Source organism: Brugia malayi (genome assembly GCF_000002995.4).
Source record: "Brugia malayi strain FR3 genome assembly, contig: Bm_v4_Chr4_scaffold_001, whole genome shotgun sequence".
NCBI classification, from domain to species: Eukaryota; Metazoa; Nematoda; class Chromadorea; order Rhabditida; family Onchocercidae; genus Brugia; species Brugia malayi.
The window spans coordinates 5,187,587-5,302,450 of record NW_025062478.1 but is presented as its reverse complement, the minus strand read 5'-3'; the positions used below and the strand labels follow the sequence as shown (position 1 = coordinate 5,302,450).

Genomic DNA, 114,864 nt, shown 5'->3' with positions numbered 1-114,864 from the left:
TACACAAAAAATAAGAAAGTATTCTAGGTGAACATTCAGACGCCTTTGTGTATCATTTAAAATCGTATGCTACAGGCTTGTAATTTAAATTACATAATATTTTTGCGAGTTGTTTCTCAAATTGCTTTTGGTTGGTACCTTCATTTGTGCTGAATTATTTTCTGAGTATGTTTATATCTATCCATAATTTGCTGACCTGTTCTTTGTTAAGGATCTTTAGAAGATATTAATTCAGATATTGGTATGACCGTATTGTTATGTTCCAGTGAGTGTGAATATAAGAAATTAGACGCGGGTCTAAACGATGTGCAAAAATTTTTGCTAATTAGAGGATTATGATCGATCCCGCACGTGTATATGTATGTGTGTTGGGAGGAATATTAGAGTAAAGTTTGATAAAAACACTACCTTTCGATGTATGCTGGCAGATACGAAGTGCTGTCTCTGTTAATGTATTTACCGATCAGTGCAAACAACTACTTTTCATTTAAACTAGATTGATATGGTTAGTGAACAAATTTAAGCTTACTTGCTTTTTTAAGCGTCAGCAATGACAGTGTTTGAAATGTTTTTACGATGAAACAAATTAAAACGAATTATGCAATGGAATATATTTACAAATTCTTCATGTTTGTTTAAATTCAAGCAAACTTATATTTTGAGACATATAGCAATATTTCCAAGTAGAATTCTTGATCATTATAAGGTTTGTGAAGTGAGCATGAAACTGTGGTTTATAAATTTATTTTAAAAGGATCAAAAAATCAGATCGGCTGAATAATTTAAAGAAAATGTACTTAGCAATACATATCTAAAACATGAGAAATGCAGAGGTAATGAACGCAGTCCCAACTAGTTTCGGACCTTTTAATAATAGAAAAAAATGAAAGTAATGCAGAACTAGTAGGATAAAATTGTATTGTATGCATTGTACAGAAAAACCGCGAAATCCCATTTGAAGCTTTCTATAAAAGTAGGGAGAAGTTATAGTGAGCCTTGAAGAGAATACCGCGCCACTAAAAATGTTTAAAAGTTTGCCAGCATGCAAAGCATCGTAATAACATTCATTTATTAACAGTGTGATGTGTCCGGAAAAACAGATCATAGAAATCATCTCACTGAGATCAAATTCTTAACTGATAATGAAATAGTAACAAGGTCTAAAAAAATATTCAAAATGTCTAATGAAGCCGTGCAAACGAAGCGTAGTGATGATAATAACAATAATATATCCTAGGTAGAATAGATTTAAGCAACAAAGTGTCCATTTCATGTAACTATATGAAATTCCAGAAATAGCACTAAACTCTTATTCATTTGTCGCGTTTTGTTTGTGAGCCATTTCTTTGGAGTTGAAAAGTGACATAAAACATTCTAGAAACAGTTTCTTTAAAAAGATAACAAGGAAATTAAGGATTAATGAAAACTTACTATACTTGTACATCTTTATCTCATTTGTTAATATATTCTCTGGACCTAAATTTCGAAAAAATTCGATATATCACATTCTGTTTAGTAAAATTTGAAACATCACTGACTTCACATTTCAATTCTTCAATACTATTTTTATTTACATAGAAAACCAAATTTAAAAGTTCCAATAATTTCTAAAATTTTCAGTTCAATATTTTCTAGAAATTCCTTCGCAAACCACTGAAGTTAATAAATTTCTGTTTTACGACAATTCCATTCCTGAATAGTTGATGCAAAAAAATCATCTTCTAAGCACGTTTGAAGGACAAACATGTAGCACATGCTGACTCGAAAATGAGTAACTAAACGTTATTTTACTTGACAGACCGAAATAACTTTTCGGTAATTAATTGTTTTGAAATCCTTTGGTGAAAAAAAAAAAAAAAAAAACATCAAGAAAGGCGAAGTTTCGTTTTGTATTGCAGGAAAAATAAAAATCAGTTTCCGTTTGAAAAGCGAACGAAATCATAACCAATCGAGTATCTTCAACAAGTAATGTGTTAGAATGTTTTGCATGCTCCAAACAGTTCAATGGGCAAAATCTGCCTTGACAAATCTGCTGATGTCGCTATTTCCATGATATCATGTTCGTTCTCACTAGCAGATTCCTCAACTATTTGATAGAAGTTTGGGAAATTTTTTTAATCCTTTCATCTGTACCTCTGAGAAATTGACATATACTTATAAAATATGTTATAAAAAAAAAAACCTGAGTGTGAATCTCTGTTTAAAATCTAAAAAACTAACAGACTGCTTTTACCATGTAATTCTATGATGGAGAGAAAACTGTAAAATGACAGCCGTGCCCTTTGTAACCAATAAAAGAATTTCTATAATAAGCAGTAAATAAAGGTGCAAAATTTGCTTCAAAGATAAGCATACATCGGAATGTTGCATCAAAGTATAAAATTTATTAAGCATACGTTTCATCTTACTGATTGCTACCAGTAAAGTTGAAAGATTACAAGGAAGGCATAGTTACGCAATTCAAATTTGTCTCTTCTCTTTCCAGCCCAAGTATTCCCTTTTATTCTTCATTATTTAAATAATTGTCTATCTAACCGAATTTCGGCTCGAGATCGCATGAAACTTATGGTTTTTTGATGTGTTCTTTTAAAGATATTTGCTGATCCAGTGAGATCAACTTTTTTCCTTAAAAAAAAGAAAAACAGAATTAAAGAAAAGAAGAAAGAAATTGAACGAAGACTACTCTATATCAAAATAAATTTAAATTACAATAATAAAATACATTTCTAATCAATTTTAGTTGTAGATAACACCATTTGTTTTCATGTCGACGACACGACACCGAGAACTTTGCGATTGTAATTCAAAATTCTGTCCTCCAATCTTCAATCTACTACCCATCGAGAGCATGTTTGACCAGATTCTAACATATTTTTCACGACTTCAGGGTATTTTTATGATTTCCGTTGAGGCTGAAAATGAATCCACTCAAAAGTTGTACAAAAAATGAAACCAAGAAAAGAAGTAGTTATGGAAAAGATAAGGAGATATAGCAAAAATAAGACAAAAGCATGTCCTGGAAGGAAGTAACACCTAGAATGATATCTGATTTTATGAGAAAATAAGCCTTGACGACTTGCTTCAAAGCCATCAATTTTCTCCATTATTTCTGTTTTCATATTACGTAAAAATGATCAGCTTACCCAAAAATATCTGTTACATAACTAAAAGAATTTGAATTCTTTCTTGACCTCAAAATTTAAGGCTATAATTCAATTGAAAATTCTGATAATAAAACTGCAATTTCATTTATTAAAGCATTTTCATAAACCAAATATTGTCCTAATCTCATGGCAGAAGTTCTGAATTCATGATCAGAGCTTGACTAGCTACTAAAACGTCATAATATTAGATAATCATAAAAATGAATCGCAGCGGAGAAAAAAAATGAGAACCCATAATTTTCCTTGGAAGAATTTGTAAATTCTCAAGAAAAGTTTCGTGAAGCATTTAAAAATTCAGCTCCTCTGTATTGCCTGGTAAATTTTTGCTCTGATTTGTCTGACATCATTATATTACATTCAATCGAGAACGTACTTCCTAGTGCTGCACTTTTCCGTGCTCAATCTGAACTGTTACTCTTCTCACTGCTATACTTAGTATTCAATCTATTAAAAGTATCAAAAGTTTATGAGAAGATGCTGATTGCTTGGTCAAATAATGCCAATAACATTTGCTCACTGTGAAACTGTCACTGTATTTAAAGAAGACCCGATTTAATATATTCAATCGTATCTTGTTGGTTCTTTTTTTGCACTGTTTACAGAGCTTAATTTTTTTCTTTTAAGTTTTATAAACATATGCTTCCCAACACATACCGATACGGAGACAAATGAATATAAAAATGCAGTAAGGTGAAGGAAGATGAACAACATATAATACTCCAAAGTTGATTCAAAAAGAGCAAAGGAGAAAAATTCAATTTCATATAGCTCTTTCGACTCATTTACACTTCACAAATAGATTCTTGCCCTCATTTATCGATGTAAAGCTCTACAGAAGACAGCTACTGAATGACATGTCGGGGTTGGTAAGTCATAAATGCTTTCCCATACTTATTCTGACGCATCAGTAAATCTGCTGAACCGCTCTTTGTGAGCAAGCATCCAAATTCCTACAAATTTAAAATGTTAAAAAAATTACCTTATTGCTGATAAAATTGGCATAATTCGGAGATTCCATAAGCACTACAAACCAAAGCTATTGGTATCCTATAAAACTAACATTCTTGACATGCCAAACTACTACATATAAACGGTTAGACACAGCAGAAAGTTGAAGTTGAAAACCAGGAATTCTGACAGTGCAACAATACGTCACTCAACAAAGGACTATTTTAATGAGTCTGACAATAACGAATTTCATAAGTCGAAAGACACTAGCTTAGAAGTGCTCCAAATGGTATTCGAAGGAAAAATTAACTGAAACTATCCACTGTCATTGCATTCATAACCTAACAGATTAATAGAGATAATTAAACAAAACAAAACGTCTTCTACTATCTTAAATATTTCGACATTCAGAACGATTAAAGATTGCAACCGAGATAGTCCTGGTGTAAACAGTCACATCTGTTTGTGTAGCACACCTGATAGATAACTTCCTTTTGCAGTTAACCAGACTGATAATAGCAACCAGATAATGAATCCGTCTTAATAGAAAATATAGTTTCACTGATGCATTTCGATCTAATTCTGGTAATATAAAAAATTTATTGTTACTTATTCTCAATAACAAAAAACGCGAACAAAAATTTCATTCCGTTTCCTCATTCCTTAGCTTCTCGTAAACGCCTGATGGTACTGCGCACAGTGGCTGCTGCGGTTGTGCTGTATACATATGCACCACCAGCAACTATTTTATTGCATTTCGAACATTTCCAAATGCCAACACATTTTCGCTTCATCGACTCCTTTCCACAGAAAGCACATGTGTACTTAGAATGCTGTGTTACCTGAAATACTTAAATGGTGAGAAGAAATATATATTTATAGGTATATTACGACTTGTAATAATAAAAAGGAAAAACAAAAATGGATATAAAAAGAAACTTGGGAGAATTACTCTACACCAGAGAAATACTGTGTATTTCGAATAGAACCCGACTCAGCAGCAAACAAAATACTACATTTCCTGATGTCAACAGTTAATATAAAAACTTCCAACTCACTTGCTAATACCAACACATGCAATCACAAACTATATTGCATCCACCAACTGGAATGGTTTAAAAACAGTAGAAGTGAATGAAAAGAATACCTCCATCTTTTTAACAGTTTTTCTCAGTGAAGCACCATAACGAGTTCCATACTTCCCTACTATGCCAACCTTCTTCGTCCGTTTAGCCATTTCGATAAGCTTTGAAATGAAAACAATCACAAAACGAAAAGCCATCTCATCCACCTCAACCCTGACACCAAACCCCGCACTACCAATAACCAATCCCCTAAAGAAACACCGAATCTCCCCACCCACACCACAACTATTTACCCTCAAACAAGACCTAACAGTTTCGTTGCGTTGTAGACCACTCTCCAGGCCACTATGAAAACTTCGAACTCATCTTCTGCTTTTCACCAACTACATTACTTGGAGAATAGCGCAGCTTCAAAGACATAATCTCGAAATTATTATGATTCACCTCTTCCAAGGCAGTTTTTATTGCAGTATCACAACAGACAAATTACAGAATTAGTTGATAATGCACTTGTACATGAACAAGAAAGAGATGAATTCATTCTAAAAAGCAACATATAGTTCACTAGGCGGTAAATTCACTTTCGGAAAATTATCGATCTTCTAGCTCAGTCCTACGGATTATAAATCAAAACCAGTTGGAGAGAAAAAGAAACAGTGCTTCAACTATTTATTAAGTATTTTGAAATCTGAATTAAGAATGAAACGGCGGACATATAAAAACATATGATAGCAATTGAGAAAATCATTGCACAAAATCCGTTTTCATGAATTGCATGGAAGTGTCTTCAAATAGATAAAACAAGTATAACAATGAGAACGACAAGTTTGCCTCACCTTTATATTATTACATCGTTAAAGTGAAGAAAAATGACATTAGTTGCTTGTTGAGCAGCTTTTACACACAAACTTTAACATTATTTAACTGTGGAAATAAGACAACAAAAAACTTAGAGTTGCAGATAACATTTGTAAAAAAAAAAGTCTATATTTCAAACGATTTTATTGGTCGCTGTGTCGAATAACGTTTACCAAGACGCATTTCCATCTTCGCACGATTATCATCAGTATTATTTGTCTCAGACTTGCTTTCTGCTTCTTTACCTAAAGCCAACATATAAGAATATTTTTTTGGAAATTTAGCTTCTGTTTGATTTTAATGATGGATTAGTAACTGTTGGATCCAAAACTGTTCTACTTCAGAACAATATGACATATCTTACATAATCTACAAAGTGGGTAGCAGCTATAGCTGCAAGACAAGAAATGCCTATAGGTGTCTACCAGCAACGGGTTAAACATGGCTAAAAGAAACAATGACCTAATTTATCTGAAACGAGAATTAATCTTACAAAGATCTTAATTGACATATCTTTTACTCATTTCTATAAACCTATTGTCATACTCAACACTTATTTACTTACCTCCATCTAACTTTCTATTTTCCCAAACACTAGAATGTTCTTTATTCAGTATATTACCAATGAATGATAAACGATTACCGTTTTCTTGTTTTTTTACACCTTTTCTTTTATTTTCATAATTAGCCCCATGACCATGAACTATAAAACAATACATTAAATAATACAGTTCTGAAATGTATTTGATACAATTAAAATTAAGTCAGGAAATTACATTTGCTCAATTAAGAGTTTATAAGTGCACAACTTTTGTTTCGAATTGTTTCGAATATCAAAAACATACTCTTATGTGTCCTTGTAAAACAACGTGATGCGTTCCAAACGTTCGTTGATGTCCGAATTCGAGTCTGATTTGTGCGACGCATATCATGTTGGAAAGCCGAAAAAATTCTTGTAACAAAATTTTGTAGAAAGACTTGTCCTTGAAAGAATCTTATCGAAAACTTAATAGGTTAGAAGAAACGTAAAAGCCATGAAAAATTGTTCGAAATAGCTCTTTCAATTAAAATTGTTTGCTTCAATCTAAGCATGCTAAACATGCTTTCAACAAAAATTTTCACTTGCCTTACCGAAGAGATAGGATTTCCTTCCCGATCTACACCGTACTTCTTGGCGAATTCCTGATTAGACATTGGTATCTGATCTATTTCGTTGTATAAATCATGCCGCCACTTACAATCAGCACGAGACAACAGATGTGGTGTAATTCTCTCACAAGTTTCACGAGTATCGTGCATGAAAAATTGTCCTATGCGAGGGATGTATGCTGGATGTGTTTGATCCTGGTCCTGGTCAAGTTCAGATACTTTCTCTTCCTAGAAAAAAAAAACAATATCTACAAGGATTAATAATGCGAATAACATATGATCACAACTTTTCTGTACATTTTTATTTTTCTGGTTCCTTTCATCCGATTTTATTAAGCTGAATTTGTTTAGTGATGACAGTTGTGTTCCTCTACTGAATGCCATCTTTGATATGTCGAGAAGTGAAATAACAAGGGTAAGGAAGTTTTCTTAAAGCTAAACTTTTTCACTTCCTACTAGATTCACATCAATTTACATTTGCTGCGGATATAAATCATTGCAGTAGTTACTATCAATAGCCATTACACCTTATAATTTATCGTTCTTTCATCACAATAAAGGTTAAACAAGACAAGTCTTAACTGTCATTCAGAAAGTGAAGTATGCGATAAGTTGAATATTATTAAAACACATATGTGTTCAAACAGATAAAGAAATCTTTTAGCTTAAAAAAAATTATAAACAGTGGACTACGTCGAGAATTATATGTGAAGTTAACAAGAGTCCTTCAGAGATGAGGATAACAAATGACATCACAATGCGGGAAAATTTTGAAAGCTTACGTCAACGAAGCTTTTTAGTTGTTGACTGTTTGTAGTTTGATCCCCAGGAGAAGTTTTCGGATATTCACTTTCAATGTTCACAACTTTGTCTTTCGCATTTCTTGAATGTTTACTACCAGAAATTTTCATTTCCGAAATTGTGCTGGTGACATGCAGTATTTCCGAATCCTCCTCTTTTACCATTCGTTCTTCTGTAGTTGTTCTCTTTGCCATTTTGAAAGAACTTTTGTATAAGACGCTAAGGAACAACCTAAAATTAATATTAAACGTTTCTTATAAGAGAAATACGGAAATCTTTTCACAGCTTAATAGCAGACCCTCCGACTGTTAGATCTGAGGTTAAAGTTCACCCATAGACAAGTAAATCTTGTATAATGTATGTTTGAGTATATTTTATAATAACTTAATATACCTTTGAATGTAATTTTTTTCTAGTAGAAAGCGTAGGACAGAAGTGGGGGAAGACCCTAAGATTGAAGCATCTAAAATAAAACGAGATAAAATAAGAGAATTTCAAGGTATTTAGATCAAATTTGCTCCCTATCTCTTGATTAATTGTAATCAAGAGATAGGACATCTTCCGTGATCTACCAGAAAAACATTCCAAATGAAAAAAATACTTTTTCTTGCAATAAGTAACGCCACAATTCAAAAATTAAAGCTCGCATAATCAAAATATAATTAAAATTATGAAAAGAAATTAAAATCAAAATTTATATATTAAAAAAGTGAAAAACTCGACATCTCCTAGTAACATCCTTGGAAGATTTCATTCTTATCGCATTAAATCGCAGGATGACCCTCTCCTTCCTTCCGGAGACATACGCTACCTTAGCACTTTACTGTCAATATGCAAACGTGCGCAATTTGCTTCAGCGAAAGACATTGCTGTTCGAAAAGGAAAACGGACATGCGGTATTCTTGAAAAGAGAGACAAAGCATGCACGAGGAATATTTCTATAAAGAAGTAAATGACGTAGTCCGACACAGAGGGAGAAGAGAATACACGTAAGATTTACTCATTAACAGAATGATAAAAAGAGCATTCATTGTTCATTGGTAGTGGTAACAAGGAGTAGTGAAGTGATTGATATACGTGCTGCAGTGAAATACTGGCGTGTAATGAGTAGATCGTAAGCTTAGTAAGTTGGACTGTTCCCGATATACTTAATATTTTTCATTTCAATATTGAAAAGTTAGAGAGTGATACGTGACATGCGTGAACGTTTTGATATTGTTTTGGTGAAGTGTTTGAAAATCAAATTATATTAGCAGATAATCATTTCACTGTAATGACAACTAAAGAAACAGTATGGAGCTGAAAAGGATGGTGATGATGATGACGACTTTTTGTTTGTCATCGCCACGATTGGCACTCAAAGTAGCTAGTGAGAAGCTTACAAAGTTACCTTCTATTTATTCTTATCATTATTAATACCTGCAGTATCGTTACTCTATTTTTTCTTTTTGGAAGTTGAGTGCTACTCAGGATATAAAGGTATGTTGTTGAGGAAAGAGGGAAGAAGGCCTTAAGGCTCTTCTTTGTTTGTTTCTTCATAGAAGTGCTTTGAACAAATTCTTAATATTGAATTTACAGGAATTATAGAGAAGTTGCATTAAAGCCGGCAATAAAACCTAAGAACAACGAAAGACTGTGACATGAATATTATATTTACAAAACCTTAGAGAAACTGGATTTCCCGATGTAAAAGATTTCTGTAATTTTTGATTGCTAGAAGGCTTATGGTTGCTAATTTTTGAATTATAAGGTTATTATCATTCGATTGTTCGGTTCCATGGTTTGGTAATCAAAGTAATTGCAACATATTAGTAATGGAATTGCTAAGTTCTTCGTTGAAAGATCAGTTTAATTTCTGCAGCTTGCCTTTTTAGTCTAATGACTTCTAGCAAACCAGCTGGCATGCAATTTAATACCTGACTATTCTCAAGCAGTTGTGCATTTCATTCTTTATTCATTACTAAATACTCTAATAAGAAATATGATATCATAATACTTTCAATGCTATCTTTTAAGAGTATAGTATAATATGTTCTAATTTTTTTGAATTCTGTAATTTCATTGCTGACTGCAAAATATCAACAATGTTTTTTTCTTTTAATATATAAGTGATGTATTTTCTTTCTCATATGGAAGAATCATTAAATTCTTAATTTAACTATTAATTCTTCTCTATCAGCATGTTTTGCAAACATTACATCTGGCAGGTATCGTTCACAGAGATAACAAACCTGGAGACTTTATTATGGGTCTTGATGCAAAGCACAAAATATTAAAATTCGTAGCTGTATCGGGTTTTGCTTTCATGTTTCTCTTTTTCCTAGTAAATATCCTCGGTAAAATTTTATCATTACAGAGAGATACCTTACATTGCATATACAGTAAAGTTTAAAGTCATCTTTATGAGTTAATAATCCATGGTGCTGGTTATGGCCAAGAAAATGATGTTTATTTGATGGTCTTCATTAAATTAACAGATATGGATGAGTCCATGCAAGGATTCATGGATCCACATACAGAATACAAAAAAAAAAAAAGTTTTATTGTATGTTTCGTCTCTTCAAATGCTTAGTTTTCGTAAGAACTTTTTTTATCAGTAACGAATAAATAATAATTCAATATCAATTTTACTGCAAACATGAAAAGTGGAGTGATGCCCTTGGAATAAATGCAAAAAAATTAAATTTTCAATAAATAAAATGAAATTTATATTAAAAAAGTTCACATCGTTAAGTAGTATGGGCGATTTGAATTCATTAGCATATATTCTTATCTACTTTTTGAAAGCTAAATTACCGTGGCTTAAATACAAAGCAAATTCGAAGGAAGCATATACATATACTGAACATACACCGATTGTTCGATAAGTAAAAATATTTTGCTTTTAAGGTAGCCTTTTAAGGCAGTCGCAGAATTACGTTTTTGTGGTTAGATGAGAATGTCATGCAGCTATTCATCAGCTTCTCGTCATTTGATAGAACCTTTCATAGACCTTGGAAATTTATTGGAATAGTATTATAAAAATCCTATAGATGTTGAAAATATTGTTTTTAAAAGAATTAAGAGCATTTATGAAATTGTCATGAACTGAAGATCGATGAAATTTCAGATCATGAAGAGAGGCAAATCTTTTAAATGTAATTCATCTAAGAGCAATTTATTTTTGATATTTTGTGTGACTGGGACCTGTTTGACTTACTCATTCTTCTTAAGATCATTATTCATCTCTACATAATGCATGCTGTAACATTGATCCTGCATATCTTGCATGTTACGTGAGTCATTAAGTTCAGAAACTCCGTGGTTTTATAGCAATGGAAAAGAACTCGCTAATAAAATTTACCGTGTTAATTCTCTAGAATTTGAAACTTACTTGCTAATAGATATGCACGAAAGTTAAAAGAAGAAATGATGGTTCTAGCTGCACATCGATATTTACTTTTCAGTCAGTGTTTGATTGCTTATTATAGAGCAAAAAATTCCTTTAGTAGTGTTAAAAGTCATACATTACCTACTTCGAATTCTGATATCAAATCGTGCTGTATCCTAAAGCAATACTCCTTTTAAATTCTGATTTCCATTTGTTACTTATACTTATCGGACTAGCATTTAAAGATTTTAATTCCAAGAATCTTTTGTTTTTTTAATGAAATGTGACAAAAATATGAGAAGAAATGTGCTTTTAGAAAATATATTCGCCTTTTGACATAGCTTATTCCTTCAGTTTATAACTTATTCCCTTTGATACGTTGATACAAAAGTAAAGGCGAAAATGCAATTTACTCCAGCGATGAATATTCAAAAACACCAAGTTTTATCAACCCTAAATTTACTTTCGAATGAAAGAGTAAGCAATATATCCAGTTTTCTACCCAAGTTGGCTAACATTTTTTGCTTTGTGTATCGTACGTGGCAATATTCGACGTGTGTTACGCCTGGGCATGTGCTCTTCATAAGTTGATTCTAGGATGCCCAACAACTGATAATTCATGCGATGCCTGTATAGTTGGTATTTCTGGAAATGGTTTGGTTGAAGTGTGTTACTTATTATTTGCTATTTTTTGAGATTGTAATTCAACTTTACCGATGAAATTGGTATGCAAAAATGATGCATACAGCCTGCTAAGGTATATGCTTATAAGGTACACTGATGGAAGTTAAACTGTGAAAGGCACTTGATAATTCCGTAATCATTCTTACTTCTCAGTCTATTGATGTAAAAGCATAGGGAAATTAAAATGCAAAACTAATAACATTTACAGAAGTAGTTCTATCAAAAATCTAAGTGATACTTTAATAGGTGAAAATAATTGCCAGCTCTTTTTTACGGCCATCTTTGTCGAAACATTTAAATTCGCAGTCATTGTTGAACACTTGAAGATCACAAACAGAAACGGACATTTCTTGACTACCTTTAGCTTTGCTAAATACGGTTTTTTCTTCTTGGTAGGTTTATCCATTTTAAATTGTACTAAAGAAAAGATATTATAAATTACTTTGGAATATATTTAAACTTAAATAAATCAAGTTAATACTTTCAATAGCGTGATATAAATACCAATATCGAATTTACTGAAAAAAGCAATCAACTAATAAACCTTGCAGGATTTGAAATAAAAACTTTCTATCAACAATTATCATTTAACTTTACTTGCTTATTTTTGTTGTCAATCTATGATGCTTATAGATTTTTTCTAGTTCCAACTTATCATTCCAAAAAAGGCTTTTTTTTTTCGAATCTTTCGAATATCTTGCGAAGAAACTCGTCTTTTTATTAAATTTATAACAATAACGGTATTTATGGCATAACACTTTTCCAGCAACCACAAAATATCAATATTTTGCTGGAAAATATTGATAATATCTCTGTTGATCTTACTAATAGTTTCATATCTGATTTACCGTCTGATCGATGAAAAATGAGCTTAATATATATTCCCAAATAAATGAATCATTGTCCAAAAGACGGACTTCTTTGACATTTCCTATTCTGATCCCATGATGTCCGTTTTTTTTTTTTTTGTTTTTATTTATTTATTGGATGAGCGCTTGCTTGTTATAGTTTAAAAACTCATCTCGTTTTGGCAATAAATCGAAAGCTTTTGTTACTTCAGATGTTAAGCTTGCTGACTTCCAATTTTGTTTTATAGGATGAAACAAATTTAGAACATTTGTTGCTTTGAGCGCTACACTTTTTCTTAAAGTTTTAAATTCACCTTGCTTGTGTAATGTCTTGAGCTTGAGCCATATAATTCTCCTTTTGATAAGGCTACAACCTGGTTAAAATGTAAGCTGAATAAAAGGTCATAAAATGGATATTCATCACTCCACAGAACATCAAATGGGACATTTTCGAGTAATTTATCAATGTAAAGTTTATATCCAAGATTCTCAAAAATTTTAATTACATGCGAAAAAGAATTCAATAAGCCCTGAAATTTATGTTAATTTTATTGTCCCTGATGACACGGAAATTTTTCAACCATAAATTTTAACAATTTTTTCTTAATTGAAACTGTTAAAATTTCTCGCAAAATTTTTTGATTTTAGCATTAATTTTTGACAAAGAATACAAAGTTAATAATGCTTCTTCTTATCAATTACATTAAGTCTTATCCATCCAAAATGTAAAGGAATCACTCCATGATCAGCTACTCAGATCACTGATTGTCTTGCACTAAGAAAGTTTTTCGAATATATTGGCGAACCCCATTTTCAGACTGCAATTTCGATTTGCTTTGAAAACTTGAAATGAAATTAATAGAACTTTTTTTGAGGTAATAGATGAAAAAAAAAATAAATGAAAGTTGAAGGATAAATTTAAGGGTAAAATTAAGGTAGATTAAAATGAAAACAAAAAAAAAAAAAGTTAAATAATAGTTGCTTTCGAATAGAAATGAAACACTTCCGTATCTCAGCCAAAATTGTTCGTAACTATAGTAAATTTACCGTTGTGAGAAAAATACCAAACAGTGAACTGTGACGAACAAGGGAAAGGACGGGTAAAAAGCATTCAGAGTGATTTTGTTTTAAAAAATAAAACATTATTTCGCATATGATGCAGGAAGCAAAAATAGAAATTTATCAAAGCTTATTGTTAAGTTTATGGTATGGAAAAAAAACAGACAAAGTCGTTTAAAATCTATAGTATGGTTCAAAACTGTAGCATTCAGAAACTGTTCAAGACATTTGAGATTAATAGTCTCCCATGGACAGAATATTACTGGACATTACTATCAACGATGCAAACTTAGATCATAGCTATTCCTGAATTATATTTGCATACTATTGCAAAGTCAAAAAATTGTTTGATATCTAAGTAACTGAAGTGATTTGAAATCATCCATACATACCACTGTACTAAATCTGTAAGGGTAAGAACAGTATGCTATTTTGATGTAAAAAATGATGGTGGCGCAAAAGGATGTCAGCCATTGAGGCGTATGTTGACACGTTGTGAATGACAAACATCTAGCAGAAATTGTTCGTGACGAAACATAGAAGCAAAAAGTCCTTAGGCTAATAATGTTATCACTTATTTCATTAAACACCACTTTTGGCTTTCTTCAGATATTACAATAACTCCTTAAATTTATGTTTACTGGAATGAATGAGATTCATTTTAATTATTTAAAATATCAAATTGTGATCATCAAAAAACGTATACTTTAACTCTCTCATGCAAATTTCATTCTAAATTTCATATCAAATGCATGAATAATAAATACTCTGGTACAAATTTGATAGAGTTTAAAAAATTCGAGATTGCAAGTGATTTTAGTATTCATTTCAATACACGGGCGGTTCTTTTATTAAGCGGTGTGTCAAGAATGGTAATTTTTTTTCCCATCTACACTTCATGCAAAGCTACATTTCATCTCATTCTTACTTACTTAAGTTTTTCACGTATAATTTAATGACATTAATGATATATTTACAAAATCCACTACTATTATGACTTCTACTAAACAAAGCAATCAAAGCCAAAGTTAGCAAATACTTTTGAGCATTAAAGGAACTTCTAGCATATGCTAGTTTTCGTTATTTCAAAACAGATCCATTGTTCTATTTCATTTGTTCCAGCCTAGCATGTCACATCAGAATCTTCAAAAGCGCTTGTTGCGTTATATTAGTCGTCGTAAACCTTGCAAATACTTGTTGTTCATTCAATTTGGAATATTGGCTTTGCTCATTGGATTCTTCATACCAGTCATGCTATTACTAGACAATTCGAGGGTCAGCCTTTCCTACAGATTTAAAATGTACACAACTATTTATAGTTATCAGTATTAAATATTACAGAAACAGTTAGCAGTAATGAAAGCAGAACATCGAATCTATCAGACTTATGTTGGTTCAATAACACTCACACACTGTCATTACTTGTATCCGCAGAAGTCTGAGGTACATACAATCAACAACTCTCTTTTTTCTACAACTTCAAGTTTATTTACAAAATATTTTACTATTTATTTTACATTTAATGTTATCAATTTTTATGAAACATGTATATGTAATATGTGTCATCTACCTATCTCCTTGAATACATTATTAATCGGAACAGCTAAGTACAAGTACTGAAGCCTTAAAAAAGTCTTTATTAATAATAATAGAATGGTATAGAGTTCCTGAAGTTGTCAACATGAAGTTCCATTTTTATAATTGTATTAATAATTCTTACTTGCACGTAAAGACATTGTATAGAATCGTTGATATTCCTTGAGCTACAAAAATGAATACTCACTTCTACGTGAAATTACTCGTCACTTTATCACAGGAATTATGTGATAAACAATGTGGAAGCTCAGCTTATATTGTGTTGAGATATGAAAATTCTCTTGGAAATAAAATGGAATCAACCTGTCCTTCACTGATTCAAACGGCCAGTTAAATTCTTAACTTTTTTCGATGGTAATTTCTCTCGAAAATACATGGCATGATCTTCTTCTCTTTCTCTCCCTTGTTTAAAAAAGAAAGACTACTTCAGCTTTAAATTTATATTTTCTACGTTGTCAGAAAAGAGAAAATGAGAAGTATTTGGAGATAAGGAAAAATTTAACATAAGAGTCATTATTACTGCTGCAGGTTCCATGTCATGAAAAACCAGCTCGATGTAATCAGAAACTTCAGCTACGTCAATGTCCTGGAGTGAATGGAATTTATTTACTAAAAAATCTTTCAATAACGCCATTAACTATTTTCAAAGTTGGTTTGATTCTGATGAATTCGGGAGAAGTTCCCAAAATTTATACCTCACTTCTTCAATATCCTGTAAAGAATTAACGAGTAGTAAACATATTACTAACTGTTGCGCATATTTCTGTTAGGTGCCACTGCTCAACATTTCCACAATGAAAGGAGAAATTGTATCCGCGCTGGAATTGTTTGCGGTGTGTCCTCGTTGCAGAATATATTCTCATTCATATAAGTAGGAATATATTCTCAACCTTATCATATCTCTTCACTTCTGTCATTTATTTTTACTCTTTTTCTTTTTATTTCGTGAATTCGACTTGGCAGTAACAAGCACATCTTCTTTTGCAGGAAATCAGACAACACATGCTACAGACAATTAGAAACAGTCAGAGAAGGTTGGCCGGAACAGTACCGCGTTTGTGATAGCGAGGTGTTAAGTGAAAACAAGATTTGTAATCCTTACGATGCTTTATAAATTGAAAATTGTAAATTTTAAAACCTCATCTAGTTATTTCCAGGCATTTTTCTATTATTTATTTACTTCTTTTTATCTGTTGTTATTATTAAAAACATTCTTAATATTGCTGCCGTTATTAACGACATATTTTATCTTACTATCTTGAAATACATCTTGTTATAAATTTATCTCTTCGATTTTACCATCTGCTAAAGCATTAGAATTGGAAGTATCCTATTCAATAAACCAAAACAGTTGACAATTGACAGCTAGCCACAGGTATGAGATGGAATAACATCTGATGAAGAACTTGGATATAGTTCACTTCAATGTTGTAATTTTGTTCTTGCTCCCGAGGGACATACTGGAAACTAAAAGTGTTTCATAGCTGTAATAACTTTAATTCGGGCCATATTTTAGGCATATCCATAGCACAATTTGCGCAAACATGCAACCCGCATCCCAATTCAAAACCGTTACCAAATTGATCTACATCTCTACCAAAGTATCGGTAGAATAAGATTTGCAAATCGCAATCACATCAGTCAGTCATTGTCATTTAGCGAAAGCAATTTAGTAAACGATCTCTGAACCGCAGCTTATGCATGGACTTATAAAATCACATGTTATATCGCTGGACAACAACAAAATTTAAACGACCTTTGTGCCGAAGTAGAAAGCCAACTACTGCAGAGATGTAAAAAAAAATCTTGAAATGCAGTTATGTTCAATTCAGAGCTGTGTAATTTCAATTTTTTGAAGCTTAATCTTTTCTGCAAAACTTCTCTGGACCACAAAAAGTGAGGATATGTTTTTTGAAATCACTTTTACACTTACTTCATGAAAGAAAGCAACACTTTTGAAATGCTAACGATATAATAATAGCTGAAGTACAACAGCAGACACCTCTTTCTTGAGATTCAGAGGATTTAGAGCTCCACGACGAGGCATTTTTTGGAATCAACATTTCGTCTAATTCTTTATTTTTTACTAACTTTAGTTATACATTTATTTCCGACTCAAATTCTCGAAAGTACTTTTTACCTACCCAGTCATTTCATTATATTAAAAGCATTTTAAGGAGAAAAAAGATTCCGAACTCAGGAAAAAATTCTTTCACCTAAAAAGATTCAAAATGACTAGTGATGTCTTCAATCTTTGAAAGTTTTACTTAATCATTTTCACAAAATTTCTCTGAACTGCAAATTTTGACATTAAAATGGAATACCTCAGCAAACTTTTCGCAAAAAATTGGAAAAACATCATTTACTGAAACATTTCTTCCCAGCTCTTGCGTTAGAGAAGTGACTTCTTTTCCAACTAAACCGCACGGTACAATCTGAAACTAATTTCATGGGGGGTATGTATGATAAAAATGTAAAATGTAAGAATTTATTTAGAGGTCAAGAAAGATTTTGGATAGACTTGATACTTTTGTCTTGTCCCAGTCCCCGATTGTGATCGAAATTTGGTCATCTGAATTTAAATGTTCTGGCGTTTGGACTTTAAAATATAAAATGAGACGGTTACAAACATGGTGTGAAGAAAACAAATCGTATTTCCTGTGCAAGATCCACAACATCAAAAAATATGATTGGAAACACTAAACGCAATAAGATTGTACCTGATGAAACCAGTTCAAATCCGTATTGCAGTTAAGTGCTAAGCCATGACTAACGATGCCATCGCGAACATTTATGCCAATTGCCGCTATTTTCCTCATACCATTTGCTAACCAAACTCCTAAAAATACTACTGATTTATCAAGTAAAACAATAGCAACAAGTGAAATATAAATAATAACATTATAATATAATAAGGCAAAATTTTTGGATGACTTGGTAATTTTTTCTTGTTTCCAATGTCGATCTTGAAATTTGGTCATCTGAACTCACATGCACCAGAATTACTTCAATCATCTGGATTTTAATATGCCATCAGTATAGTTTGTTGTTCGGACTTTCCAATTTTCTTTTGGTTATGTATCGCTGTCAAAAATAAATGAGATGTGATAAAATACTGCCAAAGGACATTTTACTTAAAATCTCGAGACTTAACCTGTATTGGGCGATCTATCTGCACCACGCAAACCGAAATCACGAACAGTTTTGATGATTGCCTCTTCGACAAGATATACATAACGGCGAACGCCTACAACAGTGGAGTTCTGGTCCGGACCCTTCACATGCAAAGAATGGAGATCAACAATAGGATAAACAACAAGCTGGCCTGGGCCATGAAATGTAATGAGTCCACCTCGCTTTGTCCTGGAAATCCAAATACTCAAACCGAAAAAAAAGTGAAGATGTATTGAGAAATTAAAATTTGAACTAAATGTATGAAGAATAAAGATTTAGGAAAGGAATATTTCCATCATCCTGGAATTAGCTGAAGTTTTGGATTACCACTCATAAAAGTCTATTCAGACATGTTAAATAAATCAAATGCTGCATAATCATGCGCGCGAGAATCGATATATGTGGTGCTTATATTTTATCAAATATTTCAGTTCCAAAAATTCAAATTTTTTTGAATTAAACATATGTACTCTTTATGATCACTTTATCTTACATAACATATAAAACTGAATACCGAAAGAAATCAGCACCCAGTTTCTTCAACCGGTTTTCTTCATCTTTATTGTATTGGAAGTGCCTTATTCCAACAGTATAGACAGGTGTGTGCTCTAATAATAATAAGTAGCTCCTGAAATCTCATAAAAAAAATTTTTTTTAATATAAGGATTTTTATAAATGTAAGGACCTGCAGAATATCAACTCAAACTTACTTTTTCATCGAATCAGATCCCAGTTTTCGTAAAGCAAGAAGTTTGTCAACATAACAGTGTTGATGTCTCAATCCATCAGCATAGGTGATACGACCTAACCATATTGCATCAGCGACACTTCGCAATGAAAACGCATCAAACCGCATATCAAATCAAAATGGGAAGTCTCAAGCAGAAAACAAATATTAAGTAAACAGTTTGACCTGATAAAAGATAAAGGAGCAACAATTAAAGACAACACAATGAGTTAGCACTATTCAAATAACTTTTCAAGGATGATCACTCGCGTCTCTTCGGGTCAGGTGCTGCTACCGAACGCAATCTTTCCTCACGGTATCTAAAAATGTGCTAAATATTATTTTAAAATGAAATAGAAACATGAAATACTAGTTCCAATATATGGGCTAGACTAATTCAAACAGAAAAGATATTAGCAAGTTTTAGTCTGCATAATACCTTTTGTAGAATATCTTTCCAGCTTGATTGAAGCTTCTGAAATATGCAGTTTGCAATACCTATTTTTTACAGACCAAAGTGAGATGCATGAAAAGATCTGTGACGCAGCATCTCCATGTACAAAGAAATCGGGAACAATTGTAGCTCAAGCTTCCCACATTCTCGAGGTTAGTATGAATCACACAAATGCCTGTTGTTTAATATCTTTCAAAACTGCAAAAATATACCTTGTGTACCACTCGTGCTTGCCAGTATAAAATATTTCACGAAGTATATAATTACGAGGGCCTGTACGTGCAAGTGAACCTCCTAAATCAGCAATACACTCGGTCTCTTTATTCAGTACACTCGAACCCTGCAACTTGTGAAAGAAAAGCATAATCCCGTGGTATAAAATTCGACTTCTTTTCAAAGTAGAACTTCGATGAAATTCATTTAGATCACTGATTCTATCGATCTCACTTATTTAATTGTTTATGAATGTTGAAACAAAGAGAAATAAGAAAAAAAAATTGCAACACACTACTATTTACTACGCATTGCACATTTATACATTTGAGACCTCATCGATCAGCCAATCATATTTCCAAATAAAACAAGAACAACCTGCTTCTGCGCCTTTATTTCTTTCAAATCAATGGGTTTGGAATGTTCGTAGGGGAATGACCTCTCTGGATGCCAGCAAGCAATTGTGCCGCTCTTACAAATCACCGTACACGGTTTGCTGAAAATTCAATTAAATTCATCGACAGATAATTTGAACTTATTCTAATTAATCTTTTCACCATATATTATTACCATTAACTATTTCACCACTTTATTATCACTAATGTTCCTGTGATCACTGCATTTGCTTTAATTCTTCCTTATCCTTCTTTTAACAGCACATCCTTCCATTCAAATATTCGAACATCAAAATTTCTACATATTTCAAATCCTCAGAGAGAATACTTCCAGAATAAAAGAAGAGATGCTAATGATGCAAACAGAATGCTTCCAAGATAAAAAAAGAACAGACGAATACTAATGATAGCTTTCTTCACAACTATTAAAGCCTAAACTGTTACCTCAAGTCGATCTCGCCGTAATTGCTGTATCTTCTCAATAGCTGTTGATGAATTACTCGTGATGACGGGATATATCGATGGGCAGAGCGAAACATCACCTCTACTTATCTCTTACCACAGTATAGGTATTCCCTAGGTCCCATTTCCATCTAAATTGATATTTACCTCAAATGGGTTTGAATTTGACGGGCCGCATTCGCTCTGATCGAGCGCATCAGCACTTACGTCGATTTACGTAGCTACGTGGTAATTGTTAGTAGTAGAGTAAGTTGTTGCGTGATATCGAAGTGCTTACCGGTTTACCTTATCATGCATTGAAGGAAATAAACTACTGATTTAATGAAGAGTATGAGCATGAATGGGGTAATTGTAATTATACTATGTATTCATTTTTATCATTTCTTCACTATTTTTTTCTCACATTTTCAAAATTATTTATATTAATAAAGTAATTGTACTTTGCAAGCAGTGTTTATTTTCATTTTACTTTTATTGTACTATATTATTTCAATTTCCAGCTTACTAATGTCCTCAGAAGATAGTTCAAGTGATGACGAATCAAGAGTAAATGCCCAGGAAAGCACATCAGAGGACGATTCCATAGCTGAGGAGCAGCAACGAAGTACAGTCACATCATCGGATGATGATGATGAACAAATAAGGAAGAAAGGTGAAATACGTAGTGCTTATGAAGTTCACTGATGACATTCTTCCTCTTTACTTTACTTAGTAATTGTGGATTTTTCTTTACAGTGGAAGGCTTCACTGTTGAAAAAAGCGTATCTGCAGAAAGTGATGACTCTGGTGCTCCTTCAGAGCGACGTTTGGAAGCTGAGGAAGATTTAGATGCCCTATCAGAACGGCAGCCACTTCCAGCTGTTTCTGATGATTCAGATTCTGTTTCGGAACACGAGTTAGATGAAGCAAAGGAATCCAATGATAGCGAAAAAGATGGTGACAACACATCAAAGAGCCCTTCAGAAACAGATGAAATAGAGGAGGGGAAACAAGGGCTTAAAGATATTGCATTATCTGAAAGTGACAGTGATAAAGAAAGTGACGAAGGACGAAAGGTTAGTTTCCTTAGATTTTTATTGATTATTAAGGCGAAACCTTTGATAACCAATAAAAATTCGTTAACTTTAAATTATAGAATTCACGATCTTTTAAATCTACTTTATCGGTTCTGGGAAACTTGATAAAAAATACTAAAATCACTCCTTTTATTTCGCAAACCGGAACGAATTTCACTGCTGCTTTAAAATTTCCGTAGTTGCAAATAGCGTAATAACATGTTGTGGTGCAAAATACTTTTCCATAAATTTTGGGAAATAGTCGGATGTCATGTTTGAGGTGCATGATACCAATTAAAAATGAATCTGATTTCGAGAATTTAAAAAAATGTAGTTTTATTGCGTATTAAATGAGTTTGAATATGGCATTAATAGCATACTGAATTGTAAGTAAGATATATTTGATAAGACTTTAACTTCAATAATTAGTTCTATCACTCAAAAAAGGCACAAAGGTTTTGTTGTAGGAATTAACAGAGGATGACATAGTTGGACCGCGTCTTTATCCTGATCCAGAAACAAGTGCTGCAGATACTGAACGCCTTGAGCCGACAATCGTTGAAGTTAACACTGCAAGAATATGTCCAAAATTCACTGACGAAGGATTATATTTTGTGAAATTCCCAAACTTTTTGAGTATTGAACCGCGTCCATTTGATCAGGATCATTATGAAGATGAATTTGATGAAGACGATTTGCTAGATGAAGAGGGACGTGCTAGATTAAAGTTGCGAGTATGTACTGATGTTCTTCTTTATAGCATCTTATGATTAACAGATATGTAAAATACCCAGCATTCAGCTTTTATGACTATTTTTCAAAATCTAGCCTCGAATGGATTGCTTAGTGTCAAGAACTATTTAATGTCAAGCATACATTTTGATTAAACTCTATTGCTCAAGAAAATAGCTTGCTGCAACAAATATATAGGGATATGACTGCAGTTCATTTCCTAGTTATATCTATGTAATGAGCGATATAAAACTGCGAACCAGGTATTCTCTGATTTTGAGCTAATGTAACAATGCAGTCATTAAGTGCATCTGTGCACATCAATTGATATTGAACTAGTGCTGATTTTATTTATAATACTTAAACTACTTTGTTCGTAGGTGGAAAATACAATCCGTTGGCGTTATGTATTAGATGATGCTGGTAATATACAGAAGCAGGGGAATTCAAAGGTTGTTCGCTGGTCGGATGGAACGTGTGTTTCTGGAATACTGTTGTTGATTTTCAAATCTATTGGATTTTTTAAAAGATTTTTAGTGTCACCTGTGGAAAGACTTTCAGGATGTCTCTTTACCTTGGTGGAGAAATTTTCGATATAACAGTACAACCAATGCAACTTGATAATCATTTGTTCTTGCGACAAGGTGCGGGCTTACAAGGGCATGCTGTTTTCAAGTAAATTCCAATTTTCAATTTTCTAGTTAAAATTATATTTCTTCATTTTTGAGTTTGCCAGACATAAGATGTGTTTCATTTCATTTTTAAGACATAATCCAAGCCCCGAAGATTTTATGTGTGAATAAAATGATTTGGGAAAGCTTTTTTAGTTTATTATATGTGCTGACTTTGGATGAGGAACATCTTTGTTTAAAGGGAAAAATTAGTATTTCGGCCGCATTCAACTGATTCTATCACGCATCGAAAAGTTACACTATCAATGGCAGATCGATCTAATAAGTCGCAGAAAGTAAAAGTTTTAACAGCAGTTGGTTCAAATCCAGAATCGAAGAAGGCGGTATAATTTGTTCTTTATTTTCAATTTACAACTTGCAAATGTAATTTTGAGTAAGAGGAAGGATAGAATATAGTAGAGGTTATTCTGCTTCAGGAAATAGTTCGAAAAGAAGAAGAACGTATGCGTGCTCAAAGTCGTCGTGAAGCACAACAGAGGCGTAATCGTATGCGTCCATCTCTAGGTCGGTCAGGGCTGACCGCTAACTTTTTGGAGGACAGAGACGAAGATTCTGGTACAGCTAAAGATTTTACTATTTTTTTTTTTCATTGATCTTTAATTTATTAGATTTAACATTTTGTCTTATAGACGAAGAGTCAATATCTGCCATCAAGAATCGCTATAAGCATGGTTTGGATGATAGACCGTTGATTGGCCATTCAGATTCTGAAGATTCAGATTCCAAGAGACTGCATGATGCTAAAAAAGATAGTGAAGACAGTGATAGTGACCAGGTTATTGGCTTAATATTATTCTTTAAATACAGTATTGTGGTATTTTTTTCCTCTGGTCGCAGGATAACTGTAATAAATGAGTCCATAAATAGATTCAAAATGATTAGGTTTGTCATTGCAGGAAAGGAGAAAACAGAAAAAAAGAAAAGTGATTATTGAAGATGATGATGATGAAGATAATTAAGATTTGTTAAATCTTTGTATGTATGATGTTGTTATGCTTCACTTTTATTTCTTGGTGTGATTTTCTTGAATCTTTGTTGATGGTTCTCCAATATAGTATGACTGTTTTAGTTATGAATTATCTGTGCACTGAATGTATTAGACTTTTTTGAATTCATGAATGGAAAAATAGTAGTGCAGATTTATACCAGTTATTTAAATGAAAACTTTGCTTATTAGTTATTGTACTATGACTTATTAAAAATTTGAAGCTGGTAGTTTTTAATTTTTGCAAACCGTTAGTAACGGGAACTATTTGTCATTTTTAAGTGCTTGAAGTATTAGCGTTTTTTGCTGATGATGCAAGGTCGTTCACATGGAATCTGTTGATGCGCTTCACCATCGTTTGAAAAACAATGATCGCTTATTTAGGATTTTACGCATTTCGATTTTAGCATCGTCAGAAATTTGTGAAATCGATTACCATTGAAGGATTTGCTTCATTTTCATTTCACATCAGTTTGAATTAATTCATGCTAAGTTGTTCTGATGCAGGAAGTTCAGTAAATTAATCATCTCTTCCTGTTTCATTAGAAGGAGTTTATTTTAATTGATTTGTTTCAAGACTAGCTACTGCGACTAAGTTTCTAGTGTGACATCGCACTAATTGCATCATCTTGAAAGAATGACTAGTGTGAAACAGTGGAGGCATCAGTCACTGGAAATCAATGGACCGAATCAGAAAGCAATGGAGGATAAAGATCCCGAAATTGTTGTAAGTGGATATGATGAAGAATCAGTCGATGATGAGGATGTGAAACAACCATCGTCTGTATGTCGTGCTGAAAAATCACTTGGCATATTAACCCAGCGATTTGTTGATTTATTACAACGAGCACGGGGTGGCATTGTCGATTTGAATATTGTGAGAATTCTTGATTTCTTTTCCTGATTGCTAAGATAAGTTGTAAGATAATAAAAAAATTATCTTCCTTGATATATGTGTGTTTTTTTATTCACCACTTTATTTTTTGCTACTTCAGAGTATCATATTTTTGTTCGTGCGATTTCATTACATTCTTAGCTTTTGAGGAATTTTTCTTTCTCTGTTGCTTAATTAATAATGACTGAAGTAGCTGGCAAAGGAATGGCTATTTTAAAAGTGAAGCGTATCTAAGTTGTGGTTCTTGATTTGAATTTCTGTGATCTGAACATCAGTGGTTTTGAAACTTTTTTATGTATTCTAAAGGCCGCAGAAGAACTACAAGTGAGACAGAAACGAAGGATATACGATATAACCAACGTGCTGGAAGGTATTGGATTAATTGAAAAAAAGTCGAAAAATATCATTAATTGGAAGTAAGTTTCAAGTAGTAGTATTGTTGATGCCCACTTCATTAATTTTTAATTAATTGGTGCATTGTTTTCGTTAAAGAGGTGGAAAGTTGAGGAAGCATGGTTCATTTCCGGATATTGATCCTGAAGAACAGAAACGTATTTTGAAGCAGAAAGCTGAGTTAGAAGAGTTGGAGAAGGAAGAACGCATTCTCGATACCCACATTAAGTGGATGAAACAAGTTTAAATTTTCACCGCTTCCATATTTATGGTTTCATTTTCATCTGCTATTACTTGTTTTTATCTTTGAAATGTAATTATGAAGTGTAATTTCCAGAGCTTACGAAATGTTAGTGAATATCAAAAAAACATGAAGTTGGCATATTTGACGGAAGAAGACATACTGTCAGTTTTTGAAGATAGCCGGGTTTTTGCGATACAGGCTCCTCCTGGGACTTTTGTTGAAATTGGTGCACCTCCAAGGGTTTGCTTTACTTACACAATTTAGCATTTTTTTTAATATCTTAATATCATTTTACTCGTTTTCATCTGTAATTTTCGTTTTTCAATTGAAACTGAAATATACAGATGCGTGACTTTGATATGCAATACAATTTACGACTGAAAAGTACATTTGGCCCCGCCAACGCAATACTGTTAGGAGAAATGAACAGTGATCAAAGTCAAGGCGACTTATTTACTAACAAGTCTCAGGTATTCAAAATGATATTTATAATTTGTGAAATGTAAATAATTTTCATGATTTTTTTTCCATAGGATTCGGTCACTTCTTAAAAACTTTGCTAAAGCATCCATTTCAGCCTATACCATATGTTGTGGAGGGTGATGTACCCAGACAGTTTTTGGAGGAGGATGAAGATGAAGGTTTACTGAAGAAGAGGAGATTGGATGAAGAATTTAGCGACAGCTCTGATCCCGTTTTGCCTTTTATTCCCTCTCGTAAGCAATGTTTCTTTTTGAATTATACTATAAAATATTTGAAACATTATAATAGTAGATCAGAAATGATATAATGCTAAAAAATACATCATGAGAAAAATGTTGATAAAAACTGAACAGACAGAATTTTTCCTGGTTGAGAATGTAATCCTTTTAGAAAGCGATCGGCAGAAATCATCTCAGCAAACGTGCAGTTCTCTACAATCACAAATAGAGACCAGTCCCACGTTTAGTCAAGGTAATTTCTTCTTAGATGTATTTTTACGTCTTTTCTATTTTTTGGAAATTTTTGTTAGATTTAATTTTGCTTTCAGAAATTCGAGAAGTAATGAGGAAGCTAAGTCCACCACCGTCCGAACGTGATTATATTTTTAGTTTGAGTCAGGGTGAGACATTACCGGACCTTTTTGAAGATGATCTTATTTGAAATTCTTTTAGCGATATCCGGAGGATGTATGAAACGTCTAAAATGTATATTATTAACCTAGTTTTTATGTCCTTTTTTTTTTGCTTCAATTAGTTTCATTTATTTGATCCTTCTTCTGTGACCCCCATGTTTCCATATTCAGCCATCGATGTTTGATATTTTTTACCCTTCAATCCATATATTGACTTAGTTTAAATCTAATTTGTTTTATGACCTTTATAATTCTCTAATATGTTCAAATCTTCGAATTCAGCAGTTTTGTTAGTCTCATTTTTTTTTTTTTTTTTTTTTTTTGCTAATTGTATATTTTATAGGGAAAATGTTCTATCTTATACTGCTCTTATCATACTTCACTAAGCAGTAGTGCAGATCCTATAATATAAAATTAAGTGTATTGTGTTTCGAATTTTGCCCATATTAGTGTATTCTACTTGATTCAGGTTCTTAGTTTTGATTTTATTAATTTGATACATTTATATTCATTGGCATTACTTGAACATACTCTCTGTCTATATAGTTTTATTTATCCGGATTGCTTAAATGTACAATGTCTGCACATTGGGTTCAGTTCATAATTAAAAACTTCATTTGCAATTTGCAACAGTTAAATAAATTGAAGTGTGTAAAATGCATTTTACCTGGACAAGGACTATTATCTTTCTTATTTTGTAACACCAACGAAGTTTCTTGGCTGAGAAATAGAATACAATGACGAGGGGAGAAAGGGGTACAGTTACTGAAATATTTGATTTCAGCAACTATACCTTCCTGGTTTCATCCTGTTCATTCAAAATAGTCGGTGTATCAGTCTCGTTGTTAATTTCAGGAGACATTGCATCCATGCAGGTACTTATATTTGCACTTGAATGGATCATTTTCTCTAACTCTCTCCCTCTGATTCACCTTCTTCACTTTTTTAAGGTCTCTGCAAGATTTTCTGTTGTTGGTCAGGCCTGAAGTGATGATCCGAGAACTCGAGACTGCTGTACCTCCGTCCAAATCTGTTGTTGGTTGGTTTTCTACACTTCTCAGTGTTGGTTTCTTGCTAACGGTTTCAGAACTTTGAAATCTGCTAAATTTTTTCAGGCACGGTTCTAAATTGCATCTTTCTTTAAATTCATAATGCTTCCAATTGTCGTTCGAAGAGTAATTGTATATTTCAGATGGTTTTAGTAAACAAAACAAACTGTTCAACTCAACTGAAACTACAAAGAAACGTAAGGTTGTTGAGTAAGTTTTTTGTTTTAAAGGACCATGTTTTAATGTTATCATTTAGTTATGTCTCTCTGCATTGTGTTAAGTGAAATATTTTTACGGTGAAAATTTTCACTGTAGGATTCATTTCGATCCGTTGGTAATGCATACCATTTCACTGCTGTGGTATAATCGCAAAATTAATTGCTATCGGGTAAGAATGGGACCACCGCCACCATTACCTATATTCAGTCCCGTTAAATTAAAACTGCCTAACTCGTAAGTGTTTTGGAATACTTCTATACTTTTGAAAAAGAAGAAAGGGATGTTCTGAAATCTTTTGGTAAAAGCAAAATTGAATGTTAAAACACTTTCTTTTTTCCTACATGTTTTAAAAAGTTGCAAGAATTGCAGGCAAGATATGGAGGATGAGTTTTCGGAAGAGAATATGCAATTATTGCTCAGAAAAGCGGTGGCTGTTTTAGCTGCTCATTTAGGTTTTATTAGTAGGTTAATGCTTCAAAGTACTCCTTAACAACACATTAATGGTGGAATTTCTGCCTGAATGTAATTTAACAAACATTGCTTTTTAACACCTAATATTTTAGCTTGCTACTTGATATTGAGCCGTTGAAGTATGTTATTGAAAAATCTCATTCAGAAATGGAATCATCTGTGACATATCTCATATCACGGATTATTGCTGCGAGAATAAAACGAATGTGTATTAACTTGAATCTTTCACACCAGCGCCGAGTCGAGGGTAGAGAAACTGCATTCCCTGTATGTCACTTTGTATTTCTAATTTTATAAAAATCGAAGGAAATATTTCTTTCCCATTTTCTCGGCTACTTCATTTTTTGCCACATTGCAAAAATTTAAGATTAGAAAAATTAAAGTTTGATCAGGAATGCGCTCTATGCTTGAAAAGATTACAAGCTGTTAGAGTTTCTGTTTATCCTTTCAGTTGTTAATATAGACAGCTTACTCTTCGATGGCAGTAATATCACGGCTTGTTAAAACATTTAGATGTTTAATCTGTTTGGGTACGTATAGTGATTACCCAGTGAATAAAATCGTAAGAAAAGGAAATAATTCCAAAAATTTCAGTCAGCATTGATGCATGCGCTTCGCTTGGAAAATATTAGGGATGTCACAGAACTGCAAGAATTCTATAGGAACCGTGTCATCTTTTATCACGATCGAGTATTACTTTCGTGTACTCAAAAATATGAAAGGGCAGTGAAGAAATTTGCTCCTTTTCAAGCTGAGAAAATCTAGTCATTTCACGAATGAACTTTCTTTAAAATGTGTTCCTCCTTAGGGATTGCAACTAGAGATAATTGAATGACAAGCATAGTATAGGAGTATCTGTAATCTTATTCCTAACTCTACCGTGATATAGCGCTTTAATTCAATTTCGTTAGATCCAAAATCTTCCAGAAACCATCATTTATACTTTGAAAAAACGAATTTTTTTCTGTAAAACTTTCCAAATTGCTTATAACTTCAGATTTATTGAAAAAGCGCTGATATCATGCTCAGTATTCAAACCGTATAAATCCGTTGCAAAAAAATTCAAGGATATCGGGAAAAGATAGATAAGAGCAGGAAAAAAGTAACAGTTAGAAAAAGAAACAAGAATTGAAGTTGTCGTAATAGCTTAAACTTGCGGATATAGATCTGCATATCAAATGAAATGATTGTTTTGATTTTTTATTGTATGAATAAATTACATATTCTTCTCTTGTGTAGACCAAGTTTTGATCGACCAGATGGATTTTTTTCCCATTCTGCATTATTTACATAAGTCATACACCATAATACACAGGCATGGACAAGAAAAGTGTGAAAGGGTGAGAAAGTAGAAACAGAAGCAAGAAGAGGTACTAGAAAGAAACTAGATTTAAATTTTTTCAAATGCCAGTTATGTGAAATACTAGATACGAGAAAGAGAAATGATAGTATCAAGGATGAGGAATTTTGTGCAGGATAACCCATAGGATCAACCATGACTTGCTCTTTGCATCAAATCATAAAATCTGCATGGTTTTAAGTGCGGTAGTCAAAAGTTCTAAATCAGGGAGCTTAGCGCTCAATAGCTTGAGTTTCTTCTGAGGCTGCTATTTGAATTTTATCAAATTAGAATATCGTTTTAAATGAACTCAGCTTCAAATCAACGGAGTAGCGCTGGATACATGCCAATGATTTGTGCAGCTTAGTGATTTAAATCCGATTTTTTTTAATAAACAAATCCAAAATTTCAATCAATCTAATTTCATTTAACAACGCAACCAAAAGTCTGTTATAATAAATCATTTCGTAATAAGCAAACTCCTAATGTTCGCTTTTAATTTTCTCAGCGAACTGAGATATGAAATTTGGGGATGTTATCAAGGAAGTTTGGAGGGAAGAATGGGTTTGAAATGAAAACGATGAGAAATCTTAAGCCCTTTATTTGTGTTCATTAAACTTTTTTATGCTTTCAAATTCAATTTGGAAAGACTTCACTCAAAATATACAGGGGATTATAAAGCTGCGGAAACCTTTTGTACAGCACTTTTCTTAATAAATAAAATATAATAACTGGTCGGCTTAAAAAATAATTTTTCTATTTTCTCAATTTCAAAGTTAATCCTCAGTTTTTTTCCTTCCTTCTAATAGTCTTTCTAGTCTGAAAATAATCTTATTTTAATAAATTCCTTTATCAATATCACACCGCAGTTAAGAACATTCGCATGCAAAATAGCTAAGAAAAATATCCTCCAGGCTTAAGTAAGGGTACAAAAATTGCATTTCAAATTAAGGGATGATTTGTGATTTTGCATGAAACTCACTCATCGTTTTCATTCCCATCTCTCTTTGCTGGCGTATGCTCGCCAATGTTTCATACGTGAATGCACTGAATTATTAGAAATATCAAAATTATACAGCACATTCAACAATTCCCGTGATTATATATTATGTTTCACAAATAATTTCAAAACATCATTCTCTTCCCTTTAACTTTATGAATAAAAGAGACATTAACAATCTTACCCGGATTTCAATGCAAATGAACATTTCTTCGGGCATACTGTAATATTTCTCACTGGTGGATCAAAATCAACGTCTAAATGAAAATCTATAATTTTGAAATCTGCACCAATGAACTGAATTGTCATCTTTAAACACTGGAATAGAAAGAATCAACCTTATTTGGTTTCAAAATGATGTTAATCTTAGACATTTCCACATACAATCGAAGCAAAACCATATATACATAAATATTACGAAGCGTCATCGAACTACAATCAAGAAAGCATTATGGATGAGAAAGAGACATTATAACAGTAGTATTATTCTTGGGTTTATGATGTGTCACTAAGTTTTGTGAACTTTAAATTTTGAGTTCTTTGGGAGATTTGTGAATTAGAAAGATATCAAGCTGGTCAAAATTTCCTGCAGGAATAAAACAAACCAATATTCAACAAGCATTTAAAAAAGATAAAAATTATACTGCAAAACATTTCATATATTAGCAATTTGCAAACTAGTGTTTCTTCACAATACATTTTTCAATACAATCAGTCAGATGAACAGTAATAGCTTAAAATTTCCACTTCAACCACAAATTTTTGAATGATTATGGAAATTTTCAAAAACACAAACTATTGAAAGAAGTTACAATTCTTCCTTAAATTATGTTGTCAATATTCTGGAATTGAAATAGAATAAGTGATTAATATTTTATGAACAATGAATAAAACAAGGTCATTTAAGATCATCATCATCCTCATCACCACATGATCTTTTGATTTTGACCAAAAGCGATGTGTGCCACTGATCCAAACGTGATATTTTGTCAAAAGCTTTTACCACCTCCGTGAATTTAACTTGATTTCTATCTTCCAAACACGAAATTAATTCACTGAAAACAACAAAAGAAAAGTAACTTGAGAAATAAAGTTTAAAATATTGAAATATAACAAACAGACCAAGCTGCATTAAATGAATATAACGAAAACTCCCAACAATGATGACAGAGACAAACTTGATAAGTTTATATTCTCGTGAATCGACAAATGATGGAGAAATTTCTTCGTAGCGTTTTAGCGCATTCTGAGTGTCTAGCTAAAAATTTTAACAATTAAACAACAGAAGTAAAAAAAAAGATATATTAGTATAATATTTAAAATGAGCAAAATTCCTTCGTAATATTATACTAGTCACAAAAACTCCATTCTAGATTAAAAATTTTATTTCACTATAATTAATCACGGGTAACACCGTAATGTTTTCTGTATTACTAAAATATATTACAGCACATCATCTCCAAATTTCCCCGTTTCACACTTATAGATTGTTCTCACTAGTTCTGAGGAAAATGAAATATGTTTTCACTTTATGCTTTTTATGCAAACTGAGTCATTCATGTCGCCAAAGTCATTTTCATGTTTCCTCTAAAATAATGAAAAAGAAACTAACCAAGTCAAAGCAAAGGTGGCAAAGAAGAGCTTGAAAAAAGTGATTTTTTGCAGCATATTTTAAGGTCGGATGATCGGCTTCCCAAGTAGCTACCTCTTCGAAAATTTTGATTGCCCTTTTATAATCTTCCAGTTGTGCAGCGTACTGAAAATGGCATAAAAACTGCTTAAGAAAGAATAATTATGTAGATAGAAATCAAGTATTTGGTTGTCGTTTCAAAGACAAAGAAGACCAAAGAAGATTAAAAGCATTTAATTTTGAAGCGGAGGTGGTAAATGTAGAAAAACAGTAGAAATTACCTGTGCAACTTTAATCATACACTTAGTAGCTGAACTTCGGCTTTCTTCACCTTTATAAAAATCAGCTGCCTCCTGAAAAATTGGAAGTACTTACATGTAAACCGATGTGATCCGAAAGGAGGCTCAGACATTTCTGTTGCACTAATAAAAAAAAGCTGAGCAATATAAAAATCATGCCTGATAATGAGTCATGGCCTGTGTCATATCTGGAGCTTCACTTTCAAAAATTTCGGCCATTGTGCAATGATATTTGGCAGCCATGTTAAAACGACCCATATCCGTGTATGTTTCAGCAGTCTTCATTAAGCAATCAATTGCTTGCTGCAAATACTTTATTGAATTTCGTTTCAGCTTCAATGTACTATTCTGTAAATTTGTACAAAACTTATTTTGAATTTTTCACAATGTTTCATAATAAGTTATTCATAACAATGACTTCATATAACAGTTTTAAAACCATAAAATTAATAATAACATCAAGGGGGAGACAGATTACTGACTTAGAATATACGAAACGAATCTACATCAGTTTAGCAGTATCACGAAATCTGAGTCTTCGTCCTCTCTAAGGATTTAATGCTATCAGAAAAGGAAGGAATGCAACATTGACGAGAAATCGATCTCTCTTTAAAAATGAATACTTTTACAAGATACATGCATTTGAATGTGCATAAGGATAATCTCTGTTAAGAATGTCACATTCACTTACAAAAGCACCACTTTAGTTTAAATTAATAATCCGTAATCACTCTTACTTAAAGTTAACAAAAATATAACAAAACTTTGAACAAACAAAAAAAAAAAAAATAACAGTTATAGGAAGTTTATTTAGAAAGTCATGTTCATAGCGAGAACCAAAATATTCGATGAAATGAAAAGCATACTATTATTTCAAATTGACAATCTTACATCTACTGGAAAAATTTGGATTACCATGCAGATTGCTAATTAATCACTAAACAAAGAGATGGAAAAACAACCCAAAAAGTTTACCTGCGGATTAACTTTCCGATAACAATTAGCCGCTTCGGCATAATTTGAAGCTGCATCGTGCTTTCGATCAGTAGCTGCTGCATGTAATTCTGCGGATCTCACAAATGCATCACCTGCTTCTCTCCACAGTTTTGATATTTTGAACAAATTCCCTGCCTTAATTATTAAAATGCAACATAACTGGTGCACTTCCATCCAAAACAGCAATCAAAAAAGTCTCATATCAAGTCTACTGAATCCTCCTAGAGTTATAATCTCCAAAAGCATTGAACAAAACATATTTGTTCCGAACTTGCTTTTTTGCTGATATTAGCCTCAACCATCAACCACATTAATTTTATTAAATGGATAGAAAGGCACAATATGGATGGTACGTATAATTAGAAGAACAGTAAATCATCCAATAACAATAGTAAATAAAACACCTTTTTTATGTGGCTTCTTTGCACCTCATTTTGCAGAGAAATCTTTAACATGCAATTATTTATTTTATACACTGCCTGAACAACTAATTATAAAATCAGCCAGCTCAATAACACTATCACGACAGCAACAGAATTAACTCACGACTGATTTCACTCGCACAGGTAAACTTAATTTTACTCAACAACTAGTAGCATATTACAAATATTACGGATAGTCAGTGATCAGCAACTTCCTTCATATATTTTCATTACTCATTGGTCTGTCTGAACTTTCGTTCTTCTAATTTCAAAAGTTGGCTCCTTCTGTTCATTGCCAAAAACTATTCTTCGTAGTATTCGAGGATGATTGCTGCTGACAGTGCTGACTTCGTTCATTTGTTCTACTATAAGTTCTTTCCGTGGCAACTTCCTCCTCATAAATTGTGAAGGATCTCTAATACCATGCATCTCTTCAGAGTGACAATTCCTTTTTTCCGGATTTGCATATATTTGGGAACAAGAGACTTCGTAACATCGAAACAGAGCTGTGGAAGGATTACGATCTCTTTTGATCTTAAAAATCGAACAGTGATTCTCGTCAGCATGAATTTCTAGGCAATGTGTATTTGGAAATTGCCGTCCACATATAGCACACTGATATCTATGAAACCGCTCATAATGGTCTTCAAAAGCGGCGACATCATGAAAACCCATTCCACAGCCATTTTCTTCGCATATTAATACGGTTTCTGAATCATCCTAGAACTTTCCATAGGAAACTACAAAATCAAATCTAAACGTAAGACAAATTAAAAAGTATCGCAAAATAACTGAACTACACGAATCTAAGTGCTCTTAAAAAGATATATGTGGAATCCAAATTCCAAAAGTGCATCCTTTTAGAAACGAATTCAGCAAGTTTTTGTGACAAGAAAAACAAGTTCGGATTCAAATACTGACAAATTCCTAGCAAAACAGCAAATTCATGCAAACTTTGAGTGGCGAAAAACTGCAAAATACTAACTTGCACGAAAAGATCGGCAGCTTCTTCTGCCTTAGCACTGCCAAATAAACCACTAAAAAATCCACTTCCACCCTTTGCCTTTTTTTCCGCGTCCTCCAACTTCTTCCGGGCTTTAGCCTCGTTTTCTGCCATTAAAAAGCAATGGAAGCGATATATAATATAATCTGTTAAGCCCAATGAATTAATCTGAAATCTGAAAATGTGAATCCAACAAAGAAACGTCAAAATCTGATCAAGGTTAAATCCATCAATTTATGCAACCTCACATACTTAACTTAAAACAAACAACATTTTTTACTGCCCCTTAATAGCAAAAAAAAAAATGAATTCCAAATTAAGCAGTGGCGAAAGCAAAATCAGTGACACCTTGAAGACTCACCCATTTTAGATCATTCCTACCCATTTTATAGCTCTTTACGACTTATAAACAAATATTACATGTCACTCCCAAATATTAAGCGACATTTCCTTTTAAATTTTTACGCCAAAGAATACGGGATGATCTAAGAAAATCTTACAGTGTCTCAAACATCTCAGTTTAGCAAACTGGGGATTTAAAAAAAATTCCAAAGAACAACCATTTAAGATCGATAGAAAAGTGCAAATTCATTCAACTTCTAGGAGAAAATACGAAATATGATGAAAACATCACACAACAACAATGTCAGCTTCTATTGATTTCCATTTCCCTAACCATCGGTAATCATTGCTGTCGCTTCCCTCAGTTCGTCAACATTATTCCCCTTTTCTTTTTTCCCTGTCTAACAATCCCTCATTCGCCATGCAATGGAATAGGATGAAAATGGAGCGAAGATATTCATTCGTTCGTTTTATCCACTCATAATAATCATTTAGTCAAACTGATTTTTCGATTAACTTCTTTGTTGGCTCTCCCACGCAATGCATAACACATATTCTTCCTTTTACAAATTGAAGTTTCTGATATTTTCACTCTGAGAATGATCTCTAGAGAAATTTCAGTCAATCAAAATCTCTCCCTCTCAAAATGCTTAAACTTGTTTAATTGGATTACTGCGATTGTATCTAAATCAAAACGTAAAACATCCTTATACCTTTGTTTTGGATACTGAAATAACGAATAAATCATACAGTCCTTTAGTTACAGAAAACTGTATGTGGAGTTGTAGGCACTGAAATTAATGAAATATCACATATGCACTAAGGACGTATCGGTTAGGAAAAGTACATAACATGATTGATAAATATATCAGCTCAATACACTACCACAGGTGGCACTAAAGAAGCCATTCAATTCGCCTACTTTTTCTCAAAACACAGGAGAGAGAATAGAAATGGATACGATCATCTAACATCTCGTTCAAACTAATCTAAGCTAGCTACAGCTTCCTTTTCTCTTTCGATTGAACTTAATTCTGATGGCTTCACTTTTCATGTAATATTTTCAATAAACATGACATTTAATCTAAAATGTAGGTATCTCTGTGTTGCGCCTCTGACCGTACTAACAAACCAAACTTGTCCACCTGCAATAGGTGGGAATTATTTTCTCCACCTCAGCATTCCCGTTTTTGGGAAGCTGATTTGGGAAAACGCTTCGAGGGATAAAGCATCGTCCCAGCATACTCAAAACATGAACACTGTCTTCGTCCCTCTCATCTCAGCTTATCTACACATACACGTCTAACATCTCATCACTTTGGTATTAAACACCCATATAAAAGCAACTTGTTTTGACCCCTCTGATAATATCATATCATTACTCTGCGGACATGTAAAACGCGTCATCGTCAACTTTTATGTCCGATCGATTAGATAGTTTTAATCTCACTTGCCAGATGGTATCACTCCGGAAATCTTACAACAATAGGAATGTAAGTTTATGCAAAGATGTAATAATTGTCAAAACAAATGTATTTTCCAAACTTTGTTACAACACTTATAAAACTGTAATATAGTGAGTAAGAGAGATGTGAACAGACTTGTGGCCATCCTGAAATTAAGCTTGAATACGTAGGACAATGACAGAGCACCCAACATTACATCCATGCAGACAACCGACACTTCAGCACGACACGACACGACGACAACCACCTGACGTTGTTTCCACTCCAATAAGGGAATCATATTGCATAGGCGACGCTATGCAACTACAGAGGCCTGGTGCTGGGCACTTCATACATATTCCTTTGCGCTTTTCGTATTTTAGATTCTTCTTCTTGCATCTACTCTTCCACGTGTTTGACTGTGTGAATCTTCAGTCATCATCAAATAAGTAATTTTATGTATTGAACTTCCATATGAAACTGAGTTTTATAATATTGATTTTTTTTGATCTAGCTATTCAGATTATTTTGCGTGGAATTACGTGTATCAATTTGTCGCGTTTATTAAGAGTATGAGTAAACGCACAAAGCGACGCGTATTTGCATTGTTAACCGTTAGCTATGTTTCAAGTAATTTTTTTTTCTGAGTCTTACTTTTCAGTTAAAAGCTAACGAAGAAGCTGGAAAAAATGGGTCGTGGTCGAAGTCGGAGTGAAAGTTCTAGCAAAAGTCGTAGCCGTAGTCGTAGTCGAAGTCCTAATAGTGGTCATCGTGGTCGTAGTCATAGCAGGCGACGTGGTCGTACGAGAAGTCGAAGCCATCACCATGATCGTCGAAGGTACGCTTATTTTTATTGTTAAATAAGCCAAAATTTCTTACTTGCCATAAGTAATTAAGAGACGTCTACAACTGAATGATTCTAACCTGCATACATTACTACCAAGATTCGTGAGGTATCAGATTTTTTGTTATTAAATAAATAATAAACTTTTCTGTAACAAGTCACAACAATAGGGGTTTAGGTTTTAGAAAACACGAGTGGTTGAAGATGTGGGAGGCAAGAAATAGACAGTTGAAGATTTTAGAAACACATGAGAACAACAGTATAAGCTTCTTTAAGTGCAAAAAAAGAAATAATGAAATGTCTCCATTCAACTTTGGCACGAAATCTTTTTTCTTACACTGAGACTTGAAATTCAGAGTTTAACGGTCGGTTATAGATGTCCTCTTTTCTTCTTCGCTTAAAGTTCGCTTTACATTAAGAGCTTTTAAATTTTTATGAAATGCTCCGTGAAATATGTGTTATACTAGTATAAAATACTTAAATTTGACCTTTGTTTTTTATTATTTAGGAATTGGTAAAGAAAATTATTTTAGCAGAAGTCGTTCGAGTGATCGAGAAACGACAGATTTGTTGAAACTTTGTTGGAAACCACTAAAAGATGATTCAAGAAATTTTGATGCTTGGACTCATCTTCTGCAGTACATCGAACAACTTGTAAGAGTTGTTTAAGTTACATAGATTTGAAGTATATTTTGCCTAAGCAGTCGTGAAAAGTAGACATAAATCGACTCTTCTTAGTATTTCTATGCTAAAATTTCGATAGATTTACCTGGTTCATTTTCCTGAGTGCTTTTGTGATTTGAGACTTAGTTTTTATGATCCTATAGGAAATCTTAGTTTTCGATCATAATATTTCTGATGTTTTTTCAACATTATCAGCGGTTTATAATCAATGATATAGATATAGTATTCCGAAAATTACCCGTATTGAATTATTTCAGGATGAAACAAAAGCTGCTCGTGAAGCATATGATGACTTTTTTAAGAGATACCCGTATTGCTACGGATATTGGAGAAAATATGCTGAATTTGAACGTCGTCATAAACACTACGATCGCTGCACTGAGGTAAGTTGTAATTTTGGCACACGATACCTTTTATCTTACTGCTGTGTAGTTTTTAACTCTCTATTATCCTCATCTTATGTTTATTATTTTTATTTTTCTTTATTATATATTTTATGTTTGTTTAATCATGATTTATTATTATTTTTTGTTTATTATTTTATATAATGTTGTGAAATTAACCAGGAAGAGAAGCGGAAACAGTTAAGATTGATTAACATTATTAACTCAAAATGAAAGCATATTTGCAGGTTTATGAACGTGGGGTCACGGCTATACCACTGAGTGTTGATCTTTGGCTTCATTACATTGCTTTCATTAAAGAAATCGTTCAACATCAAGAGAATGCAGTGCAGAAGACCAGAGTGTAACTTTATAACAGTACTGTTAATGATGTTTGCTTCATTTCAAAATTTATAATATCGATACATTTGCAGAATTTATGATCATGCAATCGAAGCATGTGGTATGGAATTTCGTTCAGATAAGCTGTGGGATGAATATATTAACTGGGAGTTAAGTAATGGTGAAACTGTACGAGCCGGAGCACTTTTTGATCAGATATTAAGCATACCCACTTTGCTCTACAGTAACCATTTTGATAAGTATGTTCTTTTCATATTGAAGATTATATGGATACCTTACCGACTATCATCATTTTCTATGACAAATTTTATTTAATATGATCTATAACATTTTGATTCGTTTTTTCTTTGAGAATTAGCTGTTAGCGTTGTTATTCACCTGTTGTTGTCTTTACTATCGCTATATTTTCTTTCTGTAATGAATTAAGGGGAATTCCTTTGATTTCGTCATACTTTTTCGATAGAAATGAATTTCCATTTGCTGCTTTTCTTATTGCCGTTTTTCAACCATTTTCATTGTTTTCAGATATAAGACCTTCGTGAATTCAAACGAGCCAGATCGAGTAGTAAGTCAAGATGAATACAGTGAAATTTTTGCAAAAGTGAGTAGTATCCATTTAAAAAATTATCTTTATCTTTTGTATCTTTATCTTTTTTTATCTTCTGTGAAAATTTATTTTAGGTTGAACCAGATTTGCATAATGTCGTTGATGGTGATCTATTTCTTTTAGAAGATTGCGTCGATGATTCTCCACCGGATTACATTCCGGAAAATGGCGAGGAGCCACCGAAAAAGATTTTTACGAGACGCAAGGTCTTTTTTAATCTGTGGAAGTAGTTATTACTATCTTCATTCTTTACTCATTATTTTTAATTTAATTAAAATATTTCGTGCAGCATTGTGAAGAAGCCTTACGTGTTTTACGTGCAGAAATACTCGAACGACGGAATAAAAAATATTTATTGAATGAACAGGAAGTTAGTCGACGTTGGGCGTTTGAAGAGAATGTACGTTTGTTTCAAATTCATGCGACTATCAAGTAATTTTCTTACTAATTACTATTAAAAAAAAAAAAAAAAAAAAAAACTTCATTTCAGATAAAACGACCATATTTTCATGTAAAACCACTGGAGCGAGCTCAATTACGTAATTGGCGTGCTTACCTTGACTTTGAAATTGAGTGTGGTGATATCACACGTATCATTATTCTATTCGAAAGATGTCTAATCGCTTGTGCTTTGTATGAAGAAATGTGGATTAAGGTGAAATGTACTACGCATCTAGTTTTATTTTAAGTACCAATTTATCACGCTTAACGATTCTGTCAAAAATTGAATTCCAGTATGCTCGTTACGTGGAGAGTATTGGAGAATCCAGCCGTGCTCGCAGTATTTTTCGTCGAGCAACCGAAGTTCACTTACCTCGCAAACCGAATGTTCATCTTGCCTACAGCGCCTTCGAAGAAAAAAATGGTAATAACCACAGCAAATGTGATATTTGTGATATACGAACCGGTGATCTCTTTTTCCGTTCATTCATTCATGTGGTTAACTTTGATGATAAGCTAAAGTATTATCACCGTCAGCAGACAACATTCACTCATGGTGCTCCACTCGTCCGACAACTAGATGGCAAGTATGGTTTTTAGAAAATAATTTAGAAAAAAGTGATGAAAGTCTTCAAATGCGATGCGATCAAAGATGAAGTATCTTTTTATTCATTCAAATATGAGAAGGGTATCATTTTATTTGAGACTGTGCATTTCATCGGATCTCGACTTGCTCAAGATGCAGTTCCTTTTCTACTCGAATTTTTTTTCCTGTCTTTTGCGTTCAACAGTCTCGAACTTTCTGGCGTTTCAAAAAACTGAATCATTAAATAAGATGAAAACTTTAGAATTTAAAGGAATTTAATGAAATTGGATTGAGTTAGGCGAAATCAAAATCAAAGTTCATTCCATAATTCAAGTCGGCTTTACTTGCTGAAAAAATGGACTTTTTAAAAAAAGGTTCTATCTCCTGCCTGTGTAAGATTCTGAGATTTTTTTGAGTTCTTGGTCTTTAATGGCTGTTAGAATTTATGTTTGTTTAATTATAAGATTGAATTAAATAACTTACTAAAGATGGATATTTATCCATTCTTAAGATTTTATGTTAACTAGGACGAGTTGCTGCGATCCTTTATGATATAGTTCTATGGCATAAATTGGTTAGCATTACTGTTTATCTCTTTCATTGTTTAAAAAAGTAGGATAACGCTTTACTGGCTTTAAGTTCGGATTTTTCGAAACTAAAATTGCAAAATCTGACTTGAAGGCAGGAAATGCTGTTCATCGAAATCCTGGAAATTTTGTAAGTGCAGCCTTTACCATTCAAAGTCTTAAAAGCTATTAGAATATGAATGGATTTTTTCAACAACTAGTTCTGTAGCGTGTTCCTATAGCATAAAATTTTAAATCCATGGAGTTTCTGAATATTTTCGGATTACTGATCAGCACTGTTTTGAAAACTGATTTGTGCTCCGTTTTTCAGATAGCAGTGGTCCCATAGTTTTTTAATGTGAGATATAAGTGACTGTTAGTTATTCTTTCATGAAAGAAAGATGGGAAAAAGTCATTGAAATCGGATTCCTGTTAAACGTTTATAAAAGTTGTAAGAGGAGTATACTTTTACCAGTAAATTATCCACGAAGAATTTAAAGTTGATCGTTGTGATTCTGAATACTACCCTTTTATTACATTAGTAGATTTTTTTTTATTACATTAGTAAAAAAGATACTCTTTTTAATGTGTAAGAGCTGATTTACCGCTTCCTGCATAATTTACCTCCATTTTCATTTTAATTAGTGTTTCAAAATCACAATCATATCAAGCCTTGCAAATTAGTGGATTTGAGTTATTTTTTTAATAGTCGAATTTAAAGGATGTCGGGACATAAGAGGATTCTGGCTTGATATCATAATGACTGACATTTTATATTGATGTCTCAAGATTCTCTCCATTCCTTGTAACGTAATACATTCCATCTACTTCATAATAACTGGTCGGGAATTCTTTGAAAAAGTGAGTAAACTCTAAAAAAGTTTTTGGTAAGCCAAGTAGTATTTTCTCTACTCAAGCAAATATCCGAAACTAATTAAATTAATTCTCCATCTCGAACGAGTTTTTGAACTGTTGAGTAGGGAAAAAATGATCATAACAACGAATGAATAGGCGCATGAAAATAATCACAGAAGCATTAATTTTTTTAATCTGTTTGGTATTGTGGAAATGAAATTAGTAGATTCTTCCGCAATTCGCAAAATTGGTTCAAGACATCAAAATTAAGAAGCGGAATATGCGGACCTCTCCAGGCTGCGAAATTCTAAGTTTTCTAAAAAAAAATAGGTTCCTTGGAAAGCCATTGTTTACTTCGTTTACAGGCTTAAATACGAATTATGTTGTTAAGTTCGGCAGAAGGAGTTTAATGCTGTTGCATTTCAACAGATCACAGCAAATGAGCCGTCTACTGCATTCATTCATTGAGGACTACTTTTTTATGTAACTGCATGTTTTGCTGATGAAGCCTTTTCTAATTCTCATGCAAATGAAATCCACTAAAGATAAAATCAAATTCCTCGAAATGTTAGTCAAAAAGTTCTGCAGGCCTTTTTCGCCTTACAATTAATAAGTCCTTATGATAGCATCTTATGCAATTGTTACAGGTGATTTTGAGAAGGCCAATTCGATTTTGGCAAATTTTGATCATCGCTATCCAGGATATGCTGTTATTGCACTACGTAGGATTGGGATCGAGCGGCGCTTTGCGATAAGACAAGCGGGAGATAGGCTAGTTATCGTAATGATGCCATAGATTTTATTGGAATATAAGGATAGTTTGAGGGAACAAGTTAATCCATTTGGATTTACGATTTTTGAATTTTTTTCCAATTAGGCCGTCAAATGATTGAAAAATTGTCTTTTAGGGATTCTCCGGACTATTCTTCTGTGATATCACGTTTTGAGCGTCTCATACATGATTCACGTACTCCTCGTAAACTGTCTGCATTTTATGCCCTAAAACTGGCAAGATTTCATGCCAAAACACGGAATGATCGCAAACTTGCTGAAAAAATCATCAGAGATGCAATAAATCGTGATAAGGTAAGTGGAAGTTTACAAATTATGGTATTATTGTACATGGTGTCGACGTCGGTATAGTTTAGTAGAATAAGCATATAAATATGCTGTTTCCTCTCTTCGCTGTTTTTTGTTATTTTCAGCTTTCAGCATTTCATTATTTCCATGTTTCAATAAATGCATATACCATTCCAATTTTTCCAGAGCAATCCACAGCTTTACCTGGCGCTGGTTGATTTGGCTTATACTGCACCAGTATTCAATGAACGAAGTGTGATCGAAGCATTGAATGAAGTTCTTGAAAGTGACCAACTTTCTGATGAAGATAAATTGCGTTTCTCACAAAGAAAGCTGGACTTTTTGGAGGACTTGGGAACAGATGTTGAAGCGTTAGTTCCGAAACTCTTAATTTCCAGTGATATTTAAATTTTATAGAAATTGTATATATCGATAAAAAATCAATTTTTTAATTGGAATTTCGAAAATTTTCGTTAAAAGTAATAAAGATATGTTTCATTTTTAAAAATCTAATGATTTCTGAATTTCAGTCCATAGTTTTTACGATGTGTGTCTTTAATTTTGTCGTTACTTTTTATTTTCATTTTAATTGTTCCATTTTACCTTTTCCTAATCTTCGTTTCTTAACCCTTATATATTTTCTTTTTTTATAATTTTACCATCTTCAACTTTCTTTCTGATTCACTTGCTTTAGTTTCATTTATTTCTAATCCTTTCTGTATTTTCTTATAATTCCAGCATTTTAAACTTTCTTTAAGTTGCCTTATTATAATCTCTTGTTAATTGGTTCTGTCCTCCGTGTATTTTTTACTTCGTCAATAAACTAAATAAAGTTCTATTTATTCATTTATCATTCTGACGAGTTCTATTTATTCATTTATCATCATCATTATTGTTTAAGGAAAATCTCTATGTAAAAAAATGTGAAGGGATATGTTCGTGAAAACTGATTTTAACAAGTCATGCTCTTATTTCAGCCTCCAAAAGCACTTAGAATATCACACACAACTTCAAAAAAGTATTGAGAATGTTGCTGTATCAAACAAAAGAGCTGCTGATGTGAGAGGTTCTGGGTAAGCTATTACTTGCTTCATTAAGAAGGTTTAATCAGACCACAGATTTTCAAATTTTAAGTTTTATGAGTGTTAGAAAGCTGGATCCATCTACTTTCAGTGATCCACTTGACAAAAAAATGCGAACCGCTGCATGCTATACGGCATATCCAACTCACCAACAGCAACAGTACTATGCAGCTGCGCCGAGCACAGATAATGGTGAGTCAGATAATCAAAGAAGTCTGATTTCGAGAACAACTCCGGAAGATCGTAGAGTCGTCCAACTAAAGCATTTAGTTTTGCGAATTATGTGCGCCATTCAATCGCATTCAATCGGTCTTCACAACATTTAGAACAACTCTAATTCCATATTTGGCTGCAACTATTGTGACCCATATTTTTTATGGGAAAACATTAATGAACTGAAAGAGTAAAGTGAGTTGTGAAACCGCTTTATTGAAGCGGAAAACTGGATTCACCAAATTTGAATTGATTTTAAGGTATAACGGTAGTAGGAGCAGCATATGGAACAATAGCAGCACCACCGACAGCAGCAACAGCAGCAGCAACGGCAGCAGCCGTAGCTACAGTCGGCCAACAGCAGCCACAGTTATCCAACACAACTCAGTACTATTATCCCGGACAACAACAGCCACCAACCATAGTTCAACCGGTTCCTGTTTTAACAACAATTCAACCGAACTATGTTCAGCAGTAATATTTTCTTTTTTTTAATTTCTTGGAAATTGTTTCTATTTGACGACAAATTTAAAAGATTCTCATCCTTGATTTTTTGTAACGACATTTTTTCAACAGGTATTCACGTACATATTGTTAAAATTCTAACCTGTACCCAGTGGGAGCTTGTCCATTGTCTTGAATTTTTCGTATCGACATTGTGTGCTTTTCACAAGGTCGTTCGGTTTTTATCGCGCATGTTCGGTGTTCATTTCTGAACTTATATTCTAAACTGTACTCAGTGACATATTTACCTTTATTTCTGACCAATTTGTGATAAGGAATAGTTCCATGATGTCAACAGTCTCAAGAAAATTTCCCAAAAGTTTTTGTATTTTGCTTAGTACTGTGTGCTACCTAAGTTATACGTGTTTTATCAATTTTAAAATTGATGCTACTTTTATAAATCACCACTGGTACATAGATTATATAATCAAATTTCAATAGAAAGTTGTTGTTACTTAGTAGTACTTTATTGTTATATTATTTGGCAGCTCGTTTAAAATTTTTTTCGCACTTTTTAATCTTTGTAATTAATTTAATTCTCACTCAGTGCATGTTTGCAGTTCTCAGTTAGTATATATTTGCTTATTAATGAAGTTTTGAAAGTAAAATATTCACATCACTTTTCAGTTTTAAACTATACACTGATTCCATATGTACTGATTGTCCCACTCACAACACAAATAAGCTTAAACAGCATCGTTACATTTGTTAGCTGGCTGCATGGTTAAGAATGCAGAATTGCTTTTCTGTGAATATAGCATCAAAAATGGATATCAGAATATTTTACTTACCAAATATGTTGATTATAGAGAAACGAGCAAGAAGTTTAGTGCTTACAAAGATTGCTTATTTTGAACTTTTCTTAGAGATGTTTTATGTCATTCTGTGGTTTTTTTACTACTGAATGAATATGCACAAATTCTGAGAAGGCAGGAGAAACTTATAGGAATGGAGTCGAAAGTTCGTTCCATTATATTCAATTTTCTTAGTATGAAATTCAAGTCATTTCCTTAATTTTTACTTCAAGAACTCCTACTTAAGGATTTCTGGATCAGAATTGATTTTAAAGTCCCTTTCTTTCTAAATTTACAAAATTCAAATAAGGCTATTAACACATGAAAACAGTGTAAAATGTTGGAACTTTCATGAAATTTAAATTAATTTATAAAAAAGAGACTAAGCATATGTATATTTTTATTTTATCGAATATCCCAGAACTGAAAGACTGTATGGAGAAGATATCTACTGCTGAACTCAAAACTCAAATCTACCCAATCTTTCATTTCCTCAATCATTTAGGCCATAAACAATTTCCAACTCATAATTGAGATCATTCGTCAAATGTTTTGATATTTAAAAAATGAATCGTTAGAACTATAGCCAAATAAATTCAATACTGAGAATTAGTGAGAGAGAGAGCTCAAAGTCATACTTGAATTTCACACATTGCAAGAAATGTCATTGGTGATGATTGCATAGGTAAGAAGTTATCCGTTTTGTTCATTTGGAAAGTTGGAAAATAACTTCAATTTGTAGAATTTGATCTGTAAAATTTGAAAGATTTTGAAAGACTTTGTAAAAACTTAAAGATTTGTCTTTTAGCTACAATGACTGCTGTAAGTCTATTTGAATTTAATTTTTGGGATTTGAACCACTTAAAATTAAATAGATGAGCATTTCAAGGCAAGATGTAGGAGAGAAAATTCTCGTGCGGAGAAAAATTGAAATTTCGAGGTAGATCACTAATTAAAACTTTAAAATATCTTACAAAGAAAAAAAGAGAAGTCAGAAGCATGCAATTAATTAGAGTGCGAAACATGGCCTGTCATAAGAAGCTAAATTAATAGTTACAACACTGATCGGTTCGTACGAATTAAAATTTTTGTTTAAATCGCCAACAATTGGAATTGGTTCAGCGATGATGAAAAAAACAAATTCACACATTTCAATTTTTGCTCTTCCTATTGATACAGTATGAGTAGAACAATTTTCTGAAGTTTCTGTATATGTTTCGATGAATTTCCAATACTTTTTATGCATTATCTAAAAAGAGTTTAGAAATAATGATGTTTAGAGAATCTGAACTGTTTTCAATTTAAATTAAAGAAATGTCTATTCAGAAACAAATTAGCTCCACTGAGGGAAATGTGCAGATGGTTAATTTTTGTTTTCAATCCTAAAGTGTCAACCCTACATTATGAGCGACGTAAGAATCCGTATTTGTTCACATGGAAGGAAATTTTGGAATTGAAGAAAGAGAATAAAAAACTTTAATTTAGATTCATTAGATTATAAAATATTTGCCGTGCTGAGAGTTGTTATAAGAATTTTGAAATTTAAGAATTTTAGTTTAGTAAAACATTTTGATAAGCAGAGAAGGAATAAGACTTTTATAAGAGATCTGTTTTCTTTTATTGTTGCTTTAACATTATTTTTACTTAATTTTATTTCTTCAACCGGAAAATAGATAGTAGAGTAAATTTAAAATGGTAAATGTTAGCATTAATACTAAAAAAATTACCATTGGTGATGTACCAAAGAAACTCGAAAAGAGAAAATCAAGTAAGAAAAAATTAATGTTAAAAGATTCAAGAAAAGATACTTAAAATAATGTGGTAACATTGTGGCGACTGACAGACACATACAAATATGTCTCATCAGTGACCTTTGAAGGAACCACTGATTACTTTTAATAACATTGATCTGTAATTTTGATTTTGATTACACCAATTTAACTTTTACTTACAAGTGACAGCGATGAGTTCAATAAGAATGTAAGTGATAATATTGATAATAGTGATTGAAATAGTGCAGTGTGCTTGATATAAATTTTGGTTTTTACTTTTTCAGATGTCTAAATTTCATCTATCTTAATATAAGTGTACAGATACGAAAAATGTAATTGAAAGTAATAATGATAAAAAAATTTCAATTTCAATTATACCAATTGGGGATGTCACAGATTAAGTTTGGTCATTTCAGTTATTATCATTGTCAGATAACTAACGATCATTTGATTTTTTATTCCCCTTACTTACTCACATTACTTGTTATTATATTTTGTGGAACAGTTTACATTATTATTCACTGTTAGCAATTTATTGATTCATTTTATGAACAGTAAGATTTGTAGGACAAATCATCACGAATTCATTATTTATTTCTCACAAATAAGGCAATGGGTATTCCTATCTTTCTGACAAGTAATAATTAAGATAGATCAAAATTTCTTCGCCTCCAAAAAATTACGCTTTGAAATCTTTTTTGTTAGTAAAGGGCTCATTCAGAATCCTCATTACTTTTTAATCTCTTTCTTAAATGTTTTTAATCAACTGGAAAAGACTTTTTTGATTATACCAAATTTCAATTATACCAAAATTTAAGTGATAACCCGAAACTTTTAAAGGACAAATTAGAGCAAGAAATTTAAGCTATTAAAGTTATTCTTACATTTATCAAGAAGAGAAAACATAGTATAATACTTATCAATAGTATAAGGAAAAAATTTCCAATTCATCAAGGAAGCATTTTTTGTTCTAAAATGATTACTGTAAAGGATTTTAATTAAACAAATAGTCAAAAATTCCAAAAGATACTTCAGGTGACATCTATGTGTCATCTATAATTTGGCCGTTATTCATAACGATAACCTTCTCAGATGTTAGTCTAATGTTGGCACCACTTCATTTTATTAGAAGAACACCTCCTTAGCAACCGCATTCAAATGGCCAACCACCACCACCTATCAGTGATTCGTTGTTCGGTCTCCATGGAGAATAAAAAGGTTCCCTCTACAATATTAGTTGTGTTGATCTATTCCAATACTTATTTTGAACTGTAAACAGCACTTCTTAATTAATTTTAAAATTGTGTTTTGCAACATTTAAGCATTGTTTAATATCAAAAAATTTAAACCATTGAACTTTTAGGCTATCCAGACTTAAAACTTCGAAGCAACGGAGGCTTCCAGAATCAAGATGCCATGGAACTATAAATAAAATAATTAATGGTAGTTTAACATCTGATGGATTAATAGAAGCATCTTCGAAACTGGGATTTTAGAGCTATCTCTCTTCCAAGACAGACGGTAAGGCAGATGTGATCAAGATCTTTGTTTCAGTTATTCTCTCCTTTCCAGTGTTTTTAACTTTCCCATCTCTTTCTACATCGACTTTTATCCACGCTTCTCCTCCGTATTTGAATTATCCTTACGAATCGGTGATTCCAAATTCTGTTAAATTTAATTTCTAAACTTCTTAATCTTTTCTGGTAATATTGTAAAATATACTATTCGTACTCAGTTCATTTTTCTTAATTCAGTTTCTTTACGAAATTTCTGAAATACAGGACTAATTCAAATTTCCATTAATCTCATTACGAATTTATGAAATGTCATCAGCAGTTAAACAAATATTTTAAGTGTCTTCATGTCATTAAGCTTTATATGAATACGTAAGCAAGCAAAGTTCTGATTTCATCTATATTTAAGTAAACGTACGACATGCTTCAATTGTATAATAATGGCAAGGAAGAGTACGAGAAAAGCGAAGAGCAGTTTTGGAAGGAACCACTTGGCGCATGGATAAAGTAAATGTTATTATTATTAATTATTACTAGGTGTTATAGACAATCAATCTCACAACTAATTCTGTTAGTTTTCTTTCTTCATTTTCAAATTCTGGATCAAAGTTATAAGAAATAGTATTATAAAAGTAAAATCATTCTTTCTGAAACTTCTGCATTACAAAATTATTCAGAATTTTTTCAAAAACTTTGAAAAAACCCAAAATACAAAACTTAAACTGGAACATTTAATCGCTTTAGAGATTGCATTATTGGATCAGACGCATTACTTCCGGAAGTGGCATGGCGAATAGAAAAATATCGCGGACGTATTTTACGGTTTTCGGAACTCTGCGACGGTTTCCTTTTCAGCCTTCTCTTCGTTTTCGTGTAAGCTTATTGCAAGCAAACATAACAAATAACAGAGAAATCCTCTATAATTTGTTATCTTTGCAAAGAGAGATTGTTAATGATTTTGCATTTTGTGGAAACAAATAGCCAATTACCACTCCAATGTCCACTCTTTCGCTTAATGTAGTGTCCACTCTTCCACCCAATATTCATTTGTTTAAGATTTGCTTGAGTCAGAAACTCTTCTCTTACAAATACACACTTCACCTCACTTATTTGGTATTCATTGGATATAATTTCAATAAAATCAAAGGCGGAAGGTTTCTTAGGGAGATTAAAATAATAATTAAAATTACTTCTTCGAAAGACATTAACTTTCTAATTTGGAATGTTTTTGTTTTATCTTCCACTATGTCTATATATGATACATTTGTTGCATAAAAAACAATCAATAGATTTGTTATCAATAAAAGAAAGCTGAAAAACTTAAATACAAAAAAAAAAATTCAACTTCAAATAAATGAAAAGTGATGACGTTGCAGGGAACCGAATACACTAAATTTGATAATAATGCGTGGTGAAGAAAATTCACTCTCAGATACAACAACCAGCTTGAGAAGATTCCTAGTGCTACTGGAGAATATTCGGAAATTTTATCGAGTAAGTCTTCTAAAGCAGAAATTTAGATTAAAGTCAAATTTGAATTTAATTTAAATATCAGTTTACTTTCTGTCATTCATCATTGCTTAATCTTTATCGAAAAATGGATAATGGATACCATCTAGAGGCATTTTGTCCATCAGTTTAATGAGTATTGGTAGTTGGATGAACTGAAAGAGAAGAGAGAACTTTTCATAACTTCTTTGAAATTCATAATTTCCATCGATAATAACGGTAGAAACTGTCTCATCAAAAATTTATCCACCAGTAATATGGCATCATAATCTATGAGATATTACAGATAGCCAATTGATTGTTTCTTTCATATGAATAATTAAGTGCAGGAATAAACTTAATTTACTCGAATTATATACAGTTTGTTTGTTTACCCAATTGACTTATTATTTTTTGTTATTTGTACTTGTGTAAGTATTTGTCTGACAACGAAAGAGTCAGATGATTGATTGGAAAAAGAGTAGTGAAGATGGTGCGAATGATAACGAGTACTTATCATTCTTTTTCCTCTGTTTATAAGTCTTTTTTATATATTATCAATTTGTAGAAGTATAATTCTCAAAGAATAAAATGAATCTGATGTTTTTAAAGTTTCTCCAAAGTTATTCAAATTCATTAGCCTTTCATTTCCACTCGAAATTCTTCTTAGTGAAAAAAAAATTGATAGCTTAATTTTATTTTTATGAAAATTAATAAATTGGTCAATAAAAAATAATAAGTTGAATTATTTTATGATTGAATCTGTTTCGCTAGCAATTTCTTTAAAAGCTATCTGATAAATTTATTGTGGCACTTTTTTGTTAATTCCAAATTTTTGAATCGTTTAAAATACGTAGTTCAATTGTAACTAGATTTTTTCTCAGCTGCTGTGAATTATTATAAAAATAAGTCATTTAAAAGTGATTCTAGTTTTTTTTATTATACGACATACTGCAATCAACCGATTATTTATTAATTGTGATGTGAAGAAAAAAGGGAAATATAAAATTGAAAAAAGCATATTTCAAAAGTTTATTTGCCTATTATTTTTAATTATATTCAATTCTTTCACTTATTTTATTAATACAAAGTAAGCGACAAATGCTTTCAGATGAAGTTATGATTAGAACTGCTTAGAAGGAGATCACTTCTGCAACATTTTCTGAGTAATTTCATTTCTGAGAAGTAGTCGATGATTTATTACGAGAACATAATAAGTTCTAACCTGATAATTCGTCAACTAATTCACTTAACTAATTTACTACTACGACCATTATTCAACCGTTATGACCTCTTTTATTTAGCAAAACATTTAAAATAAAAATTTCAGTAAAATTGTCCACCAGATAGTATGAAAATACTGATAATTCCACATTAAGTGACCAGTGTTTCTTGAAGTAAGATAGATAGATGATAATAGTAATACTTATTTAGCACAACTACAAATAGCCTCCTTCTTCCAGTTTATTTCGATGGACATTACTAAATAATAAAATTCTAAATAAAACAATTGATGCATAAATATTCTCAACTAAGCTAACAACATCCTTTTCACTCTCAACTTTTATCTGTAATCTTAAATTTGGGCAATTAAAAGTTTCATTTAAAAGCTGCATGCTTTATAAATTCAATCTTTAAAATATCAACTAGCTTCTTTCTCACCTCAAAATCAATAAACTAAGACTTATTCAGATTACAATTTGTATTCTTAATTAGATTAAAAATTAGTCCCAAAAGCTCGTCAGCTACTGCACATAAAAATTCAAAATTCTAAGGTTATCTTGTGAACACGTATATCCAGCAGAGAAAAGTCAGTGGTCATTAGTCAGTCTTTCTTATCTAATTTTAGAATAAAATGTATTTTTGAAATTGCTTTATAATGATTAATATTATCAGTCTCATTCATACAAATTATTAAGAAATTTGCTTAATATTGTATAAAAGAATTATCTGAGAGATAGGTTATCACTTGAAAGTTTACTTGTGATAGTGGTACTTCTGGGTGAGCCTTACTTGAGAATACAGTTGTTATTATTATTATTTCATCAATCAATGCAATGAATGTTTTATTGTAGTGAGAAAGATGCCCTAACCAAAGTATCTTCCTTCCTCTGTCTCTAGTACCCTTAATGGATTGTTGTTGTCACAGACACACAACATCGAACCTAACAAGGATGGCCTTGCAGTATGACCGATTTCACATTACCCTATCCATGGTCATAACATTTCTAAAATAATTCTGCTAAAAATATTTATATTCAAATATTCATACCTTCTTTATTATTTCAATCTGTCCAGTTAATATTTGAATTAATATTAGCAGTTTATTTAATAACTTCTAGAATTTCGTAGTTTTATTCCACTCTTTAGTATTTCTATATATTATTAGCTTTACATAAAAGACTGAACTACTCCATACATTCTGATCGCAAAGGTAAGTTAAACAATCAACCACTAAAAATTAAGATTATCGTTTCAAAAAATTGAGAAATCAATTTAATAATGTAAAATACGTGTTAATACAGTTAATTTAGTATTAAAGCATTTAAAAATAAGCAAGTCAGGTATATGAATTAAAACTTTAATTGTTGTTTCTTTTTTCAATTACTTTAAAACTCTTACAAGAATTAAATATGCACTCACATACATATTCACTTATATAATTATAATCTTACGTATGCATATCAATGCTATTCGCTCACCAGTTTAGATCAATTTGATGAATAGATACGTCACTTTACAATTTTAACAGATCTCATAGCAAAAACATTCGTTTCATAGAAGTTTTAAACTTGTTCCTAACATTAAGTAAAATTAATTATTTTGTAAAATGAAATGTGAGTAAATTGAATACTTCCTAGAAAACCTTCAGTGTTATTTAAACGAAGTTTCAAATTGAAAATAATTAGTGACAATGAGGATAGATGTCTTTAGTTAATTTAAGGAATTATTGAAATCCTGACTTTTTAGAAGATAGAAAGATGATTAGACCAGTGAATTCTCAAACACGCTTCGTTATCAGTTCAAATTTTTTCATCCTTATTGCTTAATAAGTTAATTATTTGATGTAAAATATAAACTGAAAAGATTGAAGAGTTTTGACAACTAAATAATCAGTTCCAGAATGGATTTCTCAAACATTTTACCGATATAAATTTCTCAAATTTATAATTAAATTGCTAAAAATTAATATAAGAAAAATTATTATATCCGATATTGCCGAGGGACTATTGGGATAGCATTTCAAAGAATATAATCTTAGCATATAGATTTGATTATTTCATTGGTATATATTTTAGTGGTAGCTCAAAATGATAGAAATGAAAAAGACTAATTAAAAGTCCACCATCATTAGGAAAAGATTCTGGGCAATTTAGGTGATGGCGGAAAATGAATTACATTGCATTACAGCAAGGAACAAAATTACAGTTTCTTTGAAATAGAATGAATAGTGCCATTATAAATTTTATTATTCGTTGCAGAAGCAATTAAACAAACTGATTGTGATGCCGCTACCAGATCTCCTGACGATCGTGCGGAACCCGTACGCCGGTTCGTTTTCTTTTCTTACTTAATCTTCATAGTTTTGTTTCTTCTGTTTTTTTATTCACGATATTATCATTATTAGATGTATCATAACTTTTTTTTTATATTTTCTAATATTTTATTAGCAACAATCTCCGGAAAACTTCTGGTATCAGTGCAATTTTTCCTGATTCTTATATTATCAGTTATTTCACTTTCATTATTTTCTTCCAATTGATATAAAAATACATCACTAATTTTGAAATAAATAGTTTTTTTTTTAAATTGGAATTTTCTATTATGATCATCTTAATCGCTATGATAAAACTTTTGTGATATGGCAATATCTCAGTATTCTTCATAACAAGTAAAGTTACCTCGTCAATCATTCACTTTTAGTTGTAAATCATCAATAATTCTTCACGTACATATCATTCTGATAGTGTAGACACTTTCTTTTTTAGCAAATGATTATTTCAAATACCATGTCGAATAATATTAATATTAAGTAAAAATTATTCACTTATTTAAACTAGAAATTTTTTAATTTTAGTCTTACATCAAACTGTCACCAATCCTGCAATCCATATTTCCGCGCAGATATTGCATTACACATGGAAAGATATATGTGCGGTATTCTTGTAGATGTTTTGAAAAAGCAAATTTTAACTGTCAAGTGTTATACAATAAAGTGCTAAGAAAGAGGGAGAGAGAGAGAAGGGGAAAGAGAAAAAGAAAAGCTTGTTCTTTCAAAATTTCTCATTATTCTCGACATCATATATTTTATTACCATATGAGTGTTTGTTATTAGATCTGATAAGGATCGTTGTTGAACAGTTGTTGAAACAATCGGACAGAGGTGAAAAAGAAATTTTATGCGAGCTGATGATATCTGATATGCGACATTGAAATGTACTCTGATAATGAACTATACCCACTCAGCAAATCATTTCAAATATTCTGGCCTTTAACAAGCTTAGCTAAGCTTGTTGTTTGAAAGACTGTAGAATACAAGGAATAGTAATGATGTAGATAGGAGCTGTATGATTAAATTTATTTCCTTAAACTTCGTCTTCTACTTCCACAAAGAATTCTGGAAAGAGTTTAGATTAATTAAAGGATTTGTTTACAATATGGAACGACAAAGGCTTATTAAGCTTTCTCTTTATCTCTGCTTGACAAGCTTTATTGGAGGCAAGCAATGCTTGTCTACCATAGCTCACCTGTGCTTGGTATCTTAATATATTAAAAAAACGAGAGGGATGCAGCGTGACCCCATCGAATCGAAAAGGTCGATTGCACAAAGCTTCTATCTATCCCTCTCTCTCATCTATTGTCTGGCTTACATTTGCATATACCGAACGGAATCGGTCAGTTGGTCACCGTTTACGGTTTACTTCTGCCAATCCTTATTTACTCGGTTATAGTTTATTTTCTCAAGGTTACCTGGTCATGTTACTTTCCTGTTGATTTTTATTCCTTTAGATGATTACCTTAGAATAATAATATGCATTAAGAGACTGCTTTTACTTAACTTCCAGGCGAAGATCGCGCAAATTCTTTAAATCATTCTACCAAATTATAACTTATTGCTTTAATCTCACTGTAGTAATTTGGTTTTTATTAATACATATTTTTCCTTTGTAATTGCAAAAGAAAATGTCTTTAATTTTTTGAGTATTCTTTGCATATTAACCTAAAAGTATTTATTAATGCGCATTTCTCTACTGATCAGTTTAAAAGTATGAAAGTATGAATTCACTGCACTCATTCATACTATAATATACTTTATTGAATTGCTTGCACATATGGATGATGCATCTGCATATCACATGAGTGTGTCTAACGGTTTAATAACAATTGATCCTATTTCAGCAATTCTGAAGTTTATGAACTTATTTGGAGGACAGATATAAACAATATGAACCACAAATTTGTTTAGGAATTCATACACATTTCGTTCATCTTCTTGTCCCTTTTACCGCACTTCGCCATTGCCTTCCTTTCTTTTCTCATTGATAAATATGGCATATTAATGAAACAACGGAATATATTCATCTATTCTCGAAGAGTATAACACCTTCTTTAACTCTATCTCCTAGACCAATATAGGAATAAAAGATTTGTTTTACTTATGATAAACAAAATTTATTCCTCTCTTTATTATTTCACTCTCAACCATCCTTTTCTTTAATTTTATTATTTCAAATTAATGAAGTTTTTGCACATGTGCTTCTCTACCTTTTTTTGCAATTTTGCTTTCATGCCAATAAGAGTTAAACTTATCTTTTGTTTTTGTTCTCGTTTTGTCGACAATCGGTCTATGTTACATTGTTGGCAATGAAAATCACACCTGGAAAATATTTCCTTTTTGAAACTTTTGCATTCTTATAATAACAATAAATTTGATTTTCTTTGAGATACTTTACAAGTAGATAAATGAATTTTGAAGGAATTATATGGTTGTGAAGATCGACTAATAAAATTTAAGAAGTATGATTCGATTTGTATAAAGGAATTTTGTAGTAAAGAATCGGATCGGACGGATTATTATGAGATGCGAAGAGAGCGTAGACATGGAGAGTGTCAGTATTACTATCTCTGTGTCCTGTAATCATATCAGTGCGTCATATTTAAATCTCTACATTTAATTATTACTTTTATTGAAAGTATCATGAGAATCTTTCCTGTCTCATCTTGTCACAACTCCATTGACAATTTTAATCTATTATGCTTCCTTTTGTACCTTATATTAGCTTACCTAAAACAACTTGGCCACTCACTTCTCTATAACTTCCACCTTTCATTATTATTCATACCAATGTCTAATGATTTATGGCTCATTAAGTTATGTGTTTCTTTAACATGAAATGAGTTTGCCACCTAAACTTCATTCACGAAATTTCAACTCACAAATTTTCTTGTCAATCATTCCAAAAAGAAAACAATAGTTTCTAATAATGGTCGAATTATCTAATTAATGATTTGGTCTATCATTTGGTATTAAAAGAGTGAAAGTATAAGCTATCGTTTGTTGGTAGGAATGACATAGAAAATAACTTTTAAGTTGTATCCGTGAGTGATAAACAGTGATAAAAGATAAGTAATTGTAGTAAGTTAGCTATCTTGTGGAACCTTATATAAAGTAACTTTCACTTATAGTAGAAGAGCCTAACTATAAACACATCACTGTGTGAGTCAAAGTATCATCCATTTGATCCATCCATCCATCCTATTTAATATCTCTGCTGCGGTAAATCGAAAGGTATAGGAAGAATTATTGACTATTTGCTTTACATTTGAGTTATTCCGACAAATCAGCGCCTCTGTTTTCCCTTATCCTACCAGTTAAAAATTTTCCAAAACAAATGTTGACCTTTAACATTACTTATCTTTCCAATGAATGGTCATATGGTTATTCGAATGAGCCATCATTAAAAGGGTTGTAAATTATTTTGCACATTGTTTCATTAGTTTCATTCATTTTTTCTTTGAATGAAAAGGTAAATCATTTGAAATAAGCGTCTTGCATAAGTTAGCAAAGAGAGAAGGCTAAGGAAGACAGAATCCTTTTGTTGATTGAATAGTTATAACTTCTCAGTGATATCGTTTATATTTTGATGGCATAAAAAGTATCAGAAAAGCCGATATAATTAATTCGTTACTGCTGAATTCAAAGGCTTTGAATTTAAATTTCAGACAAACTTCTCAAGCAATGGATTTTTGACCTTAGGTAAGAGTAGAATAAAGTTTGATGGGTATGTAGCAGGACCACATAAGCCAAAACTTCTTATCTTCGTAACTCCTCAATCTTTTAATAAGCAGAAGTGGGGCAGCAAAAGACAGTCGCTAATTCTGTGTCAGATAATCGCTAGAGTACAATCAGTCCAGAATATAAAAGTATTTTCTTTTTACCTTATTTCACCTTCGACGAGAGTTGTTGAACTAACTGTTCTTCACTTCAATTGGAAACAAGGTAGTATTTCATGACAGTCTGCAAGGAAGACTATAAGATCGCTATTAGTATTAGCATTAGTATTAGTAAAACATAGAACTGTTACCAGAATAATATCGATCGAATAAAATTTTCATTTAATATTTGAAATACTTTATGAATTGAGTCAATAGTTTCCACCCGTGAATGTGCTTTCAAAGCTTATCACATTTCTCTAAATCATTTGTATTCAATAAGGAATCAAATTTTTTTAGAACTTCTTGGAGACTATTAAACCTGCTTTGCACTCTCTTCCACTTATCCTACCATGTTAATTTACTTTCATTTTAATAATAAATATAATTTTTTTTCTCTCTCTCTCTCCCTTTCTCTCTCTCTCATATGACTTCTTTTGTGCTAACAAACCAAAAACATTTCCAATTATTGATCTGATCAGACCTTTGTAGTAGGAAGGGATCCACAATATCTTTTCCTAATTCTGTAATTTCTGTGCTAAAATAAATTAGTGCAGTAATTTGTAATCTTCAACGAATCGCTGATTCAAATTTGTGTTCGTTACAACTCAATTTTTCTTTTTTTTTTAAACAGCCGACTGATCTTCCTATCTTTCTATCTTCTGTTCCTTCGAAAAAAAAAGATGAATTTTGCAGCGGAGAGGATGAGATTAACATTTATTTCGTGATTGTTCAACTGGTTTTTCATCACTGTTCAAATGTACTTTTTCCAATTCCATTTATTTACTATCATCGAAATTTCTATGTCAAACTATTTTTTGATATCATTTACCGCAGGGCATTACATGTGAATAAATAACTATATCGTGTTCTGTAGGTATACATAATAAATTTAGTGCTTGTAATTTTTTAACTTTTCAGTTTTTTTTTTTTCGTAACTTTTTTTGACTTACTTTTCTTTTTTTGGAGGAAGGTGTTAGACACCATTACTACTATATCCATTTCCGACTCCCATCAGCAATTCTCGAAATTTCGATATTGTGAATACATTTTTTCCTTTTTTATCAATCAATTAATCTTATTTCTATTTCTTCTGCTCTTTGGAAAAAATAAATTTCTCTATTTTTCATATTTCAATCAAAATTCAAACTTATTTTTGAATAGCTTCAAATTATTCTCATGAGATCTCACAAGTAGAAACATATCAGTAGATTTTTGATAAGACAAATGCATCATAGTGATATGAGCATGCTTAATACACGAGCTAAGAGGAAAACTATTCAAGACTAAGGTAAATTGTTGGAATTCATTTTTCTATTCAAACTATTGCAGATGGTTGTAAAGCAGATGTAAACAATGTGTTGCTATTATTGTTGGGATGTGCAGTACAGGGTGAACAACGTGGTAAATTTATTGAACGTATCAAACGTATGGAAAACGAGCTCCAAACGGCACTTTTAAATCAAATTAAAAAGGTCAATAAATTTTTCACATAGTAGCATTACTTTTACCATTGTCAATTTAGCAAAGATTGGACAGTTACTTAAGTAATTACTCGGTCACCTTTAACAAAGTAAATCACAACAGCTTCTCTAAAGCATTAAAAAAAAGAAGTTATCCATAAAAATAGTGTAATTGAAACTTAAAATTGATTAAAGCTTCGCAAGTGTATTTCATTAAAAATATAACTTATTTGATCAAAACAAGTTAAAAGTATTTGATTACCATCAATTCCGTTTCGAAACAATAAGTTATTTGTTTCGTTTTGTTATATTCGGGATACTTATTTGTCTAGTAGACAACAGCCAACACATTATCTGTTATTTACCTTGTCAGACAGAACAGCGTTCTCTACTTTTAGTTTTTCTACTTTATAATGAAATTTCGAAATTTCCAAAACGATTTTCATTTTATTTTTTTCCTTTTATTATATTATTTCAATGCAAACAATGCAAAAAAAAAAAAAAATGCAGCATTTACAAGGCAATTAAATTTGATCGTTTTGCTCTAAAATATCCTATAAAATGATCAATTTCATTTCTTTTTTTCTCAGCTAAAAAAGCGGAAGTTTTTGTGGGACGAATTGCTGAGAAACTTCATAATCTTCATCACTCATAGGCCACTGAGCTAATTTTGAGAAAATATACCTTTACAAATTAATTAAAAATTCTCAAAAGTATAATCACTGAGCAAATTTTAGTGGAAGAAAGATTACAGAGTTTTCTGGTAAATGTCGAACAATTCTAATATTTGATTGTTCAAGAATTGCCTTCAGGATTAAATCAAAGCATGTCCTTGATTTATGATCTATGATTTATTACTACTCGTTATGAAGATCTCATATATACTATATTACTTTTGTTTTGTAATCTTATTTTTTCTTTAAACGATTCAACAAATTAGACGATATTTCAGGTAGCGGAAGAAGGTGACTGTGTGCTTAACATCCAAGCCTTAGAGTTGATTTCAGAAGACCATCAAAAAGCAGTGTTATTAGCTCATTTAGAGAGTATTATGAAGGAACGTGATATGTACGCCAGTCGATTGTATGAAATGTCCGGTGAACGAGTTAGTTTTGCTTCTTAAATTCTAATTAAAAATAGAAATTTTTTCTTTTTTTTTCGTCTGTTTCTTATTTCCCATTAGAAAAAGTAAAAAGTATAATTGAGAATGAAGGAAAGAATATAAAATGCGATAAAAATATATTTATTCTACTTTCCATGAGCATCTCATTTAAAGATGCTTTCAGCGCGAATATGTCGTAAGTCATTTTTCAATTTCTATTCATCTATGGGACGTCTTTTGATTTCTTTTCTTTTTTTCTCACTCCAAAACATTAATGCTATTAAAGGAAAGCGATGAGAATAGTACGACTACTGGCTCCTCATCAGTGTCCAGTGAAGTGATCAGAACAACAAAAGTATCAGAAAGTAGATGTGGTATATATGACATCTCTCTTGTCTTTAGATATATAAATAATGATATTCTCTTTCTAAATCATTTTTGAAAATTGTTGAAAATTTCAGAGGACCGTATTCCATCACCAAGCGCAATGGAAAGACACGCAAGTGTTGAGCTTGCATCCGCTAAAGCCGAGCTTAGAAAGTTAAGAAATATGATGTAAGCTATGTTTACGTAGAAATTTCAGATCAATAACTGACGTGAACTGTTTGAGAATTCTATAAATAGAGATATGCTCTGTACAGCCATATTCGGCGAGATGTGGTGACTTGATGTAATGACTTATGTCACTTTTTATACTTCTTTCCCCAGTTTTGCAACATTCGAGTGGAATGATCGAGGTTCGGGTATTTCATCTAGTCAACAACCCAAACATTGATTATATCCTGTTCTATGGCTTATTCATTAGAATGAATCCGATTTATAAGGGCATCAAAATGTTCTCTAAAAAAAAACTGTCAAAAATGAAATCAAACTTTGATCAGTTAAAAATCTTCGTTAAAATCTTATCCTATTTTGATCTCAGTTCCATCTTTAGCATATTCTATTACAAATGCCAGCAAAAGAATTCCTAACAAAGTGGAATAATTATTTGAACAACTGAATATGCTAAAACAAAATTTCGGGAATGCAAAATTGTATGATCGGACCCGGAAGAATATAATGTCGGAATTATTGATAGCTTGTATCATTAACTTACAGTGGAAAAATTTAAACGATTTTTTCGATTCATATGAGATCATTGAAGGCGATCTTTATGTAACACCAATCTCTATTAGCTTAATTTTAAATAACGGTTAGTCTGAAGTAAAATTGCAGGAATTATTTTAAGTAAGTAATACTTTCATGCTTATGTCTTATGAGCAATATAAATAATTGATATGAAATGGAATGGTTGATAAGTGATAGTTGTTGTAGGGAGGAACGAGAGGAGATGATAGCAGAGCTGAAGGATGAAGCGGAAGCTCGTGAAGTGAATATTCTAAAAATGCAGCAGGAACGACTGGAACTTGTGAAAGATGCTCGTGCTGCAAAGGATTACCGCGATGAGCTTGAATGTTTGCAGCATAAGGTCAGCTGCTAGTCTTAAATTTTGTTGTTGTAATTATTTCATTAATTCCATTCCAGCCATTTCTAAATCTCTCTTATATTGTCCTTTCTTCATTAATTTCCCCACCAAAATTTAACTAATTACATAAGTTTTCATTTGTAAAGTTTGTTCTATCTATAAAGTTGCTATGTAATTTCAAATATGAAATTACTTCATTAGGGCAATATCTACAATCACATTAATTGCTTCGGACATTCGAGCACTGATCTGTTTCGAATAAGTTGTGTTTTGTTATTAAATGATGAAATTTCAACAGCCTTTCAATTTGTGGTTTTCAGTTGGCAAATTATGACAAGCTAGAAGCTGATAACATTAAATTGAAAGAGAAGCTATCAGATCTAGATTTTTTCAAATCTCGAGTAACGGTAAACCTTTTATTTTGCATTGAAATGAAAATGTTTATTAATTATTGAAGATTTCTGTTTCAAACATTTGTTTATTTTTTTAGATCAGATCAGTTTGGTCTTTAATGTTCTGTGTTCTCTTTCTTGCAAATCTGAAGTTTTAAAATAAACTTAAACTTTTGAAACTCAAAGTTTCTGAAGGAATAAATTTAAAAAAATATTTTTGAATTAATTTCTTTTTAAATTTTGATAATTCATTACTCTTTAGATTTCTGGTCACGTAATTTCTTTATTCAGTTTTATTCATATCGCAGGCTTACAGCTGACATTTTTTTTACAGCAGTTAAAAGAAGAGAATGAACTAATGCAGGAATCCTGCTCGATACTGGAGAATCAACTTGAACAATGTCAAAGGAAAGTTTCAAGTCACATAGATATGGAGATAAAATTAGCTGATTATCAATATCAAATAAAACAATATCTTGCTGATATCACTAAGGTTCAATTTTTCACTTAGAAATAAATAGAATAATACTAAATTTCTCACTTCATCAAACCATACTTTTTATTAATTCTTTCGAGTTCATTTATTTTTGTAGAACTACGATTTTTTTTTTTTTTTTTTTTTTTGCAATTTCTTACTTGCTTTGCTTTACTTCAGCTTTACTTCAGGACCATGAGAAAATAGAACATTTGTTGGTAGAGAACGGTCGTCTAGAAAGAGAACTAAAAACTGAAAAGCAGAAGAGCTTGGCATTGGAACGAAAGGTGGAATCCATAAATGAGAAGAATGAACATTGTTCACGAGAGGATTTCGAATCGTTGGGTAGTCAGATGGCTGACGATGACAGGAAACGAATTCTGGAACTGGAATTAGAAAATAGGAAGTTGAGAACGAAGCTCGAGAATGCTAAGTGAAAATTATTGAATGTTTTCCTTAACTGAAATCTGAGTTAAGAGATTTTTCTGTTGATAATTTCACTCTGATGATTTGGTTTAAACTTATTTGTTCAACTTTGTTTCTACAGTGAGAAGCACCAGTAATGTATCGGTAAAAATAAAAATACTTACGGAATCGATTTGAAGTCATTCTAATTTTTTTTTTTTTTTTTTTTTGTAAAAAAACTTTGGCGAGTCTAGAAACTTCTACTAAATGACAGATGAAGAATCTCTGACTTGAAACTTTCCAGTTAGTCTCATACAGCAAATTGAAATTTTTCCAAAACTTCTGCATTTAGGAATTGCGAAGAACTGGGCGAAGTTCATGCTAAATTGCTGCGAACTGAAATAGAACTATCAGAAAAGAAGGAGGAATGCGGAGTGTTAGGTCAACAAGTTCAGGAATTTCAAATGACTTTATCACAAGTTACTTCACAATACCAAAAGGTATCTCTCTTATTATTTTTTTTTTTATTACTTTAATTAATGAGGGGTAGGATGACGAAGTTTCATCACTTGAATTTTTATTTATTTTTTTATTTTTTTGAAATTAAAGTATTAATACTGTACTTATGTATCCAAGAAGCAAAGATTGTAACGTTATTGTCACGGTTCAACGTATAATTTAGCGCTAGTCCAATTGGCATAGCATTTTTCAAATGTTTCATATTTTGATATTTCCAAACTTATTTTGCAAAGGGATTTCTAGACTTGCGATCTATGCAATACATTGGTAATGGAACGGGATTTAGCACAACAGAATTTGCAGGAGGCCAGGAAGAAGTTTTCCGACTTTCAAAATGAGCAGAAAAATGATCTTACTAAAGCAGTATGGAGAATTAATAAATTTTTAGAGCTAAAATTTTAAACTTTAACTCGAAATATTTATGTATATGCCTTTATCTTCTTTATTTAATCATTATGAAAAGTGAATGCAGTAAAAAAGATTTTGATATTTCAGATTAATGTTTGAGAATTTGTAGGTTTCGGAGTTGCAAGAAACTTTGGAAGCTAAAGAAGAGATAATCAACTGTTTGCGAGAGGCAAAAATCCAAGCAGACGAAGAGCTCAGAAAAGCATTCGAGAGAGAACAAATATCAGAAACTGATATGGGAAAGCTGAAAAGTAAGTTGCAAGAGACAGAACAAACTGCGCACAATTTAGAAAAGCAGAAGGAATTGTTGGAAAATGAGCGAAACATCCAGAAGGTTTGTTCGTATATTTGCTGAAGTTATCGAAGTTTCCATTTTTGTCATCATTGTTTTAAATAATGAAAAGCGCAGAAGTACTACGAATAATAATATCAGTGACCCAGAACAAAACAGGACTAGCTGATGAATTTCATGGATTTTTAAATTTATGAAATGAAGAGGGTGAAGTTATCTACGAATTTTCAGACAAAAATTTATTTTGGTGCTGCTAGGGGCCTAGCTGAAGGTACCTCCAGTAAGCATCTATTTTCTTCTTAATTACTTTAATTGAAATCTCATTTATTCTTCATTAAATTACTTTTGAGATTGAATTTGATTTTGCAAAAGGGTTTTAAATTCGAATTCAGGCGATCAGTGAACGACTTGAAGGACACATTGAAGAGAATAGACTAAAGATAATGAATATGGAAAATATTCAGAAAAAGCTTGAATCCTGTGAAAGAGCGGTAATGGAAAGCCGAAGTCGAGTAAACGAACTGGAAAGTGAAAATCGACAGCTTAATCAACAGGTGCTCTTCTGCCATTGTTTTTAACAGTTTTAAATTTGTTGAGACAAGTTGAAAGAACAATTGAGACAAGTTAATTTTTCCAGCTAGTCTTTTTTTATTCTTCGTAGGAGATCTTGTAAAACTGGTCATCACTACTGGACTCTAAATTCCAGAATATTTTGTAGAGGTTATTGAAATTCGGAATTCACCCTAAAATAAAATAAAAATTCTGCAAAATTTAGTGCCTATCTCAGAGCTTATTTAAACTTATCCAAGACGTATCCTGCGAATTTTCAAATCCAATTTTATGCCCAAATCTAATTATTTTATAAATCTAATTAGAATTGAGAATTTAAATTAATATTTTCTTTATTTCGTAATATTTGGGAAATCCAGTATCACTAGAATTCATATATATAATTAAAATTAAGTAAAAGATGCGAAATCAAGTTGGTTTACTTACAGCTTGAATTGGAACTCAAAAAGATGGATCGTTTACGGGAAGATTTGGTAGTTGCAAAATCACGGTGCAGTGATTTGATATCACGATTACGTTCCATCTGTGTATCAATTCAGTTGAATGGTGGTAAATGTGAAGTAGAAATGGTGCAATCTACTGACGAGGATGGTGGTGGTGATGATGATGAGAGGATTATCACAATCATCGATGATGTTATCATGAAAGCACTCACAGCTGCAAGACGGGAAGCCGATCTTCTAAGGTTGCAACAGCACACACAAATCGCTGAGTTAAATGATCTTAAGGAGGATATTGAGCGACTGAGGTTTGTGTGAAGTGCTTCTTCTCGAGATTCAGAATCCATTATCAAATTTTACTGCACAATATTTCCAGTGTTTTCTAAAGGGTTCAATAGTTCACTTACGTTATCTATAATATCTACATATTGACAAGAGGTGTTAACTAGTTTATTTTATTCTTGACCTAGTCGATTTTTTAGTTCTTTCATCGACATTTAGAGTAATTAATGTCATTTTTATGTCATTTTCATTTTTGCAATTTTTCTCTTTGACTTCTGCTTTGACTTTTTTTTACACTCTTTAAGAATATTAGACATTACATTCAGAACTTTCCGTTCCTTTACTTATACCTGTCTTTGAAGTCTTCAGACTTGATAAACTAAATAGAAATTTAATTAATAAATCATCGTATCGTCGTAATACCATTCAGTGTCAAGTTTGGTTGAGTTATTGATTTATTTCCTCTTAATCGAATAACATTACCTATTCTCGTTTATGTCACTAATTAAATTCACAAAATTTATATTTGATCTATTTAAATGAGATATATTAAAAAGGGAATAGGAAAGTTATCGCTGAATATACTGTGTAAATTTTGTGTTGAAATAAAGTGTTGTTCCTGGAAAATGAGCACCACACTCAATCTTCTGACCACAGGCTAGTAAAATACTGTTTACAGTTCCTTGTGGTCACTGAACAGTGCTCCGTTAGTGTTTACTATTATTATTGACTTAACATAAGTGTTGTTGCAGTATCATTTATATTTCAACTAAAACTCTTCATTAATTGGTGTTGCATTTCTTGCAGGTATTATCTCCAAGTAAGTATTGTAGGAATGACCCAACCAAAAGAATTTAAGCAGATAATGATGATTTAATTCTATTCATCATTTCATCAAGTTTTCAGTCATAGATTACCATCTTGACGAATTTATCAGCTTAATTTTATTATCGCAACTATTATCATTTATTTTCATTTTCTTATCTTCGCCAAATTTTTCCTTCTTAATTGAATTCTTCGGTACACTTATACCTTTTCCTTTATCTTTTATTATTTTCCAAGCCTGTCATTTATCTCAGGCTCTACCCAAAGATCGTGTCATTAATATATAGTGTCTTTGAATCGAAATTTAAACTTCTATATTAATTAAAATTATAAAGATTACTTTTTTTACATATGCTTCTTTATAAATAATAATCAGTGCTGATAATTATTTAACGAGGTGATATGTCCTTTCTATCAACGTACTTTCCATCTTTGTCCTTCAAACACCACAAATTATTTCGTCAACACATCCATTTACTGTTCACTTTGACCTTCTACAACAAAGCACCGTAATCAGTAAATCATCATCTGATGCATTTATTAGCAATTCTTTTTCATTACACTTTTCTATCAATTCTCTTTTCTGTTTGCTAGAGTAATTAAAATTGAGCCACCCAATGTACCGAATTCTATTTTCCTCCTTTTATCATTTTATCACCCTTTTATCTGTGATAAATAAATGAATGGGTATCTGTGTGACTCAATTCTTATAATCACTTATGCCATCTTACATCAATTACTTCTCAATATTCAAGTGCTGTCAAATTTGATGAGCTCATTAATTAATAACTTTCTAATGAAAAAGAAATGGATCTGACCGTTAAATGAATGAGTTCATATCACTCTTTGCAAAACATTCAGAATTATACTTTTCCGTTTTATGACACTTATGTTGTAGTTGCGTAATTACTTAATTGTTTGTAGTGGCTATCATTAAGTAAATACCATAAGGGTCATCATTAAATAGACTTTCAGGCGATCGGAAAGTGATTTGAACGGAAGTGACGATCGTTTACGCCAGTTAACTACAGAGAATAGAAATATCAAAGAACAAGTATGCATTTTTATTTGCAAGTGATGAACTTCTTCTACTGAAAGGACTAATAGGTTCAACACCAGGAAAAGAAATACCTGCAATTTGTGATTGCAGGTATTTCTTTTGCAAGAACGAATTCGTGAAATGCAGCAAGCAAATTCATTGAAATGTAGTGAAGTAACATCACTGAAAAGAGAGCTGGAAGAATTACAGCAAAGTGCCGTAAGTTATTTGCATGTACTTCAAATTAATAAAACTTCTTCCTTTCACTTATAGCTGATTATAGCATGCTTTTGCTTGATTTATAGTTTGTTAATTACAACTTAGAATTGCAATTTGCAAATTGTAATCTGAATCTAAAGTCTTTGCAGTCTATATGATGGCAGATGACGTTTAATGTCTTAAAGGTATTTTCTCTTTTACTCTTCTTCGTTATTTTATACTTTATTTATGGTGTTTTATTCAGAGTATCATATCTCTTCCCATCTTTTCAACATGATTCGTATATTTTTAGTTTCAAATTCGTATATTTTTTTTTAAGAAATATAATCATTAAGAAATATATGTTTGGACAAGAATAACACCTTGGAATTGATACGTTTTAAATAAATTTGTAAATTAAATGCATAATGGGCAGGTTTACCTTTATCGAAGTTTCTAAGAGAGGGTAGCAATAAAAGTATTAATTGCGTGATAAAAGCTAGAGTTAGTGATAAAGATGATTACGACCTTGCAATGATATTCTTTCTCTTGAACATTTTCACAGATCATTATAGGATTGAAGTAGCAGTGGTGTTATTTATAAATTATACTAACCATTACTGCTAGCATTAATGACCCGTAAGGAAGTTCGTGAGTTATCAGTATTATCACTGTCTCTGTCACAGCTACTGTTTGCTTCTTTATCATAAAATTTAGAAATTGTTTACATATTTAATTTAACATTTATTGACATCCATCTTTTTCTAATATTACGTTTTGTGTGTTTTATTTTAATTCTAATCAATTACCCATTCCCTTCATTGTATGAATCATTATTGGTGATATCTTTGCTAGTCAATTTATAGTTCTTTTGCAAGTTACTGCATTATGGAGATCAGGATTTCATGCCCACAAAATGTTTCTATTCAGATATGCTTTTTTTTTTGTCTTGTCAAATGATTGCTGTTAAAAATATTATTTTCATTCTTGCAAATTTCAGGCAAACCGCAATAAATTGCATACTGAACTCGCTAAACTTCAAGTTTCCTTGCGAAATCTTCAACTTCAGGTTTGTTGTACAGTGCTAAATCTCATAATCAAAATTATCAAGGAAATCCAAGAAAAAAAAAAAAACCATGAAGAATTTTAAAACTGACGGAACTTAATTTATTGCAGGAGGAGCTATTAAGACAGGACAATGCAGAAATGCAAAAACAGCTTAAAATTTGTGAGGAAGAAAAATTAGCCACAAAAACTGATTTCGTAAGTTTTAAATGGTCGGGATTTGCTCATATTTACAATTATCGCCTTAATCAGGATATCTCGATTATATGCGAACTTTTCAGGAATCATTGCAATCAATGCACAATGCACTTCTAATGGATCACGACCGGTTGCAAACATTGCACGATATGCTTAGTGCTGATTACGATCGTGCCAAATATGATAATACGTTGTTAAATATTAAATTAAAGAATCATAAAGTATATTTTTGAAGTAATTTAGGAGTTTTCTGCAATTTTAATGTTTCAATATATTTGAGGAAAATTTGGAGGACATTTTAATTTGCCTTTTTAATGTTTTCTATAATTACAGGGAACTACCGAAGAAGTTTTAAACGAACGTCGGCAGTTTGAGGAATTAAAATTAACGCTTGCAGAGGAACGCGAACGACGTGATCGTGAAATAAAAATTATGCGAAGTGATATGATGGCACTGCGTAATACTTATGAACAAATACGGTAAGTGTTTTTGGGTTTAATTGTAAGACTTTCAAAATTTATTACTCGTTTTAAAATCGAATTTTGTAGAAAAGATAATATTTCAATGGCACGAAATGCACAACTCAGTGAGGACGAATTACGAAAGCTTCGATTTGCTGAGCAAAATCAGCGCACAATTAAAGAACGTTTGACAGCACAAATTGAAGATTTGCAACGAAAGCTACAAGCTCGGAATTTAGAAATCACAGAATTACTTCAGAAAATTGAGGTTCAGATACGGCTTATTGTTATATTATATTACCTGTGCCTTTTTTTACTTTTAAAATTTTGAGACAAAATTCTATTCTCTAGTTTCCAGAGATAATAATATTTATAAATAATAATAAACTTATTGCTGTGAGGGCAGCTTGAAGACCATTGCCTGATAACTTTATTTGATTATGGCTACTTTCAGTTGTTTGCACATCTGAATAAAACATTGGAAGAAGAAAGTCGCATTTTGGATCGACAAGTTAATCATCTATTAGCAGAAAACCAGAACCTTCTTAGCAGAATATTGAATAATAAGGATACTTATCAGAATGTACAAAAAGATTTTCAGGTGCTGCTCAAAATTTTTTACATCCTGAAATTTCGGACGTAATGTTGTTTAGGGTACAAAAATTGATTTTAACTTAACATTCTGTTGGTAAAAGTAAACATGATAATTCCTTACTGCTTCATTCCTTTTCCAGGCTTTGTTCCGCTCTTCTTAAAATTTCAAAATTTAATCCAAAGATATGTCACAGAAGAATTGAAGTAAAACAAATTTTGCAATGTTTTTTGAAGGAGAGAGTTACCTTACAAGAGAAATTATCGTCGTTACGAAGTCATAAAGAACAATTAGAAGGAAAAATAATGGGACAGTATCAAATGTTGAACAACAGAAAAGATGTAACCAAAGAGAAACCGACATCTGTGGATGTGTCCGTCAAAACGCTCATTCCCAAGGTATAATGACGATATTACTGCTTTGTTATTTTATAGTTTCGTTTGAGTGCAACCTTGAGATTATAAAACACTTTTTACTAAATTTTGTTTTTATTGACATTTCTCATCAGCCAATCAATAACTCGAATACATATCTATTAACTAACTTATTGGTAAATTATTATCTAGAAAAAGAAACTGGTGATTTTCAAGACAGGAAGGAAAAACGGAAGTTTCTAAATAAAATATTTACAAGAATTAATTCCTAAAGCACCTCTGTCAGCTGAAATCTTGAATTTATCCATTCCAATTCAGAATCTTGGCGAGAGCGGCAACATATTTTCTGCTGAAAAATTTATGTACCGTGGTTCTACAGAAGAAAATAACACTTATCCAGCGAAGGAATCGTTGACGACAGCAGCTTCAAAACGAGATTCACCGCTTACGGCCTCTACAAATGGTCAGTTACCGAGGATTCGTGATCATTGTATGGAAACAGTCATCCAAGATAACAACTACAGCAATGATTCTAGCAGTATTTCGTATCTTAGCTCCAAGAAAACTCCAAATGAAAGCCTAAGTTTTACTATTCCGAAACGCTGTACTAGTTTTGCTTTAGATGAATGTTACAGTGAGACTCATTCAACAGCCTTTCGATCGCCCGAGATCGTTCTTCCTTTGATTTTTTCACCCAAAGATCGTATTTCAAGGTCAACTAGGCCCAGAAGCTTTTATGACAATGTTTGTTAGAAAGTTCAAATTTATCTTTATTACTAGTTAGTACAAATTAATTATAGTAATTGGGCCTATCTAAATTTGTTCGTTGTTTACAAATAAATCTTTTAATCTTATAGAAAAATAAGTGACAAGAGTGACAACTTCTCCGTTTTGAAATATCCTCTCAGATATCTTTCATGCTTTTATGTTTGTTGCATATTTGTTGTTTACTGTCTGTATTCAAATTATGCCATTCGACCTTCAATTTCGTCATATATTTTAATATTAGCATTTCTTCCAAACTGATATTTTCAGGGTTAATAGTTGAAGAATTTCTGAGCGCTCTTAATTACAACTGATGCTGCACGATATGAAGTTTAATGTCACATTACGCCATTGTCGCATTGTTATTCATTCATAATTTGCCTGCGTTTTATTTTCTTGCATGCAAAAATTGTGCACTTATTCGTTATAGCAACACGAGAGCATAGTCTTGCAAACAATTTATACTTGGATATATTTTGATGGTCTAGAGAGATTGATTGTTTCGGGTTAAAAGGAAAAAAGGATGACCGGAAGTTAAAGCATTAATCTTACATATTGAAATATTATATTTCATCCTTTTCAGTCCGATAATTTTCATCGTAGCGCTATATTTTTGCATTTGTTCACATGCTCTAAATTGAATTTCACTGCGAAGGCTAAGTTTGAAAGTTCTTGGTTCAGTTTCTATTGCACTGCCGAATTTGTTTCAAAGTTTTTCAAATTGATTGTTAAATATGAACGAAATGATTTAGAGATTAAAATATTAAAATTATGAATGAGCAAATTTTTCACTGGCACAAGATGAGGATTGCTATTATAGGAGGAAAGATGTCATTCCCTTTCCGAATTATTTATCCGGTAATCAACTATTCCATGTTTGTACGGAAACAACTTGTACTGTGATTTCCTTACAAACAGAAAATAAAATTTGTTAGCGTATGATTTGCTTGCTCACCTGTTCTTGTTCTGAAACACTTGTCGGTATGCGACATTCAGACTTTCAGATTAGTTTAACTTTCTACATTTAGCCAAGCACCATATCTCATGTCTTCATATTGATGCTATTCTAAATTAACATTAGCGCGGTACCCTACTAGTTCATTTGCATTTGATAGTGCACTTGCTATCGTCGGATTCATATGCAGTAAAATTGATACATTCATTGCTTATGTCATAATTTAATTATTCAGAAACCCTGAAATTACTAGCTCCTTTCTAGCAAATAAAAGATTATATCCTATTCAGGACATTGCTCATTTCTGGATGATCAGCCTTGCAGTTCATCCGATGAATTAACACTTATCAATAGGAACTGCGACTTGCGACAAAATGGTAATGGAAGTATGTACCACATATATCATACATGGACGATGTGTATGGTGCATCTTTTCCATGAATAATAAATTCGCATTGATTTGTTAAGAGGAAAGATTTCATTTCAGGGTTTGTGCCATTTCAGGGACACAGGCAAATTCGGATTGCAAGGATAGTTCGACGCATTCTCCTCGGACTTTTATGAGGAATGTCTTTCATGCCGAATATTCATTGATGCGACGTACTATTCCTTTCAACGAACGATCCGTTGATGTTATTAGTTTGAATGGTAGTGACTTCTACACTTTTCAAACAGTTTAAAATAATTTTCTGAAATGAATTTAAAAATTTGCTTTTCTCAGGTTCCGAACGTGGCGTAGATGTGCCCTCCCTACCACCACGTCCTCTATCTCGATCAAATTCGGTCGGCCGATCCTTGCACAGTAGATTACTTCCTCCAACATATGAACCAAAAAATTGCACAAAACAACCAGCAGTTAACAATAAACCACCACCGCCACCGTATAAGGGACGAACGGTAAAATTATTTACTTATATCTTATGTCATTAGGAAAATTATGTGAAAAATAAACCATACGATTTATATTATTATTTCATGATATTCAATCAGAACCGATTATACTGTCAAAATGATGTTCTTTTTCGGAATTCCAGACACCTACGAAACGAAATGCCGAATTTTCGCCAAAGGAGACATCAACACCTAAATTAGAGCACAGTGAGTTCGTGCTGTGTCAAAAAGATGAAGAAAGAAGTGTCATTCGAGATAAGGCGGAGCGGAATGAGAAGGTAATTAGTGTCTACGAGAATGTTAATCACAATGACATATCCACTGATTCAGAAATTGGTACTGTATGGTACGAATATGGATGTGTCTGAGAGTATCAAGTAGCAGTCCTATTTAAGGACTAGTCCAGTTTTATATCTTATCCAGTCATGCATCTGTAAGTTATTTAAATTTAGGCTTCCATTTCGGTTTAAGAATATCTATAGATAGTAGAATAAATTGATATAAGCTTCAATTTTTGCGCTTCCACAATTTGAGCCGAATAAACTATTTTTTCATTTATTGCTTTTTTTTTTACTAACTATTGCAATAACTTATTTTTTAAATTTGAGAATTTTTGTTTAAAATCTATTGCTTCTTTTTTTGCATGTGTTAAGGCTTAATAGTCTAAGGCTATTTTCGAAAAGTTTATTCCGGTTGGATTTGTAACTACTGAATTTGTTGGTTACTTTATCCTACTTGAGTTTTTCACTTTGATCATTTGTAATTTGCATTAATATATAATTTACACTAATGAGCAACAATGCTTTTTGTCTGCTAAAATGTTTTATCATTGAATTCGTTATCTTTGGTCTTCAAAAACTGTCCCAAACAATATTGCCATTCTGAAGAGAAACGAAAAACTGAGACCAAAATAGGCCAATTTTTTTCTTTTTTATTTCGTTGGCAATATTTTTCATAATACTTCGATATCAGTGACTCATAGATGTATAAAATTTAATCATATTACTTATATAATTCTTTTGCTTTTTGTTGCAAGGCGGATATAAATACAAAAATAATTGCATAATTACGTGGATATTACAATTTTGATAACATAAACTATACGAATCCAAAGCATAACAATAAAGTTTGCTATTAATATACTAATACTTTTCAATCGTATTCGTTATAGGCAAAAGTCAAATCGATTTGGAGAATTTTTAGTTAGGGATTCTTGAAATACAAATTGATTTGTAAAATTTAGTTGATTTAAAATTATTTACTTTTAAATTATCTACTTGTTGCTGCTTTAAAATCCAAAATTTTTTATCAAATTTAGATAAAATTTAATAGGAAATAACAAAAAGAACAAGAATTTACAAGCAAAAAGTAGCAGTTTTAATGATTATAATAGATAGAAAGACTATTTTACTGCTCATAGACAAAAACTTTTAATTTTTGAGTGCTATACCAATCTTCTCGCTGTTCAAAAATTTGATTTTGCAAGATGTATGCAGAAAAAAGACAAAACAATTGAATTATAAGGAAGATAAAGATAGCTGGAGTAATGTATAAAATATTCCTGATCAGGAATTCCTTAATCATTTCGATGCAACCCTGCTGATGAATGTCATCCCGCAAAAACATGCCTTTATCATCTAACGGTGCAAACGGTGGTGGTATACGAGCACCTATACCGCAGAACATATTTGAAAGCGAAGCCGTTGTTGACTTCGTTTCTTTACAACAAGAAAATGGTACACCACCAGCTTCTAACGACTCGTATGTTCTCAATATATTCGCATCACTGAAATTTGAATATCTAAAGATAACTATAAGAAGGATAAGGACTGATCCTATCTCATTAATTATGAGAAAGTCTTTCATCTCATTTGCAATAAAGAACTCTCTTAAAGTACATCTCTAAGTGCTTTCGATAAAATCAAGCAACTATTAATTCACAATCTAATTAGAAGATATTTACCTGAAATAGATATTATTATTCCAGTCATGAGGTGAGAAAGCACCACAACATTTAACAGTAGTTTGTATCCAGTCCACTAAAAGCTGCAAGTCTGGTTCATCACGATACAGTATAATGGTATCCTGGATCGTCGTCTCCACCACATTCAGTAATACACGGCTAATAAATACAGCAGTTATAATTAGCATAAAATAAGTTATTATTATGAAACCCAACATGCATACATAAAGCATCAGATAGAAACAGTTGTCTCGTAAGCTTCCTGAAATTCAACAATTTTATAAAAAAGCAGCAAAGTAGTAAAAATAATCAGTGATGAATAAATTCTCGAGAAGTGAATCATTATCAGATGCCAAAATATATATTTTCTTTAGAAAATGAACCAAATTCATTTGCAATATCCTAATTTTACACTCTCTGTCATAGCTTTTTTTCACAATCAGATTTATAAGTTGATTAGATGTCGAATTTGTCAAAGAAAACTTACCAACAGCTCCACAGAAACTGATTATTATGGTGATAATACCGGTAAGAAAAATGAGAACGGTTGGGTCCAATAGAAGAGCAATCTTCTTAGAATCAAACTTCTTCAAACTGAACAGTACTCCAGATTTAGCTGTTTGCGCCCAGATACCCAAAGTCAGCAATCCAACAGAAAGCAGCAGAAAGATGTAGCTAAACGTGAAGATGCTATATTTCAAGCACGGGTTTACCCTTGAGGGCATCACAAAATCTTCATCCCTCTCAACTTGCAGCAACACATTTCTTCCATCCACAGTGACCTTCTCGGATAAACTGTCACAAGTATTTACTTTGAAACCCTTCCGCAAGTCACCCATCCAAAAAGAGGCACTTAATTTGAATGCTTTTAGTTCTTCTTGCAACCTTATTATTATTATTGTTATACTCAAATACTTATTATGCAAATTTTTGTTTAAAAAACTGCTATTTGTAATTGAAGCTAAGGATTCTTTTTTAAGAACCAATTGAAGTAAATGCAACAAATCCATGGATTGATGTAATTACGTTTGAGAGTTAAACATTCTTAATCATAATTAACCCAAAAGAACTCTATTTCTTTAAAATTCAACCAATAAGATGCATAAATAGCTTATGAAATGTCAATTTTAAGCTAAGAGAGCATTTAATCGATTTGAATCTATCTAAGATGAAAAAGTTATGACACCATTACGTGAACACCATTATTTTCCGCTTCCTCTCAAGAAGATGGCATCAACTTTTATTTCCTGATATGAGTAGATAAGAGAATCAGATGGTTTTCGATTGAAATAATTAGTTGCTGGAGAAAGAGAAGAGGAAGTGAAAATGGATTTTCGTTGTTTTTAACTAACTTTCATTGAATGACGTTCCAACCAATTTCTTGCAAAAGTGTTAGCCAATAAAGCGGCAGTTTCTTTGATATTTCGTTAGCAATAGTTTAATTGAATCAGTTATGTTGGATGTCTATCGATGGATCTCCGTATCAAGAAAAAGACAAAATTTTATGAGCATAAGCTATCATTACTGTTCAATCATCAAAGATCAATAATAATTAGTTAGCATCTGAGGATAACGTTTTTCCTCGAGAGAAATCGCTTCTTCCTTCTGCCACCTCACATGTTGAGGGATCATGTCTTCAATTTCTCAAGCTCATACCATTAGGTATTTTATTCAAAGGACATGATAGAGGTAATTTTCATGCTCAATTTGTTTATCGCCACATTAACTCGAGATAAAACATATTAGTAGTGGCGGTAAAAATATATGTGGCAAAAGAAAAAAGAGAATGCCGTAAAACGCGTATGCCTCTACTCAGCAATAATTAAGAATGAAGAGATTACTCAGGGAATACTGAATTCGAGAGGCACAGACGTATGAAGAGGTAATTTAGAGGAAAGATTTAAGGGAGGGTTTGCTATGGCAGCCTTTTGATGTTGCCGACAACTTTTCAGATTCAGAAATCCTGAAGAAATCGTGAAGCAGAGTGAATATACTTGACAAGAGAAGCGAAACCTCAGTCAATCCGTCAAAGCATGGAAGGGTTTGTGCTGCGCCGCTGTGTCAACCTGCCTTAAAGCTCGCTGTCCAAGAGATCGCCCTGAACAGATAACAGTGATTGGAAAATTGTGGTATACAAATATTTCCTTTCGGTTATGTTACTTCGTCAGTAACGCGGATCAAAGATACACTTTCTGGAGGGATGTTTAGAATGAAGGGAGCGATTAGTTTAAGAATTTAAAAAGTGAAAATTTGAGTATCAAATTCCTTGGAAATAAAGCAGTAGCAAAAAAAAATTTGCAAATTGTTACAGTTCTTCTTCAGGAATTTACAAATTTAACACCTCTAAAAGTTTATACCTGCATGCGCTCATGGCATCATTTGCACCATCACTTTTCGTATTTTTCTTCCATCTCATTAATAATTGGCCTAAACTTGTCGTCTACATTTTCGATCATTCGGTATGATTTCTAATTTGATCTTTCTTTTTAGTTAATAATTTGTTATGGAAAATTAGCCTTTCATTACACTTTTCGGAATTTGTTCAGACAATCAAACTTGGAACAAATGTTCAACAGGAAATATGTTGTATTATTTAATTATATCTTCTTTTGTACTTCGAAAAAATGAGGATCAGAAGAATCAAAAACAAATTTAAATAGTTACATTTAATTTTTTCGATTCTCTTTTAGCTTCCTGTTTTCAATCATAGATAGTTTCGATAATTTTTTTTGTAGTTCTAAATTCCATAGCTGTATTTTCTTTTGGATGTGTATTTCAATTCCACTCATTAAATTTCTTTAACACCATCGCAATGATAATTCAGTTTTGCACTGTTTGCAATGACAGTTGTGACCTTTGGTGTAATAGACAAATGACCTTTTCTATGATCTTTCAAGCGCCTTAATGTCTACTACATTACTACTGCATAGTACTAAATAACATTCTTTAAAATCAAATATAATTGTTTCTCAGATAGATTACAACATTAAATGTTTTCCGGAAGAGTTCATCTTTGAGAAAAATAAAATACTTTTCCTGATTGTTTAATTGTTTCATGCTTACATTCAACAAAATTTCTTAGTTGTAATCTTCATTTCAAAATGACATAAATTTACGCATTATTTTTTAATGAGAACTGGTAAAATTATTTTAGATCAGCTCATCTTTGGAAGAATTTATTGAAATTAAATGGAATAGACCTGGGAAATTAAAGCTTAATGGAAGAGGCACTGTTTTTGCAAACTCAGCTACCGATTTCCGGAAATATTACGGTTTGGTGCATTTGTCAGCTTGTTCAAGTTTATTGCTAACATGGCAGAATAGAACGATTCAAAATTTTGAGTGGACAATCTCTGATCAACATGGCCAACAATTTTGTTGGAGTACACGGGAATGTCAAACGTCTTGGATTGCTCCAAAACAAGTTATTACACATTATTTTCAATCTATTACTTACGAATACCCAAAAAATATTCATTCATTCATTACCTATTCCTTTATTTATACCATAATTTTAATCTTTATTTAAAAATGATCACATTTTACAGTCAAAATACGTCGTGAAAGTATCAGTAAAATTTGTGGACCATAAAATTCTCCATGGAGAAGTGAGCATCAAAATTCGAGACTACTGGATAGGAGTGATTGGAGATTCATTTGCTTCTGGAGAGGGTAATCCGGATGTTCCGGCCAATGCGCTCGATCAGACGATGGCAAAATGGCTTTCAAGTTGGAGCATTTCCTTAAAATTTCAAAATCCCTTACATTTTAAAACAGCTGAACCTTATTGCAGCAGGAATTTCAATCAAGTAATAAAATTTTAATACCACATCAAAAATTTTATAGTTAAAATTGTCCAAAAGCTGAAAAAGCAAATTGATATATTGAGAGGCAAATATTACGAATTCTGAACAGAAAAAGGCCTTATCCAATTTCTAATTCTTTTGATGCAAAATTGCAAAATTAAGAGGGTCCTATTCTCCCAAATAATTGTAACAATGTTTGGAAAAGTATACGTGTTTGTGCTGAATGTTTTTTTCCAATTTCGATTTCTTCAATGATTTAATTTTATGTCACCTTACCATGCCCTTTAGATAGACATGAGGAACTTATTGTTTCGCCTGAATAGTAATAATCATTATTATAATATTTAGAGAAATGATTAAGCGGCGTCTTCTTTGAACAATTCATTTTAATACATCCCAAGTTAATGCTTAAATCTGAACTTCTCCCAGGCTACATGTAATAATTGCCTGATACAGTTAAGAATGCTTGCAGAATGAGTTTAGTGATCGGTCCGATTCAGTGAAATGATGCTTACTTGGTAAAAAGTAGTAATATGCGGCAACATCAAAGGACTGGATCAATATAAAGAGGAAGTCCTGGGATTACGCCAAGTTTTATCACTTTTTGTTAAAATTACCTTAATTAGTCATCATTGTGCAAGAAAAATTAAATTTATTCTATTATCTGAGCAATTAAAAATATTTCGTGGAAGCAAAGCGTTCGAAAAGCAAATTGCAAGTAGTTGCATAACATTTAGATAACATTAATTTTCTTAGGAAAAGACCAAAAAAGTATTAGCTTTAAGGAAGTGTTATTCCATGAGGAAATCAGAGAACAAAGGAAGGGGAAATTTTGAGTTCGAAAGATGCATGTTCCTTGTCCTCTTTGTATCAGTCGATAGCGCAAGAAAAAGAGGTCGTAAATGATAATGAGCAAGAGCGCCGATTACTGCTATCTTTGTTTTATCACTGATTCCATGTAGCGACCAGAAGGAAGAGGATGGAAATATTATCAGGTATCAGATATCAGCACGTTAGCAATATTGCACGTTGCAGATCAATGCCATCGAAGTTCTCGGTCCTGGGCCTATAAAGTGTTCGAACGGCTGAGTAGTACGATCCTGGAGCAGAACGCGATACACTTCACCTATTTGCCGTGTACCGGAGCATCTGTTGACAACGGAATTCTGGTTCTCATTAACAGTACATCACAGATCAATGTGCTGGAACAAATTACACAGATAAGGTTATCTACACTTTTCTCTCTGTTCAGACATTTTTAACAGAAGGGGAAATTTTCAGAGGCACTGGTCCAGATTTGTTGATGATGTCAATTGGCGGTAATGACATTGGATATTCAGAAATACTCTCGACTCTAATCGGAGGTCCAACAGGTCCTTTGTTCTCCACGATTGATATGCGCTTCTTCTACACATCACATCAGTTGGATCGAGTTGCTAAAGCTATTCAAAAACTGAAACCAAGCCAGGTTCCACTTGATGTATCATTTAAGTATGCGATCAATTCATAAACTTTGCATTCACTGGTGCAATTTGCTATGCTTTTGTCTGTTCAAGTTTTGTTCTACCATAAACTGTAATTAATACAATTACAGCTATTGAAGATTGCAGAATTTTAATTACAACGTTCAGGTCATCATACCGCATTACTTCGATCTCACACGCAACGAACGAGGTGTGGTGGATGCCGATTGCGCTGACATGCGACAAGTACAACTTTATATTTATTTTACTCGATATACAGTAAAAATGCTGATAAAGGAATTGTTCTTATCATTTAAAATAATTCTATATTTTCATTATAGTGAAAAAATATCCATCAATGTGGCGTTTCCTTGTTTTTTAAGCAGCGTAAAACTTTCGCTTCTGCGTATTTGTATAAAAATTTTGTTCAAATTTTTTTTGAAAAATCCTTTAAGATTTTTAGTCTTTTATCGAGAACTATTTATTTTAGAATTCTATATGTTCATAATCATAGATAAGCACCGAAAACTTGATGTTAGCCGAGGAAAAAATTTTGCAACGCATTAATGGTCTGATAACAAAAAAATCGAAACAATACGGTTGGACAGCAATTGAAGGAGTCGCCGAATTGTTCCAATCACGCGGTTGTTGTTCTTCTAATTCACTCATTAGGTAAATTTATTCCTTGTCTATTTCCTAATCGAAATATGAACGATTTCTTCCGATATATCCCTACATCTTCTGGAAATGATAGTTTCACATTGGACAGTATCAGTCCCATTATTAATAACTTCTAAATTTAGGTCACATAACTAAGAAATATAATAGCGTACTTAAATCTATATTAAAAACAACAAAACAGTCGTGAGCTACTTTTAATTTAAATAAAACTTAACATTTTATAGGGTATAAAACTAATTGCTTTCGATATAAATCAATATTATAATGTCATTTCTGCTGAATTATTCACAAATTTAGGAGCATACGAGACTCAATTCGATTACAAGGAAATAGTTTTGGAGCATTTCATCCGATAGAGGAAGCCCATCAACAGATCGCTGATTTGGTTGTTAAGCAACTGCAACAATTCGATAATTAACATTTACTTTTATTTTTTGGAGACTGAATGATAAAATAGATGCAAATGTTGCATGAAATGACAAAACCTTTTTGTTAATTAACTTTCGAAAAACAAGAAGTAAACAAAAGCCTTATTTGCTTATCGAGAAATGCTTGAATCATCCCAATACTTTGAAGTGCTTCCATTGCTATTCTCTTATTACTAATAATTATTCTTAAAACTTTATGCAAAACTTTGTTTAACTGATTTCTGTTATTTTTCAATTAGAAATTAACTGTCGACTCAATGAAAGAAATTCCAAATATTTACATATTCTTCCATCATTGCTTCCATTTGTGAATGATAAAAATTGTATGAAATCTCGGTTTCATATTTATCTCCAATTGTTTATTTTTATTGCATTATTCTCATTTTTTTGTTCATGTTCGTATGCTAAAGTTAGACGAATATGCACCCACACATAGTGAAAAGTCTTAATTCCTGTTTGATCTTCGAACTCTTTGGCTATTGTTGTTAATTTGGCATTTCATTACTTTTTACACTGTGATCTCATTGTTGCTGCAATTAATGCTATTTTTATTGTTTAACTATTGCAAGTAGTTCAAACATGCGTAGTGATTCCCTAATTATTCTGCCTGATGGCTTGTATGAAAGTCAGTTCGCTAAGATTTTATTAATATTTGTGATACGTGTATGCATGTATCTCGTGTCCACGTGTGCGTATCAGAGTCAATTCTTTAAGTCGATTTTCTTTTGTCATTACGATAAAGCATTCATATTGAGCTCATGTCAAACGTAAAGTGACAACAAAGGTTAGAACACATTCCTTCAAATCTGGACAATTCCTATGAAACAGAAATAAATTAATGCTAGCATTAAGATATTAAATAAATCAAATTAAATAAAATAAGGGTATTTAAAGGCTTCAAAGCAACTAAATTTTATTTGATTTAGCTACCTTAAGGCCAATTTCATTCACTCTAATCCCATAGAAATAGCTGTACTTGCCAATATGATGTCTTATAGCAACAGATATATAATTTTGTTTTATTTCTTTAAGTTAAAAAAAAGAAGGTAAAGAAAACTCACGATGTGATTAACTAGATCCATCAACTATACTGAGATTATAATATTCTTTCATTGGGTACATGTCCTATGCTTTCAACTTCCATCCATTTTTAATTAACCTTTTTCATTAGGAATGGTTAAGTATCTCCAAAGCAAATTAATTGTAACTTTCCCAAATTTCTTCAATAAAATGACATTAAATGCTCAAGCCGTTATTTTTTTTTTAAAAAAGCTAACCTTGTTTTTCAAAAGGTCACCAGCTTCTTTGCCAAATCATTTTATTTTCTTGAACTTACCAACTAACAATCAGCGAAGCAAACTTTTCGGCTTTCTCTGTTTGTACTAGTAATTGTTAGTGGTAAAATAATAAGTTAGAGCTAATCTTAATCTTAAGAAATTAGTGCATTTTATCTTTAGCAAACAGTTGATTTTGTTATGGAATTGCAATTGATCAGGAAAGGATCTAAGAGATTTGTTACTGATAAGCGCAAATGTCGTAGCTCATTCTGCAATGTTCTATCACTTCAATGACTTCAATAATATATATCCAATTAACTTCCTTAATTTTTAAAGTGTACCTCCTTCTTCTTGATGTTGTTTCCCGACTTGCATTCAAAAAAAAGGCAATAAAATCGTGATCTTCTCCTGTTTATTATTTTCATTTGAAAAAGAAGCCAAGGATTTTGAACCGGGCTTATATCTTGATAAGGATGGATTACTGAAACAGATACATTTGGCTTGGAAATGACCGACTTTTAAGTAACATTGATTTTAACTAAGCTCGTGAATTTTAATTGCTTTTTATTATGAAACTTTACGAAATTTTTGCGCTTGAAAAAAGAATCAAAGAATCAAAATTTTAAGAATACTAAAGAGATACTTACTTTGTGTGCCCTGAAATAGCACTGAGAACGTAAATGAGCAGTTTGTTTTCTTATTCCAATTATATTGATGGAAGTCCCCTGAGAAAAAATGATTCATTTGTTATTATGAGAGTGAAACTCGTTATTTTGCAAAACATTTCCTATACTTATGAATTTTCGTTCTTATTTATTTCTTTTTGGTTTAATTTGCAGAGCAAATTCTAGAAGGGATAAATTATATCGAAAGGCTTAATTTAATTCACAGGGGATAGAACCTATATATGCATGAATTGTTATAGGTGATAATGGATGACAATAGTAATAAAAATTTAGATAAATGAAGTTATTATAATTTTATGTCCAATTAACTAAGTTTATTTGAGCCTGGATTTTGTGAGAGAACTTTAAATGTTTGAAATTTAAAACAGCATAAGTAGGATTTTTACTTATCTTCATAACACTCCAACACATATAAATGCCCTCTAACTTCATTCAGTCACTTTTTTATCTGAGACTTTGGTGCTATTCTTTTCATACTTTTTACAAGCGTTTTAATAATGGGATTTAAATTATTTGAATAACTTAATTCAAGTTTTCAGTTTTTCTATATGAATATTAAGGAAAAAGAGTTTGAAAATAAAATGTCAATAACTCAAACTTTTCAGTTGTTCGACATTGAAATCATTGAATTATCCAAGATTTTTCACATTTGCTAATTTGCATAACTTAGGCTGTTTTCATGTTGCACGATATATTCTTTTCCTTCTTCCAAATGGGCTACTAACAAACAAAAATGAATGCACTTTTCAAGATTTCACAGCTTACTTATTTTGAGCTATTTTAAACAAACAATTTGTTTAAGGCACACTGCTGCAGCGATTCATTTTAGGCCCATTCTTGCATCGATTCATTCTAGGCCCATTCTTAGATTCTCTCATCCATTGTTCTCAGCCTAATCCTATTTATGCACTCTACTACTTCTGTAATTTATGCAATTCCTTCCCTCTTTATAATAATGCATCATCATCACCATCATCATCATCATCACCTTCAAAAACTCCTTCTCTCCCTCTCCCATTCAGCTGTGTCCCATATGTTATGGCGTAAGTGGTCGATTGGTTGATTCAAGGGCAAAAGCAATTTATTCTTTAAAATCATTTCTCATTTTACTTTTAAACTACTTTTAACAAAAAACCTTTTTTATAGTAAAAGTAGAAAGGTAAATTATGTAAAATGGAGAGTTAAATAATATTTAATCGTTTCTTGCTATTATTGAACTTCAAACTTTATTTATTCATACTTCAGTCATTTCTGCTTACATTATAAAAAAGATTTGCTGTAATAATACAGATATTAGGTTGACACCTAATTAAATAGTTACTATCATGCTTGCACAGTGCAACTATATTTGTTGTATTTTTGAAGCGAATACTGTTACAGCTGAATCATTGGATACTTTTATCATTCTTCTTATCACTACTACATGCTATCAATATCACTTTTAATATTCTCATCACTATTAATAAAAACTGTATGTAAGCAAAGAATTATGTATTAGTATGACCGGAAACAATACCTTTCTCTGTAGTTTAAGTCTTAATAGGACACAACTGTACAACAAAACGAAATTACTTTCGTATATGTATCAATCAGTGACTTTTAAATATTGATAAGAATGATAAGAAAGATGTATTGCATTCCAGCAATGAGACTAAGTTATAAAGTGTAAATTGCAAGTGGTGGGATGAGAGCAGCGCTAAAGTAAAAGCATAGCAACGCTTCTGAAATACAAGCAACCAATTAAGACAAAATTTGTATTCGTGAATGAAAAGCATTTCATATTTTTTTTTTTTTTTTAAACTCTTTGACATACTGTCCTCATCCTTTGGTTTACATTATCTAGGCATCAATAGGCTCAAGTAATTTTCAACAAATTCCGAATCGGAAATATTTGATATGTAATTTCAGCATGTTTTAAACACTTTCTCTCTGATGTTTTGAACATCTTAAAAGTTCTTTATAAGACTATTTCTATTTACAAATCATAGTAAAAGAATGTTGCTCAAAAAATTTCTAATTTATAATAATGATTGTCCCACCCACAACTAATTTATTTGTATTGCGAATGGAAATGCAACAAATATTTATCAAAGAATTAATTTGATATCAAACATGCATAGCTTTTTAACTCCAATTTATTTTCCGAAGATATAAAAATTCCGGGAATTTCCATATGAAAATGGGTCTGTCCATTTCTAAAGAAAAATGAGTTTTGATTTTGATGAGTTAATATATTTTCGGTAACATTTCCCAGTATTGTATTAAACAATCAACTCAAAACGTGTAATTCCAAAACTTCAGTACAAATTAGAAGAGTAAATTAAAACTTCAAGTCTCTTCAATTGAACATTTCTTGAACTTAGTTTGCACATTACGGATGCCTGCAAATGTTAGATTATTTAATGGAGATGGCCCAAGCCAAAGATGTATCAATCCTTCTTGATAGCCGCCTATCTGTCCTTTAGTTAGCAGTAATAACAGTAATTTTTTAACATCAAAACCTAATTTCTAAGGAAATATCTCATAAAAAGGCACAAAATATTCGATTAGAACAGATAAGCTATTCATATCACATTGTTTATTGATAGGTCTATTCATTGCTTTGAACCCCACTAAACAAATTATCGTCTTCCCCTGTCCCACCATATCGTTGTTATAAACTATCAAATGAGCATAATCTTTTGTCTCTTTTATTAAATAGGCCAAATCTATTAGTAACACAAAAATAAATTGTATTTTCTCATTCTCACAAATGTACAACAATAATTTGCATAAATATTGTCGCACTATTAGAATTTATTTTTCGAAGCTTCGGGAACTGTAAACAATTCAAGAACAAGTATTATTTTTATCATTTTTTTCCAATTATTTCTCAGATTTTTCGATACTTAATTTGATATGTTTTAACTGACTTCTATTTATTAATTGTATTGTTATAGTATTTATAGCAGCGATTTCATGCACTATATTTATAAATTTAAAAAAAAAATATCAGTGAGTTTCTGCTTGCTGTAAAATATATTCACTGCTCTTAAATTTAGGCTTTAGAAATTGCTTAAAAAGTGACAACAATTTTCCTGTAAACAAGTACTGTTGCAATGAATGAACTTCATTTCATATCAACGATAAACTCCTCTTTTTACATAAAAAGTTGTGGAATGTTTGAAGGGAATGAGTCTTTCAATTCGAAAGTAATATTTACCGCAATGATATAAAAGAAATTTCCTGGCTGCTAACAGCAGGAAGTGAATTTGCACTATATTGAAGAAATAACCGTGGTGTGATCACAGCCTAAGGCCCCCCACACCCTATGCAAATTGGTTGCAATGAGTCAATTTGTTATTGTCACATTAAACTCAGACAATTTATTTTCATCCAAACAGCAAAGCTATTTCAAAGGCAATCTATCTATTTGTATAGTAAACAAGGAAATATGTCTCTGTTTATTGATCGGTCGCTATTACTCAGTTAGCAACTCTACTGCCATAGATCTGGGCATTCGGTCAAGATGGGTCGGACGGATAAAACGGCCAAAGCAGCAGCCAGCAGGGTGGAGCTGACGACTGTCACGACCTATGGCCAACCTTCCTTTCTCTCCAATATCTTGCTTCACTCTCTCTCTCTCTCTGTCCCTCTTTACGTCTCTGAGAGCAACCGATCGACCGCTGATCACTCTTTGGACGGACAGACCTGCACAGACGGCGATCGTTGTAGCATCAACTGGGCCACTCATTCATTTCGCACTGTCATATTTTAAACAAAATTGAATCGATCCTACTCACTGATTTGTCAGAGGTTAAGACCCGTGACCCCTCTGCGTGCCATCTTATCTTGCTAATGCAAGCTATTACAATATTTCAAATTTTGAAAAAAAAATCCCATTCGTTACTTTGGTGGAAAAACAGTTAGAGCCGCAGGTCTTCTCCGTCCTTATTACACTACCGTGGATACGATGATCCTACTCTTATCTATTATCATCACTGACAACCATCCGCTCTTAGATAATCCAATAATTACTTCCCTTTCTCATTATTGCTTTCCATCATTATGATGACACCTGGGACAGTCATTTGCACCTCTGTCCACTCACCCACTCCAAATATTGGTCATTAAAACTGAAACAGATTTCTCTCTTAGGTGAAATAAATCATTCCTTTTAAATTTGTTTCGTTTTGGTTTAATTGATTCAAAATGGACAAAGAATAAAGACGAACCTCTTTTATGCTTATCCTATCGGATTATTTCACCTCTTTTCCTGTTCCGACAGGCTTTAGAAAACTTAAAATTTAAAAAACGTAAAACAATTTAAAAACGCATTTTTTTTTCAGTGTTGGGATTCATAGCTCATTTTCATTTATAGACACAGATGTGAGTCTTCACATAGATCTATATGGTCAACATAAATGACTTGTTTATCTAAGTTTAACTTATGTTTCCGCTAAATGCAGCTATAATCAAATGCTCTTAGTCAAATTGCTACTTGAGACATTTGATTGATATTGTGCCACCAGTTCTCGAGAAATCACTTTAATATTGACAACTTTTAACTAAGGATCACTCAGAATGAAACAACTTAACAATAAGTCAATATGATAAGTAAATAGTCCCTGTAATTCAATATTTGGAAAATCTGTTTCGATTTACTCCTTCTCTCGTATATATTCATGTGTATTACTTGGTTAGAAATATTGATTGAAATATAGTAATCTCAAATCTCATATATTTGCGTAGAACATTGCTTTTAAACAAACATTCTCTTCATTTTTCCTCGTTTTTAGAGTGTGGGAGACTATTCCATTCTTTCTTGCAAAGATTAACCATAGACCATAGATTTGAATATTGTCGTCGAACCACTCGAAAAAGGATGGAAAAAGCGCGGCTCTGTTAATAGAAGAGATGACATTGTAGCAGTTGTCACCAGTTTAATGCCAGTATAATGACTGTCGTGTAACAATCATTATGCTACGTTTATGATCACTGTTATGAGAATTTCCCGACACTTCTACACTCGCAGTACATTTCCCTAAACTACGGTCATCCCAATTGTTTCCAATATTACATTTTATATTTGCTTGCGATTTACTTTCTTATTCATTATAAAAACATTAGTATAAAATGTTAGCACAATAATGCACCTTGCTTGTAAGTGGAAAAGTATTCTAGCCCATAATGAATTATTCATAAGGCAACTAAGAAAATTTTTCAAAACTTCGGCCTCAAATCCTTTAATGAAGTGAAACGCTACACTTAAGAACTTCCTCCCGGTATTCCGCGGTACTGCCATCTCTTACCACTTGATATTAAAAAGAAAAAAAAACAGCGCAAGTGATCGTAATTCTCTCATGTTTCCTTATTTTCTTCTCTGCTTCAGGTTGAAAATTCTTCTGTAAATGGTTTCCTTCCATAAATTTACGTTGTTTATTTATTGTTTATCCAGGATTACTGCAGAATATATCAAACAATTAATTCTTTGTCTTTCGTTCTTTCTTTCTTTCTCTCTGTTTCGCATTCTGCGCGTTTTTGACTTATTTCTTTTTTACATTTTATTTTTCAATTTCCTCTTCCAATGTTCCTTTTTCTTTTTTTGGAATAAAAAAGATGAATTATTAGTTGTACTGCTACATTCAGCCTTTCCACTGTCTTTCTTGTCATATTCTCAAAAAAGGAAAAAAAAGGAGGTGAAGACTGATAAGGCTTGCAATTTGTCATTCCTTTGGTTTATATTTTGAGGAAGACATCTGGCCAGTGTGGCTGTTGCTTGAATATAGGAATGGGCCTGAATCCATGATAGGCATTTTCGATGTAGAGAAAGAAGAGAAAGGACGCGAATCTATATGCATAGAAATCCGATTGTGAATTATTTTACTATATTTATTTATCTTAAATAAATTTATACTTGTTATTGCTTCTAGTCTTTTTGATATTTAAAAGAGATTTTGTTTTTTTATTTATTTTTTATTCTTTTTTTTTTTTGATTGCCAACAGTTACGGCTTTCCATATCGGCACTTTAAGATTGTCCTTTTTCCGCCTCTGGCCCAAATAGAATCATTTTTGCTTCAGGTATCACTTAGTCCTGAATGTTAACCATCCATATCATCCATTAATATATTTTTGGTTGACATCTTCATTAATATCTACTTATCTTTTTATTTATTTTTTGTTTCAGAAAACCAAAATTTATTTATAATCATTGGATTATTTGCCAGTTTCAGCTATCAACGTCATTTGTTTCTTTTTCCAGAAAAAAAATTTTTTTGTAAATGAAAGTAATTGTTGTAAAGAGAAACTATTGCTGCAGGAATCAATCATTTATTTATTTTACATTCGATAAATTTTTTCGAACTTTTGCAGCGATGAGATTTTTTTAGTTGAACTTTGCTATTATTATTTGCGCTCGAATATTTGTGACATGAAATATCTCATTGAAAGCATTTTTGCAGATTTCAACAATCCTTTGCCATTTTGTAAGAGATTAAACGAAAGTTAGTAATTAATAGAAATGACAGGAAGAGTGACACTATCCAGGAGCATAGATCTTAGATAAAGGTTAGGGATATTATTAGAGAGCTACAAGTTATGTGTTTCTCATTAAAACCATTTGTCAATAAGCTTTAAACAAGCCATAAAGTTTCAGGTGAAATCGAGGACGTGGTCTACATAAAAGAAACTAGCGAGTAATAATTCTGAAAATAATAGCGTCTTACACTATTGAGATATGCGAAAAGTTAATCAAGCCTGGAAATAATTGTAATGGCCCAGCCCAGCAAATGATGATTCCATTTCATTCTTGGCTCAGTAGTAATGAATACTACTTGTGAAGAAATGCAGTGTCACCAATGTCTCTTGTTTTTATTATCTTTGTCCATAATGGGAACAAATTGCTTCAAATCATTGTTGCGAACTATTATTAGAAAGTTTTTCGTTTTTTCTTTGTTTACTTTGTGAAGACAAAACTATTTGATTCCTTTTCATTTATCATTAAGATTAAATCTTCGAAATGATTCATCGCAATTTTATCTTTTATCTTTCCACATATTATCTCGAAATATTTATAAAAAATGTGTTTAACACAGTTAACATTTTCACCGAATTAGCAACATCTCTTGCACCAGCTGGAATCTTTACCTTTAGCCCCTTATACCTTCCCAAAACTGCTACTAAAAACTCGAGTTCTTGAATGTCCTTCATTCAAGTGTTAAAAAGACATTTTCATATTTTTTTTTTGTGATACTTGTTTTGCATTACCATATATTCCCTGTAATGCGTCTTTGTCTTGCCATCAGTAAATTCTTCAGCAACTGTCGATCAATCCATTACTATTAGAACAGATTAATCGACACTCGTCAATTGCCGCCGCTTTACAGTCAGTTAGGAAGCATCATATTGCAGTACATCAATCGATCCCTCGCGAAGTGGAATGCAGGATGTTGTTGGTATGCACTGCAGCATGCCATGCCACTTCATCTTGTTGTGCAGTTGTCGTTTTAGCAACTTGTGCTCATTTTAGAAAGAAGATTCCAGTTCTGGAATGTCACTGCTTAATGGAAATCATTTTCTACTTTCGTATTTGAGAATGCATTCTCGTCCGATCTGCGATTAATTCAATGTGAAAAATATATTTTTGCATATTTGTTTTTTTAATTTTCAGTTTCAATTATTCTGCTCTCTTTGAATCATTTCTAGCTGACCATTCACTGACCGTCCATATAGAAAGTCATGTCATCCCTCTGGTGACGTTGCAATCCGAAAGCATTTTAACTTCTTCTATACTTTAACATAAACGATGAGTCATCTTGATTCCTAATTGCATTGTTGCTTTTTTTTTTGCGAAGTTTGCCGGAAGCATTTTTAATGCTTGGCCAGGTTCATCGATTTGGAGGAAATATATTGGGCAAAGTATTCTTGGCTATTGCAAAACATACACTCTTTACACTCTTTTTCTCTCCTCATTGGTGCTTTTTTTTATCACTGATTAAAAAAATGAAAATGCATCTCACACTTTTAAAAACTTCACTCCTTTGATTATTGGCTGCATTTCAAAAAATTTCAATGATTACGTCGCAGTTGAAGAATTTTTTCAAGAATCCTTTACCTTCCTTTTTGACTACGATTTATCATAATTCCAGTTTCGAATGGACTTTTGATTAGGATCGTCTCACCGGTGATTGAATATCATTTTTGCCATTAACTAACTTTTGTCATTGACTATCGCTTAAATGTGTTGTGGTTATTGTTCCACAGTGTCTATTGGATTCCAGCGATTTTCCCTGACTTTCAAAAAAAAGTTTAGATTAAACTTTTGACGAAATTGAGAAATGCTTGCGATAATGGATCATTTCTATTGCCTCAACTATTATTCACTCTTCCCTTGATTTCTTACTCTTTCCTATATTTATGTCACTTCCTTATATTTACCTCTTCCTAACAATGTATGTCATGCGCAAATGTCCATCCTGTCGATAACTTGTAACAGTTTCTCGTCAGTTTTCGTCAGTCGTTCAGTGCAGTTAAATATTTATTATTACGAGATTATAAACTAAATTGAGCAATGTCAACGATGACTCACAAATGTGATTGCTGGTAGAAAACAAAGTTTTTATTATTTATTGATGCTGAAATTCTACTACTTCTTAATTTGCATCACTTGAAAAAAATCTTAAAAGGAGAATATCTCCGATTTGTAACATTGAACTAATATTTAAATTAGAATCAGAAATATAGGATATGTCACCTTTATGAATCGATAAAAAATAACCTTAAAAGAAAACTAAGTTTGCAATGGTTTGTCAAATATGCATTGATGAATACTCTAATCGTTTAGTCTATTTTTGCGCTGTTATAAGTCTCATCCTAAAATGCTATCATCTTTTTGGAATAAAATTAGTCGTTTCCTTCATTTGTTGGTGACATTCTGTATTCGGAAATCTGTCCAATGCAGTTTTGTCTTATTCCAACCTGATCCAATCCCCTTCCAGAAATTCCACAACCATGTTCTCAGTGTTATACCTGAGTCTATAATCTTCCCTTTCTCTTTCTCTCTTTTGTGTATTCTTTCTGTATACATATATATGTACAGTTGAATTATACAAACATCTCATTTATGTTATATCGGAATGGGTTCAAATAAATAGACAGCTAATGTCTCGATTGGATGGCGTTTGTTGCAGAATCTTGTGACATCAGTGACAGATGCGCCACGATGGCTATGCGAACAAATTCGGTGGTGTCAATATTGAAAAGGCTTGACATGCACATTTCAATAAAAGCAAAAGAATGTGAGTGTTGTACCTGTGCTCTTTAACTTAAAATTTAGCATCTTTTCTACTCAAACATCTCATTAAATCTGTTGAATTTGTTGAGATTCATCCATTAACATCATGTTTACATCATTTTGCTAGCGCTCTGATGGCACGGAAGATGAGCACGCGGAGTTCATCTCACTTTTATTGTCACTCTGTAGAATGATCAATTCTTCTAGTAGTATTTCATGTGTCACATAATTTAACTTTCATTTAGAGTTTACATTTACATTGAGTGGATGAAACTTACATTTCCAAAATTCGTTTACTTCTACACCGACATCAGTTTTTCTATTGCAAAATGAGAAAAATGCATATGTATTGATCGGTCTGTATGTAAGTCTGTAATGAATAAGTCCTCTGTCAGTCAGGTGACATCCTTTTGTTTATCAATGTGGATAACGGAGAAGGGAAGATGAGATTATCTGAAATTGCAGAGGACAGATTAGTTTCCTTTTAAAGGGAACATGCGAAGTTATCGTAGTACATGTCATTTCAGGTAGTTTTTTTTATTATTGTAAACAAAGATAAGAATTTCACGAGTTCCTGGCCAGTGTTTTTATTTTTTTGCTTTTTATTTTGAAAGGAAGAGCACATCTTCGCATGGATGAGTTAAGGATACTTGCAAAGTCTTGTTCTAATGGACAATTCTCATTTCGTAACTTGTGGCATCGTTTGTCATGCATCATTTTTGAATCATCAACGTTGTGCGACGTATACTTTAATAAATTACGTACTATTTCGTTTAAGGATAACCGTGTGAAAGGTAATTTACAGGCGATGACGACCGATATAGCCGTGCGAGGTCACGATTATAATGGTCGGATCGAGGATTACGAGGAGTACGACGAGAATTCTTCTGCCAGACTCTTCGAGCGTTCGCGCATCAAAGCTCTTGCTGGTTTGTTTCGTTATGTTCCTTAGTGATGGAATAATTTCGTTCTTATTTTCCCGTCGCTAAACTTGTTCTTTCAGATGAGCGTGAAAATGTTCAGAAGAAAACTTTTACCAAATGGGTTAATTCACATCTTTTGCCGGTGAATTGCAAAATACACGATTTATACATGGATATGCGTGATGGCAAGATGCTCATCAGACTTCTCGAGGTGCTCTCTGGCGAGCGCTTGGTAGCTTTTCCTTGTTTTTTAGATATATGAAATCTTAAAAAGTTCTTGGTGGTTTACTTCTCAAAAACATAATGTAGGAAAAGATATCCTGAAACGGTAAGGATGATAGTAGCTTCTGGTCTGTTGCTCGGCAGTTTTTTTTACATTTAATTTTCTAGTTCTCCTTGCTTTTGCTTTAATGAATAGTCAGATTATTTGGGCGGAATAATAATAACTTATTTGGTTACGTTTTCTTTTTCTTCCTGCCATCTTATAAATTTTCTGAACAACTTTGAAGAGAAAAAGTTGAATATTATATAGTGAACATGCATTTTGGATGATATATTTTCTTTTTATGTAAAGGAGATGAAATATACCTAAACATATCATGCATATGTATATATTAGGTTTATGTGAAACGAAATAATGTTCTGGATTACGAGACAATTTCTGTCGCTAATCTATCCCACTGATAACTGTCGCTTGCTGTCATTATTCACTCTATTCCTTCTTCCCAGTTCTTTTTAAGCTAGAATATAATTCATAGGAAGAGATGAATTGGTGCACTCTAAAGAAAGAGGGACATTTGCAGTTCTCTCTACTCACAGAGAACCACGAAGAGAAACCGAAAAGAAATCATAGAAAAGCATGATCAGAAACTGAAAAAGATTTTTTATTGCAACCGACTTTATTCCAATGAGGAAATTTGAAAAAAAAAGAAATTGAATAGAAATTAAAGTTGAAATTTGAAATAGAGGCAAGAAAAAGCGAACAATTTTTAGCGACCTTGATTTTTAAAGAGTTCAACAGAGAAAACTAGAGCAAATTATATGCTGGAAACTAAAGTGAAAAGTTTTAATTGTCATTGAAAATTGACAACAAGGGAAATACTTCGTAATATTTGTTAGTGCTTCCTTCAATAAGTTTCTGCTACTTCATAAATCAACTTTAAAGAAAGTAAGGTGATTGTTTTCATCTTTTTTTATGTTCATCCTTTAGCTGGAAGGAATAAATATATAAAGTTTGTTCATCGTTGTGAAAGTATTCACCAAACAGTTGTTTGTATAGAAAATGCCAATAAGGAATTTGAAATTGACAGGTTAATGTACAAAATTATAGCCATTTTTGAAATTGCATGTTATTCAAATTTGTAATTCTTTGGTATAAATTAGGTGGCGCAGAATATTTGTCCATCAGGTCTTAAAAGAATGGAAAGCAGTTTGTTAGATCCATTGCTTTTGACAGGAATGGAATTAATTTTAGCAATATAGGATAAAAACTATGGAAATAGGTTTGGTTTGTAATTCATAGATAATTATGAAAACAGTGAAACCAAAATAGAACAAGTAATCAAAGTAAAAGTTATGTAGATTCAGTAAATATGACTTCGACCATTCGAGATGCTGTATTGCTCACACCTGTTGATATTGTTTTTTTCACGAAGTGTTTTCTTTTACATCTTTGAAGATACAAAATTTAAGTTACGTTTATTGTATATATGCATAAAGAGTTTGGCCCCTCAAATTTTATATCTTAAATTATATCATATAGTAATATTATTTTGCATCAAGTCATTGGATTCTTAGATTCTTTTTTTCTTTTTTGGTAAAGCACAATACGCTTGTGAAAAACCAAAAAATTTCAGCCAAAACCAACTCGTGGTAGAATGCGTATACATTGTCTTGAAAACGTGGACAAAGGGTTGCAGTTTTTGCGCGACCAGCATGTTCATCTGGAGAATCTCGGGTCACATGATGTTGTAGATGGCAACCCCCGACTAACATTGGGTCTTATCTGGACCATTATTTTACGATTTCAGGTTTAATACCTCTTTCTTTATAGGTTTTATATTATTTGGATCTGGCAGTTACAGTTATTTGTGAAGATCCCTAGATGTCTTTATTTACGTGAAACACAACAAATCAAGAAAAATTTGGTAAAAGAAAAAGATAAAAATAATAAATTATTTATGTCATTTCTTCTAAAAAATTAGATAGATACATATCTGCAAAAATTGATTGCTGTAAGGCTCTTGTATTTTACTAAGCAAACCTTGTTTCAATTAATTAATAGGTTATATTGAAATAATTCCTCCTTTAATTATATTTTCTGTTCTACTCCTAACAATTTGAGCATTAAATTCATTTTTCAAAAACATACTAAGGATCTAATTATGCTCTTGTGATTAAATTTAGGCAAATTACTAAGATATCTAAAATATTCAGTTCATTTTGATTTTTATAATCAGTCAGGAAGCAGTGTCTGCGAAACATTTCCATTTTAAATTTCAAATGATTATCCGTTTATTTATTGTTCTAGATTCAAGATATTACATTCGAAGATGCAGACAACCAAGAGACACGCAGTGCTAAAGAGGCTTTATTACTGTGGTGTCAAATGAAGACAGCTGGTTATCCGAATGTAAACGTCCGGAACTTCAGTACTTCATGGCGTGATGGCTTGGCATTCAATGCACTTATTCATAAACATCGTCCCGATCTCATAGAATATGAAAAGTTGCAAAAATCCAATGCACTTTACAACCTGAGTAACGCATTCGAAATAGCTGAGCAACAACTTGGACTGATCAAATTCTTAGACCCTGAAGGTTTCTATAAATTTGTAATTTCCAAAATGTTTTAGATAAATGGTTATTGATTAGATCTTTATTACAGTTCTAACATTCGTCTTTTTCTGTGTTTCTGTTGTCACTTTCTTGTTTTGATATATCTTATAGTTGACCATTGCAGATGTGAATATCGATATGCCTGATGAGAAATCAATCATCACTTATGTCGTGACGTACTACCATTATTTCAATAAAATGAAGCAAGAAACTATCCAGGGAAAAAGAATTGGGAAGGTGGTTTTTCTGCTGATCAATTAGTTTTGTAGGAACTTTAGCTTATTTTGTTATGTTGTGGGTTAACTCTCAAAACTTATCAAGTGCAGTGCTTGATATCAGGTTGTGAATGAATTGGTGGAGAATGAAAAGCTGATAAATAATTATGAGCGTTTATCGAGCGACTTACTGGAATGGATTCGACAAACTATTGAATCACTGAATGATCGTCATTTTGTCAATTCGTTGAACGGTGTACAGAAACAGCTTGCTGAGTTTAACAATTATCGCACGCAAGAAAAACCGCCGAAGTAATGCGGAATTTTTCGAACACTTGTTACTACATTTTCTGCTATTTAAATCATCAAATTTGACAAAGATAATTATCTTTTTTCCAGATCTACCGTAACTCAATCCATAGAGTTTTACCAAATTTTTTTACCACTATTTAAATTTCAGGAATTTATTCTCATCTCACTTGTACTTCTAGGTTCAATGAAAAAGGTGAATTAGAAGTACTTCTTTTCACTATTCGTAGTCGTATGCGTGCCAACAATCAGAGACCATATTTGCCAAGGGATGGCAAATTAATCGCAGACATCAATCGAGCTTGGGAGAATTTGGAAAGAGCAGAACATGAAAGGGAACTGGCACTGAAAGAGGAAATTATTAGGTAAATTGTGACCCTTTGACCTGGTTTTATTTCGATGGACTAGAAACTTCTTTCGCATGAATGCCCACTTAAAAAGTGTTCTTCAAAAATTTTTAGTATGTTGATAGCATACATTTGTTTTACATTGGTAAGAAGGATTTTTTAGACAAGAGAAACTTGAGCAACTGGCAGCTCGATTCGACCGCAAGGCGAGCATGCGAGAAACATGGCTTAGCGAAAATCAGCGACTTGTTAGTCAGGATAACTTTGGCACTGATTTGGCTAGTGTAGAGGTAAGCAACTTATGGCATTAAAAAAATTTATTAAAGAAAACTCATACCTTTGTTATCTGCATGGACTGTGTTTGTGGTGTTTTGAAACGTCTTTCAACTAAGATAACAAGTATTTTAGAGAGTACGAGGAAGCATTATGGCTTTTTGAATTTTGTTTTATCGACATTGTTGGAAATGGGAACCATTTTTGCGCTTTGATGCACGTTTAGAATGTAAGAACTATAATATAAATACTTTTTTAGGCGGCAACAAAAAAACACGAAGCAATAGAGACAGACATTTATGCATATGAAGAACGTGTACAAGCAGTTGTTGCTGTTGCTGGTGAATTGGAAGCTGAAAATTATCATGATATTGACCGAATTAATGACAGGTCATGTTTATTTCTAACATCGCCAAATTTCTTTCTTTTTTCTTTCATGTTATTATAATGTTATATTGACATGCCGCTGTATATAATAATATCACGATACATTTCAGTACACATATCAGCTTCAGTTAGTACTTAACACTAGCTTAACTGTCTCCCAGTATTAACTTACTGACTGAAACTTCACTAAATTATCTCTGTCTCGAGTTTTTAATATAATGACTTTGCAGAAAAGAGAATGTGCTACGATTGTGGAATTACCTTCTTGAATTATTGTTGGCACGCCGTGTTCGTTTGGAACTTTCTATGGCAGTTCAGCGAATTTTCCATGAAATGGTCTATGTTTTGGATTGGTGTGATGAAATCAAGGTAATTGCCAATCTTTAGCTTTGGTATATATAAGCAACATCCATTAACAAACTTACAAGTCTTTCCTTGCAAATCATTAAAAGCACAAAATTTCAAAATAAGTGTTTCCAAACTTAGGCACTGAGTGAATGTTTATAACTAAATGTTCATGTTTGCATTTATATTGACAAAATTTAGGTTCGTCTTTTATCTGAAGACCTGGGTCAGCATCTTATGGATGTCGAAGACTTACTGCAGAAGCATTCACTTTTGGAATCAGATATCAATATCGTTGGCAACCGTGTTAAAAATGTGAATAGTCAAGCAGAAAAATTTGCTTTACCAAATGGTCCGGATGGTAGTGGTTACAAACCAGTGGAACCGTCATTAGTTGAAGAGAGAATGCAGATTTTGTTGGATCGTTATGCAGAGCTAAACGAATTAGCAGTGGAACGCAAGCGTCGTTTGGAGGATAATAAACGTTTATGTCAATTTTGGTGGGATGTTGATGAATTGGAGCATAACTTAAAAGATATGGAACAAGTACTCACTTCACCAGATACTGGTCGTGACATGGTTTCCGTGTCACTGCTACTAGCTAAACACAAAAATGCTGAACAGTCACTTGATATAGTTGGTAAACGACTGGACGATCTCGAAAATGAGGGGCAGCAGTTGCAGGAAGAGAAGATTCCAGGTTGGCTTCATACTTCTTAAATTCATAGATTTTATAGCGGATAACATCTTAGTTTTCATTTTCCAGCTCCATAATCATTGAAATTTTGTTACGCTGATTATAAATTTTTTGGATTTTTATTTTTCGACCAGTCCTGAGATTGAGTGATAGCTGAATAGTTCTTAAAACTTGTATGTAAATGTCTTAATTTAAATAATTCCATTATCGTAAGACATTTAGTGAACAACGTCCTTTCATTCTTGTGTGATTTATTTATCACATTGGATGAAAGCTTTCTACGCTTAATGGTCGCATAAAATTCATATATGTTCAACAACAGGGAAAGATCTTTTAGGTTAACTTCAGAATCAGGTTGATTAGATAAAATAACACTCAATCTTAGGAACATCTGTACTGCAGAAGAAATTAATTTTATGTTTTCTATAGAAGCAACAATAATATTTAAATTTGGTTTCTTTGTTAGCAGTTTCTGTTTTCCAATTTTATTTTCACTTTTACCCATACCTAGGTGCTTCTCATTTGAAATTAGTCAAGGAAGCATATGGCAGTAATCTTCTTTAAGCGATAAATTCGCATCTGTTAGCTTACGTTATTGCCCTCTTTAAAGAATAGCGCAAATTTTTTTTCACTGCAATTATATTTAGAAAATAAATAGTAACATATAAAAAATAAAATATCGTCAAATTATTAATCATTTTCAGGTGCGGAAGCTATAAATAGTCGCTTGGCTACAATTCGTGATTATTTCAATAAGCTGAAAGAGTTGGCTGCAGAACGTCATGTACGACTTTCCGGAGGTGTCAATTACTATCAGTTCTTCAACGATGCTGACGACGTTGACGCATATCTTGTTGACACTCTTCGTTTGGTGGGTAGTGAAGATGTTGGGAAAGATGAGGGTACCGTGCAATTACTTATCAAGAAGCATGATGATGTTAGCGATGATTTACTTAAATTCGAAGAAAATATCAAACAGTTGCATATGCAGGTGCGTTTTGGGAATGTTTTTTTCATGCTGATGACGAGGAAAGTTACCTCGTGTGATAGTAATATACTACCTTAATAAACGTTAAGTTTATTTTAAGTTATTCCAATTCACATAAACGCAGTTTTTTTGTTCTCTAATAGATGTACTGTTATGATTTCACATTTCCATCATTCTAGGCAGAATCTTTACCGCCTGAGGCTCGTGAACACCCAGACGTAAGAAGACGTCTTGATATGACTGAAAGACGAAAGGCAGAATTGGAAGAACTTGCACGACTTAGAAAGCAACGTTTGCTGGATGCATTGTCTTTATACAAATTGTTCAGTGATGCAGATATTATTGAAGCATGGATTGATGAGAAAGTACGTTTTGAATCTGAAATCTGAAAGGAAATTTTTATGGATTTTTAATCTGACAACATGAAGAGACGTGGTAGAAATTGGTTGTATGTCTTACAGGGCAAATTGTTAGCAACACTAGTACCAACTGATGATTTGGAAGAAGTCGAAATCATGAAACATCGTTTCGAAACCCTTGAAGCTGATATGAACAATCAGGCAGCTAAGGTTGCTACTGTAAACGAACTTGCACGTCAACTTCTTCATGTTGATCATCCAAATTCAGATGAAATTTTGCAAAGGCAGAATAAGCTCAATGCGAGGTAAGCAAATTTAATTATTTCCATCTCATTATTTTCAATATTTTCATGGGTTTTCATGCTCTTACTGTGGAGAATTTTGCTTCGAAAATCTCATCAACCAGAATTCAGATGGGCGCAACTGCGTGATATGGTTGATCAGAAAAGATCTGAACTTGATCAAGCACATCGTTTGGAAACATTCCGTATCGACTGCCAAGAAACAGTTTCTTGGATTGAAGACAAAACCCGGGTACTTGAAGATGCTGATGAACTTACTAATGACCTCACCGGTGTTATGAAACTTCAGCGCCGTTTGTCTATGATGGAGCGCGACCTCGGTGCTATTCAGGTAATAAATTTTCTCAATTCAGAACAAACTTAAACTCATCTTCTGCAAGGTTTGGATAAAAACAGTGTGAAAACAAAAAAAACTTTAGAAATTGTTCGATTCTTTTAACGAGCAGTAAACTTGTGATGGTTCTTAGTGGTGCCAATGCTACTAAATTAGAAAATAAGACGCTCAGATTTGGTTCACCGCGTCTCACACATTAAAGTGATACAGAGTGTTATCACAAATCAAAAATTTCAAAAACTTCAATCTTTAGGAAGTTCTAGTCAGTTCATCATTTTAGGCTAAACTAGATTCATTGCAAAAAGAAGCGTCGGAAATTGAGAAGGAAAAACCTGCAGATGCAGCACAGATACGAGAAGATATCAAGCGAATACATATAGCTTGGGATATACTCAACAGACGTGTGCGTGAGCATGAGGCAAAACTTGATGAAGCTGGTGATTTGCAACGATTCCTTCGTGACCTGGATCATTTTCAAGCTTGGTTAACTGCTACACAAAGACAAGTATAAATCTTGGTCATTATATATTTCAGGGAATAAACATTTAATTAGTTCACGTCATTCAAAGCAAAATCATATAGTTTGATATTAGAGTTTCAAAACATCTAAGTTGTGTAAAATTAGTACTAATTTTCTAGTAAACTTGCTGTGTATTTTAGGTTGCTTCAGAAGACGAACCACAATCTCTGGCTGATGCTGAACAATTGCTTAATCAGCATGCAGCAATTCGGGAAGAAATTGATGGCTATGCGGAAGATTATGTTAAAGTTAGTTACAGTAATGTAAAAAACCAAAACTCAACTTTTTTTTTTAGATTATAGTTAACGGAAAGTCTTATTTAAGGGACAATGTATAACAATAATTTCGTCATTTATTTTGGTTATAGATGCGAGCGATGGGTGATCGAGTAACGCAAGATCAGACGGACCCACAGTATATGTTCTTACGTCAACGCCTTGTTGGACTAGAAGAAGGTTGGGAAGAATTACAACGAATGTGGGATAATCGGCAGCATCTCCTTAGCCAAGGACTTAATTTGCAGGTAAGTATTAATTTCGATGGTGATTTCAAGTTTTGGTTGAATATTTCTTTCTGCTATAAAATCGTTCTTCAATTTCATTTTAGCCAGGGTATATGAATTAAAATATTTTAGATGTTTCTCCGTGATGCAAAACAAGCTGAAGTTATGCTTTCACAACAAGAAAATTATTTATCAAAAGATGAAACACCGACTTCATTGGAACAGGCTGAAAATATGCTCAAGAGACATCAAGACTTTTTGACAACCATGGATGCTAACGATGAAAAAATTAAGGTGCGATTTATAATTGCAAAGTTTTTTCGCGTTCGTTTGGTTTTTCAGCTCTGCTTTAAATTTCAAATTGTTAAAAAAATTGTTTCATTATTTTTTTTCTTTCATATATTGTTTTATTGGTTATTGCATTTCAAAGTCATTTAGGCAGTTGTATCTTTTGGCGACCAACTTTGTAGTGATGGCCATTATTCAGCTGATAAAATTCATAAGAAAGCTCGAAATATAGAAGAACGTCGCGAAGCCAATCGCGAAAAAGCTGTACTGTCATTTAATAAACTCAAGGATTCCCTTGCATTACAACAGTTCTTGTCGGATTGTGAAGAACTGCGGGAATGGATTGAAGAAAAGATGATTCGTGCCCAAGATGAAACTTACAGGTTAAGTGAAACTGATATTTTATAAAATTGGAAATTCGAGTTCACTAGAAGCTATAAAGACATCTGCTTTTCACATTTCTATGTTAGAGACCCTTTTTCTATGGCTTTCAGAGATGCCAAAACAATAACGTCGAAATTCATGCGCCATCAGGCATTCCAATCAGAGCTGCAATCGAATCGTGAACGACTCGTACAGCTTCGTCATGCAGCAGTTAGACTGGCTGAGGAAAAGCCAGAATTTCTTGGCACTATTGATCCACAGATTGCTGATTTGTCAATACAGTGGGAGCAACTCGAGAAAACTACAGAAGAAAAAGGACAGAAGTTGTTCGATGCCAATCGACAACAGCTTTATGTACAAAGTATATCAGATATGAAGGTTGTTTTGTTTGTTTTTTATTTTTACCACATGGATAATGTTGAATAAATCGATAATTATTAGTCAGAGGCATAAATGTCTTGTAACTGTACAGATTATATTTATGTACAGATGTTCTTTCTATATGTTTTTGACAATCGTTTCATTTTGGGACTGGGCCGAACAACTTCAACAACAAATGACAGTTGAAGATACAGGGCAGGATTTGACGACAGTTAATGTTGCCATGCAGAAGCAGCAGATGATTGAAAGTGAAATGGTGAAACGAGCCGCACAAATAGATTCACTGCAGGTATTTAAGATATTTTGAATGTTTTGTAAATTTCTGTGCTGTGTAAACACAACTAACTCGTTACTTAAATTTCTGCACGGAACTTTCAAAAATTATTCTTCAGCTGTAGAGTATTGAAGGAAAGATATAATACAGTGGTGCAATAAGTCTTGAAAATGGAGAAGTTTGATCACTTTGCTGTTTTGAGTGTTTCATTTATTCTTTTAGCAAATGGAACCACAGCTTGAAGAAATGCATCCAGAAGAAGTGGAAGCAATTAAAGCGCATCGTCTGGCCGTACAGGAACAACTACAACGATTACAAGCGCCACTCGACGATCGACGTCGTCAGTTAGAACGCAAAAAAAGAGCCTACCAGTTTTTGCGTGATGTTGAAGATGAAAAACTATGGTGTGCAGGTAGAAATTTTTAATTTTCTTTCTAAAGGCTTCTAAGTTTATTGAAAATTACGATTTACAAAATCAGGCTTTCCATAGATTTCAAAATTCTTGATTTTCTCAAATATCAGAAACTATTTGCAGAGCGATTACCATTGACACAAGCGCAAGAGATTGGTGAAAATCTGTTCGACTGTAATCGTCTGCAGAAAAAAATGCAATCACTGAAGCATGAAATTGATAACCACGAGCCATGGATCGAGAAAATCTGCCAAAATGGTCGTGAAATGATTGATGAAGGCCATGAACATAGATCAGAATTTCAGCAAAAAATTGATGAATTGATGAAAATTTGGCAGGTATTAGTTTTTTTTCTTCCAATTTTCTTGACCAGAGTTCGTTCATGGAATTTGCTGAAGAAGGTTTAACTTCTTGTATTTTCTGTATTCTAGAACTTGAAAGATTGTTTGGATGCACGCAAAGAACATTTAGCGGAGAGCGAAAGGGCACACCAGTTTCTGTACGATTGCAATGAAGCAGAAGCATGGATGAGTGAGCAGGAGCTTTATATGATGCAGGTTTGTTAGTGACATTTCTTTTACAATGCATAAAATTTGACTTTTGCGAACAAAAAATTTTAAATTATAATATGATTTTTTTGTGATTCATAATTATGCCAAATTTTCAAATTTTATTATAAACATTATTTACTAAGACAAAAATGGAATATTATCATTCACCGATTAAATTTTGAATATATATATATATATATATATATATATATATATGTATATAATGTCTACAATCAAGTTTACTACTGCAGTGGGAAGGGGCAGGTAGAGTTTAGCTATTATATAGAAATATTTTGCCACTATTTGCTGCCCTTTTACAGGATGAACGTGGTAAAGATGAATTCTCAACAGAAAATCAAATTAAAAACCATGAACGTTTACAACAAGACATCAATCAGTATGCAGATACTATTCGAAATCTGGCTACACAAGCTCAAAAATTCGTTGATGAAAAACGTCCTTTGTGGTAATCATCTTGAATAGTCTAATTTGTAATTTAAAGAAATGAAGGCGTATAATTCTTGTATAATGTTATTTAAAATTACATTGCTATTATAGGGAACATATTAATGTTCGGCAAGCTCAAATCGAAAAGTTATACGCAGGGTTACAAGATTTGTGCAAAGAGAGGCGAAAACGTTTGGATGAGACATTACAGTTGTATGAGCTTCATCGAGAAATTGATGATTTATTACAATGGATCGCGGACAAAGAAGTATTGTTTTTTAGTTATTTTCGTTCCATTGTGGAATGAGTTACATTTAGATTTTCGAACTTCTGTTTCCAACTGTGTATGATTTACGCAGTGAATAGTACATTCATTTTAGCTGGTCGCTGGTTCTCAAGAACCAGGACAAGACTACGAACATGTGCAAATGCTTATTGAACGATTCTTACAATTTGCTCGAGATACCGAGAATATTGGGTTAGACAGGGTAGCAAATGCAAATGATGCATGTGATCATGTATAATTTTTATACTTTATTTATTTATTTTTTATATTGCCAAAGTCGAAATTCAAATTGGACAAAAAATTCGAATCGGCTTTGGTTCTTATTCTCTGAATAACTTTTTTTTTTAGTGTTTTCAGTAGTTATTGTTAGAGTTTTTTTCTTCCCAGTTAATCGCTACTGGACATTCGGATGCTCCAACAGTTGCTCTATGGAAAGATAGCCTGAACGAAGCATGGGAAAATTTGCTTGAACTAATCGATACGCGAATGCAAATGCTAGAAGCATCGAGAATGCTTCACAAATTTTTCCATGATTGTCGTGATTGTTTATCTCGGATTCTGGAGAAAAATCATTCGATACCTGAAGATCTTGGTCGCGATTCATCTTCAGTTGGTGCACTGAAACGAAAACATCAAAATTTCCTTAAAGTTTGTTTTCTACTTGGTTTCAGCCTTTTACAGGTTAAATAAGTCGCCATGTCTTTCGTAGTATCACTTCCTTTGTACCTTATTAAATATGGCTCAGTAGATTTCAGTGAAATAGTAGAAATACAGATGAAACTCATTTGTAGGATATCGAGGCTATAGGTCAGCAAGTTGCGCAAATCGAGCGCGATGCATTGGAATTGCGTGATGCTTATGCTGGAGACCGAGCAATCGAGATAGGTGCACGTGAAGCAGAAGTGCAAAAAGCGTGGAGACAACTACGTGCAGTGTGTGATGCGCGTTCGATGAGACTAGGTGATACATCAGATCTCTTTCGATTCATGATCATGGTCCGAGATTTGTTGCTGTGGATGAACGAAGTTAAGCGAGAGATGACATCACAAGAAAGACCGAAGGTTTGTTTTATAAGGAAAATTTCTTTCGTAATTTACCAGGTTTCCAACTCTGACATTCGGTAATTCAAAAGAAAATATGAATAAAGATGTCTTATGGCTGAAAAGTTTCTTAATTTTAGGATGTATCTGGTGTTGAATTATTGATGAATAATCACCAGAGCTTGAAGGCCGAAATTGATGCACGTGAAGAGAATTTTAACGCATGCATATCACTGGGTCGAGATCTTTTGAATCGTAAACATTACGCATCATCTGAAATTGAAAAGAAATTGATTAAGCTAACAACAGAACGGGCTGAAATGATGCGACGATGGGAGGATCGTTGGGAATATTTGCAGCTAAGTGAGTTTCCTGTAATTCGGATTTTCGGAAGAACTATCAGTCAACTTACTGAGTAGCAAATCCAAGGTTTTCAGACAATGTTAAGATAATGCTAATGGTAAGCACTAGACTGATAAAAGTCATCATCTTATTAATAGGTGGATCTTTTTGCTATAATAAATTTCATCTTCTAGTCCTGGAAGTATATCAGTTCGCAAGGGATGCGGCAGTAGCTGAAAGTTGGTTAATGGCGCAGGAACCATATCTTGTTTCGAAAGAATATGGGGTATTTTATAGCCTTTTTGTTTGAAATAACCTCTGTTCAATTTTAATAAATAGTTTGGACTGGCATACCAGATAAATTAGAAAGAGTTATTTTACTTAAATGTACGAGATAATAATTGAGATATTTTCAGCGGAATCTGGAAGAGACAATAAAGCTAATTAAAAAACATGAAGCTTTCGAGAAGTCAGCTAATGCGCAAGAGGAACGTTTCTTAGCACTGGAAAAATTAACAACGGTACAATATTTTTTTTTTTTTAATATTTATCAGCAGTTGTTTTCAAATTCTTATGCATATTAGAGTTTTGGTTTAAGATTATCAACACTTTCATGGTTTAATTTGTGTAGTGCATTATGTCATTGGTATCCCGTACTTAAAAGTTATTTTAACTTCTGTTTGTACAAAATAATTTTTATAATTCGTTATCTGTCCAGCTGAAATTAGTAGTTAAACGACACCTGCTGCTGTTGTTGATTTACAACATCAATGATGGAAACGTACTGATTGTTTTATCTACTATCATGAAAGAAAGCGTAATTAGACAGTTTTGAATTTGATTCAAATCAATATAATATTAATAGTAATACAGATTAAAGGACCGATTTGTCAGTTCTATAGCTCCATTGTCTTATTACTTACTGGCCTCAAATTTCCACAAAATAATAAATTCGAAAAGTTATAATTGCCCTTATTACTTCATTTTCTTTGTTAACAAAAGTTTTCGATAACTTATTAGTTTGGTACTAAAAAATTTTTTTTCTTTCTTGTATATTCAACTTTATTTAATATATGGCAGTGGCTGGTTTGAAGCCACGATTATCGCTTATAATTATTGCATTTTTTGAAATATGCATTAATGTACGACGATTCCAGTTTGAATTGAAAGAGATGCAAAGGCGAGATATGGAGGAGGTGGAACGTCGTGCACTCAGCGGGCCGAGTGGTGATGTACGCCGTGGAACGCTACAGCGAACATCAACTGCAGCAGCAGGCGAACGACCTGCAGAAGCTGCATTACCAATGGAAAGAGGACCACAGACATCTGATGGCAAGTATAATATTGTTGTTAATTAGTTGTTTTACATTAGAAATGTTTGGTCACCGCTTAAAAATTACGAATAAAAGGTTTTCTAAATGTTAGTTCTATATTATTATTATTTATTATTAGAGTTCTATCCTAATTAATCATAATCGAAAGGGTGAGAATTTGGAATAATCGAGAGATGATTTTGCGAATTTCTTATAACAAATGCTGCATGACTTCTTTATTAACTATCGTTTTGAATTGTTTCTGATATAGCAATTTTTTAAAAAAATTTTTTAAAATAGCATTTGTCTTCAAGAAGCATACAATATGCACATTTGCACGTGTTATACAAGTGTTGCACGTTTTACTGTAGTGCATGTAGTTTTGCAGTGCACTTTGCAGATTTTGGTGACGAAAATTTGCACGATACAACTATGAGTAGCTGTGATAGTGGTACATTACTGCAAAAAACCAGATATATTGCTGGTATACTTTCAATATACAATTTACATTTTACTTGAGAGGACAAAGCACAAAAATTGTTATTTAAGATGAGGTTCATCTAAAGAAAGGTGCTGTTGTGTAGTTAAGTGATATTACCTCCTTGATTTTCGCATATGCAACAATAGGGCATATTTGTTTTGCACTTTTTATATTTTATGGATTTTGAAATTTTGTTTCTGCTTTTTTTTCGGTGCATGTGCTATAATTTGCATTATTTAATAAATTTTTCATTTCTGCTGTTTATGAACAACGTTTGAAATTCACAGCAGTGTGTTTCTGTCGTGTTAGGATAGTAGATGTAACAATAGTAATAATCGTAGTGTTGTGCTGCTTGCAGAACGTAATAGTCGATTAATGGCATCAGAATCATCTGGTTGGCGGTTGTCATTGTCAAGATCGGCTCGTTTTGATATACACGATTTACGGGGTAAGAAAGCAAGGATTGGTTATTTCTATCTTTAAAACTGATAGTTTGCATGGATTTTCATTGTTTGTACTTCATTAGTGGTAGTGTTCTTGTATTCAAAACAACATAGTTCGGAAATTACCTTGTCACTTCTCTGGATCATCGAAATGAGCGTCTCTTCAAGTGCGCTTCTTATACAATGTCAACCGTTAAATTTTTTAGTTTTACAATATATTTATAGAAATGTGTTACTTTTTGATAACTTCTGCTTTGTTCTAGGGGTTGATGTAGGCGGTGCTTTTGAAGGTGTGTTAATCAGGAAGCATACATATGAATCCTTGGACCGCAAAGCATCAAGCAGGTCAGATTTCCGTGTAGTTTGGAATTTTAAAATTCTAAGTTGCTATTTAAATTTTGATTAGTTTTTTGAAATATCATTTTTCCAGGTCATGGGAAAAAGTATACGCAGTATTACGCGGATCACAATTGGCATTTTTCAAGGACCAGAAACACATGGAAGAAAATATACTATTTCACGCGGAGGAACCGTTAAATTTGGAAGGCTGTTCAGTTAGTGTCGCAGCGGAATATACCAAAAAGAAAAATGTTTTATCACTGAAATCTCCTACTGGAGCGGAGTATCTGTTGCAAACTGCCAGCGATGTGAGTTTTGGAATTTTTTTTTTGAACTTTTGAACTCTGGATGGAAATTGTCAGGTAAAATAAAGCATTACTATAACCAGATGATAATCTCTTCGCATTATTTTAATTGAAATAATTTTTCAGGAAGACATGGAACGATGGTTGCGACGATTACAGCTTGCTACAGGACAATCGCAGGGAGAAGTAGTAGCTCGTTCGCAAACATTGCCAGTTGAAGGGTCTACCAAAGCAAAAAAAGGCTTCTTTAGTCGAGGAAAGAAATGATTATTAGACGAAAGTGGAGTTCATGTCTAGGATTTACTTTGGCGAATTAAATGCCGAGGGATTCATGGTGTTGTAAGTTGTTTCATTTATGCAGAGTTGTTTTCGATTCGGAAGTTTTTGTGGATTTTCCAAGAGTCAGGGGTTTTTCAAGGATTTTAAGAGTCGACTTCTTTAATTTTTTTATTAATATCTTAAATGTATACTTCAAAAAATATTGTTCTGATAACAAATTAAACAAGAAAGATGGAAAAGACTCTGTACTTTACAGTGCTTTTGTAAGCACTTTTTTTTATTTTCATTTTTGCCTGCTACATACTTTGTCATTTGAAATGTAAACAGAGTTTCATTTGGTGGTTCCTTCATGAGCTTATTATGTTTCCAAATCCTGGTTATTTCTTTTTTCCAAAGAATTTTGTTAACTAAGGAATGAATTTTCCATTCCAATTACGATGAAACATGGTGATTCTATATGAAAAAAATTCCCTGGTTGTAATAGCTTTACTATTTCTTCTTCCTCGAATTTGGATTTTTTTTTTATTTCAATATTATATTTTTATGCTTTATACGTAATGCTATAGCAGAAAAAATAAGCTTCCTTTTTTTTGTATATCTGTATTCTTAAGTTGAGAAAAGTTATGAACTGAATAAAGCTTTTGATTTATTTTGACGGTCTATAAAAATCATTTTCCTTGTATTCAAACACTTCAATCTTTTTCTCAAAATTATTGTTTAGAGGGATAGACTTTGGAAGAAACAAAGTTTGTTAAAAATAAATTCATTTAGTTTTATAATGCAAGTTACTTTATTTACTGACACCATATTAAGAATCCGAAGTGTTCACAAGAAATTTGCAAATGTATTCCCAGATGTATTTCTGAACTGAAATGTTATAACTGTCCTAGTCGAGACAATAACCGATGTGGTCTATCCTACGCCTTGTCCGCTCTGTAATATTTAGCTGATTTTTACTTCCTTCACAAATTAATTTTGTGTGTAATCTTAATCACATTTCTATTTTAGTACTGCCCTGGCGCTTGACGAATTTTGTGATTTTGGTTACCAGCAAATTGTTTATTTAATTTAACAAAAAATTCTATTTTTAGAGTTTCATTTTAAGATAAAAAAGAAATGGGTTTTTCGTAAATTGCACATCATAAAATTTATAGAATGAGTTAGAAATTCGTTTTTGCGCCATATTTATTTTTAGCTTTCGACTATAGTGTTTACTTTTTTGACTTTTAATGAAACAGTTTTTTTTTTCTTTTCTCCACGTGGAATACGTCATCTCATATTGAACTGAACGGAGTTGGAATGAATTAGATTGCAGATGGTATGAAATGTTCATGTATTGTTGTATGCACTGCCAACATCTCTATTATACATTTGCTGTGTAAGTGGAATTTTCGAAAATTGTCTTCATGAATCGCATTGTTATTGAATCATTTCTACGCTATTGCTTCTGCTTAATTGGCATTCTATCCTGAGCGGATGACATAACAAATGATGCGCTACGGTGAAGAATTCATTGGCGCTTGTCATATTGTATCGGCTAGTATTTTCGTGACAAAAAAAAATATATATATATAAATTGATCTTAAATATGTGAATTGAAGTTAATGAATCAGTTGCTACTCATATTATTCTTTCTTTAAAGAAGAGATTTTCATGAATTCTTTCAAAGAATTTTATGAAATTCTTGCAGTATGTAAGCACTCTCTAAACGCTTTTTCCATATATTTAAACCTTATTGAAACTTTTGGCAAAAATCTTTTGTTTTTCTTTTGCAGAATGAATTGTTGCAACATTTTAATTTCTCGGTTCCTTCTGAAAATTAGGACTGTAGGATTGTTTTGCTTCTATGCATTTGGAGTAGTTTTTTTTTTCTTTTTCACTACTTTTAGGACCACCGAATTAAGCATAAAAAAGAGTTGTTTTTTTTTTTTTCTTTGCATGGTGAAATTGTCCCCTCGCAATCATTAAATGTTATTGCCATAATTTATATGCGCTGTTGGGGGTTTTAGATTGTTTTCGTTTTTTCTTTCAAATAAATCTGTTTTCTCGAAGTTTATTGTAATTTGCACTTGAAATAAGCAACGGTAGATGATTTTCTGTTTAATAGAAAGGGACTCAACATCCGCTAGACCGATCAGTGAGCCAGGACTAGAGGTCATATGATTGATTACTTGATTGAGTTATGGAAATTTTGTGAAATACTCGGCCTAGCGGCAGTCAGTGGCGTTTTCCATTGAACAATGACCTTAATTGGCTTAATATGAATGATTTTCTTCAACGTTATTCATTCCCAAGAATTCTCAAAATTCAATCGTAATTCACTTTTCTATCCTTCAAATTAACTTAACTGACTTTCCACAATGGTACAGTTAGCCATCTGTAACAAGTGCTCGACTAGATAAATGATGGATTGAATTGAATTGGAAGAATTCCTTTTTTATATGCAATGCATGAAATAGCAGATTGGTGAAATTGTTAAATTTTCCATGTGTCTCCAACTTCGCATATGAGAGTTGAACAAAATTGAATTTATTTGCTGGGAAAATACATGGTAAGGCACAATCAGTTTAAATTCTATCCTTTACTGCGATATTTTCAAGAAAATTAGAATAAATATCTTGTTGTAATGTAGCAATTTAAAAGCTGTTCAGATTAATTAGTTTCGTTATTTAATTCTCATCATTTTATGGCATGAAAATTTTCTATATAAAAACTTTAGTACTAGTGGGAAGGCAAGAATAATATAACCAAATGAGCTATAATAGTTATAAGTCAATAAACAGAGGTACATATTGCACATCATTTCTTTTTCATTTGTATATTTCAAAATGACTGTAAATTTTTAACTGCTTGCTTATTCTTCTATTTGTCATCTGAGATTTGTTTTGTTGTCTGATGTTAGTGTATTATATTATGGGGAATCTATAGCTTTGGTTATAATATTATCGGGTATACTTTTGTTTTAATATTTTATTTCTTCATCGTAGAAGTTTTAGGCACGATAAAACGTGATGTAGTTATTTTTGGTGGAACAGGGTTTATAATCATAAGACATTTGCAAGCGTAGGGTATTTAATAAGATATTTACCGTAACCAAGAAAAAGCTCCTTTTTATTATCCTACAGTAGAGAAAATTATTGATTCAAATCGCATTTCAGAGGGATATGGAATTAGAGCATACTCAATAGACTGGATGAAATAATAGTCCTGGACATTTCCTATTAGAAAGAAGGTTTATAACTGGAAGCATCTTAAATTTAACAAGGTAACTGACAAAGACTGAGCTACAATTTTTTGTTCATCCTTTTATTAGTGTGGAAAATATTTAGTGTTATAACTCAGTCTTTTCCTAAAATAAGTTAAATTTTCCAAATTTGAAAATAATTTCCGTAAAAACGGCAATTTTATAAGTTATGAACAAAACTTGATAATATAAGAACAACTGCGAATGAAATTAATTCTGCAGTGCAATCCTTTAATTTACACAGTTAATCGGTGATTCTCTTAAGGAGTGGATCCGTTTGTCATTCCTTTCAAGGACCTTTCTTCCCTTTTCATCGATCCAATTATTCACATATGTCCAAAATCTCCACAACTGTGTTGGTCATCCTTTTGCTCATTCTCGCAAAAACCTCTCTTAAAATCTTTTTTCTTTTCTCTCCAATATTTTTTTTACACACTTTATATTTAATACTCATCTCTTAATATATCACAGAATAATTCCTATCAAATATATCATTGTCTGATTGTAACTCTTGAAATTGACTATTTCATGGCGGTAATTGTACAGAGCAATTCGTCTTGAAAATAAGTACAAGTAACATAGTAATGAAATGAGATATTGGATTAGCAATCTTTTGGCTAAGAATAATACAGGAAGAATATCTGCCAGGAAAGATTCTTTGAAATTTAAATCTCTTAGGGATTTTCTAGCTATCTAAAAATAGTTTACTCATCATAGCAAGAATTTAAAATAAAGAAATCATAAATCTGGGGCATTCATAAACAGAACAGAATCACAGATTCACCAGCATTCCTCATTATTTGTTTCAAAGTAATAACGGAGTAGTAAAGATGTCGTACAATAGTATTTCATGAATTTCGGGATTTCATTCCTCTTTCTTCTTGATTTAGCATACCATGAAAATTGATCTTTCACTTGCAAATTGTTTAGTTAGCACTTTTTCGTCCATCCAGTCTATAAAATTTGTCACATTGGAAGACGAACGAAAAAAAATTGTTTTACATGATTTAAAGTGCAATCATATTATCGCACTATTTTTATCTTTTTAAATTGCTTTTTTCAGTTAAAAATAATTGCTTTTCACTTCTTACTTCTTTCATTATTTCTTTCTTTTTTTTGCAGGAAAAAGTAAATTATTGATGCTTCTCTTTATCTGTTTTTTTCCCGCCTATTGGACAGAAATCATTTTTCGAAGATAAAATCAGGGAAGTAGTATTGAGCAGTTGTTGTTCAGCAAATAAAAAGTATTTCTATTCTTATCCTTTCCGTTTGCCTTCCTAATAAACAGTCATTGATTACAAATTCTTCACTTCTCAATCAATACTATTTCTTCACTCTTCTAATTACTATTCTTCTCGACCGCAGCAATTTACGTACTAGTTTGATAATTATATTACTGTCGTAGATGCATTTTTCCATGATGATGATGACGACCTGTTATCT

At 32.3% G+C, this 114,864-nt stretch overlaps 17 protein-coding genes across 29 annotated transcripts; 9 read left to right on the top strand and 8 right to left on the bottom strand.

The window, feature by feature from the left end:
* Positions 1-4,768: 4,768 nt before the first annotated feature.
* Positions 4,769-5,394, bottom strand: Bma-rpl-43 (Uncharacterized protein; the record flags this gene model as incomplete). The annotated part of the gene is made up of 2 exons (XM_001901974.2): positions 4,769-4,954; positions 5,260-5,394. The coding sequence occupies 2 exons, from the start codon at positions 5,392-5,394 to the stop codon at positions 4,769-4,771; spliced, it is 321 nt and encodes a 106-aa protein (XP_001902009.2).
* A 787-nt stretch (positions 5,395-6,181) lies between these two features.
* Bm6236 lies at positions 6,182-8,872 on the bottom strand (the record flags this gene model as incomplete). Of its 2 annotated transcripts, none has more annotated exons than XM_001901975.2 (6): positions 6,182-6,300; positions 6,621-6,758; positions 6,901-6,964; positions 7,187-7,432; positions 7,987-8,236; positions 8,817-8,872. In XM_001901975.2, the coding sequence occupies 6 exons, from the start codon at positions 8,870-8,872 to the stop codon at positions 6,182-6,184; spliced, it is 873 nt and encodes a 290-aa protein (XP_001902010.2). The 2 variants fall into 2 exon arrangements, with proteins under 2 accessions (XP_001902010.2, XP_042937640.1); XM_043081706.1 differs by having other exon boundaries at positions 6,699-6,758.
* Positions 8,873-9,313: 441 nt separating this feature from the next.
* Positions 9,314-9,644, top strand: Bm17757 (Uncharacterized protein; the record flags this gene model as incomplete). The annotated part of the gene is made up of 2 exons (XM_043081705.1): positions 9,314-9,390; positions 9,584-9,644. The coding sequence occupies 2 exons, from the start codon at positions 9,314-9,316 to the stop codon at positions 9,642-9,644; spliced, it is 138 nt and encodes a 45-aa protein (XP_042937639.1).
* A 5,191-nt stretch (positions 9,645-14,835) lies between these two features.
* On the top strand, positions 14,836-16,676 carry Bm1346 (Uncharacterized protein; the record flags this gene model as incomplete). The annotated part of the gene is made up of 7 exons (XM_043081704.1): positions 14,836-14,838; positions 15,089-15,241; positions 15,308-15,409; positions 15,783-15,821; positions 16,091-16,210; positions 16,333-16,433; positions 16,550-16,676. The coding sequence occupies 7 exons, from the start codon at positions 14,836-14,838 to the stop codon at positions 16,674-16,676; spliced, it is 645 nt and encodes a 214-aa protein (XP_042937638.1).
* A 381-nt stretch (positions 16,677-17,057) lies between these two features.
* Bm10007 (Uncharacterized protein) lies at positions 17,058-19,592 on the bottom strand (the record flags this gene model as incomplete). Of its 2 annotated transcripts, XM_043081703.1 has the most annotated exons (6): positions 17,058-17,147; positions 17,887-17,997; positions 18,283-18,401; positions 18,717-18,925; positions 19,251-19,364; positions 19,447-19,592. In XM_043081703.1, the coding sequence occupies 6 exons, from the start codon at positions 19,590-19,592 to the stop codon at positions 17,058-17,060; spliced, it is 789 nt and encodes a 262-aa protein (XP_042937637.1). The 2 variants fall into 2 exon arrangements, with proteins under 2 accessions (XP_042937637.1, XP_001902011.1); XM_001901976.1 differs by lacking the exon at positions 17,058-17,147 and having other exon boundaries at positions 17,830-17,997.
* Positions 19,593-19,725: 133 nt separating this feature from the next.
* Bma-lpl-1 (uncharacterized protein) lies at positions 19,726-21,064 on the bottom strand (the record flags this gene model as incomplete). Its single annotated transcript, XM_001901977.2, has 4 exons — positions 19,726-19,783; positions 20,130-20,257; positions 20,509-20,626; positions 20,970-21,064. 4 exons carry the CDS (start codon positions 21,062-21,064, stop codon positions 19,726-19,728), a joined length of 399 nt encoding a protein of 132 aa, XP_001902012.1.
* A 430-nt stretch (positions 21,065-21,494) lies between these two features.
* Bma-leo-1 (Uncharacterized protein) lies at positions 21,495-24,425 on the top strand (the record flags this gene model as incomplete). 3 transcript variants are annotated; one of them, XM_043081701.1, is made up of 9 exons in its annotated part: positions 21,495-21,639; positions 21,759-22,042; positions 22,510-22,776; positions 23,155-23,249; positions 23,336-23,449; positions 23,648-23,789; positions 23,883-24,021; positions 24,096-24,241; positions 24,363-24,425. In XM_043081701.1, 9 exons carry the CDS (start codon positions 21,495-21,497, stop codon positions 24,423-24,425), a joined length of 1,395 nt encoding a protein of 464 aa, XP_042937635.1. The 3 variants fall into 3 exon arrangements, with proteins under 3 accessions (XP_042937635.1, XP_001902013.1, XP_042937636.1); XM_001901978.1 differs by having other exon boundaries at positions 21,723-22,042; XM_043081702.1 differs by lacking the exons at positions 21,495-21,639; positions 21,759-22,042; positions 22,510-22,776; positions 23,155-23,249 and having other exon boundaries at positions 23,337-23,449.
* A 663-nt stretch (positions 24,426-25,088) lies between these two features.
* Positions 25,089-27,126, top strand: Bma-efl-1 (Uncharacterized protein; the record flags this gene model as incomplete). The annotated part of the gene is made up of 8 exons (XM_001901979.1): positions 25,089-25,328; positions 25,653-25,762; positions 25,839-25,980; positions 26,077-26,223; positions 26,328-26,453; positions 26,561-26,699; positions 26,857-26,937; positions 27,014-27,126. The coding sequence occupies 8 exons, from the start codon at positions 25,089-25,091 to the stop codon at positions 27,124-27,126; spliced, it is 1,098 nt and encodes a 365-aa protein (XP_001902014.1).
* A 961-nt stretch (positions 27,127-28,087) lies between these two features.
* Bm10008 (Uncharacterized protein) lies at positions 28,088-29,601 on the top strand (the record flags this gene model as incomplete). 3 transcript variants are annotated; one of them, XM_043081699.1, is made up of 6 exons in its annotated part: positions 28,088-28,136; positions 28,290-28,356; positions 28,462-28,599; positions 28,735-28,826; positions 28,982-29,103; positions 29,431-29,601. In XM_043081699.1, the coding sequence occupies 6 exons, from the start codon at positions 28,088-28,090 to the stop codon at positions 29,599-29,601; spliced, it is 639 nt and encodes a 212-aa protein (XP_042937633.1). The 3 variants fall into 3 exon arrangements, with proteins under 3 accessions (XP_042937633.1, XP_042937634.1, XP_001902015.2); XM_043081700.1 differs by having other exon boundaries at positions 28,735-28,830; positions 28,929-29,103; XM_001901980.2 differs by lacking the exon at positions 29,431-29,601 and having other exon boundaries at positions 28,735-28,830; positions 28,982-29,051.
* A 2,472-nt stretch (positions 29,602-32,073) lies between these two features.
* Bma-snap-1 (Uncharacterized protein) lies at positions 32,074-35,639 on the bottom strand (the record flags this gene model as incomplete). 3 transcript variants are annotated; one of them, XM_001901982.2, is made up of 7 exons in its annotated part: positions 32,074-32,230; positions 32,354-32,433; positions 32,788-32,931; positions 33,087-33,158; positions 33,264-33,407; positions 34,080-34,235; positions 35,508-35,639. In XM_001901982.2, 7 exons carry the CDS (start codon positions 35,637-35,639, stop codon positions 32,074-32,076), a joined length of 885 nt encoding a protein of 294 aa, XP_001902017.2. The 3 variants fall into 3 exon arrangements, with proteins under 3 accessions (XP_001902017.2, XP_042937632.1, XP_001902018.2); XM_043081698.1 differs by lacking the exons at positions 34,080-34,235; positions 35,508-35,639 and having other exon boundaries at positions 33,264-33,389; XM_001901983.2 differs by lacking the exons at positions 32,074-32,230; positions 32,354-32,433; positions 32,788-32,931; ... (1 more) ...; positions 33,264-33,407; positions 34,080-34,235 and adding an exon at positions 34,757-35,242.
* Positions 35,640-38,001: 2,362 nt separating this feature from the next.
* On the top strand, positions 38,002-45,494 carry Bm3562 (Uncharacterized protein; the record flags this gene model as incomplete). The annotated part of the gene is made up of 16 exons (XM_001901984.2): positions 38,002-38,150; positions 38,690-38,810; positions 39,098-39,223; positions 39,472-39,587; positions 39,658-39,825; positions 40,112-40,187; positions 40,268-40,399; positions 40,483-40,593; positions 40,684-40,848; positions 40,929-41,058; positions 43,289-43,412; positions 43,550-43,727; positions 43,908-44,092; positions 44,699-44,794; positions 44,895-44,995; positions 45,277-45,494. 16 exons carry the CDS (start codon positions 38,002-38,004, stop codon positions 45,492-45,494), a joined length of 2,196 nt encoding a protein of 731 aa, XP_001902019.2.
* A 4,527-nt stretch (positions 45,495-50,021) lies between these two features.
* On the top strand, positions 50,022-74,066 carry Bma-grdn-1 (Uncharacterized protein; the record flags this gene model as incomplete). 4 transcript variants are annotated; one of them, XM_043081694.1, is made up of 31 exons in its annotated part: positions 50,022-50,107; positions 50,345-50,473; positions 50,977-51,094; positions 54,571-54,640; positions 59,855-59,997; positions 60,938-61,090; positions 61,374-61,461; positions 61,549-61,642; positions 62,402-62,555; positions 62,873-62,959; positions 63,279-63,437; positions 63,611-63,852; positions 64,177-64,324; positions 64,587-64,706; positions 64,861-65,085; positions 65,436-65,597; positions 66,042-66,361; positions 68,136-68,214; positions 68,311-68,418; positions 69,398-69,466; positions 69,574-69,660; positions 69,744-69,881; positions 69,994-70,139; positions 70,209-70,389; positions 70,576-70,722; positions 70,950-71,111; positions 71,406-71,550; positions 73,098-73,184; positions 73,312-73,455; positions 73,529-73,704; positions 73,842-74,066. In XM_043081694.1, 31 exons carry the CDS (start codon positions 50,022-50,024, stop codon positions 74,064-74,066), a joined length of 4,392 nt encoding a protein of 1,463 aa, XP_042937628.1. The 4 variants fall into 4 exon arrangements, with proteins under 4 accessions (XP_042937628.1, XP_042937629.1, XP_042937630.1 ...); XM_043081695.1 differs by having other exon boundaries at positions 73,098-73,193; XM_043081696.1 differs by lacking the exons at positions 50,022-50,107; positions 50,345-50,473; positions 50,977-51,094; positions 54,571-54,640 and having other exon boundaries at positions 59,953-59,997.
* A 1,039-nt stretch (positions 74,067-75,105) lies between these two features.
* Positions 75,106-76,500, bottom strand: Bm10010 (Uncharacterized protein; the record flags this gene model as incomplete). The annotated part of the gene is made up of 3 exons (XM_001901988.1): positions 75,106-75,484; positions 75,662-75,923; positions 76,149-76,500. 3 exons carry the CDS (start codon positions 76,498-76,500, stop codon positions 75,106-75,108), a joined length of 993 nt encoding a protein of 330 aa, XP_001902023.1.
* A 1,530-nt stretch (positions 76,501-78,030) lies between these two features.
* Bm6462 (Uncharacterized protein) lies at positions 78,031-82,029 on the top strand (the record flags this gene model as incomplete). Its single annotated transcript, XM_043081693.1, has 8 exons — positions 78,031-78,120; positions 78,816-79,085; positions 79,210-79,390; positions 80,503-80,692; positions 80,749-80,935; positions 81,099-81,176; positions 81,445-81,602; positions 81,909-82,029. The coding sequence occupies 8 exons, from the start codon at positions 78,031-78,033 to the stop codon at positions 82,027-82,029; spliced, it is 1,275 nt and encodes a 424-aa protein (XP_042937627.1).
* Positions 81,620-82,335, bottom strand: Bm1348 (Uncharacterized protein; the record flags this gene model as incomplete). The annotated part of the gene is made up of 3 exons (XM_043081692.1): positions 81,620-81,671; positions 81,935-82,008; positions 82,321-82,335. The coding sequence occupies 3 exons, from the start codon at positions 82,333-82,335 to the stop codon at positions 81,620-81,622; spliced, it is 141 nt and encodes a 46-aa protein (XP_042937626.1).
* A 3,802-nt stretch (positions 82,336-86,137) lies between these two features.
* Bm1349 (Uncharacterized protein) lies at positions 86,138-86,648 on the bottom strand (the record flags this gene model as incomplete). Of its 2 annotated transcripts, XM_043081690.1 has the most annotated exons (3): positions 86,138-86,197; positions 86,330-86,383; positions 86,538-86,648. In XM_043081690.1, the coding sequence occupies 3 exons, from the start codon at positions 86,646-86,648 to the stop codon at positions 86,138-86,140; spliced, it is 225 nt and encodes a 74-aa protein (XP_042937624.1). The 2 variants fall into 2 exon arrangements, with proteins under 2 accessions (XP_042937624.1, XP_042937625.1); XM_043081691.1 differs by lacking the exon at positions 86,138-86,197 and having other exon boundaries at positions 86,331-86,383; positions 86,576-86,648.
* A 7,434-nt stretch (positions 86,649-94,082) lies between these two features.
* Positions 94,083-110,165, top strand: Bma-unc-70 (beta-G spectrin, identical; the record flags this gene model as incomplete). Its single annotated transcript, XM_043081689.1, has 39 exons — positions 94,083-94,203; positions 94,278-94,429; positions 96,054-96,227; positions 96,728-97,016; positions 97,159-97,271; positions 97,374-97,561; positions 97,741-97,923; positions 98,069-98,195; positions 98,438-98,568; positions 98,796-98,934; positions 99,112-99,610; positions 100,312-100,598; positions 100,775-100,960; positions 101,057-101,259; positions 101,368-101,587; positions 101,871-102,095; positions 102,251-102,358; positions 102,478-102,633; positions 102,745-102,906; positions 103,051-103,283; positions 103,395-103,662; positions 103,757-103,954; positions 104,162-104,351; positions 104,475-104,689; positions 104,783-104,908; positions 105,223-105,368; positions 105,461-105,617; positions 105,730-105,867; positions 106,023-106,283; positions 106,427-106,696; positions 106,816-107,038; positions 107,212-107,303; positions 107,434-107,538; positions 108,175-108,349; positions 108,731-108,814; positions 109,170-109,259; positions 109,518-109,599; positions 109,685-109,901; positions 110,025-110,165. 39 exons carry the CDS (start codon positions 94,083-94,085, stop codon positions 110,163-110,165), a joined length of 7,074 nt encoding a protein of 2,357 aa, XP_042937623.1.
* Positions 110,166-114,864: the final 4,699 nt, after the last annotated feature.